This window comes from Hyaena hyaena, unplaced genomic scaffold (genome assembly GCF_003009895.1).
Source record: "Hyaena hyaena isolate Hyena2069 unplaced genomic scaffold, ASM300989v1 scaffold_383, whole genome shotgun sequence".
Classification (NCBI taxonomy): Eukaryota; Metazoa; Chordata; class Mammalia; order Carnivora; family Hyaenidae; genus Hyaena; species Hyaena hyaena.
In genome coordinates, this window is record NW_024081014.1 from 1,489,940 (window position 1) to 1,634,118 (window position 144,179).

The 144,179-nt window shown below is 42.6% G+C and overlaps 3 protein-coding genes across 11 annotated transcripts in view; 2 read left to right on the forward strand and 1 right to left on the reverse strand.

The window, feature by feature from the left end:
• The window catches only part of APLN (apelin), a 7,805-nt gene extending 416 nt beyond the window's left edge, over positions 1–7,389 (forward strand). Inside the window, exons 2-3 of the mRNA XM_039250813.1 lie at positions 5,774–5,945; positions 6,627–7,389. Of these exons, the coding sequence (XP_039106744.1) occupies positions 5,774–5,940 (167 nt within the window). The 3' untranslated portion in view covers positions 5,941–5,945; positions 6,627–7,389. The remainder of the gene's footprint in view (positions 1–5,773; positions 5,946–6,626) is intronic.
• Positions 7,390–57,186: 49,797 nt separating this feature from the next.
• Positions 57,187–111,300, reverse strand: OCRL (OCRL inositol polyphosphate-5-phosphatase). Of its 5 annotated transcripts, none has more exons than XM_039250780.1 (23): positions 111,285–111,300; positions 105,270–105,349; positions 102,445–102,483; positions 93,437–93,547; positions 92,942–93,025; positions 92,114–92,234; positions 91,865–92,026; positions 90,498–90,599; positions 89,854–89,968; positions 88,623–88,739; positions 88,331–88,518; positions 85,781–85,892; positions 84,099–84,208; positions 82,343–82,478; positions 76,166–76,276; positions 75,340–75,505; positions 74,841–75,076; positions 66,497–66,520; positions 63,139–63,255; positions 62,153–62,237; positions 61,151–61,278; positions 59,843–59,954; positions 57,187–59,622 (listed from the first exon to the last, which is right to left on the reverse strand). In XM_039250780.1, exons 6-23 carry the CDS (start codon positions 92,200–92,202, stop codon positions 59,501–59,503), a joined length of 2,232 nt encoding a protein of 743 aa, XP_039106711.1. In that variant the 5' UTR covers positions 92,203–92,234; positions 92,942–93,025; positions 93,437–93,547; positions 102,445–102,483; positions 105,270–105,349; positions 111,285–111,300; the 3' UTR covers positions 57,187–59,500. The 5 variants fall into 5 exon arrangements, with proteins under 5 accessions (XP_039106711.1, XP_039106706.1, XP_039106707.1 ...); XM_039250775.1 differs by lacking the exon at positions 111,285–111,300 and adding an exon at positions 110,421–110,494 and having other exon boundaries at positions 102,445–102,480; XM_039250776.1 differs by lacking the exon at positions 111,285–111,300 and adding an exon at positions 110,421–110,494 and having other exon boundaries at positions 92,114–92,159.
• Positions 111,301–128,785: 17,485 nt separating this feature from the next.
• Positions 128,786–144,179, forward strand: part of SMARCA1 (SWI/SNF related, matrix associated, actin dependent regulator of chromatin, subfamily a, member 1) — a 76,192-nt gene continuing 60,798 nt past the window's right edge. For all 5 annotated transcript variants that reach the window (XM_039250799.1, XM_039250801.1, XM_039250797.1 and 2 more), the window contains exons 1-6: positions 128,786–129,063; positions 133,940–134,026; positions 136,685–136,851; positions 137,441–137,541; positions 137,646–137,746; positions 141,092–141,271. In XM_039250799.1, coding sequence (XP_039106730.1) covers positions 128,893–129,063; positions 133,940–134,026; positions 136,685–136,851; positions 137,441–137,541; positions 137,646–137,746; positions 141,092–141,271 — 807 coding nt within the window. In that variant the 5' untranslated portion in view covers positions 128,786–128,892. The remainder of the gene's footprint in view (positions 129,064–133,939; positions 134,027–136,684; positions 136,852–137,440; positions 137,542–137,645; positions 137,747–141,091; positions 141,272–144,179) is intronic.

Genomic DNA, 144,179 nt, shown 5'->3' on the forward strand with positions numbered 1-144,179 from the left:
GCGAGCCCTTTGCCGCGCTACGGGACCGCAGCCGACGCGCTCCCTCCCCTCCGCCCCCTCGCTCGTGAGCTCTCCTCCTCCCGCGACCCGGCGCGAGCCCAGCTGGAGCAGCCACGCGCCGCCCCGCGGGGCCGCAGACTGACTGACAGAGCGCCTTGGGCAGAGGACCTGTTGGCCGGCAGGGGCGACCCCTTCCTCCGGGGGCGAGGTCGGGGGGCTCGGTTGGTTCTCGGGCATCACCCGCCCGGCGCCTTGCCCCTCCCGGCGGCCCGGCGGCCCCTCGAAGTCCGAAGAGCTCAGGGCCGCCGGCATGCGCCCCGGGTCCCGCGCCCTGCACCCCACGTGGTGAAGGGCAAATGTGGGGCGGGCGGCACGTTCCGCTCCCCAGGGATCAGTGGAGGTAGCTGACCTGACTGAGCCTGGTGGGCTGGCCTCCCAAATGGAAGGTTTCCCGGTTCCTGGAGGTTAGGGGCCAACCGCCGGTCCCGGGGCGCGGGCCACTGGGGATGATGTGCCAAGATGCAGACGTGACACTTGTTGCATAGGCAGGCGCGCGCGGCGGGGGCGTGGAGCCCAGCTGCTGCTCCGCTCAGCCTGCATGGGAGCGGAGGCAGGCTTCCCCGGATCTGGTCGGGCAGGGCCAGCCCAGGCCGCTCTTCCCTTTCCCCAAGGTCTTATCTCGTGTGCTCCTCTGCTGCCCTCATGGGAGGCTCTCCCCACAGACTCCTCGCCACCCCGGGGACTCTTTCATCGATATCCTGGCTCTGGCCTTTACTCAGCCCCAGGCACACTTCACCTCAGTCCTCTTGTCTCTAGGCACCAAACCAGGAAACGTGGACCTGACTTGACACTTCCATGCAACTCTGGGAGGGGGAGTCCTTTCTCCCCCACCTGCAACACACACACACACACACACACACACGCACGCGCACACACACACACACACACACACAAACACACACACACCTGGTATACTTGGCACTGGTGCTCCCTTGCCCTCCCCAAACCTTGTCTCCGCAAATGCCCTGGCAGCTCCGGCCCAGGCTGCCTGTCCCCTGTGCGTCAGTGTCTCTTGGGGCTGTCAGCTCCTACCTCCAGCTGCCACAGTCCTGTGATCTGGCTATCACTGCTGCCTGCCTGGCACCACAGAAGGGGAAGGCCAAAACCAGGTGGATTAATGCCAGTGCCAGGGCTGGAGGCACAGAAAGGTGGGAGCAGAGGGAAGGAGAAGGCAGGGGAGCCCTACTTAGTTCCAGACCCTCCAGAGAGGTAAGATGGCCTGCAGCCCAGGAGCCTCTCCGAGGGGCCTGGCGGGGCTCCACCTCTCTCCCTTTGTAGGCTGCCTCCTTTCTCTGCTTTTGCCTTTTGGCACTGCCCTGGCCCTGGGAGCACTGCCTGCTTCTCAGGAAGATGCAGTTGGTTGGCTCTGTCACCCCCTGCCTTCAGCTAGCTGTCCCGTGTCTTCTCCTTCAGAGCCCAAGTGCTGGGTCAGCCTCTTCCTTGATATGGAGGGACTGAGCTTTTCTTCAGAAATCCCTTCAGGCAGGCATACAGAGAGCAAAGGTATGAATGAAGGACACCTCATGGGCCTGCTCTCCAGGAGCCTACCATCCAATGCAGTTGGCAAGACAAGACACCCACATGACACCACCACTGGCAACTAGTCTAACGTGGTGCCTGCAGGGAAGAAAGTGTGGGTGCAGAGAGGGTGTCCCAGAAGAAGCTGGGGCTTCCTGATCTGCATACTTGGTGCTCCCCCAAGAGGCTATGGGGAGACCCTTGGGCAACTGACCTCCACTAGAACCCTTCTGGGATCCAGCTGGTAAAGGGGACAGCTAGTTTCAAGGGGGATGGAACACTGTGTTTTGGCCCAGACCCTGTCACCTCTTGCTTTAATTCACCCTTCTTCATTAGGCCAGCTGTCTCCATGCCCTTGTTTGGGTAAATTTGTTGCCCTCACATTTTGCTTAAGCCTAGCACTGGACATTTCTAAGGCCCTCAGTGCCTTTTCCATTCCATGACATCTCCTGGAGCCAGGGAGGGGCACTTCTGTGCAGGTGGCCACCAGCCAAGGGTCCGAGTACCTATGGCCTGGCTCCTCCTGCTTCCTATCCTGGGCCAGAAACTCGGACCCCAGAACCACCTTGCCCTTGGCCCAGACTTGCATGCCCTCCCCAGCCAATCTCCAGTCAAAGTCCCAGGCCTGAAAACATTGCTTCCTCCACAACACACTCTGTCCTGACTTGGAATGTCCCCCCACCCTCCCCTTGCCAGACACACACAGACTCCTGCAGTGCCTCCTGACCTGGGATACACTTTGTCTTTTGAGTCTGAGAACTGCTGGGCCAGAGCCAAGTGTCCCTTGGTCTCTGAGCACCTCTCTTTCTTTTCCTCCCCTCCCCCTCCTCCTCCTGAGCCCTAACTCAAAGACTGCAGTCACAGCTCTAGTGTGAGGACAGCCTACTGTACCTCACCCTCTCAGAGAAAGGGCATCGGCTCCCCATCCCCAATCCTAAGTGCCAAGCACTCTTGTAACCTAAGTCAGGCCTCTTGGGCGAAGGACTAATGCAAGTAAAGTGGAGGGCCAAGCTGCCAGAGTGTGATGTGTCCAAGGGCAGCAAAGCTGGCACGGGAAGATAGCTCAGGGCACTGGGGTGGAGGGCTGGGCAGACAAAGGAAGGGTGCCTCATCAGGGAGGTACCTGCGGGACCACAGAGCAGTGGAGGGGACACAGCCAGCGGGTTGCTACCAGAGCACTCATGTGGACTTTTAAAGCAATCACAAGATAGGCTGGACAGCAAGAGGAAAAACAGGTGCATCATTCCTGGTAAGGCTGGCATGTTCCTGAAAAGTCCCACGCACCTCTTTGTGCACTGTCAGGGTTAGAGTTCAGGTTACATGAAAATCAAACCTTGTTCGCCCCTGACCGTAGTTCCCAGTGCAGAGATGCTGGAGCCCCGTTCTGATGTGCTTCAGAGAGCAGTGGCTCCAGTCCCTCTAGGCTTCAGGTTCTTTGGAGGGTTGCCCCAGCCTCCCTTTAAGTAGCAAATGACTTGGAAGAAAATATTTAAGTACACTGAGGATGGCTGACATTTCTAAAGGGGAATTCCTTTGTACAGGCAGGACCTCTACAGTGATGAAAATCAGCAGCCTCCAAATGTCCCTTTGGACAGGATAAAGCTCGGGTTTCAGGTGTCAGCTTATCTCAGGGTGAGCCAGACTCAGAATCAAAAGTAGGAAACAGGTGGGTGATGGGATCGGGGTGTGGGAGGAGCTGCAGACTTCCAGCTACAAAGAAGACAGTGAGCCCCCCACCTGACGGGATGCAATGTGCCGGGGGCTTCTGGGTGGCTGCTCTCTGGGGTTTGGCTGAGCACTTGATTAGCTCAAAGTAGTTCTTCTCTGCAGGCTTGGAGTCTAGATGTCTTCCTGGCCAGAGTCTGAGCCAGCGTCCCTGTTCCATCCTGGTTCTTGGCCTCCCCACACCGAGGGCCTTTCACCCCTAGCCCCCCTCCCTTACTGCAACCAACACTCATAGTCCTGGGTGCTGAATACTTGGAGATGACACCCTCCCCATCTAGGCACCTTGCCTCTCTTCTCCATGCCCACTATACCCCTGGGGCTGTAACCTGTGCCATTGGCCAGTCCCCACCCCAGCCCCAGTAGTCCAGGGCATGGACTCAAGAACCAAGGTCTCACATTATCAAGACCCCTCGGGTCCTCCCTTGTGCCTGGCCACACCCTCACCACAGTTCTTCCTGTCGCAAGTGTTCCTTATCAGCATCATTCCTACCCACCTCAGTGGTCAGGAAGAGCCTTGAGGGGACCCCAAAATACAGGGCAGAAGCTGAAGCAGCTGACATTGGGGGGTGCTTTGTGAAGGTCCTTCACTCCTCTCTCCTTCCCTGGCCCAGGCCTTTTACAAATGGCTTTATGACAGACAGAAGTGGCCTCCTGCCCCACTGCCCCAAAGTGAGAATATAATTTATTTCAATTCTCATGAGGTGATGGGTTTTAATTCTCATTAGGGGAGAAGCTGACACATTACCCCAACCAGAAGCATGGGAGTGTGGCTGGTAACCAGTGGGGTCTTAATGGGCCTGTGGCTTTTCTTGGGGAAGGAGGTAGGGGACTAGGCAGTGTGCATGTGTGCAGTGGGGTTGTGTGTCTGAGAAAGCACAGGCCCTGGAGCCTGGGCGGAGAGGGCCCAAAGGACAAATTTCATCTGCTTTTGGCCCAAGAGGAGGATAAACGCCTGGAAATTGTGTGCAAAGGGAGGAGGAATCACGAGAGCCAAGAAGCCAATAGAGGAACCAGAGTATGGGGATGCTGGAGGCAGGAGGGGGGAAAGGAAGAGCAGCCAGGGGTATGACTGGGGGGCTAGCAGCCAATGGGTGGTTATATGGAAACTGTGAGCTAGTTGTAGGGATTCCTGGAAGGATGAAAGTAGGGACTGAGGGGCAGGGACATGGCTGAGGGTGAATCTGGTGGTGTGGGAGGAGACTGGGATTCATGATCACTGACCTCAGAGGCTGTTTTCCTGCAGGACAGCCCTGGACTGGCCATTGCAAAAGTTCCCCGCAAGTTGGCCTTCTGCCCAGCACCTTCTCATCTCCCTATCCTGCATGCTTCCAGTGGCCACACTTGTTTCTGGAGTGCAAGCCCACCTTCCTGGGTGCGCTGCAGCCTTCATGAGAGCCGGTCCACATGCCTTCTCCCTCACTGTGCCCAACACCCAGCACCACTTGGATTCTATCGTCAGGGCTTAGCCTGACATAAGGAGGCTTCTTCTCTAAGCCAGATGTGGACAGATATAGAGCAGAGCCCTAGAGAGCAGACGAGAAGCCAACTGGGATTTAAATGGAAGGGTTTACATTAAACACAGGGTGGGGGTGTGATCTGGAGATGAAAGAAGATGAGGTATCCGGTGGGGAGGTGCCAGGTGCAACAGCCCACACGTCTCTTGATGCACAGACTTGCCGCTTCAAGTGACCATTCACTCAGTGGTTCACTCATTCATTCATATAAGATGTATTGGTCTCTAAATCTGGTCATAAACTGAATGGAACCCAGCTTAAGGCACACAGAGCCAGAGACACCCCCCCCCCCACGCCACCAGCCATACCCACAAGGAGATCACAAGGAGCAAGTGAGATGCCTAAACACTGATGAGATGCCCAGGAGTGAGGTGTGAGATCTTGAGTACTCAAAAGTAGGTCACGTGAGTATTGAAGGATGTAGGAGCACAGTGACACGATGTTCTGGATTTGCTCTAGAATACTTCACAAAGAAAGGGGATAACTAAAACATATGTGACTCCATCTGGATAACTGTGGAATCTGGATGATGGATACATGGTGCTCGGGGGATTCATCTCCTTGAAATGTTGCATGTTTAAAATGTTTTAAGTGTATCCATTGCAAGGGTACAGTGGAGGGGTGGTTATTGCTTGCTGTGCCCTAACCAGGTATGGACATATGCCTCAAACTGTATCCCACAATGATGTTCTAAATGAAGAATATGTTTGCACCTGCCAGAAACATGATAGAGCTGCCAAAGGACATAAAGTTAGCTCCATAAATTGCAAGGTGTGAGCAGTAGGTTTGTCCCAGGGCAGTGTAAAAATTGCAAATTGTTCACCAAGATAGAAGATAAAAACAAAGAAAAACTTTGATGAGTACTCTCATGGAGAGATGGCCCTCTACCATGAGCCCATAGCCCCCTGTCCATTTGCATCAGCCTTCCTGGCTAACAGGCTTTCTTCTTCCTGCAGGGCCCCTGCTGCAGCCTTCTGATGGGAATGGGCTGGAAGAAGGCAGTGTCCGCCACCTGGTGCAGCCCAGAGGGTCGAGGAACGGACCAGGACCCTGGCAAGGAGGTCGGAGGAAATTCCGCCGCCAGCGGCCACGCCTCTCCCACAAGGGCCCCATGCCTTTCTGAAGCAGGTACTTGAGCCTCTGGTCAGTGGGCAGTGGAAGGAGCAGGGAGGGACAGCCTGGAAGCCTGGTGGCCCTGTTGCTTATCACTGGACAGACACCTGTCCCAAGCAGTTCCAGCCCCATACACAATACGGGGCCTTATAGAACACCTGTCTTACTCCTTCATTTTACAGACATGGAGACCAAGGCCCAGAGAGAGGCATACACCTCAGGCCAATTTCCTAACTCTCTAGGAACAGGGTTCCAGCTCCCCTCCACCCTGCTGCCTGGGTTTGGGCAAGCTGGCCCAGACAGAGAGTTGTAGAAGCCCTGGGGGCCCTTGATGAGCTGGAGAGGGGTGTACCAGGGTAGGCTCACAGGTGTGCAGGGAGAATGTTCACCAGAGCTAGGGAAGCAGCGAGCCTTGGGGGCATCATGCAGAGAACAGGAAGAGAGTTGCCCACAGCCACAGGAAAGAGAAAAACCCAAGGCAGCTGCAGAGAAAGCAAGGCTTAAGCCTGCTCCTGAGACCTGGCCTGCGATGTCCCCCTGTAGTCTGGACAAGGTGGTGCGAATTCAGAGACCCGGGGCTTTAGGTTCAGGGTTGTGGGGAGAGGGAAGTGAAGGCTGTCTCCTTTCTTTTCTGGGATGGTTCCTTTGACCTAGGATATGACAGTGACTCCTTTCTGGTCATTTTTGTCTCTTTAGGACTGAAGGGGCCCCTGAGTGCCCGCCCCCTGCAACTCTTGCCAGTCCATAGATTGGTCTGCTTCTCTGGAGCCCTCACATCCATTCACCTCTCATCTTGCACCTGTCCTCGCCACTGATGGTTCCAGCTCTTCTTACCCACTGGCTTCCCCGAATGTGTGATCCTGCCCCTGGTTGGGATGATTCCCTTTCTCTCCAGTGGATTCATTCAGCCCCTCTTCCTGGCTCTTCTCTGGACTGACTTTGGAGACCCAGCACTGGAAGGCCTGCCTTCTCCCGCCCCATCCCCTTCCTCTAATCCCCACCTCCTCCCATTTAACAGCCCAAGCTTCACCCAGCCCTTCCTTCCTCCAGCTCGCTCTGTGAGCTGGGGGGAAACACTCCCCTCTTCAGTGGGCTCCAGCATATCCCAGGCCTTCCAGCTTCCAGTCAGGTGGACCCTTCACCGGGGAAAGAGCCTCTGGTTAGAGGGACTGGGCATCGGGATGTAGACAGGGTGCCTTGGGGGGCATTGGAATGGGGGCTGGTCTTCTAGTGAAGGGGAGAGGGGAGGCATTGGAGAAGAGGAGGGATAGCTGCTGTGGCCTTTTCTTATTCCATGTTTGGCTTAAGGAAGAGGCAAAGGAGAGGGGCCATGAAGTACTTTGTTACCTCTCTCATCTTTTTGTGTCTCCTAACACTGCCCCCTCACCCCCAACTCCTTCTCTCCCTTGCCCTCTCACTCAGGAGATGGCTCTGTAGTCTCCCAGGAGCAAAAGCCAAGCAGGAGTAGTGTTATGTTGTTGTTGTTGTTTGTTCTGTTTTGTTCTTGCCAAGAATCACAATACCAGCACCAAAAGAAACCTTGGTGATCACTTAGCTCTGCCTCCTTGTGCAAACTCCTGCAAAATGGTCCTGGAGAGGGATAGTGACCTCTTCAGGGTCACTGCAGAGCCAGAATGAGGACCCAGGTCTCCTGGCTCCCATTTGATGATATCCTCTTCCCTCTTAATGATATATTTTCAGAACACATTAAGTGCCTTTCCCAAGATTGGGACTGGGGGTTGCAGGGAAGGGAGAGGCAAGCCAGCTATGAACTGCCCCACGGTGGTATGGGGATGGAGCTGCTCCTGCCTCCCTGGCCTGCCCCTGCCGGTCCATTCCCCAGCTGGGGCTGGAGGTTCCCTAACTTGCCAGCTGCCCCCATTCCTGCAGCACTTCCAGACCCCAGGTATTCTTATAGGGACAGCTCAGGTACTGAGGCTACTGTTCCAACCCCAACACCGGTTTTCAGAGGCCAGAAGGTAGCCTTCAGTAATTGGACTCAATAGCCTTCTCTTCACGTTGACTGGACCTTCTTTCCCAGGGGCCTTTCCTTAGGGGAGGAGCAAGGGGGAGAAGAAGGAAGGGAGGGAAGGAAGGAAGGAAGGAAGGAAGGAAGGAAGGAAGNAGGTAGCCTTCAGTAATTGGACTCAATAGCCTTCTCTTCACGTTGACTGGACCTTCTTTCCCAGGGGCCTTTCCTTAGGGGAGGAGCAAGGGGGAAAAAAGAAAGAGAGAGAGAGAGAGAGAGGAAGGAAGGAAGGAAGGAAGGGAGGGAGGGAGGGAGGGAGGGAGGGAGGGAGGGAAGGAGGGAGGAAGTATAGGTCTGAGCAGACTTCCTTCTCAGAGGCCTCCCAGAGGAGACAAGAGCCTGATGGCCACCTATGTATGTGTGGAGACAGGGGGAGTCAGGGCCCCCCAAGTCCCACAGTAACCCCAATATTGTCTAACCGCCTCTCCCCCTTACCTCCACTGCTGCTGATGCTACTGCTGCTACTGCTTCAAGGCCCACCTGAGGGGCCAGGCTGGGCACCTGCTTCCCCCCACACACCCCCAGGTTGGGAGTGGGGGCTGGTCAGTGTTCAGAAAGCCTCTTCTGCCACTCATGCCCCCACCAGGGATTGGGCCTTCTTTCCCTTCCCCCTCTCTGCATCTCCTGCCTCATCAGCTGCCTAGCTCCGTGGAGAAAACTGGGGAAGTCTAGAGACACGGAGCAGAAGAGGGCAGGGGGAGGCTGGGGGACTGTCTTATTTAAAATGGTTGTGTATGATTCTTATACTAATTTATACAAAGATATTAAGGCCCTTTTCATTAAGAAATTGTCCTCTTCCCATAATTATGTTCACTGTGTTTGTAAAAATTGTTCTGTGTAAATATGTCTTTATAATAAAGAGTTAAAAAACTGACAATTCACCCTTACTGTTGGAGGTCATGTTCAGGAGGGTCATTCCTGTCCCTTGAGGTTCATGGTTGTCCCTATGCCCACATATTGCACTTGCACAGAGGTAAATGCCTGCATCCCTAATCAACTCCATGTCTAATGGCCTTGAACCAATTTGCCACAAACTCACAAAAGGACTCTCTATTCTTAATGACTGATTCACATAACAGTCAGTCCGCTTTTAAATGTTTTGGCATCTGTTTGGGTGTCCTTTTCTTTTTTTCTTCATTGTCATTTAAAGATTTTTTAAAAAGCAATTTATTTAAGGACATTCTGGTTAAAGGTGGGATTTCTACTAAAATGTGTCTTATATCCTTGGTGGGTGTCTTCTAATTTTATCTACTTTTCAACACTTTCAGGACTTTTTAGCCAGTTTGCCTTTCTTGAAAATTGTTATATTTCTTGCAATAAGTACATTTGGTAATGGCTTTGTATGTATCACTTTATGTTTCACAAAATAGAGCTGCTTGATGAATGAGAACGCCTGAAAAATAAACTGCAAGGAGTTCAATACAATTCTGCCCCATCTGTCTCACTTCTTCACACTTGTCAAAATGCCAATGCCTTGCAAAACAGAAAGGGGCATGGGTACATGCTAATTTGGTTAATCAACTCATTAGGTGCACACAGGCATACACAATGCAGAGTAAAACCCAGTGAAAAGGAGACAGAAGTGATCAAGAAGGTGCATTTCAAACATCTTATGGGCTATTCTACAGATTTGACAAGTGCTAGAAATACACAATTTTAAAAAAAGGTCTGCCGACAAACTTGCTAAAAGCCATAAAACTGCTCAATAGGAGATAAAATAGAAAAAACCACGCACAAGCATGTAAAGTAATCTCGTCATTGACAAAATGCTGCAGATTGCGACATAGTGCTTTTAAAATAACGACATTATGTTGGAAGTACCTCTTAGGAAAATTGGTACAAAATGCCTTCTTTCAAAATTACTACTTTGACTTTTAGGCAAACTGGTCGTCAGAGTAACTGGTTTTAGGCAAAGAGGTTTTAGGTGGGCTGGCTTTATGCTGATTGGTCCGTTGCCTCCCTAATCACGCCCAAAGCTCTCATTTTACATGAAACCAAAGAGAAGGGAGTGGTGGCAAGGCAGGATAACTTAATAGTGACCCATAAGTGTATAGCCTTTTAACAGCTTTCAGAGGTCTTTTTAAAAATAACTCATTTTACTCTCCTAACAACTGGGTGACACAGTCCACAATCCCCATTTTACAAATGAGAAATGAGAAAATGGCCTCAGAGGGTGAAGCCATTAAGTGAATCTAGAATCTGGACTTTGGATTCTAGAATGCAAATTCTTTCTGTGGTACTATAGAAGTGGGTGCCCCTAATTAGAGGGAAGACTTAAGTACAAAGTGTGTTTGGTATTCTCGGTAAGTGCAATAGACATAGATGGCATGGTGTGGGCTGGTGGGAGCAGAGAAAGGCTAATGGACGCTGTCCTCATAACACTAGCTCCAGAGGCCCAATCACATTGGGTTAAGTTGGCAGGGGGATGGTGGGTAGTGGAGGTGGGGACCGGAAGGGGAGCAAGCACCGGGGTCCTCTGGGCATAGGGAGTTAACTGGATGCTAGTGGGTGGCTGCAAGTCTGACCTCGGGGCAAAGAATGAGGGGAAGGTGAGCTAATAGCCTTCTGGGAGGATGATTAGACATCAAAGCAAAAGAAGGCAAGACATACGGGTTGCCACTCTTTGGCAATATCTTGGCCAAATAATCACAATAGAATCAGGGTAGGGGGTTGTTTCAGAAAACACAGAGGAGGCATGGAGAGGGGCACTTGTGGGGATGAGCACTGGGTGTTATATGGAAACCAACTTGACAATAAACTATTTGTAAAAAAACAAAATAAAATAAAATTTATAAAGAAAAAAAAGAAAACACAGAGGAAAAAAGAAAAAGGGGTTCACTTAACTGGACCAGAAGTCATCAACTGAGAGGTTGAAGGGTGGATGTGGGGGACAGAGAACTTGAAAAACAACAAATCCACCTGGAAATTAGGCAGCTTCTGCAACAACAGAGATTAGGGAGGCAAACAGACCCAGACCACCCATGGCTTTCGAGGACCCCAGGTGTCTGCTAAAATGAGCCACAATCTTCTGAAGCCTAACATTTCAGACTCTCCCAAAAGCCCCCAGCTGACTTGGTTCCACCAACTGGGGCTGGGCTCCACTGAGGAGGGAACTACTCAGCCTGGTGCAAGCAGCCATTCTGAAGTGCTTATAAAATTTTATTTTTCAGGCCGAAAGCTTATTCAACTGAAATTTCTCAATCCAAAATTTCTTTCAGACCAGAGTGAGCTTAGGCCAGCTAACCTCCAAAGGGAATGACAGAGAAGACTTACTATCTTTTTTAACTCTTTATTATAAAGACATATTTACACAGAACAATTTTTACTATCTTCTGCTCCCAGCCCTAGAAGGCTGTAGACTCAGCCAGCATGTCTCTGGAACCCTCAGATGGAAGTCCTCTCCAGGGCTCCTTTTAAAACTTAAAAGTTTATTTATTTTATTTTGAAGAGAGATTGGGTCAGCGAGAGTGGGGGGAGGGGCAGAGAGAGAGGAAGACAGAATCCCAAGCAGGCTCCATACTATCAGTGTAAATCTCAACGTGGGGCTCGAACCCATGACACTGTGAGATCATGACTTGAGCCGAAATCAAGAGTCTGACGTTCAACCAGCTGAGCTACCCAGCAACCCCATCTCCAGAGCTCCTTTGAAAAGTCCACGCTCCCCATGTAATTGGCCAGTGCTCACAAAGGTAGCCCAGCAAGGGGCTTCTCTCATTGCCAAAGGCCAGAGCCTCATCCAGAACATTTCCTCGAATGTTTCAAATCAAGGGTTAACAAACTTTTTCTGTAAAGGGCTGGATAGCATTTTTGACTTTGCAGGGCCACTCCATCTTGGTCTCAACTACCCCAGTCAGCTGTTGCAAAAATAGCCATAGGCAAAATGTAAATGAATGGTTGTGGCTGTGTTTCAACAAAACTTTATTTATAAAAACGGGTGGCAGGTCACAATTTGCTGAACCATGTGTCATTTCAGCCCTTGGACCCTTGCCTGGGGCCCGTGGAGAAGACTTACATTCTACAGCAAGGTCTAGAATTAAAGGCTTTCAGTAGAAGGGGAAGCCTGGGTCAGATTAGGGTTCAAACCCGAGCACTGCTGTTCACTAAGTTCACTAAGTGAGAATTTAGAGGCACTGTCTTGATCTCAGTGAGCCCTGTTTCCAAATTGGGCAGGATGCTTTGTCTACATTTCAGTGCCATGGTCAAGTCCGAATGAGATGATGCAGTGAAAGTGTTGGGCACAGTGCCCAGTCCATGGTACAAGCTTACTAGAGGGAGCTAATGTTTTCTCTGTTAAGCCTCACTCTAACTCCGACAAGCAGACAGGGCAGCCATCATAATCCCAATTTATAGATGAGAAAACTGGCTCAGGGAGGTCAAGTTCCTTGCTCAAATTCACAGAGCTACTAATTGGCCAGTCAAGGCTCAAGCCTGGCTCTGTCTTCAGTGGGGGTCAGCTGCCATACTCTAGGTAGGGGTCCCAGCAAACAGTGCGGATGCTTTAGGCACCCTCCAGAGAGAATCCAGGGAGGAGCTTTGGAAGAAGAAATGGGCATATGGCAAGAAATGGGAATCTTGGCAAGTCATGAAGGCCAGTACTGGATTATGTGGGTCTGCACAAGCTTCTCTTGGTCCCAGAGGCTGCCATAACCTCTATCTCTTACTTCTGTCATTGTGCAAACAAAATGCTTTCTGACCTTCCCTGGGTGCTCAAGAACTGGCAGGGTGCCCAATGGCCTGAAACTAGAGGTTTGGCACTCCGTATCCTAACCTCAGCTTGGCCAGTAACTGGCTGTGTGACTCCTGGCAGGTTAGTTCATCTTTTGGGCTGCCCCCTTCCCCGCTCACCTATTATCATAGCACAATAATCTCTCTGCTCTCCCTACCTCAGACATATAGAATTCTAGAAGAACAAAGCTGGCAGGCGACTGGGAGGTCATTCAGGCCCCCAAACTCCTTTAATTTCAGATGAAGAAAGTGGGACTCAGAAAGGAAAGTGCCCCACTTTAAGGTACATAGCTAGATGGTGCTCACAAACGTGCAGAGAACACTTCCTATGGGCCACGCACTGTTGGCACATCACCCGCCCTGGCTCAGTCTCCATCACAGACCCATTTTGTAGCTGAGGAACCTGAGGCATAGAGAGGACAAGTTCATCTGAGGATCTTCTATGATAGGTAAAAATGAAAGAGAAGGCCCTTTAAGATAAGGCAAAGGCAATGTTAAAGCACTAAGCATCCAGTCAAGGGGGGCACTCACCTCTCTCTGTGGGGAGGACTTTAGCTCCCCTGGTCCCAACACAGCGCAAGTGCTGCTTCTGCACCATGGGGGGCTGCCTCTCTGGAAGAGCCCACCTTTCTGTAAAGTCCGTCTCTTTGGCAGGTGTGGGGCCAGGGGCCAGTGACCCGGGCATAGGTATGAGGCTTCATCCCCCTGTCTGTAGGCCCCCAATCTTTCTCAGAGCCCGGAGTTCTCTTGCCTCCTTCAGAGAACTGTGGTCAGTGGGGAAAGGTAAAGGAAGATACACAAAGCAGGGGGAAGGGTCACACAGGCGTAGAGAAGAGCTGGACGAGGGGTCTCATGAGGGAAGGCTCACCACCCAGCTCTCCACCTCCATCACTCAGAGATCGCAGACGCTAGTTTTGCCAGGAGTTCCTGTCTGATCTCCTTCCTTCCCCGCCTGACTCTGGACTACCTCCCAGCTCAGCTCCAAAGTCCTCTCCACCCCATCTCTTCTCCCAAATTGCCCATCAAGTTTCAAGTCCCGTGTCTTGTGCAAGTTTCCTCTCAACCTGTGCTGGCACTTTCAGAAGCCAAGTGTAAGAAAAGCCCATTTTGCCTGCCCTGAACCCTCATGAGCAGGAGCGACAGTGGAGACCTGCTCCTCGCTTTGCCTCTGGGAGGCTCAAGGGAAAGGCAGCCCTTGCTGCCTGTGGCTCCCACAGTACCTTCTATACCCCTGGCTGCCTCCTCAGCGTCAGCAGGAGCTGTGCAGGACTGAGCTTCATACACAGCTTTCAGGAAGCAGAAGCTGGGAAAGCCTCAACCTAAGTCACCCAACCCCCATTTCCTGGTACTCTTCTAGTCTAGTGTACCCAGACTTCCTTTCCCTGGTGCTCTGCCTCCCCAAATTCTCACAGTCCTTCAAGTGCCAGCCAACTGGGCTTCCCCCAGGAAACCTTACAGGATGTTCCTCTACCCTAAAAGTCATGGCAGGTGATGCCCAGATGGGAACCCAGACTTGTCTTCCTGCTAAGCCTATGCACTTGCCAACCATACATTGTCTCATCAGACTGAGCATGGCTATAACCACAATGGAGGTGACAATGCCCACGGTGATGGCCAGGGAATATAATGATTATGGTTTTCAGCATGGGATCTGGAAAAAAAAATCCTGGCCACTCTAAGTACTAAGCCTGGGTCACTCCACCCTCCTAGGTCTCAGTTTTATTGTATCTAAAATAGAAATCATAATCCGTAGCTTCCTCACTGGCTTGTAGTAAGGCTCAAATGAAGTGGAAATGTTTTTGAAGTTAAAGTGTTTAGTACATGAAAGAATGCCATGCTTGTGTGAACTGGGAGAAAAATGCCTAATTTCCAGTTTGCCCAGTTTTCCCTGGAAAGTGCTTTGTCATCTGCTAAGTATGATAGAAATTCGCTTCCCAACATTCAACAAATGGTTGAGTGCCCATTATGTGCCACTTTCCTTGCAACCTGGTGAGGGAGATCTGATGTTATTCAAAAATCACAAGAAATGTCAGACTTTGACTGTGGTAAAGTCTCTGGGGCAAAGCACAGAACTCCAGGGCATTGATCACAGACAGAGTCTATGGCAGTCTAGTCAAGGAGGGGTCCAGAGAGGCTTCCTTGAGAAGCAGCAGGAGCTGAGACCTCAGGGTTAGTAGAGGTTAAGCAGGAGAAAAGGAATTCCTGGCAGAGGGAGCATGCTGCTTGAGTCCAAGTGCCAAGAAGGGAGTGAGCAAATGTGATTTATTCTTAAACCCATTTCACAGACAGGGAATGGGTCCTGAGAGGGGCCGTGACGTGCAAGATGAGAGATTCCATTCAACTCCTGTGTGCTGGCTGGTTCTCTTCCAGGCTCTTGGCTGGGCCCAGCTAGAGCACTGGCCTGCCTTGTACTTCTTCTGAGAACTTGCCCCATGCTCTATCACTTTCACCAGCTGTGTGGAAGGGATTGAGGCTCCCACCCACAGGAGTGGGTGGCTGGGTGCACCTAGGTCAGTTGCAGGCTGGAGAGGTACTTTGAAAACTTATTAGATGTTCCACTTTCCTTTGGCTTTGCCGCCTTTTCTTCTCCAGGCCGCTTAGTCTTTGGGTGAAATTCTGTGTGGTGTGAGAGGGTGCCCCCTGCTGGCTGATCCTGGGGAGTGCAGGAACTTCTTCCTGTCTGAGCAAGGCCTTGGCTGAGACCATGAAAGGGAAGCTTCCCAGGTCAGCTCATCTGTCCTGTTTAGAAGTGTGAGGAAGAACAAAGACCAAGGTGTGTGTGGAGGGGAGGCTGATTAAAGGTATTCAAAGCTGACTCTTGTAGCTGCTTCTGCTGCACAGTTCTGAGTCTATGAATGATTTTGTCGGCGTGAATATATGTCCCATGACTTACGAGGGTGTGAGGGTAGAAGGGTGTATCTACAGGTCATGAGTGTAGGTGGGCTGTGTGTGTGAACACTGACTGGGGCAGGTATGTATATTTGCTGCAATGTGTCTACTGTACTAGACAGTGTGCATGCTAACCGTGTTTGTGCATGCTCTGTGGGTCAGGAAGGAAGAGGAGCTGCCACCCGGGGGCACCAGGGGTGAAGTTATCCAGCTTGTGGTTGCAAAAGGCAGCCACTGGCCCTCTAAGTCCAAGCCAGGCCCTGTCTGCATCCATACGGGGTGGTTTGAGGCTATCTGGCTCTTGGGCTGTCCCAAATAACTTTTTTTTAAGTTTATTTATTTTGAGAGAGAGAGAGCGAGCACATGCAATCGGGAGAAGGGCAGAGAGAGAGTGGGACAGAGGATCCAGAGCAGGCTCCACACTGACAGCAGACCTGAGCCAAAGTCAGATGCTTAACTGACTATGCCACCCAGGTGCCCCTCAAGGGACATTCCTCTGTCCCTGCCAGAGCTCCCTGCTAGCAGGTACACACCTACACCCTCACAGTTACTGGGCAGAATCTCATAGCCTCTGGAGGCAATAAGCAAATCTGATTTCTGCATGTGCTCATGGGAGAGGCCTAAAGGAACACCCCACCCCTGCCAAGGCCCAACCTTGGGCTGCTCTTTTCCTCCATGGGCTAGTCCAGCCTTCCTAGGCATTTCTGGCCTACAAGCATTCTGATCAGTTGCTGCTGATCATTAAAGATTTTTGATGTCACCCCATCCACTTCCCACAATTCCAGGTGATATATATATATATATATATATATATTTTTTTTTTTAACCTGGAGCTTCAGGAGACCATGAGTTAGGGTATTACTCTTGTTCTTAAGCCTGACAGGAAGGGTTAAAAAAAAAAAAAGCCCTTCTTCACCACCCCTCCAAATGGCATGAAAACACTAGTCCACCTTTCTAGTCTCAGCAGGCCAAATTCCCTGATGAGTCCTTCGACCATGGGTCAAATACTGGAGCCATTAAGTTGGGTTCAGAAGTATCAGATCAGAGTCTAATGACTCCTTTGGACTTTGCCCAAAGGCCCTGCTTTCTGAGTAAGCTCAGAGTTAGGGGAGCTCTGGAGGATTCAAGTTCAGATTCAAGTGAATGCTGAGGAGCAGGCCTAGCTTTGTCCTTTGCCCATAGGTGAGGCACTCCAGCCACACCCACAGCATTTCTAGGAAACACCTTCTTCTGCTCCCTGAGCTGTAGCCTCAGCTCTTCCTTAGAGAAACACAAACAGTGGGAGCTGTTTTCCACAGGCCACAGCTGGGCAAGACTCCTCTGGCTGCCCCATGGGCTGCCTTTCCCAACTTCTGTCCTCCCCACATGTCCTGGGGATTGCAAGATGGTGTGATAGAAGGGAAGCTGCTCCACTTGGTAGCCGCTTCGCTCTACCCCTCTGAGCTTCACCTCCTGTATCTATAACATGAGGATGATAATTGTACCTCTTGAGTTGTTTTGAGGCTTAATTAATCACTTATTCTTTTTTTTTTTAATATTTTTATTTATTTCTAGGAGAGAGAGAGAGAGAGAGACAGTGTGAGCACGGGAGGGTCAGAGAGAGAGGGAGATACAGACTCTGAAATAGGCTCCAGGCTCTCAGCTGGCAGTCAGCACAGAGCCCGACGCGGGGCTCGAACCCACGAAACGTGAGATCGTGACCTAAGCGAAAGTCGGACGCTTAACCAACTAAGCCACCCAGGCGCCCCTCACTTATTCTTTTTTAAAAAAATTTTAAAAGGCAGCGTGAGCAGGGAAGGGTCAGAGAGAGAGGGAGATATAGAATCCGAAGCAGGCTCCAAGCTCTGAGCTGGCTGTTAGCACAGAGCCCGACGTGGGGCTCGAACCCACGAACTGTAAGATCATGACCTGAGCCGAAGTTGGACGCTTAACCGGCTGAGCCACTCAGGCACCCCAAGACACTTATTCTTAAAGCACTTTGAAAAGGAAACCATTGCTGGAAGCAGGCAAGGGGTGAATGCAAAGCTCTAAGATGCTCCCCTCAGCCAGTTTCCCAGTGGGGCAGTCTCACTTTGCCAGAATCCCTTAAAAAAAAAAAATTATATGTATATATATATATATATATATATATCTCCAGGGTGTTCAGGTAGATTTGTAAACAACAGTCCTATAGAATCCCACTGTTGGCAGGATCCATCATTGGGCCATCATTAGGTCATACAAGCTAATATTCATTGAGCACTTATTATGCTCAATACCACAATATGCATGGTATTGTTCTAAGTGCTTTATATAAATTATACTCATTTAATGCCCACAACAACCCCATGAGGTAGAAACTCTTATCATCCCCATTTTGCAGATGAGGAAACTGAGGCTCAATAAGCTTAAGTAAATTGCCGAAAGGCACAGAGCTAGTCAATTGGGACAAGATTTGAATCTTGGAAGTCTGGCTCCAGAATCAGTGCTCTTAATCATTCTGCTCTATGATTTCTACAGTCTTCACTGGGCAGTTGTTTTGCCTCCCTTGCATACTTCCAGGGATGGAGAGCTCATCACTTCTCAAGGTAGTCTGTTCTGACATCACACAGCTGTGGCTGCTCGAATCTCCCTGCAAGCCTTTGGTGATGCAGACCACACGAACATCCCAGTTCCCTGAAGACTCAAGCAAGGGGTAGGCTAAAAACAGAAGACTATAGAAAGCAAATATTCTCCCTGTACCCCACCTCCCACACACACCCAGACCCTTTGATCTTATTCTCTTTGGCATGTCAACACTTTCTCCTCAAATGGAGACTGAAGCAGGAAGTAAGATGAGTGATCAGCTATTCTGATAGTTAGAGCCCAGAACATACAGTGCCCATTGTATTCATAGGCAGTCAATAAATGCTGAATGAATAAATGGAAAAGTGAGTGAAAGACAGACTCGCAGTCCCCTTTCCTGCCAGCCTCAATCTCCTGGAAGAGTTACTTTTGCATTGTGCTTTGAGATCCTTAAAAGCAGCATTTCAATGGTAATGAGGCATAGCCTGCCACTTTTCTGGGCCAAATTCTTTCCAATCTCACCGACTCTGAGCTCACTCCAGAAAACATCCTAAACTACCTTCCGTGTCCATGGAGTGGGTCATTGTCGATTGGGAGTCCTACGGAGTGTGCACCATTATGGGTGGATCCCCCAGCACACATCTCCTCCGGGAAGTTCTAGGCTGATCGACCTTGCAGAGGTTTCCATGGTAACAACACTAGGCTAATGGGTTGCCAGGGTGATGGTGCGCTACTGCTAAGATTTCACGGGACCGGACCACACAGGGCCAGTGAGTTGAAAAGATGCTAATAACACCTTTCTGAGTCTCCATGACAACAACAGTCAAGCACTGGGTAGGCTTTGTCCCAAATGCAGATTAGACCCTCACCCTCCACACTGAGTAAGAACACCCTGGGAGGCAGGCCACTGGCCTGGTGTCCTGCTCTTTCCTCCCAAGAGGAAGACCTAGCCGATGCTTATTCCCCTTCCAGGGTTCCCTCTTGACCTCAGCCCCCCTCACCATAGTGCTCTTCAGGGTGTTTGGCTGAAGCAACCTGGCTTTAAGCAGTTTGGACTGTCATGGAGAAGGGCTGGGGCAGGAAGAAAGCTCAGGCTGGTTGGCATGGAAGAAAATGGAACTTTGGGGCACCTTTGGGGTCAGGAATATCTCTTGGTATGGTTTTTCCCAGGCCACAGGGCTCATGCATTCTGGATCTGAGGAAGCAGCCAGGGGCCATCTCCCCCTAGCAAAGCCAGGAGCATGGGCCCAGAGTTTTCAAGCTACCTTTAAAGCTGTGGCACATATGAATTCCATCAGAGCAGGATCTGGAGGCCCACAGCCTCACCCATTCAGTCTTATCCTTCGCCACACCACAGTGTGCCCCGAGGTACTTAGCCTTCTGTGGAACACAATCTAAAAAGCCTCTGGCCTAGACCAGTCCCTCATCGTCTAGATGGAGAGGCTAACTGGGGACCAGAGAGGACAGGTGACTTGACCAATGTCCCCCAGCCAGTCATTAGTAGAGTGAGCACTAAAATCCAGGACTCTCGTGATGGTAGGGCCACTCCCAATAGACCAGGAAATTATGAGTTTCTGAGTGACTTCTAGTTTGGGCTCGTCAATTCCCAAAGATCATTGGGGCTTCTGTCTTCCTACCTATTCATGGAGGTTATAATAAGGATCTGGAGAGGAGAGAAGGTTCCATTGTAGGGTCAGGCAAAATGTTTACAATGGACCCTCCAGATGGACATTTTTGAGCACCTACTATGTGCTAGACATTTGGTTAGAACATGCATTCTGTGTTAGATGTCATCTTATTTCTTCTTTATAGCAAACTATCTAGAGAGGCATAATTACCTTCATTTAGCAGATGGGAAAATGGAAGCTTTGGGGGTGAACTGAGGCTTGAGTCTATTAAAAGTGGAGCATCTCCTCAGCGGGGATGCCTCGTTATTAGCTCCAGCAGGGGATTCTAGGATGAATGCTGACCCATAACCTATCTCTGGTGACACTGAGCTGAAACAAGTGGATGCACTAGAGACCCCTTACCACCTGCGCCACCCCCCACTAGTATCCACATCTAACTCTGCCCCATCAGGGATGACTGAAGGGCAAATCCAGTCTTGAAGGCCAGACATGTATTATTTCTTCACAAGTCACACAGCTGCTGGCGACATCAGGCAGAACATCTTGAGTTGGGATGGAGGGAGTGGTGCGGGAATGATTCCTAGTTGCCATGTAAACTTAGGAGAAGGTGTCAGGAAGGCCACATCTGTCTTGTGGAAGGTCTGGGGCTGCAGCGTGCAGGGCTACCTCCTCAGTTGATGGGTCTGGCTGGTATGGCCCTCCTTGGGTTGCCCCCAGGAACTGCCCAAGTGTGTGGGCTGTAGTCAGAGGATTTCCAGGACCTCACTGGGACTCACGGGGCACTGAGCTCTGTCAAGTCACACCCTTCCCATAGATGTCCTTCCCATCTATGGAGTCCTTGGACTCCATCTCCTCTAGGATTGCTTTCCTCACACCTCTCCTCCATTGCACAACCTCCCACCTTCATGGGAGCTTATTTGGCTTTGCATGCTCTGCTGCACCAGACACAGAGTCCGAGTGCTGACTCTGGGTCCCAGCTGCGTGACTCACTGACTGTCCCAGCTCTGTGACTCACTCACTGCACTGGGCCTCAGCTGTCTTTTCTGTAGACTGCACTGTGGTGAGAATCAAACAGGACCTCCACTGAAAGAGTCAAGTTCTCAGGGAAACTTTCCCTGACACCCTAGGCCAGTTTGGAGGACATGTGGGCTTGGCCCCTCTCCAGGCCTCTACGGCTCTCTCACTGCCCCTTTCTTTGCTGGCCCCAGTCACACTGCAGAGGAACTGTGGGTTGCCGCCCTTCCTCATCCTGTGAGCTGTGTGACTGCAGGCCAGGCCCCACTGGCCCGCTGCAGTAGCGCCAGTCCCGTGCACAGCCACAGAGCAGGTGTCTAACAAGTGTTGAAGGAATAGAGATAGCGACAGGCTGCCAAGTCCACCCCTTCTCCTTTCCTTTCCAAACTTTCCAGTCCTGTTGCAGTCTCCGTAGGACCTTGCCATCCCTGCAGAGGTCTGAGAGACTCATGCCAAGCCTTCATTGGGGCTAATGGCTTAATAGGCCTTTCATTCTAGCACCTCAGACCCCATGACAGGTAGAGGCTGTATGGAAGCATGTGGGACTCTGGCAACCCCAAACCGCGCGCTGCTATGCCACTACCAAGCAGGGCTGCTTTTGAATGAGTGAGCCTTTGACTAGCAGGGGCAACAGCTCCACTACAAGCTGTCCTTCTCAGCCAAAAGGTAGCACAGTCTAATGGTTAGGAGCACAGACATCGAAACTAGATGGCTGCTTATTAGTGGCGAGACTATGGGCAAGGTACCGAGCTTCTCAGAGCCAGTTTCTTGATCTGTCAAATGGAGGAGTTGATGATGTCTGCCTCATAGGGATCTTGTAGGCCAGTGCTCTGTGTGTGTGTGCATGTGTGTGTGTGTGTTCCTAATACTGCATGGTACCAGGTAAGCACTGAGTAAAAGTTGAAGGGGAAAGTAAGGGGGAAGACTTCATCCCAAGTAAGAGTGGGGCTTCCCTCTGTCTAACACCCTCTCATTGCCACCACCTCAGCATCTTGTCAGAGTTGGGCCCCATGGGAAGAAAGCCCACAGGACCCTGAGTAGGGCAGAGTTTTCTACCCCTGTGGTTTGGTCCTTTCCCCCACCTCTGCAGGAACAACACTTTCATTTATTTACGATGCACCTACTGCTTGCCACTCCCATGCCTTTTCAAGCGTTGCTTGGGTCAGTTCTTTGGAAGAACCATTGCCTTGGGGCACCAGGGTGGGTCAGTTAGTTAAGTGTCCAACTCTTGGTTTCAGCTCAGGTCCTGGTCTCACAGCTCAGTTCGTGAGTTTGAGTCTCATGTCAGAATCTATGCTGACGGTGTAGAGCCTGCTTGGGATTCTCTCTCTCCCTCTCTCTCTGCTCCTCTCCTGTTTGTGATCTCTCTGTCTCTCTGTCTCTGCCTCTGTCTCTGTCTCTCTCTCTCTCTCAAAAATAAATAAATAAAATAAAAGAACTCCTGCCTTAGCTGCCTAGCAGTCTTTTCTTCCTTAGCTTTGAGTCTCTTTCAAACTGTGGCCCTCCCCCTCGGCCACTCAGCAGCTCTGTGACCTTGGGACCAAATCCCTCCTTATTTTGTGCCTTAATTTCCTTTTCTAAAAAAAATGAAGCTCTAGAAGGTCTCTGAGAACCCTTATAGCTCAGGTGGTTCCAGATGAATGGTTTTAACCGGTCCCTTTTCCCAGGCTCAGGATGACTTGTTTGTGCCCTGGGGCTCACAAATCGCAGGGCTTGGGTTCCCTGCCTGTTGGGAGAGACACAGCCCCCAGTCTCAAGATGCTCCAGTTCTCCTGGGAAAAGGCTAAGGCCATGGTGATGGAGAGGGTGTGGCCCGAGACAGGGGTTCCCAGAAGGAAACTGCCATCTCCCCAGTGAGTTTCCAAATGTTGCCCAAAGCTGGCGGGGCTCCAGCTAAAAGGGGAAGACAGCCTTGGCAAGGCTGGATAAAAACAGCTGCTCACTGAGCTCGTCAGCTGATTGGGGAGTCAGTGGCCCTGAGTGGCTAGGAGAGGAAATCATGGGGACAGCTCCTCCACGGCGACAGTCAGCTTCCCAAGCCACAAGCTTACCCTGAGGGGCCTTGCTTGGCCTACAGAGACTCAGCAGCTCTCCTGCACATGCTCCCTCGTTGGGCCTAATCAGAGTCTCATGGACCGTACTGGTTATATTTCACCTGCTACTGCGCAAGGGCTTCCCCACTGCCCCCTCACCCAAAGCCACCTGATTTGATTGAATTATAGCCCCTCAACAATCAAAGAATTCTCACTCTTTTCCAGCTGTAGTCTGCCCTGCTTTAACTGAAACTCTAGTCCCTCATTTAGTCCCCTTGGGGGGAGGAGAGGTTTCTCAGCTTTATAGGCACAAGGGAGCCAAGGTTGGTTCTTGAGCAGTGGAAGAGCAAGCTGAAAGTACTGGGGCCTAGCGAGGAGCTGGCACTGGACCTGAAATACCCAGAGATGGAATACCTGACTTCCAGTCCTGACTCAGACACGTACTGGCCATTTGACCATGGGAAAGCCACTTCCCCTCTCTGCACTCATTTCTTCATCTGTAAAATGGGGATGATTCTATACTATAATCTGCTCTGCCAACCTCACTGGGTTGGTGTGAGGATCAAATCAGAATGTATATGTAAAAGTGCTTTAAAACCTACAGTGTGCTATATAAACTCTCAGCAGCAGATGACAAGATGCCCTGCCTCTTCTCCTAAGAGTTTGAATCGACACTTTCCCTTTCCCCTTCACCATCTGTAATGTTCACCACTCTGCTGACTCCTTGCCTTCCCCTTGGCCTTCAAATGTGCTCAGAGCTCTGTCCCTCTTTTGACATACACCCGCAAAGTTCTGAGATAAATGGTGCCTGCCAGCTGCCTTTATTTTCTCTGTCAGTAGCCCATCTTCCTATTCTTGTTCTCTGGTTTTCTCCCCCACCCTACCTTGCCCTTCACCCTCCTTGATATCTCTGCAGACATTTGATCCCACTGATCCTGCATCCACCTAAGTCCTCTGGTTTCTGTGGTGAGCAGCCTCTGTGATGGTCCCCATGATCCCCTCCTCCTGGTATCCCCGCTCTCATCTAATCCCTCCCTGAGTGTATGGCCAGACCTGGTGACTTGCTTCTCACAAGCAGAATATGGCAAAATATCACAAAAATATATGGCACATTTCCAGAATATGGAAATATGCTGTCATTTCCAAGGTTAGACTGTAAGACTTTCACTCCTGTCTTTCTCACACTGTCTTAGCATCTCTCACTTGCTTGCACTGGGAAAGTGGTTGCCATGTTGTGAGCTGCTCTGTGGAGAGTTCCATGTGGCAAAGAACTGAGGGTGGATGACATCAGGGCCTTTGCACTTGCTACTCCTTATCCCAGAATATTCTTCTCTTGAATATCAGCAGCATCTATTCCCTTACATCTTTCAATGTCTGCTTAAATGTCATCATCTCAATAAACCTTCCCTACCCACCATATTTAAAGTTACAAACCCTCCCCTTACTCACTGTTCCTTTCTCTTGTGCCTTTGCTTTCTATCCATAACACTTATCACCATGTGTCATATTATACATTTTACTTGTTTATTTATTATTCTCCTTTGCCCAAACTAGAATGTAAACTCCAGGAAGGCATGGGTTTTTCTAGTGTGTTCTCTACTATATTCCTTGTGCCTATAAGCTTGGTGCATGGGGGAAGGGGAAGTTTGGGCACAGCTTCCATCCAGGAAGTTTTGTCTATCATCAAAGAAAGCTTTCTGGAAGAGTCTCGGTCCACATCCATAGCAAATGTAGTTTCTGATTCTGTCACATCTGATATCATCCCTGGAAAAACGGGCTGGGTGGGGCATATGTATGAGAACATGTGTAGAACTCTGTGGAAATGGGTAGGATTGGGAATAGGGAGTATGGTGGCGGTGGTGGTGGTGTGTGTTAACTGTGGAGTAATTGCGTGTATGTGCTCAGGAGGGAGAAGGGAAAGATGCCTTCCTGGGGCCTTTAGGATGAGCCCAAACCACAGAGTCCTAGTTAGCCCTTCAGATTCCATCTATGACTTCCAGCGTGTACTTGTGACACAGCAGAATCCCTTGAGGAGCCAAGAATGGTGGTGACTATTTGGCCAAGCATCTCTGAGGAGGTGGGAGGAAGCTTCAGGCATTTCCCCTCATGAGCCAAAGGAATGCTGGAGAAGTCCAGAGAACAATGGGGAGCTGACCGCCCCTCAGCAGACCTGGGACATGCGAACACTGAGACGGGTGCACAGCTGCCTGCCAGAACCTGGGGCATGGGAGAAGGGCTGGCGGGGATACAGAGGAGCTGCGGAATCCTTAAAGGAGGAAGCCGGAAGCAGCTGGGGATGACACTGATAGGCATTTCCCTCCTCAGGATGCCCTCCTGCTTTCTTCACTGCCGCTGCAGCTGCAAAAGCAAAAGCTGCAGCTTCCCTCTGGCCTTAAGTGTGTGTCCTACCGGTTGGGAGCTGGGGGGCTCCAGGCAGCCCCTACTCCCAGTGTCCCTTGCTGTCCCTGAGGAAGGCAGGCAGCTCCACCGTGCCGCAACAGAGTGTCCCTTGGGCCTGAAGGGAAGCTTTGTTAAAGATGATTGTGTACGGCTCTTTCCCTGCCTGACCCCAGGCTCATGCTTCCTTTGGGCCTGTAAGATTGCTTGCCCTCCCACCCTTTCACTGTGGCCTGCCTAGCTCCATCTTGGTGGGCATTGCTTGGCCTCCATGTCTTCCCTAAGTGCCTCAGTGAACGCACCAGGCCCCAGACAAGTTGAGGCCTCTTAGTCTGGAAAACCTATCCCACCTCGGTACACTATTCCAGAACTTCTCAACTTTCTTTGCACCACAACACACTCTAAACATGCTCCCATTGACATATTCAGATTGTGATGACAACACTCTCCCCAACCCAGATTTGTAGTAATCACAGTCACAGCTAACAGTGATCCTTCATGGTTGCTCAAGGGCTCTGCATCAGGAAGGCAGACTGGGGGTCATGTGCAAGTCTCAGCATGAAAGTGTGACACCACCCTGTCTGTCCCATTTCAGAAATTCTGCTGGAGTAAAAGTGACCTTATTCCAGGGGTAACTCTAACCCCACTGTTATTTATAATAATAATCATGAATCCAACCTCGTTAATAAGAAAAAGTCACTCATTTGCAAAGTTCCATACTTTATTATTAGTAATGCACCTCATAACCAATCTGCCTTAACTCTGTAGTTGACAGAAATGGCTCTATCCCAAGTCTGCTCGGTAATCAGTTATCTAAGAGGGGCTCCAACCAGTGGCCCTTCTCTGGATGTCTCAGTCAGGATGAGGGGGCTTATGGATTCAGATGGCAGGCTTCCTGAAGGGCCCGCATCAGGGCTGTGCACACAGCGGCAACACATGTTTCAAGCCACCTTGAACACTGGGAAGCAGCCTACTCACCACCCCCTAGGTACACAGCACAGACCTGGAGACCATTTAGATGGGACCAGCTGAAATGATTGAGGGACAGAAGCACCATAGGGCTTGATGACCAAGATGAGGACACACTTCAGGAAATGCAGATACAGACACAGGGAGCCCTTCAGTGAGAGGGATCGCTGCTCAGAGATCGTGTAGATCGCCACAGTCCAAAATGGTCACGGGCAGCCACATGTCACAATGGAGCACTTGAAATGTAGCTAGTGCAAAATACGATATGTTGTCTGTGTAAAATACATAAGAAGTTGAAAGCCTAATATAAAAAATCCTAAATATCTCATTAACAATTTTCATGTTGAACTCATATATAAAATATTTTTGATATATTGGGTTAAATTAAATGTATGATTAAATATATAATTACAAAAGGCACAAAGACACTATCTTGACTGTGGGGATAGTTTCACAAATGTATATATATTTCAAAACTTTAACTGTATACCTTAAATAGTTGCAGTCATGTCAATTACACCTCAATAATGCTGTTAAAAAATTCTATAGTAGCTTCCCCATTGCTATCCTAGAAGATAAAAAAAACCCTAATTTCACCTGTTTATTTTTTTAATGTGGCTGTTAGAAAAATTATAATTATGTATGTGGCTTGCACTGTGTTTTTTATTGGACAGGACGGATCTAGTGGTTTTAGTCCATTTTATAGACCATGTAACCAAGGTCCAGAGAGGGGAAGAAGTTTGCTCCTGTAATGGGGTTGAGAAAATTTCATTACTTAGTATGAATTACAGGGTAAGAACTACGTATGTCAGCAAAAAGACTTAGATAGCTTCTTGAGGAAAATGATACCTACCTCTGATCTTCACACACTTAATAGGTAATAAGGCTTCAGAAGTGAGGGATGAATTTGTAGTAACCTCCGAAACCTGGAAGGGAAAGGGTAAGGAGCAGAGGAGAAGAGGGATAGAGGAACCAAAGAGATGAAGAAAGTCTGTGATCAGTGTGTGATGTGACCCCTTGCCCAGGATTCCACCCACCAAAGAACTTCAGTAAATTCTTCTCTTTTACTTGGTGGGAACTGAGGGAGCGTCAAGGTTTCATGCCTTGGTCAATGCAGTGAAAGCAGAGACCATGCCCCAAGCTGCAGAAACCTGGGTGGCAGAGGAAGCCACAAGAATATAAATCTTCTGGGGTTCCTGGCTGGCTCAGTCGATAGATGACTCTTGATCTCAGGGTCGTGAGTTCAAGTCCCATGTTCAGTGTGGAGCCTACTTACAAAAAAAAAAAAAAAAGAATATAAATCTTTCCTATTCCTCCATCCTAATCAATTCATGAATACCTTGGACAGGGCTCTTGGCTTGCACAAATCATGGCACAGGGGTGGAGGACAGCTCATAATAATGCTTAGACTTCAAGGGTTATGAAGGGGTCTGGTAATTCATGGATCCACTAACATGATCAGAGTTTCAAAAGTTAAGAATATGATCAGAGTGATTTTAGTTTTATTTCCCTCTTCCCAGCCTTTAAGTCAGGAATTAAACCAAAAAGAATTAAGGAAGCTTCTACTACATGCAAGGTCAACCTCCACCCCCACCATGCTAGGTGCTGTGAAATATACAAAGAAGCTATGGTTACTTGAAGCCCACAGAGAAGTCATTTCAGCAAGAGGTGGACAAGCAAAGAATAAATGTCAGAGTTGAGTGGTTTAAAGTATATAAGGTTGCTTGGGGTTACCAAGGAAAGAACTCGGCACTCTTGTCTGACCCAAGTCTAGCTTCAATCAATATGGGCCTTACTCAAGGAGGTGCTGGATATGTCCATAAAATGGGCAGCCTCTGAAGGCCCAAGGTCAGCAGGAACTGGGTCAATTATATGGGAAGAGGAGCAGTGACCTGCATTTTGAGGGAAGGAAATGTATGGCATTTGGCTCTAAGTTCTGGATTGATTTGGCTGTACTATGGACAAAGAATCCCAGAGTCACAGTGGGCATAAAGCAGTCCAGATCCAGTCCAATGTGCCTCATGGCTACTGTCAGGGGACAACGTGGTGGAGGCAGCTTGGTGTATCCCTTCACTCTGTCCTGTTGACTATCCCCCAGCCTTGCCAATGTTCACAAGGAAGTCCTGATCAGGGAGTAGAGATGAATCTGCATAAGTCAGCTCCACTTTTATACACATGGCTGGCTGATGATGGGTCCCTCACCTTCCCCTGGGGAAGCCAGCCCTGGCTGAAGAGGAGCTGCCTTGTCCCTCTGGATCCTTCTCAGCTCCATTCAATCATTCACTAAGCTTCCTTGGAGCACCTACTAGGTGTAAGACCCTGTGAAAGTTACAGAATGGGTCCCAGCCCTCAGGTAGCTGATACCTGTGCTTACATTGTTACAACGACAAGTAGTTAGGTTCTCAGGAGAGATCCAGCTAAAGAGCTATGGGAAGTTAGAGGAGGGAGAGAGCATTTTCATCTGGAAGGTCAGGAAGACTTCATGGAGGAGATGGCATTTGAACTGAATTTTGAAAGGGAGTAGGATTTGGATATCAATTTCTGACAGTTTATACAGTGTTAACTGTGTACCAGATTCTCTTTCAAGTACACTAAAAATAGCAACTTATTTAGAGCTAACCACAATCCTATGAAGTAAGTGCTATCACCACCCCCATTTAACATTGCAGAAATGGAGGCACAGAGAAATTAAATGACTTGCCCAAGGCCACAAAGTAAGTGATGGAACCCAGAATCAAACTTAGAGTCATGCTCATAACCACTACTGATAACCACATGCTCATAACCACTGCCTCTTGGATGGGCAGAAACAGGATGGGGGCCCAGTGGCCCAAGGAATAGAGTGAGCAGAGAGTCAGGGGTGTAAGAAAACACAACCTCCTCATGAAAATCAGAGGTGAGTCTGTTATGGCTAGAGTGTTTGGTTGATGAAGGGGAGTAGTCCAAGATAAGGTAGAAAACGAAGGTGGTTTCAAGCTAAGTCTTCAAGCATTTGAGGCTAATGGGTCTTGGGGAGCTTTGAGGGGTGCAAAGCAGCACTCACCCCAGGCCTGACTCAAGAAAGGAGGCATGCCCCTTCTGAGCTCAGGTACAGCTGAGACAGGGTTGCCCATTTTCAGGGGGCCTTGCTGAGCCCCACTGCCAGCCTCTAAGCTCTGAGGTGAGTGTTCATTCAGGGAAAGAATGGAAAATCCATTATGTTCAGGAAAGGAAATACCACAGTGAAGGCCCCTTGAGCTGCATCACTACATTGAGAGCCATGACCCGTGAGAGGCAGGTCCCATTCCTGTTTTGTTTGTTTGGGGACTGAATGTTGTTATTCCCTGCTCTGCCTGTGTTTATGTCAGGGAACCTTTGTTATCAAAAAACAAAGTCCAGGCAGCGGCCCTAGAACTCAACAACCACAGAGCCCTTCACTCTGGCATTTCCGGTCTGGCTCCCACCTGATGGATTTCTCAGTTGAACGACATCAAAGATCTCCTCTTTTGGCTTCCCTCTCATCTTAAAGGGACTGGTGCTGAGGGGAAGTCATTTGACTCTGGCAGAAAAGCAACTTCTAGATTTGTCATCCTTGCCTGTCTCCAGCCCGGGTGAAAAGTGAAATACGCTTATTCCCCAACTCACAGCAGGCAGGAGCAAAGAACCCAAGACCTGGACCCTCATGCTTCCTCCCTGTGGGTACATAGCCACAGGGGTCTGCAGGGTGAAGACCTGGGAGAACAGCCCTAAGGAAGCAGATCTTACTAGTCAGATTTCAGAAGAACAGAAAGCAGCAGAGGGACACCTGGGTGGCTCAGGCAATTGAGCAACTGGCTCTTCCTCTTGACTCAGGTCATGATCACACCATTCATGGGATCAGGACCTGCATCAAGCTCTGCACTGACACTGAGGAAACTGGTTGGGGTTCTCTCTCTTCCTCTCTCTCTCTCTCTGCCCCTCTCATGCTCATGCACACACACTCTCTTAAAAGAAATAAAATTTTAGAAAAGGAAAGCACAAGCCTCCAATATGAGTACCATTATTTTGTGGATGAAATAACTAAGACTCAGAAGAAGGGAAGATAATGATGACAATGAAGGGAGAGAAAGTAGGTGCAGTGATGAGAAAATGAAGGTTAAAAGAGAGCAGAATGGAGGTTGCTGAGAAAGGGCTACCCCCAAGCCCCTGCAACCATCTGGCCAAAGATACCTCAGTGCCTCTCTTCTGTCCCTACCTCTGACCCCCACCTGGGTGCTCTGCTACTCTCCTGGGCCTGACCAGCATCTCCTACACTGATGACCACCTGCTAGTCCCGGTTACCAGCCTTCAGACAACTGATTACCTCCTACCGCACTGGCCACAAGTGAGTCTGCACACCCCATCTCAGCCCTTCATCTCCTTCAAACCCTAGCCTTGCCTCTGCTGTGACCCTCACTGCTCTTCCCTTCTTCTTTGAAGGTATACAGTACAGGCTGCATAGTTTCATACTGGGCTGTGTATGGAACGCCCCTTGGGCTTCCTTACTCCCTCCTGCATGAAAGGACACTCTGTCAGCCAGGGCAAAGAGCAAGGATTCGTCATCTTTCCCCTCCTGCCTCCTCCTCCTCCCAAAAGCAAATAACAAGCCATGTCCGGTGGACCAGTGAGACATATTGACATGATCCAATGAGCCTCCCCATTGACATGGGTGATCCAGTGGCCACTCAGGTTAGTAGTAACTGAGGACAGGAACTGGGGAGTGGGCAAGAGGTGAAAAGAAAAGGACACAAAATGGACAACTGGTTGGCTCAGTCAGTTGAGCATCCGACTCTTGGTTTCAGCTCAAGTCATGATTTCATGGCTTGGTTTGCGAGTTTGAGCCCCCCGTCCGGCTTTGGGCTGGCAGTGTACAGCCTGCTTGGGATTCTCTCTGTCTCCCTCTCTCTCTCTGTCCCTCTCCTGCTCCTCCTCTCTCTCTTTCAAAAATAAATAAGTAAGCTATGAAAAGTAAAGGACACAAAAGATAATAGGCAGAGTCTCTGACAAGGAAGGGAAGCCATTTCCCAAGAAAAGGGAGAAAGTGATGACACATTGCCAATGGCCAAAAAGCTAAGGAGAGGAAATAGAACATTGGTGATCCAATTACAATCTCCACTGGCACCCCACCCACTGTCTTATGCACAGCTGGGAAATGCATGCCCTGCACTACTAGTGGACTTGAACTAGCACTCAGTTATGTCTCTAGCACTGGTGTGGGTGTGGGAGATGTGGGCGTGGGTGGTGTATAAGCCAGTGACACTTTCTGGGCTGGACCCTGTGGGACCCTCAGCAGGTGCTTGCACATGCACCAGCAACGTCTCTTGCAAGGGGAAGCTGGACTGGGGGCTGGGAGAGGAACAGAGTCAAGTTGTTGGACTCATTTCTGAATTCCTCCTGCACACTCCTACACCTAGCACGGTGCCTGGCACACAGTGCATGCTCAGCAAGACCTTGCTAATTACTAATAATAACAGCTGTCACGTCCAGAACACATGCTGTGTGCCCTGTACCAGGCACCTTACAAAGCTTATCTCATTTTGACTTGACAATCCTATGAGGAAGGTGTTGCTTTTTTAGCCCCATTTTACAAATGACGAAATGCCTGCTCAGAGAGGTTGAAAATGACTTGTCTGAGGTTACAGAACAAGTATATGGCTGTCTAGTATTCCAGTTCAAGTCTATCTGATGCTAGACTCAGTCTGGCTCATAACTCCACGTTATACTGTCAAATGAATGAAAGAAACCAGAATTCACGAGTGACCTCATTAGTCTTATGCTGGAAGCAAAATACATGAATCAATGAAATGTGAAGGTCCTGAGACACATACCCCCTTCCAATGCACACATGCACGTGCGCACGCGTGCGCACACACACACACACGTCTCAGGCTTGGGAACATCTCTTTAGTGCAGATGTTAGAACTCCCAGAAGGGAAGTGACTCTTCAGAGCACAGGCTGCTGAAGGTATGGAGGACAGGGAGGGAGAGTCTATCACTGGGCTGCCTTCACACTAAAAAGACAAAGCCAAAAGGATAGACAGCAGCTGAGGTTCTCAACAGGGAACTGATAAAACACTAGGGAAGGGGGTTGCTCCTTTGAGACTTTGGGGAGCCTCTTGTGATTGTCCACCTGCCACTTAAGTTGCATGGGGAGCACGGGGGCAGGGTTATGTCAGCATAAAACCTTGTCAACCTCTGTGGGGAAGGAGACTTTGGTCTGAGCTACTTATGCCAAGCCCCAACCAACAACTGCTGAACACATGAGCAGACTTAAAAAGAGGGATCCATCTCTGAGGCATTGGCAAGCCAGGCCAATGCCAATGGGTTTGCATATACAAGGGCCTTGGGCTAGTCTACAAGAAACAGGAATGGTCCCTACATCTTTCAGGTCTTTGCTCACAAGTCATTTTCTCAGTAAGGCTTACCCCAGCCACCCCCTTTAGAATTGCACCAATCCCCAGCTCTCCCTCTCCCCCTTCTATGCTTTCTTTTTCTTCAGTAGCGTTTATCATCAAATGACAGTTTTTTAACTGTATTTTAGTGTATCCATTTATTTTGAGACAGAGAGAACACAAACAGATGAGAGTCAGAGAGATGGAGAGAGGATTCTAAGCAGGCTCTGCACTGTCAGCACGGAGCCTGACATGGGTCTACAGCCATGAGATCATGACCTAAGCCAAAATCAAGTCGGATGCTTAACTGACTGAACCACCCAGTCACCCTTCAAATGACAGTTTTATTCATTTTCTTTGCTGTCTACCACATTATGTGGACCATGAAGGCGGGGGCAGGGGAAGGGTGGTGGTGGTGGCTGTTTTGCTCACTGCTGTGGCCCCAGTACTAAGAATAGAACTTGAGAAAGCTTTGTTGAATGAATGAATGATCTGATTTCAATTATTTTTGAACACTAATTTACATTGTCACGCATTCTCAACCATCCCTGAGGGGAAGGCATGCAATTTGGGAACATAGCCATTAAACTAGCCACTGTGAGATCCTAACTTAGAACAAGGAAAAACTCTTATAAACATGACTTCCCTGCCAAGATCAGTTACTGCAACAGTCACTCTTGAGGAAGGGCCTCAGTGACTGAGGTTCAAAGCTATTCAAGAGCATACAAAATCAATGAGAAAATTCAGAAGTGCTCTGGGCACACACAGGTCTCCTACAGAATTGTTTGTTTACCACAACTATCAGCAGACAGGATCTAAACTGCAGGAGAAGTTGATGTAGCACTTCCTAAGCAACCTGGGTCAACAACAGCCACAACAGAAACAGGGGAATTCCCTGGCTAGTGACTAATAATAGCTCATTTCACATTCACTGGCTGTGTGACCTCAAGCAACTTACTTGACCTTTCTGAGCCTCAGTATTCTTGTCTGTAAAAATGGGAACAATTATGGTGCTTGTCTCATAGGGCAGCTGTGAAGTTTAAAGAGTTAATAGATGTAAGGTACAATGCATGGTACATAATAAACACTATATAACTGTCATTTATTATTTATATTATTTCTAGATGGTGAGTATCTCTAGAAGAGGATCTATATCTCCTCTCCCCCCAAGTCCAGAACAAAATATGTAAGCACAATATAGGTGTTAGTTGTTACTACCGCTATCAGGATGATGATAATAATGACAATGATGATGACAATAATGATTAGGAGTAGGGCTGGTATAATGACTTGATTTGTGTGTCTTCCATAAGAACCACAAGCTCCATGAAGTCAGGCAGTGATCATGACTTCCTAGAGCCCTAGAACATGGTGAGTACTAAACTTATACACAGTAAGTGCTCAATTGACTCTTATGTGACTGTCACCCAGGGCTTTGGTAACTCTCCGGCTACTTTAGGATTCAAATAAAGGAGTCATCAGTACCCCTCCTTCCTGTAGGGGAGACAAAGGATATAGAGACCTCAGTCCCTATTTTCCCTAAGGAAATTCACAGTCTAGTCTAGGCCTAGCCCTCGGAAATCACTTCCAAGTCATTCATAAGCAAGTACATGAAACAAATAGGTGCAGACTATGACCACTGTTACCAAATAAATAAATTGAGTGATGATAAAGAGTATATATATATCTATGGCTAGGGAAGAAGAGGAGAGACTTTATTACTTTAAATGGCTAGTAAGACCTCTATGTGGTGATGGCATTTGAGTAGAGACCTTAAATATGGGAAGGAAGCAGACTGCAAAGATCTGGGAGGACATTCCAGGCAAAGGAAGCAGCAAGTGCAAAAACCCCAGGCAGCAAAGGGCTTGGTGTCTCTTGGAACCCAATGGGTACCAGTGTGCCTAGGGCATTAGGTAGATGGGTGAAGCCAGAGAGGCAGGCACAGCTCCCGTAAGCTATGAGAAGCCATTGAAGAATAATCCCAGATGACCAAGACCTTTCCCTAGAACAATCTGTCAAAACATTATGCATTGGGGCACCTGGGTGGCTCAGTTGGTTAAGACTCTTGATTTCTGCTCAGGTCGTGATCTCGCAGTGGTGAGATTGAGCCCCACAGCAGGCTCCATGCTGAGTGTGGAGTCTGCTTGGGATTCTCTCTCTCTCTCTCTCTCTCTCTCTCTCTCTCTCTCAAAATAAATAAATAAAAACTTATGGATATATATATTGCACATATATATGTATGTATATATATGCATATATATATATATACACATTGCAGAATTATCCACATTCTATTAGAGAAAAGATGTGGCATTTAGTCACACATTTCCCAATCACGGCTATACATATTTCAGAACAGCAAAGCCTGTTTCTTTTGGGCTTCACCAATTCAAACTTTGAACTAGTCCACACTATGAAGTGGCTATGAGGTGGTGAATTTGCTATACTGCCTTCCAAATGCCACCAAATGAAGCAGAGTTCATCTGTTAAAAAGAATAGACTCTCCAGCAAATTAGAAATCAAATATGGCTGTGCAGCGCACAGAGAAGGCTTATCTAATCATTAAAGTAGGTTTCTGAAGACTGACTTGGTAGCACTTTTTCTTATTTATATACAGTGGAAAATGATTTAAACAAAAAAATTTTTAATGTCTATTTATTTTTGAGAAACAGGGAGAATGTGAGGGAGGAGCAGAGGATCCAAAGTGAGCTCTGTGCTGAGAGCAGAGAGCCTGATGTGGGGCTCGATCCCACAAACCTTGAGATCATGACCTGAGCCAAAGCCAGATGACAAACTGACTGAGCTACCTGGGTGCCCTGGGAAATGATTCTTTAAAAAAAAAGAAAAAAAAAAGAAGCAGAGCTTTGGTGGAGGAACATTCAATATATCAATTTTTAACAATTGAATCAAAAGCCTGGTCTCTGCCCAATTCATCAGAATTTCCTCAGCATCTATTAATATATTTGTGATGAAACATTTTGTTCACATCCTGGGAAGGATATAGTAAAGGCCAAAATATATCAAACACAGGGACAAGCTTCCTACACTCCCACCCCCACCTCCAAGGATCCTATTTAGAATCAGGTTCCAAGTCTTGGCTCTTTGAACCTACCTGGTAGATAGTCCCAGCTGTGTGTTTTTCCTCTTTATATCTCAGATCTGTTGTTTTACCTTCAAGACTTTCCTTTTCTAGCAAAGCTCAGCTCAGACGAGAGTGTGTGACAAAGATCATGCTCAACAGATATGCATTTGCATCCCTTCATTTCCCAGCGTCCCTTACAGTTAAGTTTGACCCACATGACTAATTCTGACCAAGGGAGAGTCATCAGAAGTAATTTGCACCATTTCTAAACTGAGGTAGTTCAGAGTTGGTATGTGCTATGACTGAATTGCATCCCCCTCCCCCCAATTCATATGTTTAGGCCTTAACCTCTAGTCTTCCAGTGTGGCTGTATTTGTGTTAAGGAAGTAATTAAGATCAAATGATGTCATAAAAGTTCTCTCCCCCCCCCCCCCCCCCCCCGTGAAGACACAGTGAGAAGGTAGCTTCAACAGAACCTAACCACACTATCATCCTGTTCTCAGGCTTCTAGTCTCCAGAACTATGAGAAAATATATTTCTCTTGTTTAAGCCATNCCCCCCCCCCCCCGCCGCCATGTGAAGACACAGTGAGAAGGTGGCAGTCTGCAAGGCAGGAAGAGAGTCTCACCAATAACTGAATTGACTGACACCTTGATCTTGGTCTTCTTGGCCTCCAGAACTATGAGAAAATATATTTCTGTTGGTTAAGCCATTGCATCTATGCTATTTTGTCATGGCAGCCCAATCTAGGACACATGTTTCTTCATCTCTCTTTTTCCTACTATGGAGATTTCAGAGATCACATGTTCCAGATAGCTCAGTTATTTGTCATCTGACCTGCATTAGATGTTGTGTGATCAAGAAATAAGCCTTTCCTGGAGCCCAAATGGATAAAGAAGATGTGGTATACATACAATGTAATACTACTTGGCAATGAGAAAGAATGAAATCCTGCCATTTGCAACAATGTGGCTGGAACTGGAGGGTGTTATGCTATGTGAAATAAGTTAGTCAGAGAAAAGACAGAAATTATATGTTTTCACTCATATATGGAATTTGAGAAACTTAACAGAGGACCATGGGGGAAGGGAAGGGGAAAAAATAGTTTCAAACAAAGAGGGAGGGAGGCAAACCATAAGAGACAAATACAGAGAACAAACTGAGAGTTGATGGGGGGCTGGGAGGTGGGAATGGGTGATGGTCATTGAGGATGGCATTTGTTGGGATGAGCACTGGGTGTTGTATGTAAGCAATGAATTGTGGGAATCTACTCCAGAAGCTAAGAGCACAATGTATACACTGTATGTTAGCTAACTAGACAATAAATTATATTAAATAAATAAATAAATATTTAAAAACAAGAAAAGAAAAAAGTCTTTCCTGTGTTAAACGATTGAGATTTCAGGGGTTCTCTGTTACTGCAACATAACCTAACCCATCCTGACCAATCTACAGTGGCGGACAAAAGGACATGACATATATACCATGTTCATCTAAACAAGGGCAAAAGCAGATGAGTGCCACCAGCACCAGTGAGTCCTGGGTATTCAGACAAAGACAAACTGTGTTTCCTGGGTCCTGGGACTCAGCCAGAAGTGAAGATGTAAACCGCTCAAGGAATCCATTGTGGTTTCACATAAGAAAACAAGAGCTCCAGCTGCTAAACATTGGGAAACCTGAGCAATAAGCCATTGTCTCCTGAAAGCTCCAGTGAAATGCAAACCAGTTCCCTGGGAGGACTCACTCATTTAACCTATGACAACCAGACAGCACTTTCTTTTTTCTTTTCATTTCTTTTCTTTTCTTTCTTTCTTTTCTTCTTTTTCTTTCTTTCTTTCTTTCTTTCTTTCTTTCTTTCTTTCTTTCTTTCTTTCTTTCTTTCTTTCTTTCTTTCTTTCTTTCTTTCTTTTCCTTCCTTCCTTCCTTCCTTCCTTCCTTCCTTCCTTCCTTCCTTCCCTCCTCTCTTTCTTTCTTTCTTTCTTTTCCTTCCTTCCTTCCTTCCTTCCTTCCTTCCTTCCTTCCTTCCTTCCTCTTTCTTTCTTTCTTTCTTTCTTTCTTTCTTTCTTTCTTTCTTTCTTTCTTTCTTTTTGTGAACAAATTTGTATTTAGATTTGGGCAACTGGACTCAGTTTAGATGATCCCAATTTTGTTGCCAACATTCAAAGCATCATAGAAAAGAGCCAGTCAAACACACGTCTTCTTTTCTCCATTGGGCCTGATTAGGGTGTTGACCTTGGCCATGTCAATGTCATAGAGCTTCACAGCCTATTTGATCTGGTGCTGGTTGGCCTTGACATGCACAATAAACACAAGTGCATTGCCTTCTGTTTTCTTCATGAGAGACTCAGGACTCAAGGGAACTTGATGATGGCATAGTGGTCAAGCTGGTCTCTCCTGCGATCATTCTTTTGAGGATATTTGGGCTGCCTTTGGAGATGCAGTGCCCTGGGCTGTCGAAATGTAGGTGATAGGTGGATATTTTTTGTGTGTGATTGTGGTTGCCTTTAAGCACTGCTTTCTTGACCTTCAAAGCCTTTGCTTTGGTTTTGGCTTTGGGAGGGACTGATGCTTTCTTCTTCACCTTTGGCACCATCTTCGTGGAAAAAAGGAGGAAGCATTTTCTTAAGGACTGATTTCTCAGGGGAGGGCTGGAGGGCCACCCTGGGTCACAAATTAGAGGCAGACTGACTACACAGTTTGGCCCAGGGTTATCCCTCCTTCTTCTGCCTGTGAGGGGATTTGAATTTCATCAGGAGCAGAAGGGTCATTTCACTACTCCAGTTTCCCTGTGGCTTCTCACTGCCATGCCCCTCTCGGTCTGGGCTACCTGTCTCTGTAAACCACTCATGAGAGAGGATAGAAGTGAACTTTGGGACTTTGGCTTTTTTTTTTTTTTTTTACTGCTTGGCAAGACTTACCTACAAGCATCTTCTACCATCTGACCTCCCCAAATTTCCTTTTTCAAAGCCAAGCTCAAGCCTGATCTCTCCTATGAAACTTTTCCCCCCTCTTCCTATTCCCACTGTAATGCCTACCAATCTTTTTTTTTTCTTTTTCTTTTCTTTTTTTTTTTTTTAGAGAGTGAACAAGTAGGGGAGGGGCAGAGAGAGAGGAAGAGAATCCCAAGCAGGCTCTGCACTGTGCGCATAGAGCCTGACACAGGGCTTAATCCCTAGAACCTGAGATCATGACCTGAGCTGAGATCAAGAGCTAAACCCTTAACTGATTGAGCCACTCAGGTGTACTGACTACTGATCTTTTAATACTAACTATAACCAACAGTTATTGTATACTAAGCCCTCCAGTAGCTCATATTTCTCATATGGTACCTCATCTGATCCTCCTACATCCTGAGAGGTGTGTTATCATCCCTGCTTTACACCCAGAGAAACCAAGGTTCAGAGAGGGGAAGTGACCTACCCAAAGTCCCACAGCTCATATGTGGCAAAGTTGGAACCCAGACCTATCAGATTCTATGAACTCCTGCTATAACCGCTACTCTCTTCTGCTTCTAACAGGTCAGCCTCCCTTATCATATGCTTTAAGTTGTCCTCAAACCCTATAAGCTCTTTGGAGATACAGTTTCTTTTCATTGGTTAATAGTTAATCTTTCTCTTTTGGCCAGTACTTTCCAGTTTCCATAAGGTTTCTACATAGTTCGTGTCATCTGATCTTAACTGCCTTCCTGAGGCATCTGTGTTATCCTTGGTTTACAGATGAGGAAACAGAAGCTTGGAGAGGTCCATGAGTTGCACAAGGCACGCACCCAATGAATGACAATGGGTTGCTGTTTTTGCTATCCCAAGGTGCCTCTTACTTGTAAACTGGACACCAAATAATCCCTTCCTTCTCTTCTGGCTCCTCATTTCTTCCCAATTGAAAATAGCTGAGGTCAGTGAAGGGCACTTATTTTATTTCTGATCATTGGGAGTTGGAACAGAGGCATACAGAGTTATGCAGTTGACATTCAACAGGATGTGAGTGGAATTTCTGTGGTCCCAGAACTGGTACCTAGTGCCTAAGTTGAGATCAAATGTGAGATGAGAACTGCCAAGGGACTTCCAACAGTGGGGGGGCCAGTGCTTTCTGTGGAGCTTATCGAGCCCACTAGGGGCAACTGGGTGGCTCAGTCAATCAAACGTCTGACTGTTGATTTCAGCTCACGTCATGATCTCACGGTTTGTGAATTCAAGCTCTGCATTGGTCTCCATGCTGGGAGCATGGAGCCTGCTTGGGATTTGGAATTGTCTTTCTCCTTCTCTCTCTCTGCCTCTCCCTCTCTCTCCGTCTCAAAATAAATGTAAAAAAGAGCCTCCTGAACAGGCTCCAGTGCTCCAAATCCCCTCCCACGCCATCTATACAAGCAGAAAGTGGGTGTGTGTGTGTCATCATTGGGATCAGGAAGCTTTGGACTAGTGTTGTAGCTTCTCCCCCCTCTCAGGCCCCCAGCCAGGTTGGGGGTTCCAAGAGAATGCTATCAAGACTAGAGGACATCTGCTTGCATGGCAGACACGTGGCACTTTTCTCAGGTCAAGCAGATGCTTCAGAAGGTAGTGAGGTTTGAGCTGTTTTATCTTATACTGCCCAACAGGACTGGACACTGGGTGAGGGGACCCTGGGAACAAAGGCCTTTGAGGATACTGCTGGCAGCAGCTGTGTGTAAGTGTGAGCATGAAGGCAGGGTGCTGGTTGAAAGAAGTAGTGGCTGAATAGCTTCTTCCACATCAGGAAACTCTGAAGTGAGGAGGCCTCCAGACTCCTCCCAAGTTGAAGATAGTGAGTGAAGAAAAAGAAAATCATTTTATGTCTGTACCCCATTGAGTTAACACTACAAGGAACCAGTTACACAGTGTGAAACACTATCCCTGAATACCTGCCATCCATCTGACCTTCCTTCAAAGAGCTCTGGCGGCCCCTGCCTCCTTCTGGCCTCTCTGAGGTTAGGCTGGCCTGGCAGTTGGATGGAGAACAAGGTATCAGCTTTCAATGCTGTGCCCAGAGCCAGGGCTCGGGTGAGGTGCCTAGGGCACAAATTGTCAGGAGGTGCTCACTGTCAGGTGCTGACCCTGAACTTGCCAGGCCCTGCAATGAATAAGTGCCCCTCTAAATTTTGCCCCCCACCTCACCTGCCTCATCTTCATCCCAATCCTATTTGTAACAGCCCCAGGGCCTAGGCCAGGGCCCATTGGTTCCCTGTGAGTCATGATATCTTTCAGGTCCACAAGGACATTCTAGGCTTGGTTGCTGAGAATCCAGGGATGTGGGGCTAGCACAGCAGCCAACTTTGAGCAGGGTGCGCCTAGGACAGACAGGCTTTCCCGCAGGGGAGAGGGGGGGCCAAGGGTCAGTGAGGCAGCTTTCTGTACCGTTCCCCAACAAACCAAACAAAACTGAGGTAATTCTGCCCCCTGGTGTCCACTTCTGTCGCTGCAGTCACTGCCAGTGGTCCAAGTTTCAGGAGATTTAGAATCATTTACCAACTATCCATTTGTGCCTCACATGAGTATTGAGTGTCTCACCCTGTGCCAAGTGCTGTGCCGTACACTGTGGGTACAAAGATGAATAATACAGAGACCTCCCCTCCTTGAAGGGTGCTGTAGTCTAGTGGGGCAGATAGACACACAAAAGAGATCATTTTGAAGCATTCAAATAAGTGCTCCATTTACATGTACCCCAATGTTCATAGCAGCACTCTCCACAATAGCTAAAACATGGAAAGAGCCTAAGTGTCCATCAACAGACAAATGGATCAAGAAGATGTGATTTATCTATAAAAAGGAATACTACAAGGAAATGAGAAAAAATGAAATCTGGCCATGTGTAGCAACATGGATGGACCTTGAGGGTGTTATGCTGAGCGAAATAAGTCAGGCAGAGAAGGACAAATACCATATGTTTGCACGTATAGGAGGATTAGGAGGAACTTGACGGAGGACCAAGGGGGAGAAGAAGGGCGGAAATGGTGGGGGAAAGGGAGAGAGGCAAACCATGAGAGACTCTTGAATGCTGACAAAAACTGAGGACTGATGGATGTGGGGGGGAGGGGGGGATGGGCATGAAGGAGGGCACTTTGGGGATGAGCACTGAGTGTTATGTAGAAACTAATTTGACAATAAACTATTTGTAAAAAAAAAAAAAAACAAACAAATAAGTGCTCCATTTAAAGGTCATTATGTGGCACAAAGAGGGCCTGCTTGGCTTAGCAGAGGCAGGGGACATGTTAGGAAGATCTTGGTTGAATTTGATGACTGACTTTGAGGGTTTTTTCATGTTTATTTATTGATTTTGAGAGAGAGAAGGTAAGTGGGGGAAGGACAGAGAGGAAGAGAGAAAATCCCAAGCAGGTTCCGCTCTGTCAGTGCAGAGCCTGACACAGCGCTTGAACTCATAAACTATGAGATCATGACCTGAGCCGAAGTCAAGAGTCGGATACTTAACTGGCTGAGCCACCTTGGCACCTTGACTTTGAGTTCTTTAGGTGGCTGAGGGAAAAGTCTTCTGACAGAGATGGGTATGTGTGAAGGCATGGGAGCACATGTAATGGATGACAGAATGTTTCATATGCTGGGGACATAGCGTGCTTTGAGAGGGACAGTGAGCAATAAAGTTAAGAGCTTTGGAGGGCCTTGTATGCCACATGGAGGGCTTAGACCGGATCCCTAGGTGATTGGTAATCCCTGAAAGGCTTTGAGCAGGGTAGTGACATTGTTAGATTTGAATTTTTGAGTTTTTTCTGGCTGCTTTATACAGAATGGGTTGTAGAAGTGTAAGGCTGAGGAGGCTCTTGAGAGGATTGCCAGATGTAGAAACAAAATAAAACAGAAGAAAAGAAAACATAATGCCTACTGAAATTGGCATTTCAGATAGACAAGTTTTAGTATAAGTCTATCCCAAATATTGTATGGGATATACTAAAATTTATTCTTCATGTTTGAAACTCAAGTTTAACTGGGCATTCCATACCTCATCTGGCAACCTTATCCTAGAGCCATCAAGGATATGATGGAGGCTTGGACTAGGGTGGACATAGTGAAGGTGCATAGAAGTGGAAAAATTCAAGGGGTATTCAGGAGATAGAAATGAAAGAACTTAGGGATGACATGGATGAGAAAAAGTGAGAAGGAAGTATCAGACCTAAGACCAAATCTCCCGTTTGGGCTGCTGGGTCTGTGTTGGGCCCTCTAACCACACCTCGCTGCAGTTACCACATACCCTGAGGTCAAAAGTCCTTCCTAAAACATCCCAGGGAACCTATGAACCCAGAAGCCAAGATAGCTTCCAGACCCCTGTCCTCCACTGCTCTGGCCAGTCTCCTGCCTCGCTGCTTTTGATTCCACACCTGCTTGCTTCTGTACTTTGGTCCAGCTAACTGGCCAGGTTCTGGTACCTGGAATCAAGCTAGGGACCCTTTAGACCTCATTCTTTGCCTGTCTGCACCACTCTCCCCAATGGCTAGCATGAGGTGCCCAGGCCAGGCCTCCATGACTGACTAGAACAGATCCTTCCTGCCAGGGAGGAAAACCGCTAACATTCCCAGAACACCACAGGTTTCCCTATGGGCTTTCTCACCACCACCACCACCCCACCCCCGCAAGTCTGGGGCTAGGAGAGCGGCCTGGCTTCTCAGAGCTTCTTGTGACCCAACAGTGCCGCTTAGTGGTCACACTGCACACCGCAGGCTGAGGTGAGATGGGAGGCTGGTTTGCAGACCAGGAGAGAGCTTTACATTCTTCTCTCCCCTGGCAGGGCACAGGGCGCCTGCCTCTGCTGGTGGACATCCATCAGGAGCACTGTTGATGCTCCTCAGCTCTTATGAATCTAAACATATCTATTTGGTGGACCTGCTGGTAGAGAGGTGGCCCAAGATGGCATCCAAAGAACCGAGCAACTAGGCCTTGAGGTCTCTGTTCTTGACAGGATTCAGGAAGTTGGGCTCCAGGTTAAACTGGTCATAGTCTTTAAACTTCCCAGCCTTCCGTATTTGATTGATATCAGCCTGGTATCTATCTAAAAGTAGATGTGTTTGAGGTCCCTCCCACACCTGCTTGTGGACATCCCAGCCCAGAAAACTGAAGGTGAAGACTGGGTCTCACAATCAGATTCTCCATAGTGAGTGTGTTGCCAGCCAAACAGCAGGCTTGGCCACTCTCCAGCATGCCATTATCTTTTCTGAGGTTCCATCAAGTCATAAAGAACCTATCAAGTTCCCCACCCTCTCTCCCCACCACACCAGAGCTTGTGAGTGTGTGGCCAGAGCCAATGTTCTATGCCCCAAGCTGGGGAACTGAGAGACATCAGGCCTCAGATGACACTGTGGCTTGTAGCACAAGGCTGATCTGGAGTTATTGAAAAGGTTTTCTAAGGAGACTGGCTCAGGAAATGCAGCTACCTCCCTTGTCCTCTGACTCCAGGAACTTGCCATGAGGGTCTGTGGACACCCAGCCTGTGTCACTGGGGCTGAGGTGATCACTGATCCACTGTTGTTGTCTCCCAAACCATCTGGCTGGAGATGGTAAGCCATCCCCAAGGAATGCCATTTCCTCCTAGCAGGTTTTAGCCATCAGCCTTTTTCATGGCCTCTGGGGGTCCTGGACTGTATTTTCTGGGGTCCAAGACTTTGGAGAAATCTATAATTTATCATATGTCTCATCTGCAAAATGGGAATAATAATACTCACCTCAGAGGGTGGTCACCCAGGCTACATGAATTAATATACATAAAGTGTATTTATTTGTTATAATTAATACTTGTCAGAGTGTTGAGCCCCTGCAAGGATATAGACACCAGTTGGGTCCAAGTGCCTCACACTTCCTCCCTTTCCCTTCCCATCAGGGTCTCTGATTGTCAATTTAAAACAGGAACTGCTTCATCTTTTGCAGGGGCAGTGAGTCTTCCAGAATGAGGACGTCGGGAGGTTCTGTAGATCAGGGCGGGTTGGGTGGTGGGGGAGAAAAATTGTCATGGACATCAAGTTGTACAGTGCCCCAGCAATCCTTCAGTAACTAATGAACAACAGTTTGCCTGATCTCCTGGGCTGTGGTTTGCTTAGGAAAACAAGATATGCTCCTCAGGCTTCACCTAATGTGAACTACTGGCCTGCTCCATCCTAGACCATCAGCTTTAGCCCCACGTCCTGGCTGGCTCTGAGAGAAACGCATTTGGGAAACCTGGGGTGGGTGCCTTCTGTCCAGCCAAGAGTTCTGCCTGCTGCAGACCAGCTCCATGAAACCCAAATCTCTTGCAGTCCCTGAGTCCCACAAGGCACAAATCACCTTTCATGTCTCCAACCTGACCATACTGCCAGTGGGCTTCTTGGGCATTTGCGTTGTTTAGATATGAACTTTGGATCCAACTGCAATTTCTTCTGAATGACTACCCCATTGTCCCAACATGGCTTGTTGAAGAGTACACACTAGAGTCACACCCAGAACGGTGAGGTGCTCACACAGGGAAAAGCGTGTAGGGATGGCGACTGAGGGAACAGCAGATTCCAGTCCCCATGTATCTCATGCCCTTTTTAGGTATGTGCTCTTTGAGTGGTAGCAGACTGAAATCCCTGCATAAATCATTTGATCTGTTTTTGTTCTGAGCATATATCTATGTAAATAACTAAAAGTCAAATGCTACATGCCATGTACTTCCTAACAAGGCCAACCTCCAGGTTTGTGTGTGCTCTGTTAAGAAGCCCCGGCCACCAGTGATGGGAGGCTAATACCACCACAGTCTAGAGCAGGGGTCAGAAAACTTTCTCTGTAAAGGTCCAGATAGTAAATATATTAGACTTTACAGGCCATATGGTCTCTGTTGTGACCAGTCACTGCTGTTTTTGCCAGACAAAAGCAGCCATAGACAACATGTAAAGAAATATTAATGACTCTCTTCCAATAAACTTTATTTACAAAAAGAGATGGCGGGCCGTAGTTTGCCAAACCCCTGAGAGCAACTGAGACCTAATTTTACAAGACCTGTCCAGAGGCAAATTACACATCAGTCACACAAGAGAGTGCCAAATCAAATATAGGGTCATCAGGAATCTTCATGGGCATCTTAAATGGAGCCTTTCAGGCTGGGTAGGTGGGCAGGGCATCTGGCTTATGTCCCTCAACAGTATGTCCTGTGCCCACCCTCACAGAGCAGGCCATTCTGGCATCTGGGTCTCCTAGACTATCACTGGATTAAGTCTAAATCTCAACTAGGGCCACTACACATAGGTATCGGTCCCTTGCCTGCAGAAAGCCATTTATATTAGCTCACTGGCTGATGTCAAGCACACCACCAGCCAATCCTGGGCCACCCCTTGCCTTGCCTGTGTAAGAAGAAAAGAGACATGAATATTGCCAGGGTGGGATGTTGCTGCCATTCATAGAAAACACAGGAAGAGAAGGAAGTTTGTGAGGGTACAGTGAGTTTGCTCTGGAATACGTTACGTTTAAGATGGCTGTGGGACATCCAAATGGAGAGATTCGGCAGGTGGTTTTGCACAAGCATTTGATTTATCTGAATTCAATTCTACTCATGCTGCCAAAGAGAAAAGATGATGATGGAAAGTAGTCTAGTGATTCCACCTGCCCTTTGGCCAAGTAAGCATGGACTCTGCAATGAAAGTGAGACAAAGAAGTGGGTCTGTTGCTCCTTCAGTGAGTCTCAGTTCTTCCATGCTTGTCATGGTAGGACCATCTCTCTGGGCTGATACAGGTCATGTATTTTAAACTATTGCGAGGCACCTTTCTGGCTTAGTTGGTAGAGCATGTGACTCTGCTCTCATAAATTCGAGCACCATGTTGGGTGGATAGATTACTTAAAAATAAAACCTTTTTAAAAAAATAAGCCTGCTCTATCAACAATAGCCAAATTATACAAAGAGCCCAAATGTCCATCGACAGATGAATGGATAAAGAAGATGCACTACACACACACACACACACACACACACACACACACACACACACACACTGGAATATTACTTGGTGATGAAAATGAATGAAATTTTGCCATCTGCTACAACATGGATGGAACTAGAGTGTATTACACTAAGCAAAATATGTCAGTCAGAGAAAGACAAATATCATATGATTTCACTCATATGTGGAATTTAAGAAACAAAACAGATAACATAGGGGAAGGAAAGGAAAAATAAGATAAAAACAGAGAGGGAGGCAAACCATAAGACTCAACTACAGAGAACAAACTGAGGGTTGCTGGAGGGGAGGTGGGTGAGGAGATGGGCTAAATAAGTGATGGGCATTAAGGAGGGTACTTATTGGGATGAGCACTGGGTATCATATGTATATGAGGAATCACTGGGTTCTACTCTTGAAACCATCATTACACTATATGTTAACTAATTTGAATTTAAATAAAATTTTCAAAATGCAAAAAACTATAAAGCTGATGTTGTATGCTGCGTGCATGACATGCTTCCTGGGAGCATTATTTCTCTTTTGGGGTATTTAAGGGTTTTTTTCTGGGTATACAATTTTTGCCTGAAGTACTTACCTGTAGAGTGTATGCTGAATGGGATGTGATGACACTGTAAATGTGTCTGAAGTAGAAGGCGGTGGGGAAGGACACCGCTTCAGAGTTTTGAGATCCATTTGCCCATAGGTGGCAACAGCCGACAGATGAGTGAGCAGGGTTTACAGAGCAAGAACACAGAGTAAGAAAACAAGTGGCCCAAGCCCGAGGCTTAGGACCTAGAATGTGCTGTCATTTAGCAATATGGTCAGGGAGGAAGATGAGCCTACAATGGAGTCTGAGACCACATGGTGAAAGAAGTAGAAGAAAAACCGGGAGGAGTTTGAGTCCTGGCAGCCTGCTGGAGGCTGCCACATGACCTTCTCCCTGTGTGTGCATCCTTGTCCAAATGTCTCCTTTTTCTAAGGACACCAGTCATACGGGATTAGGGACTGCCTACTCCAAAGTAATGTCATTTTACTTAACTAATTACATCTGCAATAATATTATTTCCAAATAAGGTCATAATGACAGGTACTGGAGGTTAGGGCTCTAAAAGATGAATTTTTGTTGGGGTTGTGGGGAGGTGGAGCACAATTCAACCTATCTTCCCACTTCTTCTCCAGTTGTCTGGCCAGGAATGATTCTGTCCGTTCCCATTCACATCTGTGCCTCCCCTTCTCCAGCTGTGTCCTGGCCTCCATCCCTCCTGACCCCTCTCCAGAGAAGATCTAACACATCAGCTTTCTGCAGGAAAATGACCTCTGCACCCTTGTTGAAACTTTCTAAAAAATTTGCAGCATTGAGGGGTGGTGAAGGAAGCAAGACAGGAAAACGAAATTTCATTTGGCCTGTTTTCAGGGAGATGGGGCCGAAACCTCCATGGCCTTTACATAATCTCAATCTAGTCCCAAAACATTGTTTTTGTTGTTGTCGAATCATAGGCCATAAGAGATTGTAAGAATGGTCAATGAAATTCCTCAAAATAGAAATTCTCACAACACCACAGAAATGACTGCAGCTTTAAATACCAGCTTTATAACGGGGAACACTCTCCTCTGCCACCTACTGGCCACAGCTACAATCAGTAAGTGATCCTTGCTCCTCGGAGCGGGGTCCACCATTAGAGAGAGGTAGAGTGGCCCATGGTCACTAGATGGCCCTTACAAGTGTGCTTTGTGCCAGGCCGTGGCTTAGAACATCATGCCCCAGGGAGGTGCGAGGCTGCTGGAAAGCCCCAAGGTTGCCTGATGGTGTGCTGTCTGCTGGGCCAGAAGTTAGTGAAGAGAAGCTTATGAACATTAGGGACAGGCCAGGCCAGGGATGTGAGGGAGCGGTGTGGGGCCGGGCTCCATGCCCAAGAGGCCCTCTCCAGTCGCCTACAAGCCTGAGCCAGACACTGCGGCCGTTCATTCCAACACACAGACGTTTCTTTCTTTTATGAAATAATGTTTTCTTTAATCTTTTTCTGATATAAAAAGTAATGGATGCTCATTGTAAAACATTTAGAGAAGCAGACAAATATAAAAGTAACAAAATAATTTAGTTGGCACAGAGGGTAGCTTGGGAGGCTTTACCATAATCTCATCAGCACCCCCAAAGTTGTTCCAAATATACATGCAGTGTAAGGAAAAACTCCACTTGCTATGCAGATATGGTTTGCAGTTTGCAGACAAAGTCACTAGCGTCCCTTTGAATGGCTTCTAAACCTTCCTTTACAGACATTCTGGAGCCACTGCTGCCCACAATGCCACCACCCAGTGGTGACTGCTATCGACTGAATGGAGCATTGACTTCCACTATTATTGTGCCTATGTTTTCTCTTTTGTAAATTTTACTTTTTGTTGAGATATAATTGATATATAACATATATTAGTTTCAGGTGTATGAGATGATAATTTGATATTTGTGTATACTCTGAAATGACCACAATAAGTCTAGTTACCATCCACCACCACAGAGTTACACAATTTTTTCTTGTGAGGAGAACTTTTGAGATCTAGTCTCTTAACAGCTTTCAAATAAACAATATGGTATTGTTGACTGTATTCACCATGCTGTACATCACATGTTTTATCTTTATGTATTATCTTTTTATCTGATTTTTTAAATTTGGGAACATTTGGTACATACCCACTTAGAGCCTGCTTTTCTGCTCAATGTACACCTTAGCATTTTTCCATGTCACCGTTCCTCAGCAACATTACTTGTTTTTTTTTTAATTTTTCTTTTTAAATGTTTTATTTATTTCTAGGAGAGACACAGCATGAGTAGGGGAGGGTCAGAGAGAGAGGGAGTCACAGACTCTGAAACAGGCTCCAGGCTCTGAGCTGGCCGTCAGCACAGAGCCCGACGTGGGGCTCGAACCCATGAACCGTGAGATCATGACCTAAGCGAAAGTCGGACGCTTAACCAACTAAGCCACCCAGGCGCCCCTCTCAGCAACGTTACTTGTAAAGGTTCCATAATGTTTTATCCATAAAATATATAACATGTTTACCCATCTTCTGGTTCTGAAGGCTATGTAGACTGTTGCCAGGTTTTTGCTCTATCGCTAGGATAAACCTCTGTGGACTTACCCCTTTGTGCTCCTCCTGGCACATTTCCTAGAAGTGGAACTGCTAACTATGACTGTCTCTAGGCTCTTGATACCTATGACCATGTTGCTTCTAGAGAGGTGATGCTCATTTGCCCTTTGACAAGCAGCAGGACGTGCATGTTGTCCCTCACCTGTGCCAGCACTAGAGTTATAGATGACACAGATTATTGGGTGCCAGACATTGGGCTAGGTCCTGGGGCTACCACAGTAAGAAAAATAAAGAATGTGGTCTCAGCCTCTGCAGTTCCTGATCTAGTGGGAGAACGGCCTGACCCAATAATGACCCTGTAAGTACAGACTGCACAGCATGGGAGGAGCCAGCTCTTGGTGAGAGAGCAGTCAAGGAAGAAGTCTGTGTAGCTGAAGCAGAGACCATGGGGGTGTCAGGACGTGGGAGGAGGCTGGAGTCAGTGGCACTCAGACCTGCTGCCTTGCAGGTCCCAGTTCTGGGAAGCCACTAAACGGCTTTAAACAGAAGGGTAATGCAATTACATCTGTCTTTTGAGAATCACTTCATTACTTTAAAAGATATTTTTTAATTGTGCTAAAAATAACAAAATTTACCACTGTAGCCATTTTTAAGTGTATGACTCAGTAGTGTGAAACATATTCATATTGTTGTGCAACAGATCCCCAACATGTTTCCATCTTGCAAAACTGAAACTCTAAACCCATTAAACAACAACTTCCCATTTCTCCCTCCCCCCAGCCCCTGACAATCACCATCTACTTTCTGTCTATAAATTTGACAATGCTAGGTAAGTGGGATCATACAGTGTTCGTCTTTTTGTGACAGGCGTATTTCACTTACCATAATGTCCTCAAGCTTCTTCCATGCTGGAACATGTGTCAGAATTTCCTTCATTTTTAAGGGTGAATAATATTCCACTGTGTGCGGATACCACACTTTGTTTCTCAGCTCATCTGTAAATGGACACTTAGGCTGCTTCCACATTTTAGTTATTGTGAATAATGCTGCTATGAACGTGTGTGTGCAAATATCTGTTCAAGTACCTGTTTTCAATTCTTTTGGATCTATACCCAGAAGTGCAATTGATGGATTATATGGTAGTTCTATTTTTAATTTTTTGAGGAACCTTGAGAACCACTTTTAAAAAGCAAATTTGGCAGGGGTGCCTGGGTGGTTTGGTCGGGTAAGTGTCCAACTTTGGCTCAGGTCATGATCTCACAGCTTGTGAATTCAAGCCCTTCATCGGGCTTTGTGCTGACAGCTTGGAGCCTGGAGCCTGCTTCAGATTCTGTGTCTCCCTTTCTCTCTCTGCTCCCCTCCCCACTCACTCTGTCTCTCTCTCTCAAAAATAAATAAAAACATTTAGAAAATTAAAAAAAAAAAAAAGCAAATTCAGGAAGGCTGATCTTGTTGCCCACAAAAACAATAGAAAATAGTACTGGATGGCTGCTAAAAGCTATTAACTTCTTAGACTACATTATTAATATAATTTACTAAGTACACAGACACCCACAAGTGAGCTCCTCTAAAGTTAATAGAGCTCAGTATGAATAATTAAATGCATTCACCTTTCACAAACACCTATTGTATACAGACTTGTGTCTTTAAGTGCTCTGAAGGACAATCTTTATTTATTAACCAAATACCATTGAGCACTTCCTCTCAGGAAGGCATTGTGTCTAGCTTGGTTCCCACTCTCATGATACTTCAAGTCCCAGGTGGGCAACAACACTTTGAGTGCGGTGTGTTAATATAGTGGAACAAGGGGAGGGTTCTAAGAGTTCAGAGGAAACAGGAGTTCTGAGGAAAGGTTTTCTGGAGCAGGTGACATTTAGGTTTGATAGGGTTTGGACAGGTGGAGTGGTAGTGGCGAGAGAGTTCCAAGTGACTGACACAGACTGAGCCAAAGCAGAGTGTACATGAGTTTAGGGAAGGCAAGGGCATGACAAGGTTGAGTGGGAAGTTTGGCCAAAGAGGTGGGCGGGAGAGACTAAAGAGAGCTTTAATACTGGGCTAAAGAACTGGGACTTCTGCAGTAAGTGGAGGCTTGGGACTATGAGGGGTTTTGATTAGGGAAGTGTCATCAAAGCAATGCATTTGGAAGATTAGTCTGGCAGTGATGTGTGTAGAATAGACTGAAAGGGGGGCGCCTGGGTGGCTCAGTCGGTTAAGTGTCCGACTTTGGCTCAGGTCATGATCACACGGTTTGTGGGTTCGAGCCCCATGTAGGGCTCTGTGCTGACAGCCAGCTCAGAGCCTGGAGCCTGCTTCAGATTCTGTGTCTCCCTCTCTCTCTGACCCTTCCCCGCTCACACTGTCTGTCTCTCAGATATAAAACATTAAAAAAAAAAGAATAGACTGAAACGGGGCTGAAAAATTAGTTAGAAACGGATTGAACAGGATATACCAGGCCTGAGATAATGAGGGTTTGAATTTACTGGTGGGGCATGGGAAGTGGGCAGAGGAAAGGAGGGACCAGATGGACGAGACCATGAAGGATCTGACCTTGGACTCCCTTCCCAGAATATCCCATCACACCTTTTCTCCCCTCCTCTCCCTCTTCTTCCTTCCTTCCCTCTTTCTTCTTTCTCTCTCTCTCCTTTTCCTTTCTTCTTTTCTTCCTCCTTCTTCATGAAAAATATTGTATTTGTCTTACAATGACCAGTTGCTGCTTTTGGTTTCCTTCAGAACCTTGCATAGTGGCCTACACTTAGCAAATGCTCCATAAATATTTGTTGAATTGCAGTTGGTGACTGATTAGAAGTGGAGCAGGGGCCAAAAATAACCAAAGCTTTAAGCCTGGTGGATGGGAAACAGTAGGATGCCAGAAGAAGCTGCTCAAAGTCAGGTTAATTTGAGCTTCTGGAAGGTCATCCAGCTGACTTGAAATCTTGGGATGTAGCTTGAAGAGAGATTTCAAGGAACATCCCCACTTTCATCTGCACGCCAGCACCCCAATTATGGTCTGGGGTCATATTCTGGTTTGCCACTAGCCCAGTACCAAGTAGTCTCTCTGAGCCTGTTTTAGCCACCTCTAAAAGGGAGATAAAGTAGTACTTAATAAAGTGGTTGTCAAGGCCGAATGTGAGGTTAAATGTATCAGTACAGCACCTGGGGTAAATGACAGCTGTAGTTGTTAGTGACCATCACCATTATTAAAGTCAGAGAGAGCATAAATCATGTTGTTGCCAAGTAAAGCCATCCATGGCTTCCTGTTGCACATAAAATAAAAGGCAGCCTCCTTCCCCAGGCTTCACAGGCCCTGCCCACTTCTTGTCCAACACCCCCGCTGCCACCCCACTGTGTTCCCCCTGCCTGTCCCCTGAACACAGCAAGCTGCTTTGCTGCCATAAGGCCTTTGCGTTTGTTCTTTCCTTTCCTTGGAATGCTCTTTGCCAGATCTTGTATGGCTGGCTTTGTTTTTTTTTGGTGGGGGGGCATATATAATGATGATATATAATCATCATTCAAATCAAGATTTGGGATCTTTTAGGGGTGCCTCGGTGGTGTAGTCGGTTAAGCCTCCGACTTTCGCTTAGGTCATGATCTCACGGTTTGTGGGTTCGAGCCCCGTGTCGGGCTCTGTGCTGACTGCCAGCTCAGAGCCTGGAGCCTGTTTCTGAGCCTGTGACTCCCTCTCTCTCTGCCCCTCCCCTGCTCACGCTGTCTCTCTCTCTCTCGTAGAAATAAATAAAACATTAAAAAAAAAAAGATTTGGGATCTTTTGGCTTCCTGATTTAAGTCAAAAAGATTTAAGTCTTAGCAGACATCACCTCCTCAAAGCAATCTTCCCTGACCAAGTCTGCTTGATGTGCCCTCTGGTACATCACCCTTTATTCTCTGCAGAGCATTTGTCATACTAATTACCTTATGCGCTATTTCTATGTCTGTTTTCCCCATCCCGCCACACCCTCCTAGTGAAAGCACCGTGGCTTCTAAAGCCTCAGCACCTTGAGAGGCACCTGGCACACAGGAGGCCTCAAATACTTATTGAATGAATGGTTAATCAATATTGAAGATGCAAGGGAGGTGGTGATGAGTGATGGGAACAAGTCCAATGAGGGTGGAAAGAGAAGGGTTCAAAGCACAGTGGAAGAGTTAGCCTAGGTGAGGAGGAAGACCACTTATTTCTTACAGGTGGGAAGGGGGAGGGGTGAGGTAAAGCTGTAGACATTTTGATTTGCAGAGCAGGGCTCTGAGAGGGCTGTTTCCACTAACTGCTCTGACATTTTCACAAATTATGTGGTCACCTGCCGAGAGCTGAAGGGCTGAGGAAGAGAAGTCTGGGCCTTGAAGCCAGTGGAAGGTTTTAGGATAATTAGACTAGCTGCCAATTACTTAGTACGTATGCATCAGGCACTGTTCCTGGCCCTTGAAACGTACTATCTGATGCCATCTCATGATGATCCTGAGGAAAGATACTATTATTACTTCTATTTTAAGATATGGTAACTGAAGCCCAGAGACGTCAGAGAACTTTTGCCCAAGGTCAGACATCTAGAAGTGGCAGAACTAGGATTTGAACCAGGCAATCTAGCCATTGGAGCCTATGCAAAGAACCACAGCAATTTCCTGCCTCTTGGTCCCTGAGGTGTCAAGTCTATGAAAGGTCAGTAAGAGATGGAGAGGAGGACTGTGGCATGAATGATATATGGCAGGCCTAGGGGCAGTCAGCCAGCCACCATGCTATGCCAGGAAGCCCTGGAATGGGAGCAAAAGAAAAAGAATGGGATGGAGGTGTATGGGGTGGTGGTAACTTTGAGTTAGGCATGGCAAAGGTGGAAACTGAGCTATTTTAAAGTATACAAGAGAGGTGGTTTCTGGGTAGGGGGAAACAGCATGTGCAAAGGCCCTGAGGTAGAAAAGAGCTTAGCTAATTGGGGGTAGTCAGTGTCATAGTACAGTGGTGGGGGCAGGGGAGGGTTACTGGTGAGCATTTAAACATTCTAAGGGGGGGGTTTAGGCACTGGTATTTTTAAAAAACCCTAGGTTATACAGCCAGGGTTGAGAACCACTGATTTAGACCAGCTTCCAGGTGACACTCATTTGGGGACCGCACTTTGAGAAACATGCCCTAGATGAGTCTAATGAGCAGCCAGGGTTGAGAACCACACATCTAAGGTGAAGATGGGGACTTGAATGGCACAAAACCGTGGCTTCAAAGTGTGATGGAGGAAGAGGCAAGCCCCTCTTCTCTACCCAGGGAGCTAGGGGATGGGAATAGCTTCCACAGGACAGAAACAAGGGAGAAGGTAGGTACTACTGACTGGGTAAGAATCAATGTAGGTAGGAGCAGTAAAGGTGCAAACTAGAGGGGGGGGGCAGATTTATCCACAAAGCAGAAAGGAAGAGAAAGAAGGGCTAGGAACCAAGCACCCAGGGCAGGGCACGGCAGAATAGGAAAGAGCAAAAGAAGGATGATGGGGGGGGTGGGGGGTGGGAGGGCAGAACAGCAGATGTGGCTCCTGAGGCTCAACATCTGCTGGTGTACATGCTGGTGATGGCAACTCCGCAGCTCGTTATTCATCCTTTAATTTACACCTCATCTCTACTCCCAAAAATTCAGCAAAAGGCTGAAATACAGATGTGTAGAAGGTGACACTGTGGTGTGTCTGTGGTGGGGAGAAGGAGGGCAATGGAGTAGGCTGAGCATAGGGTCTGATTATACCTAGTTAACAAGGTTAACATCAAATCAAAGCCATAGAGCCTTTGGCAGTGCAGTAGAGTCAGTGAAATATAGTGGAAAGCTAGGGGAGCAGGGCATAGGTTAACAACTACACAACACCCACTGCTGGCCAGGTACTGTGCTTGCCACTTTGTTTCTTTCTCATTTAATAATGCAGGGACTGGTAGGCCATGGAAGGTTTGGATTTTCTTCTAATTAGACTGATAAGTTGCTGAAGAGTTTTTAAGAGGGAAGTGAGGAGATGTAGTTACGTTGTCAAAGATCAATACTATGCCTGCTCCATATTATAGGCCAGGAAACTACAGGTTAGCCAGTCTAGGGTCACACACAACCAGGAAGTGGCTGAATCTAGATTAAAGATCAGGCCTGAGATAAAGCAACATGACAAAATGTTAATAGGTGATGAGTTAAGGGTATAGACTATTCGTTATATCCTTTCGACTTTTCTGTATGTTTGAAAGATTTTGTAATAAAAAGTGGGGGGAAAAATACTAGGTCTGGGGCACCTGGTTATTAGCTCAGTCAGTTAAGCGTCTGACTCTTGATTTCAGCTCAGGTCGTGATCTGAGTTTGAGCCCCACGTTGGGCTCCTCACTGACAGCACACAGCCTGCTTGGGAGTTTGTATCCCCCCTTTCTCTGCGCTTCCCCTGCTTTTGCTCTTTCTCAAAATAAATAAACTTAAAAAAAAAAAAAAGAACTAGGTCTAATACCAAAGCTTAAACTCTTTTTTACCCATTATGCATTGCTGTATCACTAACCTACATAACCCTGAGTCTCTCATTGTCCCCTCTGAGCCTGATTTTGCCCATTGTAACAATGAGACTCGGTTAGATCACCACTAAGGTTCTCTCCCTAACACTCAGTGATCCCACTGTGGCAGTGTGTAGCTTTAAGTCAGTAGGCTACAACAAGACCCAGATCATCAGCTTGTCCTGTGGTCTGAAAGAGCCTAATGGTTCCCCTGTAACAGCAGCCAGGGATGCAGTCTGTAACCTCTGGAAAGAGGTGTGTGTTCTTTCCAGGCCACATGGCCTGCTGCTGTGTAAACACTGCCGGTGTCAGCCTCCATCTACTGAGGGGGAATCACTCTCAAAAGGAGACACCTTCTGCCAAGGCTTTGGGTGGGGCTAAGAAAATTGTTCGTCACAACATGAATCAGCACATTCATCAGCGTCAAGCTCAAAGTCAAAGGGAACTGGAAGAGGGCCCTGTTTAAGAAAGCTGCAGCTGAAGCCTCTTCAGTCTCAAAGGGAATGGAACCAGAATGGGCAAAGTCATAATGGAGATCGGCAGGGGAATAAAAGGCACCTTGCTCAAATTAGGGATTTCCTCTTAAAGTCTTAGAGTTCAGATTAGAGCCCCCTCAGAAGTAATTTATGGACTTCACCCCCTCCCAAGAGGTAGTAAAGCTTCAAAATGGGTTTTCAAAAGTTGTAAAATGACTTTTGTGAAAACAGGCTCTTTGTAGAGGCATGTCTAACCTGCTGAGGCTATGTCAGCAAGGACAACTGGGGTTTGTCAGATTTCTGGGGCTGGAGTGATCATGGATCTGACCCAGTGTGATATTTACATGTATAAACAATCAACATCCCTTTTTGTTAATCATGTTAATTTGTTGCCTGAATCCCAGAGTTAAAATAAGAATCCTGGGCTAGCCTCTGGAAGCACTGTGACTTTATTAGCCTCTGAAAATAACATGGCTTCTTCTCCCCTCCAGGGGCAAACATACTGAGAATTCTTCTGTTTCTGTGTAAGACAGGAAATGACCGTACAATCGTAGCTGTGAGGACTGCAGCCAAGTGGGACCCAGCGATGATAAGCCCCCCTTTACCAAGATCACACTGATTTTTCACACAACATATATTTATTCAGAAAAACATTTGCAATAAATTATAATAAAAAAGATGACACAAAATACAGAATCCCACTAGCAGCTTTGCTTAGTGACCAAGACATTTTTGAGAAATGTAACAATTACAGAATAAGAATCAGAAAACAGTGAAAGGGAAACTAATGCAATGTCACCATATAGGTTTGAGCCATTTCTTCCCTAAAACCATAAATGTGGAGTCCTTCTCTACCAGTTGGATCTGAACTCCTTACTTCAGGAGCTATGAAATAAATAGCACATCAGAGTTACGTAGGAATTAGAGGTGGGCGTGCTGGAGTAGGTACAGTAGGGAGACAGATTTCTTACATCTACTCTATTTCTGTCTCCCCTACCTAGAGATTGTCTCAAACCCTTAATGCTGTGTACATCCCAGGGCCAAAGCTGGAAAAACAGAGGCAGTAAACAAATTTAGTGCATCTGCTTGCCTTATGAGGAAAAGAGTTAGGATGTTGCCTGCACCCGCCACCAACCACATCCTTGATCACCCAAAGGTCCCAGGTTGGCAATATACTAGACAATGTGGCCAGGACAGGCATCTCCCTGTCTTTATGTAATGACCTTGCCCCAGATTCTATAATCTGCCTCTATGATCACCTTCTGGCCAAGTGGAGATGGCAAAAGCATTCTGCCTATAATCTTCTATTAACTGAGTTCAACACCTAGCCTCTGACCTATCAGATCTGCAGCTATTTGGCACAGAGAACTTAACTCCTAGTTCCATAACTCCCAATCAGGAAATGGTTTAACCAGTATATCACAGAACTCAACTTACAAGAGATGGGAGGGGACTGAAGAACCATTCAGTGGTGGTTTCCCCTGGCTCTCTCTTTCAGTGTGCTAGAAGAGTCAGGAGTCATTGCCTGGGACCAGACATAGAGCCTGTACATTAGGCTCCTTGGATTTGATGTTAACAGTCCAGAATGAGTTAACTCAGGCCGCTTTTAATGAAAGAAAACCAGAAAGAAGCCAACTGCATCAGGTAGTTTTGCAGTCAGTGGCTGGTGGCTGGTTTGCTAACCAACACAGAATAATTTTTTTTAAAATGCTGCCCCACAGAGCTTGAGTGAATGAAAAGCTCAGAGGGTTGTCTTGGGTGGGAGAGAAACAGGCTTCATTGGTCCCACTACACAGTCTCTTTTACATAACACTGGATAAGGTGACTAGGAGCCATGGGGAGCCGGGCACAGAGCCCAGAGCCAGCCTTGAGAAAAGAGGGAGCAACATCTACCACTTGGTATTTCAGGAGACCAGAGAGGGAGTTCTAATGGTTATCCACAACAGCCTTGCTGAAAGAAGGGACAGTATCGCTGGTGAGGCCCACCTGAGATGCAGACTGCCTTTTTGACTGTGATGCAAGCATTGCTCTGGAGGTGGATGCATAAGTGGGGAATGGGTCCCACAGACAACCAGGATGAGTTCTCATATATAATTTGAATAAAAACAGAAAAGGGATGGTAGAAAGCAGGACCTGTCACACATGAATATTCTCACTCTTGAAATGCTCAAAGTGCTTCCATTCTGATCGTGATTCTCTCACATCAATGGGATGGCATCTCTGACAGTCCCTAAAGTTCTGTTAGTCAATGTGGTCGGACACAAGAGAATATGGTTCCACCTAGTGCCGATCCATGACAAGGACAATGTTACAGAGACATACAGATACCACTGTAGTAGAAATGCACAAATGCATGTCACAACCACACGCAGATGGTGAACTCACTGTTGGGGACACCCAAGGGTCATTAGGTTCACCCAGATGTCCTTTGACATAATAGTACTAGTGGAGTGGAGTGCAAAGAGGTGATATGGGAGGGGCCGGGCAAAAGTGCTTTAGATGAAGGACTACAGACAAGTCTGAGCTATGGCACGTAGTGCTTGTAGACCTAGAATGGGAACATCTGAGAATCTAGGCCTAGGGTGCTAAGGACAATCATGATAGCTGGGCAGGAGGGGAACAACCACATCCCAGATAAAGGAGTGTAGATACAGATCTCTTGCCTGATAAAGAGAGAACACAAAAACACCAAAATATGGTACCTTTGGCTTGGCAATATAAGTCTAAAAGTATTTTGCTGTGCAGGATATGGTAAGGGAGGGATTAGGAAACTCTCTTCCTTTTGCACTAGAAACAACTTTTTCATGCCAACAGCCTCAAAATTCTGCAACTGCCCCTTCCTGTGGCATGACTTTTCAAATAATTCTGAAATACTTAGTGCCCGAGACGTTCCGCCTCTAGAACCTCGGAGAGTAGTAAGAGGTAAAGGCTTATTAGTCTTCATCGCTCTCAAGAAACCCCAGAAGGAACTGGATAGCACGCTGACGGTCACTTGGAGTCTGTCTTGCCATCAGATTGGGTGGAGGCCTTAGGAGAAGACTAGTGAAGAGAGTAGCTAGAGGGTGAGAGAAAGGAAAGGGAAAACCCTTTGTCAAACACAACCTAAGCAAAGCCTCAGGGACAGGAAGTGGGGATCCAGGGGACAAGGGCAATGGGAAGGAAGTAACTGCTGTGTGCCTGGACGTGAAGGAAGGAACACACTGTGTACACCATACACAAACTGTCCCGACCAGCCTATCCCAACTCATGTTACCATTCTTATGAAGCACTCTTACCGATCATGTTTTCGCTGACATTGTTGTATTTAGAGAATTTTAAGAGTTCTCGAAGGAATGCCATCAAGTAGTGGAAAACATTTCTATGGCATCTTGGAAGCTGGGAAATCACCTGTTTTTTTTTGAAAACAAAAAAAGGGGGGGGTGGGCAGTGAGTACAGGTGAAAGAAGGGAGTAAGAAGAGCTTACAGTTGCCACAGAAGTAGTTTATAATCCAACCTATACAGGACACCATTCATCTGTCACAACTCTCCTTTATTCACTCATGACTAACAGAGTACCTGCAAACAATAATTTCCAAGTCAGAAAGGTCATACTGTTTGGCCTGTGTGTATACTCAATGACCAGGCCATGTGGTCATCACACAGTCACACGCACACCCCACCTCACAAGCAGGTTGGTATTAATCTAGTCTTTTCCCATCTCCTCAGACACACAGCCATGGCATCTGCCAAGCCGGATGGTTTTCTCTGCAATGTCATTTAGCATGGATGGGATCCCCTCCCAATACTCATTAGCCTGATTGAGAGGTATTCTCAGCGACTGCCCATCAAAATTATTTCAAGATTAAAAACAAACACCAAGAAGGGGTGTCTGGCTAGTTCAGTTGGTGGAGTGTGTGACTCTTGATCAAGGATTGTGGACTGGAGCCACATGTTGTGTGTGGCCCCCACTGTCTGTAGAGATTACTCAAAAATAAAATCTTAAAAATGAAACACCAAGAAGACAAAAAGAAGAAAGGCTTACAAGTATCACCAACTGTTCCTGGTAATGTCAGTCAGAATTCAGTGTATGATCAGCTTCATGAACAGTCTTATGCCAGAGTAGAGGTATTTGCGTTACTCAATAGGCCAACTAGAGAAGTTTGGCAACTATAATAGGAAATAACACAACCTAAAATTTAAGAGTCCTAACTCTCGGAGCACCTAGGTGGCTCAGCTGGTTAAGCGTCCGACCTCAACTCAGGTCATGATCTCCCAGTTTGTGAGTTCGAGGCCCATTTCAGGCTCTGTGCTGACAGCTCAGAGCCTGAAGCCTGCTTTGGATTCTGTATCTTCCTCTCTGTCTCTAACCCTCCCCCACTTACTGCTGTCTCTCTCCTCTCTCTCAAAAATAATTAAATGAATGAATGAATGAATAAATAAATAAATAAATAAAATAGTCCCAACTCTCAATGCTAGTGTCCTACCATGAAAAACAGATTCAGACCCACCCTACCACATAGCTAGCTACACACCTGGCTTTGTTAGATTAATTTTTCTATGGGGGAACCTGCCCCAGACACATCCTCAGAGCAGTAAAACTCACCTGTCGGCAGCTCTGGGGATCCTGAGCAGAGTCAAGGCATCGCTGATACAGCTCATAACAGATGACGGGCTCTGGCAGGGCCTCCAGGAAAATGAGCAGTGCTTCAGCCACAGAGTGATTACTGCCAGCTGGATGAACTTAAGTCAAGGGAGAGAGGCTCCAGGAAAAAGGTCACACAGAGACCCAATTTGCTTCCTTCCTCCAGCCCCCTCAGGGACAGTTTCCTTCCTATTATTCAGGCACACTGATCCTAACTGGGGTTTGATATTTTATTGATCCAGATACGTTGCAGCTGAGTTGTTACAGAATTGATCAAAGACTCTTGGGAGGTTTGGCTGAACTTGAGAGTCAGGGGATCATGGCATGCAGAATGATGTTCACACTGGATCAGTCCTTAAAACTAGTCCCCAGTGTTTCCCATCCTCTTCCTTGTCCTAGTGACAACACATGTGGTGGCAGAAGTGATCAAAAGCCTGAAGCAGAATAGTACCAGTGCTGTGGGTCTTATGTTCCATGTTTTTTAAAAGTTGTTATTACCTACCCCTTGATTCCTTTCAGTAAGAGTCTGATACAGAGAGCAGTCAAAGGTTGCTGAAAGAAATTGAAAAACAACTGCAGAGTCAATGATTACCTTATAATAAAAGACAGTTACAGAGAAAGTACAGATAGAAACACAAAAAGTAAATGTAGGTGGGAAGAAGAGTTTGGTCAAGAATTTATCCAGCTTCCGGGGCGCCTGGGTGGCTTAGTCGGTTAAGCGTCCCACTTTCGCTTAGGTCATGATCTCGCGGTTCGTGGGTTCGCGCCCCGCGTCGGGCTCTGTGCTGACTGCCAGCTCAGAGCCTGGAGCCTGTTTCAGTCTGTGACTCCCTCGCTCTCTGACCCTCCCCTGCTCATGCTGTCTCTCTCTCTCTCTCCTAGAAATAAATAAAACATTAAAAAGAAATTAAAAAAAAAAAAAAGAATTCATCCAGCTTCCTAACCCTTTGTCAAAAAGGATACGGATTGTCTCAGGAATGCTAGTATCCAGACAATCAATGATCTGCTGTAACTCCTCCTGCATTCCAGGGGTTTGGAACAGGTCCTCCTACCAAAGAAGTGACAACGAATGGAACAAGGCAAGATAATCAGCCCTAAGGTTCTGAAGACTACCCAGGGATCATGAAAGTGGAAGGATGCAAATGGAAGCATAATGTGCATACTTGTGATTAGGAATGGAGGTATGACAATGGCATGTTTTCCCTTTATCACCTGTATAATCCATGTGAAATGTTACTTCAAACTAGAAAATGATCTTCAAAGGTTTTAGCCTATATCTGATATGGCAGAGGACTAGATGGCTACAGTGGGAGACCAGGTGTTCCCACTTCTAGCTTCCTGACAAGTAGAAGGCAGAGTCCGAACAACTGAACCACAGTCAAATCCTGTTCCTAGGGAATGCTAGGGCAGCAGCAAATGGCATGCCCATACCAAACCTTGCTTTTGAGTTGTTATGCTTCAGTAGGTAAGAAAACATTTTCCTTTGATTTAGTCCCAAGAGATTTCTTCTTTTGGGGGGTTGGGTTGGGGGTGGCTAATATTTTACATAGGATTAAAAAATGAAAATCAAATTCAAGAAATGGGCTTGAAGTTTGCTTTGGACTTTAAAATCTGCAATACCTATGTGAGATGGGAAACACACATTATAGACCGAGGTACACAGTGGTCTAGGGGAAAGTGTGTGTAGCCAGAAGACAGGCATGCTTAGCTTGGGCTTGGCTCCACCATTACACTTATGGCTGTGGTCTTAACTAAATCACTTAGTTGGCATGCTTCCAAATTCTCGTATCTGTAAATAGGGATACTTCCATCTGCCCAGATGATCTGATAGTGCTGCTCTGTGAAGATAGTTTGGAAAAATTACAAGCACAATACTGACTGAAGTATTATCATTTACCACCGGATTCACACACCTTCCAAAGTTGCAGGGCATGCCCACAGTTACTTACCTGGTGACAGGCATATTTGAACAAGTGATCTACCAGAAGCCAGATCTCCTTGGGGACCTGAAGGGGTCTCTCACTGGCACCTTCATCCAAGGGAACCATCTGCAAAAGGGATTTCTCCTAAAAGATGAAAAAGGAGGAGAATCAAAGCAGTCTTAATAAAAATGTGTGTGTAACTTAGTGTCCTCCAGATTCTGCTTATGTAGGTACAATTCAATCTTCATCTCTTAAGATTCTTCATTTTTTCTCACTGGGGTCAGTCCTGGTCAGAAGGCACTTGATACTGATTCCCACAGTTAAAGGATCTTGTCTTCTAGATGCTTAACAATTAAGCATTCCATGTGGGCTCATTATGTTTATCACTGGATGCACTGTGTGTTGTAAATGTTCTCAAGGGTGACAGTCATGGCAGAGCATATATACTGCCTGAGACTTGTGAACCATTAAATTATAATGGTCAACACAGTACTTTGAGACAGTAGTACCTAGTTAGGTTTTTGGTGACTTTTAACTTATGATTCTTTCAGGTCTTACTACAAAATTATAGTTTTCATTGTTGATTTAAATGAGGCTCTCTGGTTCACAGAAATTAAAAACGATTCTCCACATTACACCTACATTCATGAATATTTCAGGCTCAATAGAAAGTCTTTTTTTTTTCGACTTCTAAAAACTTTGCTTTATTTTTAACATCAGTTTCCTTTCTTTCCCAGTTGTATTGAGAAATAATTAACAGATGTCACTGTATGAGTTTCAGGTATACAGCACAATGGGTTGACTTATGTATTTGGTGAAATGACTACCACAATAGGTTTAATTAACACCTGTCATCTCATTCAGATACGAAGAAAAGAAGAAATTTTTCCTCCCCATGAAAACTCTTAGGATCTACTTTCTTAACTGTCTTCTACATCGTACAACAGTGTTAGCTATAGTCAGTGTGTTATATATTACATCTGCAGTACTTACTTGAAAAGTAAAAGTTTGGACCCTTTGACCATTTTCCCCCATCTCCCCCCCCCCCCCCCCCCGCCACCTCTGGTAACCACAAATCTGATCTCTTTTTCTAGGAGTTTGGTGGTATTTGGGGGTTTGTTGCGTCATGTTTGTTGTTTTAGAATTCTGCATATAACATCCTACAGAATTTGTCTTTCACTCTGACTTATTTCACTTAGCATAATCTCTAGAAGGTCTAATCTTAAGGCACTAAAACTCATAGCCTCTAGATCCAAAAATAGTAAACTGAATACAGCATACCAAGAGCCAAAAATACTGTGAAAAGTTCCAGGTCTGAGTCCAGAAGTTATTCTTTATATTAATAACTCAGCAGAGATTTCTCAGGGCTATGACCCCTTTTAGTTATCTTTATACTTTCTGTTAGATTCTCCTGAAAGAATCTAAGAGAAAAACCCAAACGTGACAACTAAACCTGAACTTGAAAATGGCTGGAGGCATAAACGCAGTTATCTTATGCTTATATAATCAAATATAAATTGTATCAAAAAGGGGTCTGAAATAGATTAAGTCCTATGAGGGCAGCCTTCAGAAAAATCCTAGTGGAGAAAATGGTGACCAATTCTTTGCATCTGCCCCCTTCTCCAGCTTAAGGTTATAAATTGTGTACTTGCAACGTTAGGAAATTCTGTAAATTCCAGCCCAACCCCAGCCATGTTGCTTTATGGGAAATAAAAGTATTTTACTACTTCCAGAGACTGTGTACACTAGAGCAGAGATGAGGGCTTTGCTTAACATTATGTTCTTCAATCAGCACTGCTGACCTCGTAAAGCTGCTGTACCTTTCTAAGAGAATGAAGAAAAGAACATGACAGTTGGTTACCATTTAAAATCTATGTTCTTCACATCTATTTTGCTTCCTTTCTTTCTTTCCCTGGGAGTCTATCACTTGATATTCATGTTCTCTGTGGCTGCCAGAACTTTATCAGGGGCTCATCCACTAACTTCTTTCTGGTTGCAAGTATTAAATCCAGGCATCCACATGGTATCTGAACCAAAACACTGTCCATAATGCACTCTGCTCATTTTCTGAACCAAATGCAACACATGTACAGATTTAGCAGATGCCTCCAAACTTACCATATATAAATTATTCAGCACTGATTCATGTACTTTTTAAAAAATCTGACATCCAACTGGCGCTTTTCCTGTACTAAGGCATTAAGGCAACACAAGGCACTCTCCGAGATGAAAAGACATCATGGCCTGCTATTAACAAGGAAAGGCCAGAAAGCAGAACTGCCTCAATTCTTAGTGGTTTAAAAAGGTTAATAAAATGTCAAAAAAAAAAAATGTCAATAGGTTATATACATCATCCACTATCCATTTTCAAATTCATGCACGATAATATGAAATGTCAGACTTGTGTTTCTGAAGTCTAATAAAAGATCATGCACAAAAAATAGTACTTTCTCAAAAGTCCACAATTATCCTGGTAACTCTAATTTTCAAGGGGAAATAAAGTAAACTTTGAAACCTTAGTGCTAATAACTAATGCAGAAAAACAGTACACCATCCCCACCATCAAAATGCATTAAACTCCACCAAATGGGGAGATGATGTTATATGCTGTGTGACACTGCTTTAAGAATGGCTTTCAAGCCCACATTTCTCTATGTGATAGCCCTGTGTGGAGCCAGACACCCTCCAGCTTGAAGATACAAGTGGCAAAGTACTACAGGCACCCTTTACTAGGTTCCTTGACTAGTTATTCAGGAGACATGGGTTTTACTGCTCTCTGCCCCACACCCCTGATGTCAGGAGCAGTAGTATGACTTTAGTGAGTTTTTCAACCTTAGGCCTTGGTTGTCTTGTCTATTAGAATGGGGAAAAATACCTTACCCTGTCTGAAGGCAGAGAGCTACACCAGATGATCCCTCATGCTCTTGTTCAGCTCTATAATTCTATGCTCTTTCTTAACTGTATAACTGTGTATTCTTTCAGTAATTAATCACTACTGTCAACAACCTCATATCACTCTTAATGCAACAGAAATCCACTTCTGCTTTTACTATCATTAAAAATGGAGGACAGCTAAGTGGTACCCTGCTCCACCTCATGAGATTTCAGATATATCAGTACAGCTCTTTAGTTACTTCTCATTTTAAAAATACAAATTTGGAAACTTGAGTCCTATTGCTTTTATGTACTGGGTCTCAATGACCACCAGTGTAATAAATATCTTTTTTATACTTCAGACACACTTAAAGACAGCTGGCAGGACTTTGGTGGATTCTCGTGGAGTCAGAGGTCTCTGAAATGGGAAAGATTAGGGACAAATTCCAGGGACCACACTTAAGTGTTAATTAAGCACAGGAAACACATGACCACCAATGGATTGCATTACCTTTTCTAGGAAGCTGTCTTCTTCCTGAGAGCAGAGCAGGAAAAGAAAGTCATTGACAGACAGAAATTAGAATTAATTTACAGAATTAGAAACAGACCAGTATTATTAGAACTCACTAGCTTGCTAGATACATACACTTTAAACAGCTGTAAATTTTTCAAATAAATCATTATTGTTGAAAATGGAACGTTTTCTCTATATGCAAAGTTCTCTATTGTACATATTAAATGCTCATGTAGTTTATGGAGATTATCACTCAAGAGACATAAATGTGCAGTCCTAGTCTTTTGTGTCCTTTGGCAGCTGCCAGCTGATCTGGCCAAATGTCCAGTGATAGCTCCTTTCCATGTGCTTCCTGGAGGCAGGCCCTGCTGCTACACTATGTGGCTTCCTAAGTCATCCTAATGCCACTCAATGGGCGAATTTGGTTGTGAGTCTGACAGTGGCTATTCAGAAGGAGAACAATTGGCTTCTCCCCTCTCCCTGCCATTCCTCTCACCCTAAGCAGTATCACACACTCTTTTCGCTCACCACATACCTACTCCCCTCCTCAAAGGCCCCAAGACTTCCCAAATATGGAAGTCCCTCTGAAATGTAAATTTATTTCATTTCAGACCTTTGTGGACCAGAAGACTCATTATTATCCCCTATTGTGTTTTCTTGTATGGTATAAGAGAAAAAACCTGAAGCAAGGGAGAGGGAAGAAGGCATCTTTTTAATCAGCTCTGTCTTCTGTGCTCTTATTATAATCCAATAACAAGAGCAACAATAACTACTGCCACCACTTAGAGAGCATCTGCCATGTACTGAAAACTATAAAGTACTCGTATACAATGTCATTTAGTCTGCACAAGTGTGCACAATAGATATTATTCCCATTTTACAGATGAGGAAACTGAGGCTCTGCCAGGTTAAATTATTTGCCCAAGATCATACTATTAGGTATTAAGTGGCAGGTACAGGATTAGAACTCAGGTCTGACTCTATATAGCTTTACCACTATGGTCCCCTAGACAACTCAAAAAATACAATCTGGCTGCTTCCTGGCAAAGAGGCAGGGCAAGGCTGTGAAAAAGACCATGAGAAACAAAGCACCATGGTTAGTGGAGAGAGTACAGGCACTAGTGGTAGACAGTCCTGGGTACAAATCTTTGTTCTGCTTCCTATTAATTTTGTACAGACCTTAGGCAAGTTACTAAATTTTATAAAGCCTCAGTTTCTTCATCTCCAAAACAGGGATAATGATATTTACTTTGTAGGGACAAGGAAACAGCCTCAACGCCAGGCATGGCAGGGCACTGGTAGTGCAGTATGCCAGCACGTCCCCAGCTACTCCCAGCTGGAATCCTTCCAGTGCTGCCATGGGCCACCAAGAACCCGAGTATAAATCACACATCTCATGTCTGACAGTAAAAGGAGGACCCCTGATCTTACTATGAGAGACATGCAGGAGGCTGGAGGTAGGGGATTGTGTGCTCTCTGATGTTCCAAATGGTAATGCTAAATGCATTTCCACCAAACAACTGTTTTATATATATATATATATATATATATATATATATATATAGTGGGTAAGTTTTTTACTATTATTAGACACATTATGGATTAAACAGCCTCTTGTAGGTTTACCTAGACTTTTAAATACCACATATAAAATGAGATAAAAATAATCAGAGTAATACTGTTTTATGAAGTATACAATATTTATAGTATTGTAATTATAGTATTTTTTTTAATTTAAAAGTTAAATTCTGAGTGCCAAACATCTAATTTAACACAATTTTGGAGCACAACCTTTTTTCAAATTCAGGACTACTTATTAGGAAACAGTAGAACCTGCCTAACAGACTTCTCTCTTTTTTCCTCCCATGAATACATGCCACATGATACAATGAGTAAAACTAGGCAGAGTTTTTATACACTAACCTCTCAAACCAGGCCCTCAAAGCAGTTTTCTTCAAGCAAGGCATGCCTTTGAGGGACGCTGGGGGATGGATGAAAAAGGAGGCTATAGAAGGGAATGATATGGTCCCTGATTTGGGTTTGCAATTGAGTTGGGGTAAGAAGTCCCAGAATTTATAGCCTGATATTGTTATAATTCACATAGAGGCATTCTCAATAAATGGTTACTATGAAAAACAAGCAAAGGGGTTCAAAAGAAGGAGACAGCTTTAGGCTAGGGCTGTCAGGGGACTTTTCACAATGAAGATGGGACCTAACTAGCCCTTAAAAGATTCATAGGATTTTAAAGAGTAGAGATGGAGTGAGGGCACTACAAGTGGAAGGGACAAAAATTCAGAGAAGGTAAATCGTAAGGTAAGAGTAGGGAAAAGGTGGTCATCTGTTCTGCAGAGAGCATGGGGGGATGTTGAGAAAAGTAGTGGGAAATATAAAAAAGAATGCTAAAGTCAGACTTTTTGGTGAACTTGAATGACAGGTAAAGCAAATTGCATTGTAGTTAGTAGGCATGGGGGAGCCACTGACTACCTTTAAGCAAGGAAGTGACAGGACTCAAAGCTATATATAGAAAGATCAGTCTGACAGCCCTGAAGAGGAAAAATGAACGAGCAGCAACAGAGGCAAAGGGGAATGTTAAGATGTTATCAAAGTAGGTCAAAAAGGAGAGAGTAAACATTTTAATTACGGGAAAATAATATATTTTTTACATAAATAGATAGAAGAGAAAACTCTGAAAGAAGAATCAAAAGGACTTTGATTAGACACTGGTGGGGCAGCACATTTATACTGAGAGTTTACCTCTCTGGCTACAGACATATAGTAGATGTAAGTAACATTTATTTCAACACTAGGCTCAATTCTGAAAACAGAAACACTACATAGCCTTCACTAATAAACAGCATACTCCTAAGGTAGTTGTTGCTTATCATCACTTAGTTCAACTGACTTGCCCTCTCTCTACAAAAGGCAATGCATTGATTACATTAAAAATTTTTAAATGTTTATTCATTTTTGAGAGAGAAAGAGTGTGTGTGTGTGTGTGTGTGTGAGAGAGAGAGAGAGAGAGAGCAGGGGAGGGTCAAAGAGAGGAGACACAAAATCTGAAGCAGGCTCCAGACTCTGAGCTGTCAGCACAGAGTCCCACACGGGGCTTGAACCCACGAATTGTGAGATTATGACCTGAGCTGAAGTTGGACCCTTAACCAACTGGGCCACCCAGGGGCCCCTGCACTGGTTACATTTAAAAAAGGAACCTAATTCAGATTCCCCAGTGGGACAACACTGGCATGCTACAAACGCACTGCAAATCATTCTTCACTCCAACACTCATCCTTAGAGGAACTGTGCCAGTAGTAAATGTAGCTAAGATCATGTTAAACAGTCATTTAGAGGCAGATTCAAATTTAAAAATAAAAAGCAAAGGGGCGCCTGGGTGGCTCAGTTGGTTAAGTGCCCGACTCTTGATTTCAGCTCAGGTCATGATCTCATGGTTCATGAGTTCAAGCCCTATGTCAGGCTCTGCACTGAAAGCACAAACCCTACTTGGGATTCTTGCTCTCCCTCTCTCTGCCCCTCCCTTGCTTATGCACTCTCTCTCTCTCTCTCAAAAATAAACTTTAAAAATAAAAAATAAAAAAATAAAAAGCAGAAAACTGAATGGATATCAAATTTCTACAAAGGATTAATTCCAATGAAATATAAAAAGAAGAAACACAAACCATACATGTATCAGGATAAGAAATGAGTGCTTGATCAGTAAGATGAAGTAAACACTTAGTGAAAAGATCACTGGGGAAAAAACCATTATTCTTTTTATTTCAACTTTGATATCATTCTAATAAACATGTCCCCAAGCAAATACAGTCTGTCCATTCATCCCTCAACCTTTTGTGTCTCTGTAACTACAAGTAAAACCTTTAACCATATCTGGTAAGTTCAAACCTGGTCTATCCATTAGCCCAATCTATAAGCAACACCAAACGGTTCCTCCAAATATGTCAATTTACAACCTTACACTACCCATGAAAGTCTTCTGATAGTTGTAAATGCCCTCTGCTCCAGCATAAATTCATCTGTTGACTTCAAGACTTTCTATCCTCTGCTCCTAACCTATCCAATCAGCCTCACACTTTTTCCTTTACTCTTCACTCTTTCCAGGGAAATCTCTTTTTTAAGCTTATTTATTTATTTGGAGGGAGGGAGGGAGAGGGAGGGAGGGGGAGAGAGAGAGAGAGAGAGAGAGAACACACATACACACAAGTGCGGGAAGGGGAGACAAAGAAAGAAAGAGAGAATCCCAAGCAAATCCATACTGTCAGCACAGAGCCTGACTTGAGGCTTGATCTCACCAACTGTGACATCATGACCTGAGCTAAAATCAAGAGTTGGATGTTTAACTGATTGAGCCACCCAGGTGCCCCTTCCCAGGGAAATCCTATAATTTTTCATACCTGGTCTTTTTGCTTCCACCATTTTTTTTTACAGTAGGCACCACGCCCAGTATGGAGCCCAACATGGGGCTTGAACTCATGACCCTGAGTTCAAGGCCTAAACTGAGATCATGACTTGGATGCTTAACTGACTGAGCCACCTAGGTTCCTCTGCTTTTAACTTCTAACATTTATCCGTGATGTTCCTTATACCTGGAAGACAAGTTCACCCAATTATGTTAATACATATTTCTTGAATGCTTGGACTTAACTCAAAATACTTCTATGATGAAACCCAAATCACTCTTCTAGTCACACTTTATTCTTATGTGCTGAACTTGTTTCTAGTAATATTAATGTTACATGAATCAAATATGCATTAAAGCCAAAATAGGCTGGTTCTGAGATTGATCTTTATAGAAATTAGCTGGTTAATCAATAAGCTTTTATAACATATAAGGCTTGAGTAAACAACACAGGAAAGGAATCTATTGTTAATACAAATTATAAGCTCCACAACTCTCATTACAAATGCCTCTCCAAAATATTGACTTACTAAATACACTGGACTTTAGCCAGTAAAAGTAACTACTGTTTGGGGCGCCTGGGTGGCTCAGTTGGTTAAGCGTCTGACTTCGGCTCAGGTCACTATCTCATGGTTCGTGGGTTTGAGCCCCACATCCGGCTCTATGCTGACAGCTCAGAGCCTGGAGCCTGTTTCGGATTCTGTGTCTCCCTCTCTCTCTCTGCTCCTCCCTCACTCATGCTCTGTCTCTCTCTGTCTCAAAAATAAATAAAATATAAAATTTTTTTTAAAAAGTAACTTATGTTTACAGTATCTCTAACCAAATTTCCTATTAACCATTATTTAGAATTTAGCCATATTGTATATATAAGTAAACTTCCATCACCACTTAATTGCAGGAACCCACATAAACTCCATTAATACTTTGTATTCAATGTGTAATGAATAAATATTGATGATTATGTGCTAGTTAAGAAACTAGAAATGTCTATCTTTATTCTGGAAAAGAATAAACATGATTACAAACAAATTTTCCTCTGTCACTTGTGCTAATTCCAACTATTCTAGTAGGGCAAGAAGAATGAAAAGGATTTATGCCAGTATTTCATTCCGCATTTGGTGGAAAGAGGGTATGGCACAAGAATTTTTCTGAAGCGGTACATGAAAGTCAACATAGGCACTGAAATCATTTCTGGTTTCACCAATATTTTGGAGTAAATAATACAATAAAACATAATAGGTATCATTATTAATAGCATCATCTGATAGGATGTGAAATATCATGTTGGGTCTTGGAACAAATATGAACAAACATTAAGAAAGCATTGCAGAAGGTCAAAATCAAGTCAAAACACAGTGGGAAGGGGTGCCTGGGTGGCTCAGTCGGTTAAGCGTCCGACTTCAGCTCAGGTCATGATCTCATGGTTTGTGGGTTTGAGCACCGTGTCGGGCTCTGTGCTGACAGCTAGCTTAGAGCCTGGAGCCGGTTTCAGATTCTGTATCTCCCTCTCTCTCTGACCCTCCCCTGCTCATACTGTCTCTCTCTCTCTCAGAAATAAATAAAAAAAACATTAAAAAAAAACACAGTGGGGAAGATACTACAAATAGGGTACAGATAATTTTACACTTCAGCTCAGGTCATGATCTCACGGTTCATGTGTTCAAGCCCTGTGTTGGGCTCTGTGCTGACAGCTTGGAACCTGGAGCCTGCTTTGTTTTCTGTGTCTCCCTCTCTCTCTGCCCCTCCCCCACTCAAACTCTCTCTCTCTCTCTCTCTCTCTCTAAAATGAACATTTTAAAAAAATTTTAAGGGGCACCTGTCGGTGCTTTTAAGCTCCCGTTGGAGCCCTTTTATTTTTTTTTTATTTTTATTTTTAAATATTTTTATTTATTTCTAGGAGAGAGAGAGAGACACAGCGTGAGCAGGGGAGGGTCAGAGAGAGAGAGGGAGATACAGACTCTGAAACAGGCTCCAGGCTCCGAGCTGGCAGTCAGCACAGAGCCCGACGCGGGGCTCGAACCCATGAACCGCGAGATCATGACCTAAGTGAAAGTCGGACGCTTAACCAACTAAGCCACCCAGGTGCCCCTGTAGGAGCCCTTTTAAGGGCTCAGTTGGTTAAGGTCCGACTTCGGCTCGGGCTCAGTTGGTTAACGTCCGACTTCGGCTCAGGCCATGATCTTATGGTTCGTGGGTTTGAGCCCCACGTCAGGCTCTGTGCTGACAGCTCAGAGCCTGGAGCCTGCTTTGGATTCTGTGTCTCCCTCTCTCTCTGCCCATCCCCTGCTCATGCTCTGTCTCTGTCTCTCTCAAACATAAACATTGAAAATTTTTTTTAAAGTTTTTTAAAAAGAGAGGCAGACTAAGGTGTTCACCAATGAAGTGACATAACACTACTTAATTTCAGATGGTACAGCAAAAAAAAAAAAAAAAGCATGTCTATTTTATGTAAGGCATGTGGGGGCTCATTGTACTGTCCTTTCCATTTTTCTGCATATTTGCCACTTTCATAATTAAAAGTTGGGAAAAAGAAAGCTGGGAAATGATATTTAGGATGGAAGGAATGGGGCAGGGAAAAAAGGGGAAACTTCATTTAGAATATATCCTAAACAGTAAATACTCAATTGGAAAGACAGAATGTGATGGTGAAAGTAAAAAATAAGTATCATTAAAAAATAAGAGAAGGTAAGGATGTGAATTTCCAAAGAAAATGGTTCTCTTTCAAACAGAGGTAATACACCCAGTCATGAGGGCTCTAGGGAAACAAGTATAATTCCAAGAAAGAATGCTAGGACTGGACTCAAGTGTTTTAATCTGTCATCTGAGTCATAGCTAAAACAATTCCATGGCAACAGAACAAATCACACAAGCCAGCAGTCTGCCCGCTAGTCTAGTCCTCCTCGCTAGATGATAACATCACTGCTCGGGTGAGGCTGAGAGCATCAACATGAATAGTAATAGTAGTGATAAAGTATGGCTGCCACATCACCTCATTTTTCTTGGTAAAAGACCAAAAGCATACTTTTATAGCCCAAAGAGGTCTGCACACAAATCCAGCAGTATTTTTATTTAGAAGAAAGGTTCTTAACAGGATGAACTTGTTATTATATCAATTTATGTTATAGAAGTTAGTAAGCATTTCCTATATAAGGGCACTGCTATTATAGCTTGGAGTCAGGGAAGGGTAATCCTACTGCTTCCCTATCTTAAGTGAGCCCCATTAAACATGCAGCAAACTTCAGTGCACATTATAATCATGTGGGATGCTGATAAAATGCAGGTTCCTAAGCTCTGCACTCTGAGACTGTCCTTCCATGGCCAGACGTGAACAGAGGGAAGAATCTGTACTTGTTTAAAGACCCCTGGGGATTATGAGGTTCATTTACAGGTCTGGGCTGCAATCTGCAGCCACGTTTGGGATTAGATATGGTGATACAAGTTACTAGAAGGAGTTACTAGACTGGGAGTCAGAAAGTCTGGGGGATAGATTCATTGCTAATTTATTCTACTTTTGGCAAGTTATTACCTCGTGCCTCAGTTTTCTCATGTGTTTAATGAGGATAATACTGCACCCCCCACTTACTGTACCTTATACACAGACTAATTTATACAAAAGTGACTTAAATTATGAAGAGCATAACAAAAAAGCATTAGATTTTTTAAGAAGGGAGTCTTTAATCTAATTCAGTGAACATAGTACTATCTATTATATTCCTGACAAGAGCCAATTACAGATTACTTTCTCTTCTTTCCTTCAAGGCTGAATCTAATGAAAGTAGAGCTAGAGTAAAGTGACATTTTTGCTCTTATTTATCACTTGACCATTCCCCCGAACCCAGTGAAAGAAAAAGCCCAGAAACAATGAGTACATCACTTAAGTATTGTGAAAATTATATCTAGAGAAGTTCTGTGTCTTAGGATGTTTCTTACCAAGTCTATGAGTTTGGTAACGGGAACTTCTCGGATTGGTCTTTTCATTCGGCACAAAGCCTCTAAGGATGTACCAAAGCAACTTGGGAGGTAATTTCCACTAATGGTCAAGAAGTAATCTTTGCCTCGATCCAGGTGAAGAACTAGAATATCTTCAATCTTATCTTCCCCTGAGTTCAGGATGGTCACAGAGTCTTTGCTGACATATACATCAAGGGAAATGTCCACGGTCTCATCTGAAATATAAGAAATGACACATGATAACAGAAACTTATGGAGGAAAAGCAAAAGGAGATGAGAACCAACAGAAGAAGTGTCCTCTAAAAAGTCATCAGGTGATGAAGGAAAGACTGGACACACAAAAGAGGTCTCCCCAATATAATGACAGTGAAAGTAAGAGACATGTGGTTAGAAAACATGAAGTTAAACAGAGGAAGGGGTGGGAGCCAGGGGGAGAGGATGCATTGCAAGCAGAGACAATGGTAAAGGGACAACTCACTTGGCTCCAAGTAGCCCTCAAAAGGTTCAGCCCGAAGCCATGGCTTGCAGTACTGGCTGTCATTAAGTTTAGGGATGAAAGAAAAATGGCAGGGAACCTGTCCATTGTTGCTGATCTGGAACTTCTCCTTTTGTAGTTGCCGAAACTTCACATTCTCAAACACAAACTGGGGAATAACAGACAGACACAAACATGCATCACTAGTAGGGGAAGTCAGTCAGTTGGATTATTCCATAGGGAATATGAATAAAGAATAAGGTAATTATTATTGACCAGGTGTGCAAGTGCTGTCTGTATGCCTTTACCAACTGAGCTGGCTGTATGCCACGCCCTCTCATTTGTTATTCTACTCACAGCAGCAGAAGAGGAATTAGGCAGCTCTTGCTACTTCTCTGGACCACTCGGATTGTTCCTGAGATCCTCAGAGGATAACCCAACCTTGGATCAGGACATTCATGTCATGACCAAGTCCTAGTTCCTGAGATATGAATTAACCAGCAACTCTGAAATACTCAGTAAGAGTGGCTAACATCTGAGGGCTTACTTTGTGCCAAGCATGGTTTAAAGAGCTTCACATGTATTAACTCATGTGATCCTCACAACCACCCCTTTAACCAGAAAAGGAAAGTGTGGCTCTGAGAGAGTCAGACACGTGCCACTGGTCATACATCTACTACATGACAGTGCTTGAATCAGAATGGAGGCAGTTTGACTTCAGCACACATGGTTTTCACCACTTTGCTGTGTTGCTTTATCTAACAATCATGGTTTCCCCTGTACTGACCACGATGGGCAGTACATGGGGAAGCCATGTATTTTTGCTCACCTCCCTCCTGCTGAGCTCCAAGGAAGGAAGGAAGTCATTTTCCATTCTGTCCATGATGCGTACAATATCTTCAAACACTTTCCGATACCTCCGTTCATCCACAACCTTTACCTGAAAGAAAGCAAACCCTTTTCAGTCTTCCATGCCCCTAGCTCATCTTCCTTTGAGATTATACCTAACAATTCAAAATGGGTTCTTACAGCAATCATTTAAAATAAATTGTGGTGCACTGAGATACCACCTCACGCCGGTCAGAGTGGCTAAAATGAGCAAATCAAAGGACTCTAGATGCTGGCGAGGATGTGGAGAAACGGGCACCCTCCTACACTGTTGGTGGAAACGTAAACTGGTACAGCCCCTCTGGAAAACAGTGTGGAGGTCCCTCAAAAAATTAACAATAGAACTCCCCTAGGACCCAGCAATAGCACTGCTAGGAATTTACCTAAGGGATATAGAAATGCTGATGCATAGGAGCACATGTACCCCAATGTTCATAGCAGCACTCTCAACAATAGCCAAAACATGGAAAGAGCCTAAGTGTCCATCAAAGGACGAATGGATCAAGAAGATGTGGTTTATCTAAACAAAGGAATACTACAAGGCAATGAGAAAGAATGAAATCTGGCCATGTGTAGCAACATGGATGGAACTTGAGGGTGTTATGCTGAGCAAAATAAGTCAAGCAGAGGACAGATACCATATGTTTGCACATATAGGAGGATTAGGAGGAACTTAATGGAGGACCGTTGGGGGGAAGAAGAGGGGAAAATAGTAGTGGAGAGGAGGGGGGGAAAGGAGGTGATAGGCATGGAGGAGGGCACTTGTGGGGATGAGCACTGGGTGTTACATGGAAACCAACTTGACAATAAACTATTAAATAAATAAATAAAAACTGTGGTGCAAACAACATCCTCAAACACTTTCTGAAATATCACTCCATCCACAATTTGTACCTCAAAGAAAACAGATCCTTATTTTAGTCTCCTATGCTCTCAGCTTGAATCTCTAAGAACCTAATAATTTTTTAAACGTTACTAAAACAAATATAAAGTAAACTAAGCATTTCAGCATTACACACTTTATGGTAAAGTAAGGTTAATTGGTTAGCTTCCTGGAAAAGTTAAACCTCTGTGCTAAGAAGCTTGGCAGTAATATTTGGGAAGAATATTTTCTTGCTCCATTGTTAAGTTATTTGGTGGTGAGGAAATGTGACAATTATGGTAAAAATTATTTCCTGCATTGCACAAAATAAGTGTCAAAACATACCTACTACTGTTTCTAACAATGATCAAAGCACTGAAACAGCAAAAAAAATTATTAAAGTGGGGCGCCTGGGTGGCTCAGTCAGTTAAGCATCCGACTTCAACTCAGGTCATGATCTCACAGTTCGTGGGTTCGAGCCCCGCGTCCAGCTCTGTGCTGACAGCCAGCTCAGAGCCTGGAGCCTGATTCAGATTCTGTATCTCCCTCTCTCTCTGACCCTCCCCTACTCACGCTGTCTCTCTCTCTCTCAGAAATAGATAAAACATTTTAAAAAAATGATTAAAGCATTTAATTTTATTAGCTGCTATGCACAATGCCAAGAATCATAATGTCAGTGCACAGATTATATAATGATAAATGCATGTTAGTAAGTAGATCCTATGGTTATTTTAGAGAAGAACCAATACAAAATGCCCTAGATTAGGGTACAAGCATGACAACAAACAAATCACCTTGACTAACAGATCAAAAAATTTTCCCATGTGACACAGTGCTTTCAGCTTCCTGAAATAGCTGTGGTTTTTTTTCACTATTAAACTTCATACAAATCAATGCCAAAAATGAATATAATTAACATAGCATTTTAACTTATTGAGGTTGTGGTTTCTTTTTAGAAAAAGAACTTCACAAATTCCATGTCAAGGAAAAAAAAAGACTGATGCATGTAGCAGAGGCTGTAAATCAAATGTGGAAAATAAAAGCATCAAAGCTGAGCCAAAGATCTCAACAACTGGGAAGTTTGTACATATGTAAACCATAAATCTTAGAGAACTGAGGACCAAGCAATCGCTAGTGTCACCAGGGTCCATATTATAGTATTAAGAGGAATTTTATATTTTAAATATTTTTATAAAATTTTACAACTTTACATTTCATGAAGTATTTTATACATGTCATCTTTTCACAACAACCAGCCAGGCTAAAGTAAAGTAAAGATTAGTAAAGTAAAGATTATTCTTCGGATCATTGAGAATATCGAAAAAGATCAGCTAAGTTGCTCACTGCCACAGTTGTATGCACAACTGTATCCAATTCTTGTATCTGGACCTCTAGCGTAAGACCCTTTCCAAAATACCAGGTACGCAGCAGGATTAATTCAGGTAGGTCAAAATAATGCAGATGCTTTGGCCTACTGCATTTTTAAAAAGCTCTCTAGGCAATTTCTCTGTGTACCTAAGTCTGAGAACCAATGCAGCCAGCCCACAGCAAGTCTTCTAAAGTTAACTGGCCACTGAGCACTTGGTCCCTTTGTTAAGTCATTGATGACCATGGTGGTAAAAATATGATGTGATTTCTTAAAGCCTCTAATCATAGCATGCCCAAGAGACCAAAATATGGGGTGGCTAACTCAATAAACTCGAAGCTTTTCTCAGTGAGTTATCATGATGATACCCCTTAATGGGACATCAAGGATAATGAAGGGGAAAATCTGTAAGAATTCACCACCTGATACACCCACTTTAGAAAAGGAAATTACCAACAAAATCAGGAATTAAGAATGAATTAGTTTGGGTCCCTGGATGGCTTAGTCAGTTGGGCGGCTGACTTTGGCTCAGGTCATGATCTCACCGTTTGTGATTTCAAGCCCCGCGTCGGGCCCTGGGCTGACAGTTCAGAGCCTGGAGCCTGCTTTGGATTCTGTGTCTCCCTCTCTGTCTGCCCCTCCCCTCCTCATGCTCTGTATCTCTCTCTCACTCTCACTCAAAAATAAACACTAAAAAAAATTAAGAAGAAATTAAAAAAAAAGAATGAATTAGATGATTAATGAGCTAGATCTTTATGTATTAACGTGGGTAGCTCTCTAAGACACACCACTGAATAAAAAAACATTTTTTAACCTTTATTCATTTTTAGAGACAGAGACACAATGTGAGTTGGGGAGGGGCAGAGAAAGGGAGGCACTGTCAGCTGTCAGCACAGAGCCTGACATGGGCCTCGAACCCACAAAGCTTGAGATCATGACCTGAGCTGAAGTCGGGCGCTCAACCACTGAGCCACTGAGATGCCACTGAATTTTTTTTAAAAAAGCAAACTGCAGACCAACACATACGGTATGACCATTTATGATATATGCACCAATATATAAAACAATACTCTAGGGGTACCTGGGTGGCTCAGTCAGTCAAGTGGCCGACTTTGGTTCAGGTCATGATCTCACAGTTGGTAGGTTCAAGCCCCACTTCAGGCTCTGTGCTGATAGCTTTAAGATTTACATTACTTCAAATTAAATAAAATTGAAAATTCATCTCTCTCAGTCTCACTAGCCACACTTCAAGTGATCAATAGCCACCTGAAGCTAGTAGCTTTTGTACTAGACAAGATAGATCTTTAACATTTCCATCATCACAGAAAGACCTATTGGAATGTACTGGTCTAGAAAGACATATTCATAATGGTAGTTGGCCTGGCTGAGAAGTGGGGGTTTGGGACAAAGGTGGGAGTGAAACAGGGATTAAAGAATTTCAGCCTTACCTGTAAATTTTGCCTAAAACATTTTTTTTTAAAGGGAAAGCACTTTTATTTCTTGCATAATTTAAGTAGTATTAAAAACCAGAAAGGTAGACATTTATTAAAGATACACAAAAATACACAGGAAGCATGGAAATTTTTAAATATCCTGCTGGGAGCTCTGGATTAATATGTGTGGAATATTACAAATATTCCAAGGTTCTGAAAAGAAATACAAACAAAAAAGCCAAGCATAGCTGATTAAACCAAAAAGGTTAGTGTCTGGGGAAAGACATCCTTTTAAAAATGAATTAAGAGGGGCGCCTGGGTGGCTTAGTCGGTTAAGCGTCCGACTTTCGCTTAGGTCATGATCTCACGGTTCGTGGGTTCGAGCCCCGCGTCGGGCTCTGTGCTGACTGCCAGCTCAGAGCCTGGGGCCTGTTTCAGTCTGTGACTCCCTCTCTCTCTGACCCTCCCCTGTTCACGCTGTCTCTCTCTCTCTCTCTTAGAAATAAATAAAACATTTAGAAAAAAAAAAAAATGAATTAAGAAAATTCAAATGAAGAAAACAGGGCAGCTCACAAGTACAGAGTAGAAATTAGGTGGGCTAGAAACATTATCTAAAGGTTTATCTAGTATAGAAGTACTTTGTGACTATAGAGGCATTGTGGGGTTAGTGGGAAGAACATCTGTAGGCTTGGGAGTTAAAGAGACAAGATTTAAATCTTAGTTCTCCTTCTAGTTGAATGCTCTTTTAAAAAAAAAAAACATTTATTTATTATTGACAGAGAAAGAGAGAGAGACAGAGCATGAGCAGGGTAGGCACAGAATCTGAAGCAGGCTCCAGGCTCTGAGCTGTCAGCACAGAGCCCAACGTGGGACTGAAACTCACGAACTGCGAGATCATGCCCTAAGCCGAAGTCAGACGCTTAATTGACTGAGCCACCCAGGTGCCCCTCTAGATGAATGCTCTTAAAGAAGTTATTTAAACTCATTAGTTCTCTATTTGCTCATTTGTTAAATGAGAAATATTTAACTCATAGCACTGTTGTGAGGAGTAAATGAGATATGTGTAAACTGCCGATCCCAGTTCTTGGTACATACTAGCTATTATTTGAGAAAGACTTAATATTATTTAAAAATTTCAAAATGGACAAAAATTAGGTCACAGTTGCTTCAGATTATTCTAAGGCCAAGAAGTAACTTTGTATATAAAGGAAATACCCCAAAGTCATTTCCCTTTAAGACAGAAGGACAGGGACGCCTGGGTGGCTCAGTTGGTTAAGCATCTGGCTTCAGCTCAGGTCATGATCTCATGGTTGGTGGGTTCGAGCCCCACATCGGGCTCTGTGCTGACAGCTAGCTCAGAGCCTGGAGCCTGTCTTCAGATTCTGTGTCTTTCTCTCTCTCTGACTCTCCCCTGTTCATGCTGTCTCTCTCTCTCAAAAATAAATAAAACATTAAAAAAATTTTTTTAAAGACAGAAGGATAAGACATGTTCAGGGATAATCTATCTGAGAAGCAAAAAGAATCAACATATACACAAAGGAAAGAAATTTACCCTATTATGTTCTTTGCATGTCTTAACTCATTAATCCCCATAAGTAGTACCACTGTTGTCCCCATTTTATAGAGGAGGAAAATGAGCCACAGGGCTGTTATATAAATTTTCCATGGTTACATGGTTAGGTAGTAGTTGAACAAGGATGCAAATCTAAGCAGTCTATCTGTAAAGTCCACACTATAAGCACTGAACTAATATAGATTCTGACAGATTACATGACTGTAGGTCTGGGAAATCTACAAGAAATCATCTAAATGTAGTAGCTGTAATAAATTAAATCAACAAGATCCCAAGATATAACCTGCATACTATTAACACACAGCTAGAAAATACCATGTGAAAACAAAAACTACTCACAACACAGACCAAAAAATTAAATAACTGGCCATTAATCCAGCCTAGGATGCAACAGAGTTAAAGAAAATTTAAAACGTGTGCTCCTGAACAGGAAAACTTCACTAATAGTACAGCTGACAATATGCCTTTTAAGCTAATATATATAGATTTGGTTGTATGCAGATCAGTCTATGCCTTTGTTCCTGCTGTCCCCACCCTTCCATCTGGAACTTCTCTCCCAGGCCTTCCCCTCCTTACTATCTATCTACTTATTCTTTAAAACCTAGCTTGTAACTCTTCCTTATGTATAACAGCTTTAGGAGGTAAGGTTACTACCTAACCATTCTGCAGCATAAGAAACATCTGTGTCACTAAAAGGCCTAGCACATTAAGAACCAAATGGACAGCATTTAGGATGGCTGGGGGCACTAATTTCTCAAAGTTGCAAATAATTATTTGGTTATGGTAACATTTTTGGCTCACTGAACTACTGATCTGTTCTGAATCTAAATGATGCTCTACGATACTTTACCTACAAACAAATAAATGAACAAACAAGTGTTTACCCCAATATGGAAGAGGGCGCTAACAGGCTTGTGGTCACTGGTTTTCAGTTCCATGTGACTCCGATAATGAAGCTGATTAACATTTGTTCCTCTCCAAAGAATCCGGTCACACCAGGCTGGAACCCGACATTTCCCACTGCAAATAAAGAAAGGAATTATGAAGGGAACATACCACACAACAATGTAATACTTACCACACTGGTTTAGACCAGGGTTACGCCGTCTTGATAAATGCTTCTCCTTCCCTAATGATCCCAATTACAATATTCCCTACTATATTGCAAACTCTCTAAAGGGTCTGTGTCTGCTTGTTTGCCACTGAATCCCCAACTCCTAGCACAGTATCTTGTGCAAAGCAGGTGCTCAATGATTAGTTATGTAATGAATGAATAAACAGTGCTCCCCAAATTAGCATTACCTCTTTAACAATGTTGCCCAAGGGGAAAATATAATAGCACCTTCTTAAAATATCCTCAGAAGACCAGGATTATACTCAGAACACTTTGCTCTATGAATTGCAATGACATTTCACAACAGATAGACAACTAGTAAGAATCTAAAAATCCAATGGTATATTCCTAGACTGGGCTTAATTTCTGGAAATAACTAGAGATTTCTCCTTTTAAACCTGGACTTTCATGACTAGCTTCTTCAAATAGAGATGAACTAACATCTAAGCATGCAAGTCTGAACATATAACAGCCCACAGAATACCAAGGGTAGGGAAAAAACCTATTCATCATTCAATTAAAATAAGTAACACCTTGTATACCTGAGCCACTAGGTGACACACTTAAGTTCTTATCAGTAGCTCTTCAATTGACTCTCAAGTCAGGTGAGTGGAAGAAATAAGGTGAGGTGTACAAGATCCATGGGTGTCACTTTTCACTTACTGACCAGTTTGCTCAGAGCACAGAAATGTAGACCCCTCTCCACCCCATCCTAGTGCTCTCTCTGAGTCTAAGGAAGCTGAATCTGCCCAGAGCTTTTCCTTCTCTTTCAAGCTTCTGGGCTCAGCCAGCTAGGATGCCATAGGAAACAAAGAGACAGTAAGTAGAAGGCAAACAGTTCGCAGGAACATACTGACAGGGGGACTTAACTGGGGGTAATCAGGAAATCAAAGGGCCTCCCTAGGCAATGGATCTTAGCTGTCTCTGGCAGTTGTAGAGGTTGGGCCCAGGTATAAGTATTTTTTAAATGTTTTATTTCCCTTTGAGAAAGAGGGAGCATGCAAGCAGGGGAGGGGCAGAGGGGGTATGGGAAAGAGGATCCAAAGCCGACTGCGCTAACAGCAATGCACTCCCAGGCATCAGTATTTTTAAAAGTCCCCCAGTAGATTCTAATGTGTGATCAGGAATGAGAATCACTGTGCTGGAAGAACCTTTTGTGACTCAATTTCTGGTGTTCAGAGTTGAAGAGTTGAGAAACAATTTGGATAAAACAGTGAGAATAGGACAGTAGATAAGGAAATGGGGAGGGGGGTTGGGAAGGTAAAATCTCAGGAAATCTGTTGAGACGACAGAAATAAGGCACTGCAGACAGCCTGTAAAATTTCAATAGGAATAATACTTTCTTAAGATAAACTCACCTGTGAGTACACACGCATTAAAAACTCTTCTGTAACAGCACTGAGCCATTAGGTCTTTACATATGCCTCTGGTATGACCTAAAAAATTCCTAGCCATTCACCAATATGGAGGGACAGAAATAATACCAGGCCTGAACCTATTCTGTGATGAGGTTCTTGTTACTTTACCTGGAATCCCATCGGTCTGTTTTAGAGTCATACTTATAAGTGGGGATAAACTTGATTTCTCCTTCAGTGAAGTCAGCAAAAGCTTTTTTCTGTGTGCGCTGAATATTAAGCTAGAGATAGAAGCATCACATAAGCAGGGTAACACCATCTTAATACAAGTGATAATCAGGCTGATCAACAATTTCTAAATATTGAGTTCCATAGCCTTTGCAACTGTCAGAATACATAAATAAAATTTCTGTACCTTATGAATTAAATCTTGCCATTCCCATGACATCTAAACTCACCCACAGATAGGATGCTCATTATGAGCACATCACTAATTTTTTATTGCTAATAGTGGTTGGGTGGGGTGCCTCGGTGGCTCAGTCAGTTAAGTATCCGACTTAGGCTCAAGTCATGATCTCGCCGTTGGGGAGTTCCAGCCCTGCATCAGGCTTTGTGCTGACAACTCAGAGCCTGGAGCCTGCTTCAGATTCTGTGTCTCCCTCTCTCTCTGCTCCTCCCTTGCACTTTCACTTTCACTCTCTCTCTCTCAAAAATAAATAAACATTAAAATAATTTTTAAAAACAGTGGTTGGGTAAAATGGGAAAATGAAATAAGAATAATCTTTCTCTGAAGTTGGACAGGAATCATCTAGCACAATTTTAATTTTTTAAAAAAGCACACAAATGTTGAATGGATAATTCCAAAAGCCAAATTCAGTGAATAGTTAAGGATCGTTTTGAAAGTTATCCTCTTTCAAATACTTTACCAGAATTACATAAGACTCAAAATTTATTACAACTGTACCCCCTTTGGAAATATGACAGAGGAAGAAATGCAAAGACATTAGCCAGATGACCTCAATATGAAGAAAAATAGAGCCAAAAAAGACTCACTATAAAAAAAACACCCCACCATTCTACTGCAAAACTCCTACATTTTTACTATGTCTGAAGGTCAAAAAAGGTTTCATAAGGACTTAAAGACATTAAAATCAAGTTGAAACGTTTTCTTCCCTCCATAAAAGTGTTCACTTTTAGCAACCAATATTCATAAGCTTAAGTAAAAATTCAAGTCATGTGCCAGGTTCCAAGGCAAATTTACAGAAAAACTGAATAGCAAGTTTTATATAAATGTTACCGAATCAATGCTTTTCCCACAGGTTTAAACATCTATAAGCTAGCCAGCCCCAACTTCTCAATCAGTTCCCATTAGACCACAGTCTCTGCTATTTATCCCAAACTTCTGTTCTTCCCAATCCCCTCACAGGGCCTCCCTCTTTTACCTCCATGCTGTTACTAAGCCTGCCAAGTAATCATAGAGCAACTTTCCCTGTCCCATCTGCCAAACCACATCAACATAGCTGAAGGCCCACTTCCTCCAGGAAGTGGTCTCCAATTAACCCCACCCATTCTCCAACTTATTTTATATAAATCTCTGAAATCTCTTCTTGATAAAGACAATGAACAAATGTTATATTTGCTTTTTATCTCTCCTCCTCCTATGCAGGTGTTCAATAAAAGCACTACAAACCTTGTGTGCATTCACTGCATTGCTAGTCACACTGTTTTCCCAAGACAATGAGACTTTTCCATCAATTCCTAGAGTAAGACACACCTCCCATACCTATATCTCATAAACCTAACAATTTTATCTGCCATCTAGGAACATACCCATAAAATGAAAATTTACTCACCTGGTCAAACTTCAAGAGTCTCTGAAGGTCATTCTTGTTTATAAGACCCTTTACTTCATTGGCATCAGGCATGCAAAGCCTATAGTTCAAATCTCCCAACCAGATGACAACACTGAAAATCAAGAAATACATGAACAGAAGTAGCAAGAATTACCATAACAAGTCAGAGAAGAATGGAAAGAAGAAAACTAGGTAGATTGTTGATAAGGATTCATTTATCACTACCTGAGACAAGGAGTTTAAGCTGTCACTTATCCTCTGGCGGCAAGTACTAACAAAACCTGAGAAGGACTAGGGATTACTAAATAGGTGGGAAGATAGACACTCCATACATGAAGAACAAAGAGAGGGAAATACAGTATATGTGTGGGATTCAGAAACCAAGGAGTTAACTGCCTAAAAGAAGCATGTCGTTTATTTGCTGGACTAGCTCCAAAATTTTGTCTGGCTTCCTGCCAGGTCTCCAGAGGAGGAGAATCTGAACATTTTCTGCCTCTCTGAGCCCTGACATTCTACAGGCTCTTCACTGAGGTCTGCGTGGTCTGACCAGCTATCCACCATAACCAATTTGCCTACCCCTGCTCCAGATGAACAGTCCAAGTCTCAGTCAGGAAGGAGACTGGCTTGCCACAAGATCCTAGGCTCCCAATCACAGCAATAGGCCCCTAGATGAGCTGAGAGTCTCCACAGAGGAGACCCAGAAATTACCACACTATAAGGAATGCTGCTGTGAGCTATCTTAAGTCCTGAATGGGTTTCTTTGCCAATCTTAAATGCAACATGAAATTTCTGGAATCCTGAGGAAATAAATTTAAGGCATTTCAGGGCAACTTTATGATCATTAATGTCAAGGTCTTGACTTTACTTCCATGAAGCAGAATTCTATAGCATCCTAATTGTTGAGACATTACAGAAACAAGCCAATATCACTACTCTGCCCTACTCTTTTCTCAAATACCCTACTCTCTACTGATCCTTAATATGCTGAATTATCTTTTGTTTTCCTACTAATTCCCATCTCAAACCACTTGTTCCAAATCACACCATCCTCTCAGAATTTCAATTACCAACATTAATTTATTGACAACTAATCATTTTCTACCACCCAATCCATCCCTCAACTGATTTCTACTTCTTTCCTTAAGTCTCATTCTTCACAAACCTTTCTCTCATATTATCCTTTCTCTTATACTATCTCTCATATTATCCACTGCCCCAATTCTTAATGATTCACAGCCATTAAAAATAATAATACAGATATAATACAGTATATATACATATATATAAAACGCATATATTAATATAATGTAGTACATACACCCACTGGCTTGGAAAGAGACCCACAATAGGACAATATAGGCCTCTACAATGAGTGTGCATGTGTTTGTATATATAGAAAGGTCTAGAACAGCACTATTCAAAGGAAATAAGATGCATGTCACAGATGTAATTTAAAATTTTTAGTAGCTGCATTTATTTATTTATTTTTAAAATTTTTTAAATGTTTTATTTATTTCTAGGAGAGAGAGACAGCGTGAGCAGGGGAGGGTCAGAGAGAGAGGGAGTGACAGACTCTGAAACAGGCTCCAGGCTCTGAGCTGGCAGTCAGCACAGAGCCTGACGCGGGGCTCGAACCCACGAACCGCGAGATCATGACCTAAGCGAAAGTCGGACGCTTAACCTACTAAGCCACCCAGGCGCCCCCTAGTAGCTGCATTTAAAAACTAAAAGACACAAGGGAATATGACTTTAACAATATATTTAACTCAATATATCCAAATTATCATTTTGACATATAATCAATATTGAAAAATGGAAGTATTTTACATTTTTCCTACTAAGTCTCTGAAAATTCACTGTATAGTTTATGCTTACAACACATTTCCATTTGGACTAGCTACTTTCAAGTGTCTAATAGCCACCTATGGCTACTGGCTGTCACATTGGACAGCACAGTTCCAGGATATACACCAAACTATTAATAACACTTTCCTTTGAAGATAGAGACTGGCTAGGGGACAGTAAAGTGATTTCTACTTTTATCTTTTATTATATTCACAATAAACATTTTTATTTTATAATAAAAAACAATAAAAGGGGGCCTGGTGGCTCAGTCAGTTAAGCACCTGACTCATGATTTCCACTCAGGTCATGGTTCAAGCACCACATCAGGCTCCATGCTGGCAGTGCAAAGCCTGCTTGAGATTGTGTCGCTTTCTCTCTCTCTCTCTCTCTCTCTCTGCCCTTCCCCCACCTGTGCTCGCTCTCTTTCAAAATAAATGAACTTAAAATTTTTTTTAAATAATAAAAACTGGCTCCAATTGACAGATCCCTCCAGCATTACTCTTACATGCCCACTTAACAGACTCTCTGATAGCAAATCTGATTTCTCTGCTTCAGTGAATCTGCTATTCCTCAAAAACCTGCTCTTCTTTGCAACTCCAATCCCTAAATGGTAATCCTTCACTCTTCATAGTTCTATAGTTTCCTACCAGTTTAATCTCTCTTCAGCCCCACTATTCAAAGGCCAAAGGAGATTTAGCCACTCACTCATGTTTCATGATGTTCAACTGTGGGAGTGTCTGATTTGGAACCATAAAACTCATTCGTGCACAGATGTCCTTATAATCTTGGTTCCTTCTCTCAAAGTCCTCCACATGGGCAGCCAGGTGGGAATTGACAATGCAAAAGGTAGTGTTGTGAAATACAAATCTCACAGCTACTCCACCTTTGTTTCCCTGTTAGCAAGAGTAATTAGTCACAATCAGTACAAAGACACAACTGGCAGATGAACTTCACATGGACATAAATAATAATCAAACTCATTTCCAAAGTAACTCACCATTTTCCCCATGATTCCAGTTCCAACTGTTTCCGTAGCAACATCACGGATATATTGCCACTGGTCCTTTCTGGCAAATATGAGGAGCATCATCCCAACAAGACGGACTAGCTGAACCTACAGTTTCAGGGAGTTAGAAAAAGTTCATGTTAATACCACTCTTTGCCACACATCTAATCCCATAACTAATTTTCTACCAAGAAGATATTAATGATGCTCAAATCTGAATCCAAAGCCTCTAATTTCCCAGTGGACCCCATACAAAAGAAACAAAATTTCTCTGGAGAAGCTTTAATCCAGCTCTGACCAGTTGTGGAGTTAAAAATCTTTGGGGACATCAAGAACACTCAGCTCTAGGATACATTATTTTAATCACATCTATCTATTTATTTTAATCACTTTTAAACTTACTAGAAGTAGTTAGCATTAAAAAACCAAATCTAAAACCACTATCCTGGCTTGCTCCTTTCACCTCTCCTTCTTAGTTTATGATTTCCAATTTCTTAAGAAATTGAAATATCTAAAATAGCAATCTTTTTTTTTTTACTTTATGTCTGTAAACTAGAGCTAGAAATATGTCTGAAATATGTGTTATTCAGGGACTTATGTGAAAGGAGTAACACCTTCAGTATTACCTATAACAACTGTTAGAAGGAGCAAATGAAAATTATTCAGAGGATTCCTTTTAAAGGGGCTACTATGGTAACCATGTAATTAAAATAACTCTTCTGGTAGCCTCTACCACATGCCTTCCAAAGATCAAGAAATTGGCCCACCTTGCTAAAGTCAACTCTAGTTTTGATTTACAACAAAGTTTAGAACTCATTTAAATTCCACAACACTTCTTCCTGATTCCCTATGCACCCACATGCTTCAAACTACTTTTCTGTAAAGTATCCGGTTCTGACCAGGTCAGTGAACAATTTTGATCTTAAACTCTTACTGTTACTTCATAAAGTAATTATCTTAAGCTAATTATTATTCTGAGAATAAAATTCTTCTTTTTCTCCTAAAAGCTACCCAAGCAATGAAAATATAGGGTCAGAAAGCTTAGGAAAAAATTGTTTTCCTTAGAAAATAGGTGTAAAGAATTATTCTGCCCTATTGCAGTATTACACACAGAGAAGAATTCAATTAAGCGATTCTTTTGGACCAAGTTATAGATAACAGAATAACTTCTAGTGAGTTCTATTTAGTTGTATACTAATAAAGATAATTAAATGCAGCTTACTTTCTTATACTTGGCTTTGGAATGCAAACCCCTCTCTACAGCCATGGACCACTCTTGTTCCTTCACAGACTCAAAGTAGAAAAAGGCTTCTGTGCTCAAGTCCAGTTCTTGAAATCTGAAATAACATGAAGACGTGAGATCTATGCATATCCCATAATTATCTCTGACTACCTCCCGTCCCATTTTCTGAGACATTAGGGAGAAAGGGAATGGGGAAAGAGAAATTTTATAGAACTGCTCCACTGACCCAGGTGACCCAGTAAGGACAAGCAGCTTTGTTTTCAAAGGATTCTTTATAAGTATATGCACAGGCTATGCAAAACATAAACAAACAAACAAACAACCTCTACAAAGGATAACAGTGGAGATTTATCCTAGGAATAGTCACTGTTGGAATTGACCTCAAGTCTCAGTTTCTATTAAGAATATAGTTTTATTTGCATTTTGAGATGATTAGATGTTTCCTTTCACCATTTCAGGTATCACTTCTTTCTTATCTCACAAATTTGACCCACAAGTTAATTTTCACATATAGTCTATAGTAGGTTTTTACCAAATAGTTAAAAAAGAAAAAGGAGGGCAAAATGTCACGTAAACTAATACCAAACATATAGCCAAAAGAAAATTCCAGATGTATTCTTTACCCAATGCAGTAGATATCAGGAGGATTTGAATCACAGTTCAGCCAAGGTTCCAACTCACTATCTGGAGACTGGCCATTCACGTTCCACGTTCCAACAAAAAATCTAATACATAATACCAAAAAATCACTTGAAAACATGAAAGGTCAAGTATGAACTAGTGGAAGCTCTCTCATCACTTTTACACAAGGGTATATTCACAAGAAGCCAACATAATTTCTCAAAATGCTTTGTTATACACACATAAGAAAAACGTGTTGCGTGTAGAACACAAAGGCAGTGGACTTATTCTCTAAATTTTACATTAGGTGAATCCACAAAAAGAAACCAAGTCTCTTTTTTAAAAATATAAAGTTAATTGCTCTACCACATTTCCTTTCAATAAAACTCCATCCAAACTTATACTTGAAGGGAAAGCTTGTAAAAGGGGGTGGGGAGGGTATCTTCATGCTGTAAATACATCTGATGTAGATAACTGTTCCATAAGGAGCTATAGTTGAATCTAAAACCTCACTTTACAAAGGATTACAAGGACTTCTGTGTAGGAAATTCTGTTGAGGCAGATATAATATTAAAGGGGAAAGCAGAAGGGAAAACTCATAATTGTCTTAACTGTTTACATACAAAAATAAGTGTCATGGGGAATATGAGGAACTACAGGTTTTAGTGTAGGCATACAGTTGTAATTGAATTAGAACAAATGAGGCATAATCGTATAACAGATGGGACTGGAATCTTGGACTATTAAGGGTACATGCCGTTCACAAATAACAAAGAAGTGTTGCTGCTTTCCACATTGGAATATACACCACACCACATTTCTCACCACTCACACTAGGTCCAGAAAAGAAGAGACTGACAAGCAAAGGTGAAATGAAGAATATGATAGAGAAAAGAGGAAAGAATCCAAGACAGACGTCTCAATCAAGAGGACTGGGTGAAATTTTCTTCAATTAACTTACCCAAAGTAAGTAAGTTAAGCTAGTGGTAATGGGAGACTTTAATCTTCCAATAATGATGAGAAAAAACTGAGCAGGCCAGAAAGATAAACACACTTGCTAAGGGAATGTGCTAAGGGATAATTCTCTAGTACATGTGAACTTGATTTGGTTCTGAGTAGACAGAACCATTAGTAGACATGGTATCATTAGTAGTTAGAAAATCCAAGGGAAACTGTAGCATTTGCTACAGTTTTGTATATGTATATTTTTGAATATGTATGTTACTGACCAATATAGAGATAGGGGCTTGAAATGGCTCACCATTCCTTTTAATTATGCTTTGGTTCTTAATTAAGCTAATTAAACTAATACCTTAAATAACAAAAGGACACTTGATGCCATACCTCAGTAAGTAGAAGCGAGACTAACCTGAAATTCTGAATATTGACATATTCTTTCTCCCGCTTTGCCAGGATATGTTTGATGAGACCTTCTCGCTGTCCAGACTGGGTATTTGGTACAAAGAGCTTCCGCATAGTATTGGTCACTTTGGGCTGTTCCTTGTTAGAAATGTCTTTGTCACGTGGAAGCCTAGCAAATAAATGAGAAACTCAAAGTGAAACTCCCTAAAATAGAAAAATCTCCTAAATGGGAAATATGTTTTGACATAGGACTTACATTCTATTCACAGAAGGGGGTGGAGGTGGAGGTTCCCGATGAATCCCTGTAGGATGATTTTGTGAATTAATTTTCTTGTCCAAATTCATAGATGAAAAATTATCCTCAAATCCAAGAAGCCCTGAAGTACACAGAACCCAGAATCAAAGGGGAAAAATAAAGGTAACATCCAAATTATCCAGGATAGACAGAGTTTTGCCTTGATCACGGTAGTTCTGATTTGACCACTATTTGCTCAATGGCATTACCAAACAGAAAGGTATCATAGGGATAGTGATAAGTTAGATTGGGGGAAGAAACACATCTGTCCCCTGAAGGACCTGACATATTAACTAGAACAACAGCAAGTTACAATAATTTGGGACCTGAATAATAACAGCTAACATCTAATGAAGACTTAGCATAATGCCTGGTTGATAGTAAGGGATTATATCATCTCCTTTAATCCTCACAAAGACCCCATAAGGCCAGGAGTAGTAAAAGTATTCCCATGTTAAAGAAAAAGAAATGGAAGCTCAGCATTATTGAGTGCCTTGATCAAGGTCATACGTAACTAGCAAGTTGTATAATTGGAATTTAAACCCAAGCAGTTTGGCCCTGGAGCCTGCCAATTTTAACCACACTGCTAGGCTGGCTCCTGAGGAGCTAACATGCCACAGAAAAGATCATGAATGTACATCAGGGTCAGTGGGCATGAACTCAATAAAACCAATCCATAAGAGAAGGTGTCTGAGATTGATATTAATCCCTATTATCTTATCTGTCCAGATAAAATCTATTGACTCTGCAATGATCATAGCAACAGGAAAAAGAGAATCTTTTCAGTACCTGAAAAAACAGGTTTGTCCTTAGTGTCTAATTTCTGGTACCAGCTAGATGAGTCCTTTGGCTCTGGAACAAGCTGTGACTGAGCTAGAGAGATAAGAGTCATGGTCAGAAACAGGGGAGCCCTTCACCGAATTATACCATAACCAAAAGCCATTAATTCAGCACTCCTCAAATGCAGGGGCCAGCAGCATTCTTGAATGTAAAGGAAGAGACTAAGAATATGAGGGCAGCTCTGGGAACAGAGGGAAGATTACTGTCTTCAGTAAGCTGTCCATGCTGTGACACTGAAGATTCTGGAAAATGGCTCAGTGTCCTTATAGCTGAATAGACCTGTTCTCTAGCCTAACCCTAGGTTCATTCCTGAAGGAAGAAAAATCAGCTATGAAGACTCAAGGGGTGAGGTACTTTGCTAATGGCTGCTTGCCTCTGCATCAGCATTCCAGAATGTCACTACCATTCAAATAGTAGAAAGAAAACTGCTGAGTCTTGCGTTACCTTCCTGAGCAGCAAGGACCTCTGAGAGGAACTTCAAACAACGTTCCTCATCAGGGATTTCAAAGCGCCGCTCCCTGGTCCAGTCCCCCTGAATCCGAATTTTGCAGCCACCTAAAAAGAAGTGAAATCCATACACACACAGCTATGGAGTATGTGCTTTTGGGGTCATATTCTCAACGTACTAGTTTAACAAAAGAAGGTTCAGAGCACATGTATTCTAAGACCTCTAATGTAGGAAGCATATCTACAGGATCAGGAGATTTGGTGTGGTGGGGGGTGCAATACAGAGAGGGAAATCTAAGGGGCTAATGAACTGTGTCAGTGAAATTGAAATCATAGTCTCCATTGTCAATGTAGGGACCAAATTCTAACAAAAGATCAATTCCCCAACCACCCTCCTCCCATCTTCCAACTGGAGATTCCTACCATTTCAAATCCAGATCATATAGTTAGGGTATCTGAAGCATAAAGGGAACAAAGAAAATAAGATGGTTTCCTCCTAGGTACACATTGTACCTAGGCAATTGAATTTACAAACTAAAAAAGAAAAGAATAGAATTGGCTTGAATTATTCCAAAAAGAAGCATCTAGATCTCATTATCTCAAGTAAACAATGCATGTCTTGAATAAATGTATGAAAGCAATACAATGACCTATGACCAGGAGTGGCCTGGTTCAGGAACAGCCAATTGGAAAACAGTATCATTAGTAGTAAAGTTATCTAGGACTTTAGTTTCTTATGTGTCTAACATAACTGTCTCCCTTTTTCTGATGCACTAGTTCTCATCTGTATCAATGGTCTGGATATGGTGATCCAGGAAACCTATGTACTTGTTTATATTCTCATTTAACTGATTTACTACATACATTGCTTTCTCATGCCGCTGGAAACCATAAGCTCCTTGAGAGAAAGAGGTTGGGCTACAGTTACAGGTTATCCAACACAACACTTTCGAGGATCTCCCGGACTGTCTGGAACAGAGGGGCTTCTCAGGACTCAGGACTTTCAAAGCGAATACCGGGAAAGTCTCAGGCAAACCAGGATGGTTGGTTACTTTACTAGTGACAATGATGTCAGACTTCACAGACAGAAGGCATTTAATAAACGACCACTGAAGTGACTCTTTCATACTTGTAAATGACAAAAAGGTGAGAAAATGAAATGAAAATCCTAGTTTCTTATGTTGGAAATCCACTTGTGAACCCGACTCATTTTCCTTTGTATTCCTGTAAGTTTCTATCTTCACAGATTTAGTAATTAGAAGAAAAGAGATAAAAATAGAGAAAAACATGAGAAAGAAGGCACCCAAGTGGACCACAGATAAGAAAATTAGTGAGGGTGTTACTGTAAGGAGAAGAAAAAAATGAAGGACATGAATAAAGGCTGTCAGTTATCACAGTCTTGAAGATACAGGGAAAATCTCCTTCAGGGTACAAGTAGTCCTCCCTTTCTCAGATAATTTATATTAAAAGTAAAAAAGAAATTAAAAGATCAGTTTCTATCTGATAAAACTTGAACAAGAACACATTTTCTCTCTCTCCCACAATCCTTGAAAGATATATTTTAGTAAATATAAAAAATACACTGACTCATTTAACAGAAAATTCTAGAAATTGCTTACAAAATAACACCGGATGCTCTCTCACCATACTGTATGGGAAAGAGGACAAATTACCCCATGACACAACTTTCTATACTCTTCCTTCCAAATCCCCCTGGCCTCTTTGTAATCAGCAAACACTCCTATATCCTCAAACTTCTCTGAACATTCCCTGCATCTCTCAGTAATTCTCAACAGAATGCGTTAGAATTATCAGAGGCATTTTTAGAAAATAGACATCCATGTCCTATCCCAGGCCAATAAAGCAGAATCACAGGGGGTGAAGCCCAGGCACTGGTAGTTTTTAAAATACTCCTCAAGTGATTCTAATGTGTATGCAGATTGAAAACCAAAGAGTCACCTGCAAAGTGGCTTGTCCCTGGATGCTGTTTATGGTCTCTCACATCCTATGGAATTTAAGACTGGTGTCCTGTTTTGTCCTAATGCCAACTCCAGACCATTCCCTCTTCTCCTCCTTCAGGACAAATCACTTCTCCTTTGAGGTTTACCCACTGGGCTACCCCAGCTTCTTCCCTTCCCTTCCTGATTAGATCATGTGCCATCCTTCCCAAAACTTCTGACCAGGATTCAATACCTGACTCATAAGACTTCCTCTCCATTCAAACTCTTGCCTTAAATTTGAGTCCCTTCCAAATTAACACAGAAAACATAGTAAACATCTTCAACTTCCTCATGCAGTGACCTTGCCCCACCATCTCAGCCATCTACTTCCTCAGTCCCTATGGGGACTCCCTCAATTAAACCCTAAAACTTTTCAACATAGAAACACTATCACCCCATAAATGTCTAATTCAAATACCCCACTCTGACCTATTACTTACAGCTTACTGCTCAAATGGGAACCTCCAGCCCTCTACTTAGTGTCCATTCACAAACTCTTGCATTCACTTCCCATTTTATCAAACAGATGTCATCATTAAACTGTTGCAAAAGTCCAGAACTGCCTTACCACTCTGTTCCTCCACAGCACCTACCTGGTTAACTTTCAACCCTCAGAAATCCAACTAACTACCTTATTCCAGAGGGAGTAAACACACACACACACACACACACACACACACACACACACACAATTATTATAAATTGATTGCTAACCTCAATTGGGCCCTCTATGATAGGAAGTAATGTAAGTTTCCATAGTCAACTAGTCTCCTACCACTATTTGGAACAACTATTTTGCACCTCCTCCTTTATCTGTAGATCCCCCTTCTCAAACCCTCTCATTCCAAGCAGACTGCTTCACCTCATGTTTCAGAGAAAATGGAAGGCATCACATGGAAAGCTACCTGTATCTGTACCCATCTTCTCCTTTCCCTTCTGATATAAGAGGAGTCCTCCTATCAAATACCACCTTCTCTTTGAATTATAGTCCTTCTAATTCTTTCAGGAATCTTACACTCACAATCATTCCCTAAATACCTCCCCCCAGTATCTTTAATTTCCCCCTTTCGCAGGCTCCTTCCCTTTAGCATTAAATTGTGTTCCAGGGGTGGTTGGTGGCTCGGTCCACTAAGTACCTGACTCTGTTTCAGCTCAGGTCATGATCTCATGGTTTCGTGAGTTTGAGCCCCGCATCGGGTTCTGTGCCAACACTGTGGAGTCTGCTTGGGAGTCTCTCTCTCTCCTTCTCTCTGCCCCTCCCCAACTCATGCTATCTCTCTCAAAATAAATAAATAAACTTTAAAAAATTAAAGAAACTAAGTTGTATTCTAAATCCTCCCCATTTGAAAAATAAAAAGCCTTTCTGGGTTCCTTATTTCACTCCAACTCAAGTCCATCTCTAAATTCCCCTCCACAGTAAAGCTTTTTTAAAAACACACAGGGGCGCCTGGGTGGCTCAGTCAGTTAAGCGTCTGACTTTGGCTCAGGTCATGATCTCACAGTTTCCCACATCAGGCTCTGTGCGGACAAGTCAGAGCCTAGAGCTTGCTTCAGATTCTGTGTCTCCCTCTCTGCCCCTCCCATGCTCATGCTCTGTCTCTCTCGGTCTCTCAATAATAAATAAATGTTAAAAAATAAAAATTAAAAAAAAATAAAAACACACTGTCACTACTTACCTCCCATTTCTCTCTTTAATCCATTCCAATATGACTTTGGCTCCCACCACCCCCTCTGAAATAGCTTTGTTGAGGTCAACAATAACCTCCATATTACTAAATCCAATGGATCCTCTTCAGTCATCTTATTAGACCTATCAGTAGAAATCAATAGTTGACCACTCCTTGAATAATCTTTTCCAAAAGATTCTATGATACCATACTCATCTAGTTTGCCTCTCTCTTTGGTCACTAATTTTTTAGTGCCCTATGAGGTATCTCCTCCTCTATCCTTCAAAAACAGATTTCCTTAGAGTTCAGTCCTAAACCTTTTTCTCACTCTGTATCAGCATTGTGTAATATGGTAACCACATGTGGCTACCGAGTTTGAAATGTGACTACTTTGAGGAACTGAACTTCTAATTTTATTTCTAATTAATTTTTTAAAATATTTTATGTTTTATTTTTGAGAGAGAGAGAGAGAGAGAGAGAGAGAGCATGAACAGGGAAGGATCAGAAAGACAGGGAGACGCAGATTCCAAAACAGGCTTTAGGCTCCGAGCTAGCTGTCAGCACAGAGCCCAATGCGGGGCTCGAACCCATGAATCGTGAGATCATGACCTGAGCCAAAGTCAGAGGCTTAACTGACTGAGCCACCCAGTGCCCAGGCGCCCCTTCTAATTAATTTAAATAGGCACATGTAACTAGAAACTAATGTATCTGATAGCACAGCTCTATTTGCAATCACATCATCTTTCAGGGTTTCAAATACCATCTATGTGCTAGTGGCCCAGACCTTTCTTTTGAGCTTCAGATGCATACATTCAACTGTCAATTTATAATCTACACTCAAATGTCTCAAAGAAATTTCAAACTAAATATAGCTAAAACTGAATTTGCAACCCCCTCAAAGGAAAACCCATTCCTCCCACAATGTTCTTATTTTTGCAAATGGTACCATCATCCAAATTCATGCCAGTAACCTAAGATTCATCTCTGACATTTCTCTTTAATGTCATGCCCAAACCAACCTCTGCTGATTTAACCTCTGAAAATATTTATCAAATCTGTCTACTTCTCTCCATTTATACTGCCACCATACTCATCTCATATACTCTAGCTTAAACTCTGGAGACAGCTTCCCGACTCCTATGCAAAATGACTGACACCCTGGCATAAAACCCTTCATATTCTTCCCATTTTTTAAAATATAAAAATCTAGATTCCTTATCATGACTTACAAGATCCTACTGGATCTGGCCTTACCCCTTCCTAACTTGATGCCTAAGCCTTGTTCCAACCATCCCGGCCTTCTTTCATTTCAAAGGTGACAAGCTACTTATCCAATTTGAGACCTTTACTCATGTGGTTCCTTCTACCTGGCATACTTTTCTCTCCCCAATTTTTACCTGTCTTACTTAGCCCCTCTGGTCTCAATTTAAATGTCATTTATTAAAGAGGCCTTCCCTGACCATGCCACCTAATTTAGTCAGCCCTTTTATAAACTCTTTGTATTTCTCCTTGATAGCATTGATCAAAACCACAATTATGTAAATATCTATACCTTATCAGTTTAAAGTTTGTTTCCTGCACTGTTTCATGAAGTGCCATGACTATATTGCTTTCTGATATAACCTTAAAAGTAGCACAATGCCTGACACTATGAAACGTATTCATATTTTTATAGGATGAATTAATGGAGTATAGGTATCTGCGTGGCCCCAGTACCAAACAACACAGAAGCAAGAAAAGCAGGAGCAGCAGTCTTATCTATGTTGTTCTCTACTGATTCTGCAGCACTCAGAACAGTGCTTGGCAAATAGAAGGCATTCAACAAATATTTGTTGAATAATGAATAAATAAAGGAAGATTTAATATTAGGAAATTAGTACAATACAGTCCATTGATGGGTCAAATAAGGAATAACAATATTACCATCTCTATAAATAGTGTAAAGAAATCTGATAAAATTCAATATAAATTCACAATTTTAAAAACCACACAAACTTGAAATAAATGGAGTTTCTTAATATGATTTAAAAAAAAAAACAAACCTATCAAATCAATAGGCAATAATGTCCTCAACAATAAAGCACCACCTGAGACATTCTTACTGAAAATAGGAACAAGGATTATCATCATTATTTAATATTGGTCTTAAAATTCTCATTGATGTAATGAGACATGAAGCAAAACTAATAGTTTTAGCTACTAGAAAGGAGACAAAATTATTATTTGTAGATGACCAGGGCTATTTATCAAAACCAAAAAACAAAATAAACTCCCAAATTTTTAAATATATTTCTATAAAGTGGCTAGATAAAAAATAAATATCTAAAACTCAGTAACTTCTCTATATACTAGTAATAAGCAATTAGAAGAGGAAAAGCTTCCACTGACAAATAGCACTCAAGCAAATAAAATCTACCATAAAATACTTAACCTATAAATGTATGATATATATGACGAAAACACAAAATGTTACTGAGAGATATAAAGAGGACCCAAATAAGTAGAGTGATAGACCATGTTCCTTGACAATGTCTTAATTTTCTTTTTTTCTTTTTTTTTAGATAAAGTAAGTGTTCAATTATTCTTTTTTTTTTTTAAATAGTTTATTGTCAAGTTGGTTTCCATATAACACCCGACAATGTCTTAATTTTATAAAGGAGTTTATTCAATAAAATTTGGCACATACCTATGTGAAATATTAGTCAGTAAAAATCATGTTTTTAAATAATTTTAAATGACATGGAAAAAAGTTACAGTTTAATGTTAAATGAAAATGCAGGATAAAAACTACATATAAAGATTCTAATCATATTAGGGCACCTGGATGGCTCAGTTGGTTGGGCGTCCAACTTTGGCTCAGGTCATGATCTCATAGTCTGTGGGTTCGAGCCTTGCGTCGGGCTCTGTGCTGACAGCTCAGGGCCTGGAGCCTGCTTTGGATTCTGTGTCTCCCTCCCTCTCTGCACCTCTCCTGCTCTCTCCCATGCTCGCTTGCTCGCTCTCTCTCAAAAATAAATAAACATTTAAAAAAAAGCACTGGGTGTTACATGGAAACCAACTTAACAATAAACTATTTGTATATAAAAAAATTAAAAAATAAAAATAAATAAATAAATAAATAAAAGATTCCAATCATGTAAAAATAGAAATAGAAAACTGGAAGGAGATACATAATGTTAGCTACAGTGGTGATCTCTAGATTGCAGAAGCATAATTTTAATTTGTTACTTTAATATATATATATATTTTTAATTTTATTTATTTCTAGGAGAGAGAGAGAGACAGTGTAAGCAGGGGAGGGTCAGAGAGAGAGGGAGTCACAGACTGAAACAGGCTCCAGGCTCTGAGCTGGCAGTCAGCACAGAGCCCGACGCGGGGCTCGAACCCACGAACCGAGAGATCATGACCTAAGCGAAAGTCGGACGCTTAACCGACTAAGCCACCCAGGCGCCCCTTAATTTGTTACTTTAAACTTTTCTGAATTCTCCAAATTGTATAGAATGAAGATATATCTATTACCTCTACAATCAGAAAAAATTATTTTAAAATGTTTAATACCCACATGCAGACAATGGGAAAACACATATTTACGCTAAAATCAGGCTTGCCTAATAAACCCAGGGCCTCCCTCAAGCAACATACTATGTGCTTTAAAGGTTTATGTATGAAGCCCAAGGATCATGATAAAATCTGATTTCACTGCAAATATTACTAAATGGGCAGACATAGCAAAAGATTTTGTTCAAGTGGTTACTGAACTATTACTCTGCTGTGATCCAGTAACTGGAACTCTGGACAGAACAACACACAGCTAATTTCTATGTAGGTGAGACCAAAAGAACTAATGCCATAAATAAGTGTTTATGAGAGGAAAAGCACAGATCAGCTTAGCTTTTCAGCTTTGGATCAAATACCTATTTCTACAGCAAGAACAGGACATTTCGACATCTTATTTTGGCAGCAATGTCAGTCACTGCTGAAATGCCTTTGCTCAAATTTTGCTTTTTTAGTGTTGCTTCTGCCTTCTCCTTTCTAAGCACAATAAGACATAGATAGTAAATTGCTCTCTTAGATACCTGCAGAAGTCAGCAGCTGGGTATATTTACCCTTTGAGAATTAACTCTTAAGAGTTCTAAAATCCATGACCAAAGAAAAGAATAATAAAACCCAAACCAGAAAAAGCCTATCTAAACTGTTCAATACAAATTAATGGTGGCAAGTACAGGGATTGTTTCTAAACAAAATTATGTATAACCCATAGCTCCAAGGGAAGGGCTAAGCCCCACTCATCCAAGGACTCAACCAAGAGATAAGGCAACCAGTTTGATTTACATTCATGTGGTCACAAACTCTTTTCCATAGCAACCACAGACTAGTCAAGGTAGCATTCAAGTGCCCATTTTCTCCTCTCCCTAACACAGTACAATTAGATGATAAACAGAGAACAGCTTGCACAGAAAGTCAATATGATTTGCTTCAAACAGATAAAAATGAGAGAACTGAAACAGTGAGAAGGAAGACCATGTTCTTTCTGATAAAGGGATGCCTTGAGGGGATGGAGCTTAAATAAAAGACCAAAAATATTTTAAGGAAAAAAAGGTAGCTTGGGACAAGCAAAGTATTCCTGGTACGAGAATACCTTGTATTCTACAGCTTCCCAAAATGATAAAATGAATAAAGGAAAACATTATGATTTAATATGCAAAACTAAAAAGAAAGTGAGAAAAAATTTTTAAATGTAATAGCAGTTAAAATAAAAACATAAAATGTGCTTTAAACGTTTTCTGGCCCTTCCTGGAATTTTCAATTCCAATGATTTAACTGATGGCAAAAATACTGATGGTTCAAAGAAGTTCAGCATTAGACAAGCAGATGATATTTTAAACTTTTTAAAGATTCTTGCCAGCCATCTGCTTTTTCTTATGCTTAGCCTAAACGTTTTTGAGAGGACAATACTAATTTGCATGGCTGCCTTAAGAAAATGAAGAATAGGGGCACCTGGGTGGCTCAGTCTATTAAACATCCAATGCGTGATTTCAGCTCAGGTCAAGATCTCAAACTTTGCGAGATCAAGCCCCTCGTTGTGCTCTGCGCTGAAAGAGCAGAGACTCCTTGGGATATTCTCTCTCTCTCTCTCTCTCTCTCTCTCAGGCTTCCCCGCTCAGGCTTGCACACACCCTGCCCCAAAATAAATAAATAAACACTAAAAAAAAGAAAATGAGGAATACAGAATAAGATGGTAAAATAGAAATGTGCCAAAAGAGGTGTCTTAAATATAGTGGGTATTCAATTAAATATTTGCTAAATAAAAATCAGCTCCACTCAGAAAGATACTCACTGTTTGAAGCTATATCAATCAAAAGAGTTTCTTCTGCTTCTGAGGAAAAAGAAGAACGAACACTATTAGGGAAGGGAAAACCATTTATTACAACTAAAATAAGTATATACCTAAATAAATAACTTCTCTCAATCACCACTCCTAGGTCTTAGAAAACATTTTACAAATCCTTTGCTTTTTTTGTTTAGCATTTTTAAAAATGGGTCTTGGTAGCACTAGGTTCTAAAGATTATGAGCAGCTCAACTAAAAGAAGACTAAACAAATAACTGAATGGAACACTTCAAAGCAAATCAAGGAATGACAATAGGAGGCAATATAAGAACATGTTAATTTAAGTGAAGGTGAGTTTAATTACCCTCAACTATAACAAACTGACTTTAATATAATCTGTGTCATTTAGTTATTCTTTTCTTTAAAGATTTTATTTTTAAGAAATTTCTACACCCAACATGGGGCTTCAACTTAAAACACAAGGATCAAGAGTCACATGCTCTACCAACTATGCCAGCCAGATGTCTCTTATAAAAAGCCAAGGAAGTGACCCCCAAAGGCCCAGAGGTGAATTATTTTCTTAACTTAGACCTAGTCTCTAAAAACTTCTCAGCGATTGCCTTTCTTCTGCCTCTAACTCGTTTAGGATCAGAGAATACCTTCAGTTCTTGACCTTAAGGCTACAATTAATACCCGCAGGTCAGGTCTACCACACCCAACAAGGAAGTATAAAACAGGGCAAAGCACAGTCTCTTGAGTTTAGAGTTCTCTTCTTTCCCCCCCCCCCCCCCCCCCCCCCCGCTCTCCTGGACTTGCTTCCTTAGCTCCAGTGTCTAGATCCAACCCACCTCTTTCTCTTGGATTTCCCTGGATTTGGCCAACCACACCTATAAGATCCTCCTGGCTATTGGAACTCTGGGTGCTGACTCCTTAGGATTAGCCTGGATCTACCTTGGCCAGATGGAGTAGTCTCAGCCTTTTCCAGCTCCTTCAGAAGCCCAGATTATATATTTGGCTGCATTATTCAGTTATTACAGAAGCTACAGTAAGGAACTAAGTAGTCTAATATTTAAAAATTGCCTCAATATCCTCACTAGCATGATAAATCAAGGGACAATGGTGCATCAGGACATAGTGCTTTAAGTTCACCACTGTTCTTGAGTAACTTTAATTCTTTAAAACCCAAGTATTTATAGACTTATCAAAATGGATGCACAGGTTGGGAAACAAAGGATGTGAAAACTCAAGGAGGTAGCCATTCTAGCTTTGTTATGGGGAACAACAATGTGTGTGCACACGTATTTTCTTAGATTCCAACCTAACAATATATCTTATATTCTTATTAAAAACAATACTAAGAGAAATAGGATAAAAGAGACTATAGAAATAATACAATAAGGTAGAGAATTAACAGCATGCGAAAACCTAAAGTCACGTTCTTTGGTTTTTCTCCTCCTTAAAGGGCTAGATATGTAATAAAGAGTGCTACACCATGAAAAGTAAAGTGACAATAGTAACTTACTATGGCAGGCAGGTGCCTTGTTCAACATGTACCTCTCACACAGGGCAGGCTAAATAGCTATGATTTCATTCTTCTATACAATGTGGAGACTGTTATTTTTAATTCTCAATACAACATTGTCTTAAAAAAAAATCATTCCCACTTAGTATTTCTATTCAGGAATAAATCCTAATACAAGATGTGCAAGAAGATTTATGTACAGAGATATTCATCACATTATCATTTAAACTAGGAAAAATTAACCCAAACGTCAAACACGGGAATACTTACATTGTAGGGTATTCATAAATGGAATAGTATGCTACCTATTAATAGCATGGAAAAGCACTCATAATATGATGGCATGCAGAACAGACAAAAAAACTACATATAGTATGAGTTCTGCCAACCCTGAAAGTTACATGTGTGGAAAAAAAGATAAATGTTAGGTGTTTGTTTCTGAAGGGTGGAATGTATTTATTTTCTGTATACTTTTTTGTTCTTTCCAAACTTTCTACAGTATACGTATTACTTCTGTGATCAAAAAAGTTCATGTAGTTTAAGAAAGAATCCATGTGAGGTAAGATTCAAGTTTTTCAAGAAGCTACAGCTGATACAGAATGTTTCTTTCTGACAAAGCCAATGAACCCACTGGAAACATAATGCATTTGTTCTCTAGTAATCAATTTCCCTTCTAAAGCAATGTGAGATGACAGAAGCAACACTTCCCACACAAAACTACCAAATTTTGAGTCTCATTGTAGCAGATGAAACAACAGATTTTCTGTTCTCTGTCCCCAAATTTGAGGGCAGGAAGCCAAATATGTCCTTCTTGGAGTTGATTTTCTTATGATTCACCAACATCAAGGTCTGAGAATCAGTACAATTGAGTACAAGGTATTAAAATCTGGTAAGGGGTGTTGACAAATGTTTTAACTTCAGTGTGGGAAGAAAGTGCTGAATGTGTGTGAACCCAGTGACCTTGATACTTTACAATAAGCAGTGTTTGTTAAACAAAGAATGTCATTTATATCCACATAGAAGTCCATAAGCATAAAAGACTACCTACATAGGTAAGAGTACATACATCTCTAACGCCCAGCTAGGGAAGCAGGTGAGACTATATACATATTTCAGTATAGCCCTTCAGCACTCATAGACAAAGCATTTACCATCCTCTCAATGGTAGCTTAGTAATGTTATCACTTTCTGCAAAGACCAATACATTTCATTTTATGTGCAGTGACATATTTAAATATGTATGGTATTACACAATGCAATAACGACCAAGGAAAAACATTGTAAAACTAGCTAGGCAATTAAAGTTAGTACCTTGAACACATCTAAAGTGGCTATTTATAGGAATGATATCTTGAACATGCTGTTCCTTCTCGCGCAACTGGATTATTAACCTAGGAAACAGAAGAATGCATCAACAAATGGCTACTAAAAAATGCAAACATTCAAAAACAAAATATACTGCTGTGTTGTTACACAAATCTAGTCCATATTTATTAGACTTACTATATCTCATTCCCTGGATCTGAGCATCATGACAGCTAGATATCACTCTAGATCTAAGAGAATGTTAGTGACAATCAATATCTGAATACCCACACTGTCTTATGCTATAAAGAATATACAATAGTCTATGTCCTAAAAACTGCTTACAATCCCAAAAGCAAGAATTATAGTGCATACACCTTCAGAGCATGTATACTAGAGCGAAGAATAGCTAGGTGTGGATGGCATGAAGGCAGACTTATGGTTGTATTTTCACAACAGTATTTCTAGCAACTATCACAGTGCCTGGCACATAGCAGTCACTCAAGTTTGCTGAATAAATGAATTGGAAATTTCATAAATTAGCTTTCAGATTATATTCCTATGGCTTTTCCCAAAGAATGGTTCTATCTCTTCAAACAGGTATACAGGTTCATGGAGAAGTAAGAAGAGGTACCCAACCAGCCGAATCAGTTAAAATAACCCATGACCAAGGCAGGAGATATCACAACCAGTGCCTTATATTCCTTGTGTTTTTACTCTGGTTTCCAACTTCATGCTGGTATTTCTAGGTAAACATAACTGGATATGGCCTCCCACTATGAAATGAAAGACTTCTAAATTCCTAGGTACTCCTGAAATATTAATTTTCATTTACTGCTTATCCTTAGTGGCCCAGGATCAAGGTATGACCTACTAGTAAACAACCATTCTGAACATCTAGCTTCCCCAAATCAAGCAGTCTTCAGGTGGTTCTTTCTGCCAGGAACACGCTTCCATTCTTCCTGAGACCCAGCTCAAATATCACCTCCTCTTTGCAGCTTTTCCTAATTCCCCCAAGCAGAACCAGTACCCTGGTACCCTTCATCTGCCCCTATAATAGAGTACTTATACCCTCCATTGCAGTTATATTTATTTCCCTCACTGATCTGAGCTCCTTGAACAAAGACCCTATCATATTCAGTTTTGCCTCCTGCCTAAGAGATGCTCAATAAATATTGGTTGAATAAATAAACCAGTTTCACTAAGCTATGCACAGAGATAAATTTCTAAATATAATTTGTTCAACCTCTTACATTAAAAAAAGTCATTGTTTTGAAGGGTTTTATTTCTAGTTTGTTGTCTTTTCAGGCGTTATTGTTTTAGCTTTTTCAATTTTTTTCAAATGTGTTAAATTTAAAGGAGATCAAATGGGGACAGGAACTGCTTAGACAGAACTAAGGGAAATAAAAGTACTGATGCTATCTTTCTGCTCTGATTCTGCCTGCCTAATCTGTAGATGTTCATATTTTAAGGTGACTAGAGGAATATGGGGCAGGCTCCTTTCAACGTGCAAAGTTCATGAGGCAAGCAGAGTCTTATAAATCCAGATGGAGATCAGAAACAAGATAAAAGACTGACAAAGCAAGAGTGAAGGAGGAAGAGCTTACTTTGGGAAAAATGAACACAAACCAATACAATCTCAAAGAAATGAAGACTAGAAATACAGTGTTTGACATTAGCAGTAAAGCTTGAACTAGATTATACTGTTAAAAGCCATCACATAAGGGACAACACGGATGGACCTTGAGGGCATTATTCTAAGTGAAATAAAGCAGAAAAAGACAAATACCATATGATCTCACTTATATGTAAAATCTAAAAACAAACCAAAAAACCAAAATCATAGATACAGAGGATAGGTGATTGTCAGAGGTGGGGGGTAGGTGAAATGGATGAAGGGGGTCAAAAGGTTCAAACTTCCAGTTATAAAATAAGTAAGTCATAGGGATGTAATGTACAGCATGGTGACTACAATCAGTAATACTGTACTGTATAATTAAAAGGTGCTAAGAGAGTAGATCTCAAAAGTTCTGATCACAAGAAAAAAATCTGTAACTATGTATGGTGATGGATGTTAACTAGACTTGTTTTGGTCATTTCACAATATATATGGATATCAAATCATTGTGTTGTGCACTTGAAACTAAGATATTATATGTCAATTATATCTCAATTTAAAAATGCAACCTCCCCCCAAAAAAACCCATTACAAAACAAAGATCAACTTGGAATTTAAGTCAATTCCACAATATCTACCATGTGTTAGTCACTAAATAAATTGTAGCAAGAACAGGGTTAAGAAGGGGCACCTGGGTGGATCAGTTGGTTGAGTGTCCAGCTTTGGCTCAGGTCATGATCTCACCGTTCATGGGTTTGAGCCCCGCGTTGGGCTCTGTGCTGGCAGCTCAGAGCCTGGAGCCTGCTTTAGATTCTGTGTCTCCCTCTCTCTCTGGCCCTCCCCTACTCACACTGTCTCTCTCTCTCTCTCTCCCTCAAAAATAAATAAAACATTAAAAAAAATTTTTTTTTAAAGAATAGAGTTAAGAATAAATAGGGGCACCTGTGTGGCTCAGTCGGTTAAGAGTCCGACTTTGGATCAGGTCATGATCTCAGTTTTTGAGCTAGAGCCCCGTGTCGGGCTCTGTGCTGACAGCTCAGAGCCTGGAGCCTGCTTTAGATGCTATGTCTCCCTCTCTCTCCCCTTCTCCATCTGCACTCTGTCTCTCTGTCTCCCAAAAATGAATAAATGTTAAAAAAAAATTTTGAAGAGTAAGTATAAAAATTCTTCTGGGGCTCCTGGCTGGCTCAGTCAATAGAGCATGCGACTCTTGGTCTCAGGGTCAGGAGTTCAAGCTCCATATTGGGCGTGGAGCCTACTTAAAAAAAATATTTTTTTAATTCTTCCTAAATGTAATCATTAGTTTCAGACCAGAAAGATGAAAAATAATAGGTATATTGCAAAACAATGGATATCAGAATTTGGTAGTTGTCAAACAGAAAAGAGTAACAAATTGTGAAAGCAGACTCAGCATTTTTCTAGGAAATACTCTGATTTGTTCAAGGAAGGTTAAAGATGAAACAACATGTTGCATCATAATCCATTTTCCTTGAAAAAAACATTATTTTTAATTGTAATTTTACTCTCTCAACTACATTTCTCCAATGGTTGACAGCAGGAACTACAGTACTAAATATTAAAATAGACTTCAAGTTATAGAATAAAAAGACCAAAAGGAAAAAAGTTGTGAGAAGAGCCCAAGTCAGAGAAGGTAACAAGAATGTGAGGATTATAGATGATATGACAATATTTGGTATCTCCAATAAATGATTTCAAAAGAAACTTCTCAAACAGTGTCATTCTGAAATGTTACACGGGTATCTCAACAAGTGACCTGTCAACAAGTGACTTAATCTCTCTGTGCCTCAATTTCTATATCTAGAAAATGGGGTGATGGTGATAATATTACAATTTCACAGTAACCCTCACATGAGGGTTAATGAACTAATTCATAGAAAGTCCTCAGAAAAGTACCTGGCACACACCAAGACAATTAAGTGTCAGTTGCTGCTGTACCCCCTTAACTCAAACAGATATGGAACATAAAACTTTCATTTCTTTGTGAAGAGGACAATAATAGAGCTATCATTCCGAGTTTAAAAGTTCTCCTACCACATGAAGCCAGATAGAATCAAGGTGAGCTGCTCACTCCCCTATTAGCTAACTAGAGCTCCAAAGCTATCAAACCAAGGAACCATATCTGAGGCTGTGGTCATCTCAACAATGTAGTTATTTTATTTAATCCTCATAACTTTGTTTCTACAGAAGAGGAAGTCGAGATGCAAAAAATTTACTGGTTTATCCAAAGGTCACATCTCTCCACTCCATTCTAGCCTTTGGAAGTGGCAGTGGTATTCCGCTTTTCAATTCACTTTTCTGTTGAATTTATTATTCAACTGGTCTTTCAGGGTTGGATGAAATCTGGGGAAAATAACATCAATTTACCACATCAACAGAACTGACCAAGCAGGACCTAGGGAAGAACTACTTCACAGGTCAGCTGTTGTCCAGTTAGAGTGGCAGCAAGTTTCAGAAAAGGGAAGACTAAGTCAGTGGGAAGTTCTTCTGTGTAAATTCGACAGCATAGACACAGACTGAGTCTGTAAGATCTAAAAGCAGGGACTTGAGAAAAATTGTTTTTAGGCCAAATCCAATGTTGGGAGAAAGCAGGATTTAAATGATCACCGATTTTTAAACTCGGATGTCAAGAAACCAATGAAGAATCAAGGGAGGTGAATTGGGCACACAGCAACAGGGCCTAATGGTCACCATGGATACTTTTAAGATGGGGCATTAGTGGAAAGGGAGTGAGATCAGCAGCTATAGCGATAGCTTATCAAAATAATCTTCTATTCAATCAGTCAACAGTATTTATTGAGCCTATACACAAGTATAAGCCTATACGCAGTATTTATTGCCTATATGCAAGGCAGAACGGAAGGTAATACACACTGATAAACTGCCAAATGCTGTTTATATTTCTACACGTTTCATTACTTTTTCTAACAGTCAAGTCAATAATTGAGGCAGTTACTGGCTTACACTAAACCATTACTGAATTAATGAATATGCCTTCAAGCAAGTGGAATAAGGGAGTAGGGAAACTGGAGGAACCAGTTGAATGGGGTTAAGAAAAGGCACTTCTGTAAGGTTAACAATGAAGCTCTTCTACAACACTTTTACTTTTTGCAAACCGCTTGTGCATTTATTATTCCACCAGTTACAACTTCAAAGTCTATAAGGTAAGGCAGTTAATGTTTTTATTTGACTGATGAGGACACCAAGGTCCACAAATCATTATTGACTTGCCCAAGGTTACACAATACATGTCAGTTGCAGAGGCAGGAACTAAAAACCCAGGCTTCCTGCTTCAACGCCCGCCTGTTGAGTCCTTCCACTGAGCCACACTGCCAGGAGCAACCTAGCGGCTTGAGAATTGGGGACAAAGCCCCATGGCTACAGCGCTTGCACTTCACACTTGAGCCTGAACCTGTTGCCCACGCGGCCTCAGTGGAAGGAGAGTGGGTGGCTTGTCGCGGTTTGAGGTTGGGAGGTAATGGCAGGTTCCCCTCCTCAGTGGGAATCAGGTGGTTACTTACTCATATTGCCCGTTCCTTTGGGCTAGCGTCAGGAAGCAGGGCTCCCGGAGAGCACCCTTTATCTCCATACCCTCGACAGTATGTGGGCGAGAGTCAAGGGTCTCCTGTAGAAGCGCGGCCAGGGAGGGTTGGCGCGGTGCAGGGTAGAGAGAGGCTCTCACTCCTCTGCCCGCCCTCCAAGGGTGCCCAAGGCATCGCCTCCCGCGCCGGCCCCCATCCCCCGCTCGGCTCTGCCTCAGGGTCCGACCACCCTCCCCACCCCTCCGCCGCGTTCCGCAGTCCCTCCGACCCCCACCCCTCCGGCCCTGCGCGGCCTCCCCTCCCCCTTCCCTCTGGCGGATACGGCAAGGGGTTGGGCTCCGACCGGGAGCGGCGGATCCATCCCGGCGGCCTCCGGGCTCAGTGGGGCTGCGGACTGCGGGCGGATCCGACGACGCTGCCTCCCGCGTCCTCACCCACCGCCCTTGGCTGCGCGTTGTTTGAGGAACGGCTCCACGCAGGGCACCGGGAGCCGGGAGCCGGCAGCCGAGCCGAGCCGAGAGCCTGACCCGAGAGAGAGCGGCGCCTCGCGCCCGGGTGAGTTTTCCAGGCCGCCACAGATTTCGCCCCCTGCGGCCAACCTGCGGAACTGCAGCTAGAGACCCGACGGACCGGGGGCTTCTCTACCAGATCAAGGGAGGAGCGCGTTTTAAATGCTGCCTGTGACACCAGAATTGTTCTGTGGACCTCGAAAATTGCCACAGAAACAAAACACAGCCATACCTATAGGAAAACTCAAATGTGTTGGGCCAATAGGACCCACATCATTTAGTTAAAAAAAAAATCCTTATTAAAGTTAGAACGTGCCATGTTGGTTAATTTTACCTTTCAGATGTTCTCCCCTTCCTCTTCTTCCTTCCACCACCGAAATCTTAGGACAAATCCCCAAAGCTCAGACCTTTGCTCTTCCTTTGCACCCCTCCAGGTCATCTCTAAGCAGACAACGACCAAATACACTTCCCTAGCTCAGACCCCTTGCCTAATATACCCCATTGTTAACACAATACTGGATGACAAAACCAACTCGTCATTTCACACAGCCACTCAGGGTTGAAACTTTGTTTGCTTTTTTTTTTTTTTTTTATTTCTAGGAGGGAGAGAGAGAGACAGCGTGAGCAGGGGAGGGTCAGAGAAAGAGGGAGTGACAGACTCTGAAACAGGCTCCAGGCTCTGAGCTGGCAGTCAGCACAGAGCCCGACGCGGGGCTCGAACCCACGAACCGCGAGATCATGACCTAAGCGAAAGTCGGACGCTTAACCGACTAAGCCACCCAGGCGCCCCATCAGGGTTGAAACTTTGAAGCCATATGCACTCTTCCTCTCTCCTAATTTCTCTGTATCTAGGCAGTCAACAAACGTTATTAATGTTTTCTTTGGAATTGCTTTCAGATTCCATGTTTTCTCCCTATCTGTACCACCATTCGCTTTATTGTTAGCTCTTGTGATATCTCCTTTGATCGTGTTACTCTCTTGATAATAATAAGAACACTTTTCTCAGAGTAATGTTTCAATTGTATTTTTTACTTGCTCAAGAATCTACAGTGGACTGGATAGCAAGATTGATCTTAAATCTGTAGTAATTAAAACAGTGTGGTGTAGAGCTGGTCAGACCAATAGAACAGAATGCAGAACCCCAAACAGACCCACACATATATGGAAAGTTGATATGCAACATATGTGGCATTTGAAATTAGTGGGAAAATAATGGATTATTCACTAAATGGTGCTGGAACTCTTGATCATCCATATAGAAAATAATAAAAGTAGATCCCTACTTCATACCATAGAGGAAAAATTCAATACCAGGTTGAATCAAGATCCAAATATGAAAAAGCAAAATTTTACAGCTTTCAGAAGAAAATAGAATATCTTTATGAGCTTGGAATAGGGAATGAGGATGACTCTTTAAGACACCAGACAGTGCAAACAATAAAGGAATCAATAGATACATTTAAGTACATTAAATTTCAAAATGCATGTACTTCAAGACAACATAAACATGTTAAAAGACAAGCCACAGACTGGGAGAAGATATTTTCAATGCACCTAACTGACTAAGGATAACTTATGAAGTTCTACACTTCTACTTGTCAATATCTTACCTACTTGGCTCCCACCACTCTCTACAACTCTCTCTGCTTAGTCACACCGCTCCTTGTTATTCCTAGAACTTTCTAGGCATACTCTTCAGGGCCTTTGCACTTGCTGTTTACTCTGCCTGGTGTCTCACCTCCATCGGGTCTTTGTTCAAATGACTCATTCCCAGTGAGGCCTTCCTAGACATCTTCATTTAACATTGCAATTCAACAACCTCTTTAGCTACTTCCACAGAAACGTGGAGCTTCATTCATCTTCCATGTTCGTTTTTTCTCCATAGGATTCATCACTATCCATTATCCTATATTTTACTTATTGATCTTGTTTATTGTTTACCTTACCCTAGAATATAAGTTCCAGGAGGGCAAAGATTTAGTCTATTTTGTTCATAGCTGCATTCCCAGCACCTATAACCATTCTTGGAACAAAGTATACACTAGAAAAATATGACTAATGTAATGAATGAATTAGTGTCCAGAATGTGTAAGAACCCTATAAATCAGCAAGAAAAAGAAAGAAACCTAGTAGAAAAATTGATGAAATATATGAATAAGCAATTCATAGTCAGAGAAACCCAAATGGCCAATAAAGACAAGAAAGGAAGTTTCACTTCATTACTATTCAGAGAAATTGAAAACTGAAATGATGAGATAGCATTTTACAACCATTGGTTTGGCAAAATTTAAAAATTCACATCACACCAGGGTGCCAGGGTGGCTCAGTCAGTTGAGCATCCAGCTCTTGATTTCAGCTCATGTCATGATTCCAGGGTCATGGGATTGAATCCCACGCCAAGGTCCACGCTGAGCATGGAGCCTGCTTAGGATTCTCTCTCTCTCTCTGCCCCTCTCCCCTACTCATGCTTGCTCACTCTCTCTCAAATTAAAAAAAAAAAAAAAAGACAACACCAAGCATTGTTGAGGATGTAGAACAGATGAAATTCTGATTCACTGCTAGAAGGAACATAAGCTGGTAGAACTACTGTGAAGAAGAATCTGAGAGGCACCTGGGTGGCTCAGTCAGTTAAGCGTTCCACTCTTGATCTCAGTTCAGGTCATGATCTCACTGTTTGTGGATTTGAGCCCTGCATCAGGCTTTGCGCTGACAGCAAAGAGCCTGCTTTTCTGTGACCCTCCCCCACTTACTCTCTCTGTCTCTGTCTCTCTCAAAATAAATTTAAAAAAAAGAATTTTACATTGCCTAATAAAGTTGAATATGTAATACGCCTCAACCCAGAAATTCCATTTATAGATATCAACCCAGGCAAAACTTGAACCTTTATGCCCAAGAAGACATGTAAAAGAATGTTCATTACAGTATTATTTGTAGTCTCAAAAAAAGGAAGGAAATTAAATGTCCATCAGCAGGTGAATGGATAAATAAATCATGGTATTCATGAAATTAAATACTATTTTGAAACTAAGATGAATAATTCGAGCTATGTATTAACAGTTAAATCTCAAAATATAATGTTGAACAAAAAGAGCAGAACATGGGCAGTAGACTATATAGTATGAAAATATTATCTGTTGCTTATGGCTAATGGTATATAAGACATGAAAGTGCATAATCATCACCAAACTCAAGGGAGGGAGCAGATTGCAACTGGGGAGGGGCATACAAGGAATATCAACTATATCTATAATATTTATTTCTTTAAACACAATCTGAAAGTTGATGTTGCAAGATTTGATAGAACTGCATGGTGGATGTAAATATTGGTTATGTTATTTTATATTCTTTCCTGCATTTGAAATTGTTTGCAATCAATGAAAATGTAAAACAAAGAAGTAATATGTAGGGGAGGGTTTAGCAGTGTCAGATACTACAAACAGGACAAGGAAAATGAGAATTGAGAAACTTTTTGGATATGTCAAGGAATTCACTAGAGACCACTAAATAAGTGGTTTCATTAAGGAGTGAGAATAGAAATAAGATGACAGGGAACTGAGAAGGGACTGTATTGTGAGGAAATGGAAGCTAGAAACTATGTATTAAAAAGGTTTGGAAATAGAAAGGAGTGAAATATAATTTTAATTAAATTAATTATAAGAGTCAAACAATTTCTCGGGCACCTGGGTGGCTCAGTTTGTTAAGAGTCAAACAAATTCTTGATAAAACCTTTACAGCAAAGGGGAGGGACCAGCAAAGAAGGGGACATTTAAAAAGCTAGACGAGGGAAACAGAAATGTTGTAAGAAAAATCCCTTGGTGATTGGGAAGGATGAAGATCCCAGGTGCACATGGAGGAAATCAACCTTAAGTAAGAGGAGAGAGATTTCTTCCTCCAAATCTACAGTATCCTCAGCACCCCAAACAGGGCCCGGCATATAGTGGAGTACTCAAATATTTGTTGTAAAGAATAAGAGGTTGGGGGGCACCTGGGTGGCTCAGTCAGTTGAGTGTCTGACTCTTGGTTGCAGCTCAGGTCATGATCCCAGGGTCCTAGGAGAGAGCAGAGTCCCTTGTTGTGTTCTGTGTTGAGGATGGAGCCTGCTTGAGATTCTCTCTCTCTCTCTCTCTCTCTCTCTCTCTTCCTCTCTGCCCCTCTGCCCCACTTGCACTGGCGCTCTCTCTCCCTTTCTAAAATTAAAAAAATAAATAAAAGGTTTGGAACAGGGGCGCCTGGGTGGCTTAGTCGGTTAAGCGTCGACTTTCGCTTAGGTCATGATCTCGCGGTTTGTGGGTTCGAGCCCCGCGTCGGGCTCTGTGCTGACTGCCAGCTCGGAGCCTGGAGCCTGTTTCAGTCTGTGACTCCCTCTCTCTCTGACCCTCCCCTGCTCACGCTGTCTCTCTCTCTCTCTCTCTCTCTCTCTCTCCTAGAAATAAAGCATTAAAAAAAAAAATTAAAAAAAAAAAAAAGGTTGGGAACAGATGGAAGTATATTGAGGTGAGGACACTAAACACTGCAGTCTCTCACAGGGGAGATCATGACTTTCTCCCCCGCCCCCCAAAAAGTAGTAAGTGGATGTTGTAATAGTAATACCAAAAATAATCCTGGTGACTAATGTCTTGTACTCATGTGACAGACACTCTCCACATGGATTTACACACATACTTTCATTTAATCCTCACTAAATCCCTGGAAAGTAGTAATATTGTTTCCATTTTAAAGGTGAGAAAAATGAGACTCAAAAAAGTTTAGCAGCTTGCGCATTAAGTAGTAAATGTCAGAATCACGATTCAAACTTGATCTTAGTGTGACTCCAAAGTTGGAGAGCCCAATAGGGGCTTGAACTCATGACCCTGAAATCAAGACCTGAGCTGAGACCAAGAGTCAGCTGCTCAACTGACTGAGCCACGCAGGCACCCCAGAGTTGGAACTCTTTAACAAAATACATTATGCTGTTTGTTTAATATTAACAGTATTAACAGTAAATGTTTACTTAGAACCCTCTATGTGCCAGGAATTATGGCAACTGCTCTACCTGAATTATCACATTTAATTTGATGAAACTGAAGTTGAGAGAGAGAGTTTGAGAGCTTGAATAAGGTGGAGAAAGAGGGAACAGCCACTATTGGAAAAGTGACAGTGAATCCAGAAAAATTAATAAAGGGTTAGAGGCAACAGAGAAAGCCCAATTGGAGGAAGATGACATGAATTTCTATGGAGGTCCAGATTGGCACGGGTCTGTAACTTTCTCCAGCAATGCTTGGCAGATGAAAAGCAAGAGTAGTAAAAATATACCAAGAAGGTGCATTAAGCTTAGGAATTAGTATAGCAGAGGAAGCAGAAGGGTGAAGGAGTCTAAAGTGGTAGTTGGGATGCATTGAAATAGCTGATCCTGGAGTCAAAGTTAGGTAAAGGTACATATCCCCTCAGCCTAGGGCCAGCAGAGAGAATGAAGGCAAGCTTGACCAATGTAATCATTCCCCTGGGTCTGATCCTATAACAAATTATTGTATCTTTTTTAGGATCACTTCAGAGACTATGCTTAGTTACATGCTTCTGTATATGTTAAGGAATTTTTATAAGTTGGCTAAAATAATGATTTTAGCCACAACCACCTTCTGACTTAGCTGTAGTTGTTAATGATGTCATTGTTTAACTAGTTGCCCAAGTTTGAAACTTCAGGTTTATTAGTGAACCATGCTTTCCCTTCATCTAGCATATCCAATAACTCAAGTTTTGTCTGTTCTATAGTAAATTCCTTAGTGTATATCTCTGATCATTCTCACCTATCATCATCAAACAGCATTTTGCCTAACTAAATAAAAGTCTCATGGCTTATATTTGTATTTACAAGAGACATCCAATGCAAAGAGTTAAATGGCTGTGGAACAAAATTCAAATAAATGAAACTCTAGCTTCAAGAAAACATGAGTCTTACTGCCTTAAACACCATCACAAATACACACACACAACACACATGCATATGACACACATGCATATGACACACATACAACACACACAGTTAAATCAGTCCTCAGTGCCTATCTTTTATCCATTAGATGACTGTAACTAAGAGCTTAGAACTTACAGTCTTTTTAGAGACAAAATTTAAAAAGTGAGATGTTAAGAAGAGAATATAAAATACGAAAAGATGGGAAAACTTAAAAATAATTAAATGGCTACAAAATATATCAAGTTCATTAATTATTACATTTTCTTTTTTCTTTTTTTAAAGTTTACTTATTTATCTTGAGAGAGAGAGAGCGAGAGAATGAGCACGCATTCATGAGGGTGAGTGGTGGAGTGGCAGAGAGAGAGGGAGAAAGAGAATCCGAAGCAGGGATTCAGGGACTCTAGCTCCTGAGCCATGAAATCATGACCTGAGCCAAAACTGAGAGTCAGACGCTTAACCGACTGGGGCACCCAGGCACCCCATTTTTCTATTAAAAAATCCACTGTCTTTAAAAACAATTCCTGGGGCGCCTGGGTGGCTTAGTCGGTTAAGCGTCCGACTTTTGCTTAGGTCATGATCTCGCAGTTCGTAGGTTCGAGCCCCGCGTCGGGCTCTGTGCTGACTGCCAGCTCAGAGCCTGGAGCCTGTTTCAGTCTGTGACTCCCTCTCTCTCTGACCCTGCCCTGCTCACGCTGTCTCTCTCTCTCCTAGAAATAAATAAAACATTAAAAAAATAAATAAATAAAAACAATTCCTAGATTGGATCTTCTCACTTCTCAAGAATTTTCAAATATGCATAATGATTATGAAGAAATCACAGCCATTATAAATTAAATTAGTTATGCACCAACAAATAATTTCAAAGCAAAATTACAAATGCCCTTTCAAAATTTTATAGCAAAAATATAAATATTTAATGCAAGGCGTAGATGCATTTTAATATGTTTAATATGATGCTGGCTGAAACCTTCACAAGTGAGAGAGCTTAGGGCCTGCAAAGGCAGAAACAGGCCTGCCTAACATAGATGAGGCTGGGGAAGATTTCACATAGGTGAGTCAGCAGCCAGAGGCTGAAAGGCAGGGTGAGCAGAGGTATAAATGATTCACTGATTTTCAAATCATCACAGTTGAAAAGCTTTACTTCTCATATACACAAATCCAACATAGATCTGGCTTTCCATACAAAGCAGAATAAAGAAGAGCTCATTTTTATTTACATACTTCCATTTATACTTTTAACTCCTTATAGAATTTGGTACTTGCTGCTTTATTCCTACCCTAGCTAGTTTCTTCATTTCCTTCTGCCTCTGCCCCTATTTCTCTCTCCTAGGCCAGGCTCTCCTTTCTCTTTCAAGAATCCCATAGCCAGGTCCGTCATTGCCCAGGCCTACTTTCCTTCTGGAGATGCTGAACCGAAAGAATATAGAGTTAGCCTGGCATTTAAGGCCTCAAGGATTCTATGCTGAACATAGCTTTCCAGTTACTTCCCAAGACCACTTTTACAAACCTTATGCTCTACCCAGCATTTCTCTTAAGAACTGAACATGTGCAGTGGTTAGTGGCAATCAAACCATTGTGCTCATGATTCAGGTATTCCATTGATCATTCAGCTGAATACTGCTAACTTGTCATCTTGGTTTTGACCTTTACAGAGTGTTAAACATTTTTTAATGGTCACAAGCTGGTGAATATATATCCACAAAGAATTAGAGAGATGCCGATGTTGAAACACAGACCATAAAAATGATAAAAATTCTACAAATTCTCAAGGTGATACTCATCAGACCCATAAGCTGCATTTATCTGATCAAAATGTTTATATGGCACGTAAAGATTTCTCCAGTACACACTTCAAAAACCTGAAAAGAGAAAATAGGGATATGGCTAAATTCAACTTTTTTTGGGTCTATTTGTGACATTTAATCCATTATGGGGGCACCTGGCTGGCTCAGTTGGTAGAGCATGCAACTCTTAATCTCAGGGTCGTGAGTTCAAGCCCCAAGTGGGCATGGAGCCTACTTTGAAAAAAATCTACACTGTGATAGATCTAGTGGGATGATCTATGAAGATTACCTAAGCTCTCTTCTATCCTCAACCTTGTGACCCTTATCAAGGAAGGCAGTGACACATAAGACTGGTCTCGTCTCCAACACAGGTGTCATGAAATAATGGCAGAACATTCTCTTGGTTTTTAGGTTATTGTTTTATGTCTCAGTCCAGGGTATAAGACAGATTTAGGAAGAATACTTGCTAGGCAAGATGTGTTACGTTACTTTCCCCATTACTCTACCCTAGTAGATAAGAGCCTCAGAACTGAGAAGAGGAAGGCAAGTGGGAAAAGGGAACTTCGAAGATGGGATCTTGTGGTCATGATGAGAAGAAGCAGCATTTGATAGTAGTAGGGACTGTGTCATTAGAGGCCTGATGGGGAGTTAGCTGCCTTAATGAATGGCAGTAGGGATGGATAAGAGGATGACTGTATATCCCAGGGAAGGCTGGTGCAGAATATATCAAGAGCCCTAGAAGTAGACACCTCCCCTCTACCACTGCTATTTCAGTCTTGTATAAACTCTAGAGTTTCAAATCAACATGAGAGTAAAGAAGTTATTTAGGGTAACTCATAAATCTGATTGAGTTTAACATGAAATGATACACACACACACACACACACACACGCATGCATGCATGCAGCATCGAACTGACTGAGTTTACTGGGACGAGGCTAGATTGTTTTCTGCTCTCGGGAAGAATGGTGCCTCTAGAAAGAAATTAAGTCTAGATATAGGCAGTGTAAGTTCCAGAACCTTTTCTGTCTTGCTGTGGCTGTGCACCTAGCACCTAGCACCTAGCACAGTAGCTCTTTGATAGGTATCTGTATAACATATAATTATCCCTTGCAGAAAATAATGCATGATTTAGAATTTTCCTAAGGGTGTTAACCATCAACACAAGTTGTGAAATGCTGCTTTAATCAATTTGACTATTTATTTCTTGATCACATGCTACTATTTCCATCTCATTAATGTTGTATTTTCCCCAACCTCCTCTGCAACCATACCTGATGGAATCCTCTCTGTTCTTCAATGCTCACCTCCTCTTGAAGCTCTTCACTTGTCACCCCTCAGCTCACTCTTCTGAACAAGAGAATGCTCACTCCTCTGAACAACAGTGTCTCTGTGTACCTCTTATAGAACTTCTTGGAACTTCTCAAGGTCTATCTTGTATCATATTGTTACAGAACAAATAAGCACATGATGAGCTCTGGTCATTCTTATCTTCACTCCCCCCCCCACCTCCTCAGCATTTTATAGTTATACTTTTTCAAGTAAATCATTTATAAAACATTTATTTATATTTTTCCATAATGTGCCTATTTTTTCCTTCTTTAATGAACATAAGATATATATGCACAGTTTAACAAATGATTATAAAGTGAACGCTCATGTAACCTCTAGCCAGGTCAAGAAATCGAACATCATTGGAGTGCCTCTTGATCTCGGGGCCATGGGTTCGAGTCCCAGTTTGGGTGTAGAAATTACTTAAAAATAAAACCTTTAATAGAAAAATAAAAGAAAGCAAGCACTGTTAGCATTTTAGAAGACACCCCTAAACCTGATGCCTCTCTCTCTGACCACCCCTTCTTCTTCCACCCAGAATTAAACTAGGGCTGGTATTGAGCCAGCATAGACTGATGAGGCATAAAAGCTTCTGTCTGTTTGGATTCTGTGTTTTATCAGTTGTTTAAATTTTTGAGGATCATCCCTGTACATAATCACTGTCTTGACTTCTGTGATAATCATTTAGTAGCTTTTCTTTACAGTTTTTACCCCTTACAGATGCGGCCATAAATATCTTTGCCTGTTTTCAAACTTTATATAAATGACATAACGGTATGCACTATTTCATGTCTTGCTCATTTCACTCAATATTATGTCATGCATGTATCTGTATATAGATGTCATTTTCACTGATGTATAATATTCCATTGTATGAATATAATTCCTTTGCTCTCCTGTTGATGGGCATTTGAATGGTTGCAAGAATTTGGCTATTATAAATAAAACCTACCATGAATATACTTCTGTATGGCTTTTGGTATACATATGAATGATTATTTTCTTTTTTTAATTTATTTTATTTTTTAATGTTTTTATTTATTTCTGAGAGAGAGAGAGAGAGACAGCATGAGCAGGGAAGAGTCAGAGAGAGAGGCTCGAACCCACAAAGTGTGAGATCATGAGCTGAGCTGAAGTCAGAGGCTTAACTGACTGAGCCACCCAGGTGCCCCTGAATGATTATTTTCTAGCGTATATTATCCTGGTGGAATTACAAGGTCAAAGGTGTTGTGAGTGGGGCTTTCCAAAAGTAAAAGCTGAGATGGAGTACTAAGTACAAGATGTTTATTAGGGACTAACATTTGTGAAAGAAAGGTGAAGAAAGTAGGATTAAGCAGAGGAAGAAGATGAACTATGATACAAGTCTGACAAATCTTGAGTTGATTTGGTGTGTAGCTTTGGAACAAGTAGTGCCCATTTGTGTGTTCTGTGTTGCTTTTGCCTTGCTCATTCACCTTAGGAAAAGCATGACCTTGGGCAAAGCAACTCTCTGCAGCTAAGGTAGACCCTCAAGGACCTGGCAGCTGGAGGCTATTTGTTGATGCATTCCCCCATACCTGTGTAGAATGTCCTTCTTTGAAGAGGAATCTGGGTGACATTATACCTGTTTCTCTACCACAACCCGCAATAGGGTACATCAGTGTTCAGGTCTGGTTAATAATACCAAACTGGTTTCCAAAGTGGTTCTACAGTTTATACTCTCACCTGCACGATATGAGTGTTCCTATTGCTTCTCATCCTCATCAATTCTTGGTACTGTTAATCTTTAAAACATTTTAGTCTTTCTAGTGGATGTGTAACAGGATCTCATTGTGGCTTTAAAGTTTGTTATTTTTTTTTTTGAGAGGGAGGGAGAAAGAGTAGGGGAAGGGCAGAGTGAGAGAGGGAGGGAGAGAATCCCAAGCAGATTCTGTGCTGTTAGTGCAGAGCCCAACACAGGGCTTGAACCAACAAACCATGCAATTGTGACCTGAGCTGAAACCAAGAGTTGGGTGCTTAACCAACCGAGCCCTCATTGTGGCTTTAATTTGCATTTCTCTGATGACTGTTGAGTTAAACACCTTCTCATACATTTACTGCTTTGATATGTCTCATTTTTTCACTTTTATTTGTTTTGCCATCATTAGATAATAAACCTTTTTTCAGGCAAGGATCAGGAAACACAGCTTGATGCCAATATTTGTATGTCCCTCAACCTAATAATGGTTTTTATATTTTTAATTGCTCAAAAAATCAAAAGAGGAATAATAGTTCATATGAAATTCAAATTTCAGTGTCCATAAATAAAATAAATAAAATGTTATTGGAACCCAGCTATGCTCATGAGTTTACCTATTACCTATGGCTTCTTTTATGCTACCACAACAGTGTCATTGTGGTAAAGACCTTAAGGGCCACGAAGTCTGAAGTATTTATTATCTGGCCTTTTACGGAAAAAGTTTGTTGATCTCTGTTCTTGGTCATTGGTTCTAAGGTGTGGTCCCTGGGCCAGAAGCATCATTATCACCTGGGAACTTGTTATAAAGGCAAATTCCTAGCCACACTGCAAACCTATTGATTCAGAAACTCTGGGAATGGGGCAAGCCATCAGTGTTTTAACAAGCCCTCCAGGTGATGCTGATGTGTTAAAGTTTGAAACCACTGGTCTAGGTGCAGGACGAGGACCTAATCCATTCTCTTTGAGGGCCATCATAGTCCTTCCTATTTAGTTCTACCCATAGTGGATAAACGGTAAGAGAGCCTTCAAAAGTGTCCTACAGATATATCTTTATGCATATGAAATCTGGCCAAATAGATACCTAGGAGGAAAAGTGGGAGAAACCACAGAGGAAAACAAAATCTGAAGGATATATGTGGAGGGTGGAAGACACAATGGAGCTGGGGAGCCAGTCCCTGGGCCCACTTCCTTCCACCTCATTTCATGCAGTGTTTTAACAAAGATGAATCAGATATGGTCCCTGTCCTCAAGGAAGTCACAGTTTATGTAGGAAAGTGTCCTGACCCTTCTTCTCATTTACTGCTTTTCTTCAGAACTTACCTTTGAGGAAATGTAATTGTACCAAATTGCTGACCCTAATAAATGATAATAGAGAGAGAAAATTAACTTGGCAAACAACAGTTTTGCTTTATTCCCACTTTAGTTCAGGACTCACTTCCAGACTGACTTTTCTTGGGTCCTGGATGTTTCCTTGGCTCAGTCTGAAGCTCAATGCATTGCCTTGCTTTTTTCATGTTATCTAACATCCATTTAATGCACATTATGCGTCAAGACAATGTGCTAAATGTTTTACAGATACTTGTGCATTAAATTCTCTGTAAAGCCACTCTGAGTTAGGTTTTTTAAAGTTGTTGTTTTAATTGCAGTTAGTTTTGAGTTAGGTATTATATCCATTTTACAGATGCAAATCTGAGGCATAGAAAGGTTAAATAATTTGGTAGCATTTGAACTCCAAGTCTTTCTGACTCCAGAGCCCAAGCTGGTAATAATTGAGCTATTCTCCCTCCAAAAATATTCACCATGTGCTTTTAGAAAACCCAATTCAGATTACTTAGCATATGTTACAGGTTTTAGGGCATGCTTTGGTATATACAATTTCAGAGTGGGAAACATTTAAAAAACTGACAATATTTTTTTTCATATCTTTTTTTTTCGTGATGTTTTTTAACAGTAGAAAAATCCTTTTACATACAACTTAAAATGATATGTCAAAAACAGTTCTTTAACCAGGCAACATTATTGCAAACAGCTCAGTAATTTATATTTCTTCTCTTACTATACACATTAAATAATTGTGTTGTCTTTTTAGTATGAAACTGTTCTTTTCCATTTTTTGAATCATTCTGTCTACTAGCTCCTATCCCATCTGTTAGGGATTATTTCAACCTGTCTGCTTTTGAGCAATATTTTGCAATTAATTCTTTAAAATGTTATTTATTTATTATATAAGTATAAGCACCTTCACCAAGGAAAATTAGAAATAATAGAGAAACAAAAAAGAAAAAAGCCACCCATAATCCCACTACCTTCCAGCCACTACTTTAACATTTGGAGTAGAAACTTCAAAACCTTTTCCTTTGTGGAAATCTATTTGTGTAGATTCATTCATTCATTCATTCTTTCTTTCTTCTTCTTTTTTTAAATGGAATCATTATATTTTGTTGCTTGCCTTTTTTTCACTCAACAGTGTATTAGGCGTGTCTGTGATCATGACGTCATGTAAAGGATCTGGGAGCAAAAAGGACACAAATTGTCTCTTACAAAATTGGCTTAGAAGTGAGATATCTATTCTCTTTTTATCCTATTAGATAGAATTTGTCATAGTGACTTGCCCTGATGAAAATAACCTAGGAGGGGCGTCTGGGTGGCTTAGTCAGTTGGGCATCTGATTTCGGCTCAGGTCATAATCTCACAGTCTGTGAGTTCGAGCCCCATGTTCAGCTCTGTGCTGACAGCTCAGAGCCTGAAGTCTGCTTTGGATTCTGTGTCTCCCTCTTTCCCTGCTCCTCCCCCAATTGTGCTCTGTCTCTATCTGTCTCTCTCTCTCCCCAAAATTTAAAAAAAAAAAACCATTAAAAAAATGACCTAGGAAATGAGGGGAGACACATGATTCTATAATGTGGAGCTATAAAAAGTCTGAGAAATACAACTAATCTAATATGGAGTGATCTATGTGGAGAATATGACATAGCCAGCTTTTTGGTGTAAAAATGGGAAAGAAAACTGAAAAAGAATACAAGCAGTTACTTGTTTGGAACAGAATAAAGATAAGGCAGTGTTGTAGTAGAGATTCTATGAATACATATTTTAATAAATTTTGACTGTTGAGACTCAAATATTTTATATACACACAATAAAATTAATAAAATGAAAAACTTGAAAAAAGGAACAAAAAAACCTCTTAGGGGCATACTTCCGTGCCAACAGATACATACTTCCATAACTATTCATAATGATTGCATAGTATTCCCTTAATGAATGTTTTGTACAACATTTTGCCAAACACTTCCTCTTGCACATTTAAGTTGTTTCAGTTAACTTTTCCCCTACTCTGCACTCTGTCCTGAGTGCCATTACCGTTCTAAGAATTTACTTTGGGTACATGCTGTTCAAGAATCCCAAATTATTCTCTAACCTCCACCTTACAGCAACTTTTATGTACAGCTAAAGAAATTATCTGGCTGTGCATACTACCACAGCCTTAAGAGTTATAATGTCTCCTCAGAAATCCAGAGGGAACACTATGGAGACAGAGGCAAAAATATTTTCAATAATTTTCTCAATATGATTTCAATTGTCAAAGAGGAAGCCCTGTGCAGAACAGAGAACTTAATAAAGGTAAAGTGGAAAGATGAAGTTTGGAGCCAGATGGTCTGGGATTTGAATCTGGCTTTTGTCACTCACTAGCTGTGAAACCTTAGATGAGTTATTTATCCTAAGTCCCCATTTTCTGATCTGTAAAATAGGGATAATAACATTTATTTCATAGCATTATCAGGAGGATTAGCAACATCATATATCAGGAACCTAGTACAATAGTGAGTGCTCAAGAAATGGTTGATGTATGCTGGCTGTTATGATGACCTTTGCCTTTAATATACAGAGTGCTGAGGAAATACCACATTTTCAAAAATGCCACTATCATAAATGTTTTCAAGGAGAATGGTGAGAAAGCTTACAGCTAAGAACAGAATGGTTACTACAGTTGTAAGCAAGATACTGTGACTGGAATCCTTTGTACCATCTTCTAAAGAACATTGATTAGTGGGATCACAGTGTAGTTTTTTTTTTTTTTTTTTATTTCTAGGAGAGAGAGAGAGACAGCGTGAGCAGGGGAGGGTCAGAGAGAGAGGGAGTCACAGACTCAGAAACAGGCTCCAGGCTCTGAGCTGGCAGTCAGCACAGAGCCCGATGCGGGGCTCCAACCCACGAACCGCGAGATCATGACCTAAGCGAAAGTCGGACGCTTAACCGACTAAGCCACCCAGGCGCCCCGATCACAGTGTAGTTTTAAGTCACACTGTGGTTTCAGTGATAAATTTCAGATACAGGATAAGAGGATGAACACTAAGTCTTTGACCTGGCCTTCATGAACTTTATCAAAGTATTTAATAACACCACTGGACATGCGTTCTGGCAGATACCAAACATGTTTGGCTATACAAAAAATGGCTATTGGATAACTTCTACAATATTCACAGTCTGCCAAAATGGATGTATTGTCCAGTAGGCTAGGATTGGTTTTGAGGTGCCCAAATATGACTCCAAGGTCCTCTACAAAAGTTTGCTTTGTCTCCTACCTCCCTGGAGTACAGCAATTAAAGACCATTTCGAATGGAAAGAAAAACAGAAGGTAGTAGTAGTAGCAGATAGAGCAAGGTGTTGGGTCGGCTCAGAAATGAGATGACTCTTGTTGAGCAAAGTCTACAGATCATGAATTTTAGGCAGATTTGCAAATAAGGATAGCACATGCTCTGTAAATAACAGCTATTGCCACAAGCCAAAGGGCAATATTTACATGAATCCTGAAGCAAGGTCTATGGACCAAGCATTGACCTTTCCAGCCAAACTCATTACTTGGTAGCACTTTCAGCCATGCCATCCTGAAAAGGAAGGATCACATTATACAATATATGGAAAATTGCCAACATGAAAATATGTTCTGGCCCCCAAATTAATTTCTGAATTATATTTTTTGGAACATGAACACATATTTCCATAGAAAAGATATTACAAAGGAATGTGAGTTTCCCAGATTTCCTCTAAGAGTGCATTTAGCCCAAGGTGTAACTGAAATACTGTACATAGGCAATGAGAAATACAATGGAATAAAGTATCTTTGCAAGCAGGAACACACCAATACATAACAAATATTTACTGACCCTTTTTTTCTTTGAAGTCTCAGGCAAGGAAAGGGGAATTACATCCTCCCGTAGCTGCAGTTTTGTGAAAAAGAAATCTTCCATCGCACTTTCTAGAAGTATCCTCCTCAAGTCAAGTGGATATGTGCATCCTTGTCTTTCAGTGCTTCCTGGACTTCCTGACCAAACAACTCTTAAGGACTGAGGAGACTGAGAAGGTGGTGGTGAAGGGGTAGGATGTCTAACTGGAAGTCTCAAGCTTTTATGTGGAGACAGTTCAAAGTCTGCAGTTCATTCCTTAATACATCTGTACATTTTCTAGGAAAAAATAGTGTTTCAAATGATCAGTTAAGTGGTTTAATTCCATCTCACTTCTTAACTAAGGTCGATGCTCCAGAAATATGAACCACATACCCACGGATAGTACACATGTGTACTTCAGGATGAGAAACAAGGGCAAATGATAAGAATAATGAAAGTAAAATCAGAGCAAAGCTATTACTACCAGTCTCAGTGGCACACTCCTTCAATCACCAGTGTCTTGCTCTTTGCCTCTAGAAACCTGTGTGACTGTGCAAAACCAGTCCCTGGACAGAATCTCACACTCCTTCACACTAAGGTGTAAATGACCAATAGTAGCTAAAATGTCACAAGGATTTTGCATATGAAGCAGTCACAACTTTAAAACAAAAAGGAATTTAGGCTACTATCCCCAGGAAAAAGGGATATATTTGGGGGGGCAATTGTGTACCTTCCTGCTATTTATAGAAATCACATTTGATTTTAGTTGGTAATTTAGGAAGATATGTTGAGGGAAATTAATCGTGATTTCTTTACACTTTGGAAAGTATCTGGTTCATTTTGGAAATCATAGATTTTGTGATTGTTGTTTGTTATACTATTTTCTGCATGTTTTGCTATCTTTCATCTGTAATGATCAAAATTTAAAAAGATGTAAATCTTCCCATTATTGATCAAAATAAATGGCGAGGAGGAATAGAAACAATATTTAGTAATCGATATTTGCATACTGTCCTATCCTTTACAAAATGCTTTTATATCCATGTTCATGCATATTATTGGTGTTTAATTACTACTTAATAACGGGGATAAAAAAAAGAACATGCACCAAAAAACTCAGTAATTTAATCCAAGTACTAATATTGGGTATCTACCACGATTTGCCCCAGGTTCTGTGAGGCCCTTGACCCTAGTCTTCCCACTCAAGAAGTTTTAAAATTCAGCGGTCAAGGCAAAAGAAGGGCTCCTGTACTTTGGCCATCTGAGAAGTATCAGAGTTGCAAATAGAGCAAATATACATAAAACCCAAGTGTCAAGCTTTGCCTTGTAAGAGAATGTTTGCAGCTGCAATCAAGAGATTCAAGGAATGCTTTTCCTGCAGAATTTCCAAAGGTGGGAATAGCACCACCAATCCCCCTTTGAGGACCTGGGAAAGGGCAGTCCCTAGAGGGGCTCTGGGCTTTAGAAATAGTGAGACCTTTTACAGTGCAGTTACAAGCAGAGGAAAAGTTCTTTGTGCAAGAAGGGGAGAGCGCCCCGAGGTACAAAGAGCAGATTTAAGGGAAAGAGGATTCCTTCTGCACACATATGCGAGGGGAGCTCAGGCTGACTGTTGGGGGCGTGTGGGAAAGAAGATTTTTAGGGAGCCGCGGGCTTGCGGGTTCCCGCCTCCACCCCAGTCTGCGCCCCACACTCAGGCAACAGTTGGTTGTGCGGGGCCGGCCCGGGCTCTTGGTGGGGAGGGGGAGTCTCGCGATCGTTGAGGGGGGGTGGAGGAAGGGGGGAGGGTGACGGGGGGGAGGCCATGACGTAGGGTGGGTGGACGGAAGTGGGGCAGGGTTGAGGGTTATTTAAAGAAGGGGGGGCTGAGCGAAGGGGTTGGAAGCGGAGTGATTCCCCACCCCTGCTCCATCTAGCTCTTTCCAGTGCAGCCACTGCCGCCGCCCAGGAGCCCTCGTCCCCTTCCTCGTCCCTCTCCTCGTTCCCGCTCCAACGCAATGGAGCCGGACACGGCTGCAGTGGCAGCCACCGTGGCAGCTGCTGATGCGACCGCCACAATCGTGGTCATAGAGGACGAGCAGCCGGGGCCATCCACCTCTAAGGAGGAGGGAGCGGCCGCCGCGGCCACCGAAGCCACCGTGGCCACGGAGAAGGGCGAGAAGAAGGAGGTAAATAGGAAGGGGTGTGTGTGTGTGGTGAACAAATCCTGAACTGGGGCCCCTCCGAGGGGCCCAAGCCCTGACCTTTCAGCGCCGACAGGTACTGGCGGAGCTCAGCGGGGATGGGGGCCCCGGGCGCGCTGGGGGTGGGGGGCGACGGAACAGTCTGGCATTCGCTCCCCTCCCCCTTTCCTCCGTGCCGCTTGGAGGGCGGGGCTGGGCACGGGCGCGGCGCGGGGTGGAGGGTGCCCGTTATCCTGGGGCTTGTGGGGCTTGGGAGCCTCTCGACAGCCCCCAGCCCCATTCACATTCCCGGAACTGGGGTAACGGGGTGGGGGATGGGGCTGTGCAGGAAAAAGCCTCCGCCTCTCCCTCTCCTCTCGCTCGCTCCCTCTCCCCCCCTTCCCGTCGGCCTCTGCCTGGGAAATCTGGGCCCTTCAATCCCACACCCGCGCAAAAGGGGTTCTGCTGGGGCTTATATTTTTTAATTTGAATTTCAAGGTGCTGGCGTTTGGGAGGCGGAGGCCGATAGGAGAGACTTTTATTTTTTTTGAATGGCTATGTCGGCTTCTTAGGTGGCAGCGAAAAAATCATCCCTTGTTCCTTTGGTCCCCGCCTGCTGAAGCGGGGGTGTCACCCCGAGAAAATGAGCTTTCCGCGTGCTACCCGCCCCCCGCAATCCAAACCCCAAACTGAGGAACCGTGGACGCTGGCTTAGGAAAATTTCCAACGAGTGCACCCTCACCCTCTCCTGCCCCGCCCCCGACGGTATAGTGTTTCACTCCAGGGCCACCCAAATGGTCCCCCAATCCGGCCCCAAGCTTCCGCCTCCCTCTCCTAGTGGGCGCTGCTGGCTCTTGGACACATGCAGGGTTTTTATTTTTATTTTTATTTAACCCAGCGTCGCTAGGATGAGCTCCTGCTAACATACATAAGGGGACGACCCATACACCTATTAAAGCCAAATCCAGAAAATACGTATTATCTCCATAAGGCATATTTCATATGGATCAAGACATGCAAATGAAACTATGAAACACGTTTAACATTTGAAACAAAAAATAGGATGGGGCATAAGGATTGTTGATGTAGAATAAAATTGTAGAATGGATCGTTTATGGGTGAATTTTTTTCCCGTGTATGAGTAGATATCTCGCAATTAAAAAACGGTAGGTAATTAAAATTAAGCTTTAGAGATCTCAAGTGGCTTTGTCTGAATCATTATATGGTACTATAGGACCAAATGAAAAGCTTTTGAAAGGAAATTAACACCTTTTGCCGTGAATTAGAGTAATTTTAAATGCAGCAGTTGTTTAAAGTGATATATTTTACTGTTACAAGGTTGACTAAACAGACAATTGTAGTGCTAAGTGATAACCTTACAAAACATGCACATTTTAAGATCTATTTGAATCAGTAAGATGGTATTGTAAAGATGGGTCAGGTACCAAGTATCAATATAAAATCAAATGCTGGGAATTCATCAATGAGTCTAGGTGCCTTTTATTCCCTAGACTGGGCATATGTGAGGGTGAAACTGCCTTTTGTATGACAGTAAAGATTGTTGAATTTCCAGATTGTGTAAAATTTTTGAATTGTGAAGATTGGGAATAAAAAAAAAAACCTATGTAATGAACACTGAATTGATATGTATATTAACGAGTTCTGTAGCCTCATCAGAAGTTGCCCTAATACTATCTCATTTGTCTGCTCATCATTGGGAAGTGAAGTGTTGCCTGGCAGGAACTTTCTGAATACCTGAAGTTGATTATTTTAGTTACCACATCTTTCAGTTTTAATTTTTCCTGAAAAATCTAAAGAGTACCAAACATCTCCTTAAGTTTTTTGACTTGTATCATTCCTTCAAATAAAGTAATTTGGCACCCTCCCACCCATCTAAATAGATTGCTCACTACCTTGACTGCTTAACTGATGGACTGAAAGTGTAGATTAACCTTTCCCTCATGTTCATCAGTTTATTGTGCTCTGAAAGTGATATATAGGCATTTGAGATGCAGGAGGCTGCTTCTCCTCAATTAAATAACCACTTCCCAGACATTTCCAGTATTTTGATTTTTTAAAACATTTTAACTAGGCTCCAACGCCCAACATGGGGCTTGAACTTACAACCCCAAGATTAAGAGTCACATACTCTACCTACTGAGCTAGCCAGTGCCTTCAGTATTGTGTTGATTTTTTAAAAACAATTTTAATGTTTATTTACTTTCTGAGAAAGAGAGAGAAACCGAGCCTGAGCTGGGTACAGAGAGAGAGAGGGAGACACAGAATCTGAAGCAGGCTCAAGGCTCTGAGCTGTCAGCACAGAGCCCGATGCAGGGCTCATACCACAGACCACAGGATCATGACCTGAGCCAAAGTCAGATGCTTAACCCACTGAGCCACCCAGGTGCCCCTGTGTTGATTTTTTAAATGACTTTTCGCTCTCCTCCCTCAATTGTCTGGTGTTAGCTATCATTTTTTTTTAAACTTCATCTACTTTCATCAGAGAACTTATGATAAAATGACATAGATATAAGAAAACCATACAGTCATTTAAAACAACTGTAAAAATACAAAACACAAGAATACAAGAGATGCAGCAGGGAGAGGGAAATAATTATGCCTGAATAGTAAGGAAAAGAAATGTTACTGCAGTGGAACTCCTCTTTTAGTCCTGGACTTCTGCCATCCCTTCTTGCTGTTGACATTGTGCCTTCTTCTAGTGACCTTTCTCGTGTCATTTGCTGCTGCTTTTATTCTCTGTAGTATGGCAAGTCAGATGATCAAACTTGCTAGAATTGTATACCAAATAAAAAAGGCTCTGAGTAAGAGCATTTTTGTGATGCATAAAGTAGATGAGATTTAGTGGATTGACTTGTGACATTTAGCTACAGAAATGTATTTTTGTTTACCTTCTGGTTCTTGAACTTACTTGGTTTAAGTGACAGTTGGATAACCAACCTAACACTGGAAGCTGGAGTTGGTATTTTTGGTAATGAAAACATCAAGAAAAAGGTCATGGTCTCTAAGGGCATCTTGATGACCTCATGCACATTCTCATGGCATCTAAACTACCAGATGATAAAATCCATAAGAAATTCATTAAAATATCTTAGTCACCTTTTATGTTTTCTTGTACGAGAAGTGTATTTTTGAAAACATACACAAAGGAGAAGGTTTAAAAGGTAGGTATTTTAAAATTTGTTGTGGAAGATAGTGCCAATTAAGTAATTACCCACAGCTTTTAATAGCACTGCTCAAGATTAGGAATTTTAATTAGCATGTAATTAACTTTTATGGTATTCTACCACAAGGTAGGCAAGAGTATTGAATTAGATTTTTTTTTTCTAATTAAACCCTTAATTTTTCTTTAAGCGAAGTCTGTGTTCCATATGATTAGATATATATTTGTGTACTTGAGGGAAGTAATTTTAACTATTTTGAAACCTGCAAACTAGACTTCATAGAGCTTTTCAAGGAATGATAAAGGTGTGAATTTTGTTACCCAGTATTCCTTTACTTGTTGCTTTGAAAATAATGTCAGATTTATAGTATATGTGACCGTTTGAAAGAGTGAGATTGAGAGGATTTTAGCAGTTTTCTATTCTTGTCCATCCAGGATTACATTCAAAATATCCCCCATAGACAAGATATATGTATGAGATGCTTAAATCAAGATAGCTATTATTTGGGTTAAAAATAACTGAACAATATCTGGTCAGTGCTTCAAAGTAGAACCCTGACCGGGATCAAATTCCGTAATCTTAGTTTGGATTGTCTCAAACTAGGAATTTCAGTAAATGTTGGAAGACATACTCGTTAACTATTGGAGCCATGTTTTTCTTATGTTTGAGATCACATTCTGTTGTGGATTTTGGATCTAAGTTTTCAGGAACTGGTTGACAAAAGCCATGATAAAATGGATGTAATTTCTGTAGTTTTCACAAACTGATTTGTGACTTGTGCAAAGGCTGTGTTAAAACCGAAATACTCTCGCCTCTGATACTAAGGGGTAGATTTGTGTTTTTATTGTTTCTCTATGTCTGATAGGGAAGGAGGTGTATTCTATATACCCAGTTATATTTACAAATACATGCTTATCTTTACAAAGGATGGCATGCATGAAATAACTCCCAGATAATTTCAGTATTTTTAAGAAGCTGATTTACGTTATTTTTCACTAAATCATAACTTTTTAAATATCAAAGGTTAATAGTTGATAGCCCTGAGAAACTGCTACAAAATATTTATGTAATAGGGTTTTAAATAGTTTTCTTTCCAGTTGGGGAAAATTAACATAAATCAAAAGTTTGGGACTGTACTGTTTTATTATTTAAATAGAAACGAACACGTTGTATTACATTAAAAAGTTTAAATATTCTGATTAGAATATGAAAACAATAAAAAAGTGTCTTTTGAGGAACAGAAACCACAGTCGTCTTCTGAAAGTCTGGCTCATTTCCATTACATAAAGATGTGTTTCTGAGAATTAATATTTACTTTCCTTGAATTCCTTGGTTTGTGGTTGATAATATTAGCATATTCTAGATTTTAAATCTGTTCAATGGTTCTGTACTTTCTTATGCTTGAAATTAAAAAATAGATGAAATGGCTCACTGTTTCACCTTTTGGTCTTTATTTTAATTAATGATCTTTCTCTAGCTTTTATAATACAGATTTTTTTTTTTATTGGACCCCAGGTGCACAGAACTGGATTACTCATAAGCCCTGTTTCATGACATGCTCTCATCATTGGTCTGTGTGTGGCCCATATTGATTTATTTATTTAGAATTTAATTACTTTTTACTTTCTTAAAATAAGAATGTTGACCACTTTTAAGATCTTGCTTTGCAATTTGATGGCTTATGTTTTTTTAAATTCTAGAAAAATGTTTCTTCATTTCAACTCAAACTTGCTGCTAAAGCTTCTAAATCTGAAAAGGAAATGGACCCAGAATATGAAGAGAAAATGGTAAATATATTCCTGGGTTTGATGGTGAATACTGTAGTTGATTTTTTGTCATTGAACTGTAGTTGACACCCAATGTTAACATTAGTTTCACTGTAGTTGATTTTTATTGAGGAGGTGTGAAAGATTAAAACAATACAAGTTTATATACAATAAATACAAGATCATAGATTTTAGAATTGGAAAGTAATTTAATAATAAATCCATCATAATAGATTTTTGTTGAATAAATAAATCTCATTTTCAGATGGAAAAATAAGGAGCAGAGAAACTATATGGGATAGTTGGGAACAGAAACCACATCTCTTCACTTTTATTCAGTATTTTTTATCTCTTAATAAGATGTTTTACGCTAGAAATATTGTATCCACTAAGTGAAAATATCAGTGGGAATATCATTATGGCTGAAAGAAATCAGGTCACAGAGCTGAACTGATATTTTTTTTTTTCTCCCTCTCTTCTTGCTTTGGATATATGAGTGAATGTTACATATCATGAAACATGTAATACAGTAACGCTTTATCTGGAAGAGAGGACATTTTCCCTGTTCATGAAAATGTTACATATTTAAACAGTATAATCTTTGTTACGCCACCTACTGCTTTGCTATGTATTTAAAATTATTTACTTTTTCTTTACTAAAATCCATATTTTAGCTTTCATTTTAACTAAACTTTTATGCCCGGGGATCCTTCAAAAGCAGTGAATTTGGTTACCTCAAAAGAGAAACTAACAGGTGGTTGGAACTGAATTTTTTTGTTGAGGGGTTGCTTTTGCAGTAATATAAAGATAAGTAGAAATGAAGTATATTTTTTGGTTGTTCATAGTGATTTTGCCACACTCCATGCCCTAATGTTTAAGGTCACATCTAACATAGACAGTTAATGTTTTAACAACTCTAAAAACAACATTCCAGTGAGGATAACATAAAATGGAAAAGTTTTGGCCTCCTTCCAGCTTCTGGTCTGAATATGTTTGTCTAATTCTTGTGTTTATGTTAATGAACTCATGTAAGTTTCTGGTGTTACTAATTATGCATCCTTCATTAGCAATCAAATATTCCCTACCCTGTGGTCAGAAAATGGGAATTAAAAAATCATTTTCTTTTTTTACTTTACCTAGATTAATGTATACATCTTTTGATCTTCTAAGATTTTTTTAGTGAAGTTTTATTTCATTAACATGGTACAAGTTACATGACCACTTACAATTTATTGAGAAATTATAATATGTATCAATTAAAAAATGTTTTTTTAATTTATTTCTGAGAGAGAGAGAAAGAGAGAGACAGCGTGAGCAGGGGAGGGTCAGAGAGAGAGGGGGATAGAGAATCTGAAGCAGGCTCTAGGCTCTGACTTAGCTGTCAGCACAGAGCCCAATGCAAGGCTTGAACCCACGAACTGTGAGGTCATGATCTGTGATCATGACCTGAGCCGAAGCCAGACGCTCAACCGACTGAGCCACCCAGGTACCCCTCAATTAAAAAAAAATTTAATGTTTATTTTTGAGAGAGAGAGACACAAACACAAGAGTGTGAGCAGGAGAGGGGCAGAGAGAGAGAGACACACACACACACACAGAATCCAAAGCAGGCTCCAGGCTCTGAGTTGTCAGCACAGAGCCCGACAGGGAGATCATGACCCGAGCCAAAGTTGGACACTTAACGACTGAGCCACCCAGGCGTCCCATGCATGTATCAATTTTTAATAGCTAAGATGTATTAACTATTTTACTTGTGTGTGTGTGTGTGTGTGTGTGTATTTTTCCCTCAAATCTTGCTCACTTTGGAAAGTTTTTATATTATTAAAGTACAATTTTCCAGATCATTGTAATTGAAGAGAGAAATATTTATTATATTATTGTACCATGGCATTGAATGTATTTTTAGACAAGATGATACTGTATTCTAAAATTTTAATTATTCCTAGATGCAACTTGAAAATTCTTCAGGGTTCTGTTTATGGTGTATGTATATCAAAGCTAATAATTTATATTTCTGTATTTAGGATATAGCATATATTATGATGCTTTATTTTGTTAACTAGGAAAAGAAAATCATTATGCTTTGGAAAGAGGATTTGCTTTTTGACCCTGACTCTTTAAACAAAGTACTCCTTTTTTTTCTTTTAATGTTTGCTCATTTTTGAGAGAGAGAGAGTGGGTGCACACTTACGCATTGGGGAGAGGCAGAGAGAGACAGAGACACAGAATCCGAAGCAGGCTTCAGGCTCTGAGCTATCAACACAGAGCCAGGTGTGGAGCTTGAACTCCCTGAATCATGAGATCATGACCTGAGAAGTCGGAAGCATAACTGCTTAACAGAATGACCCACCCAGGTGCCCCAGCAGGGTACTTCTTATTGGGGCATTTACTTCTGTTAGATCACTTGGCTTCTATTCAGAGCATCTGAAATTGCCATTTTCAAATTCTGGTGCTTACTAGCAATGGGAGCTTGGGCAAGTTAGTTACCCTCTCTGTACTTTAGTTTTATCATCTGTAAAATGGACATAATATTAGTATCTACCTCATAAGTTTATTAGAGAATTAAAAGTATGTTTAAAGTGCTTAGAACCTAGTACAAAGTAAGGGCAATATAAGTGTTTGTTAAATAACTTTGAGCAAATAAAAAAGAAAATCATTACTTTTTCTTTTGTGTATTAGAAAGCAGACCGAGCAAAGAGATTTGAATTTTTATTAAAGCAGACAGAACTTTTTGCACATTTCATTCAACCGTCAGCACAGAAATCTCCAACATCTCCTCTGAACATGAAATTGGGACGTCCTCGAATAAAGAAAGATGACAAGCAGAGCTTAATTTCTGCTGGAGAGTATGTTGGCATCTCTCTCTACTTTCTTCCTTCTCTGTTTCCCTCCCTCCTGTCCCCCCTTCTCCCTCTCCTCATACTCTCATTCCCCCTTCACTTATTCAGTATAATTCTATATTCAAAAAATAAGGTTATTTTCATTATCAATAAGTTTTGGAGGCAACAAGTTTTTCTCACTAGAAATCAGTAAAAATGTAGGCTGGTTCTACCAACTTCTTTTTTTTAATTTTTAATGTTTTTTTTTAATTTTTAATGTTTTTTTAAAATTTATTTCTCAGAGAGAGAGAGATAGCGTGAGCAGGGGAGGGTCAGAGAGAGGGAGACACAGAATCTGAAACAGGCTCCAGGCTCTGAGCTAACTGTCAGCACAGAGCCCGACGTGGGGCTTGAACCCATGAACCATGAGATCATGACCTGAGCCAAAGTCAGACACTTAACCGACTAAACCACCCAGGGAACCTTGGTTCTACCAACTTCTAAGCAAGACCTTAGATAACTCATTTTCTTTTCATGAAAGATATTAGCAATGTATGCTGACTTCATCGACTCCTTACGTTTGTGTTGAACATAAAGGTATTTCTTTTCATTTCAGCTACCGCCACAGGCGCACAGAACAAGAAGAAGACGAAGAGCTACTCTCGGAGAGTCGGAAAACATCTAATGTGTGTGTTAGATTTGAGGTGTCACCTTCATGTAAGTACCTCATCATGTTTGTGTTGTTTTTCCAATTTGGTTTTAGAAAAATTTTACTTGATTATATTAGTAAAAAATATGAGGCATCTTGATTTCTTTTTTAGATGTGAAAGGAGGACCACTGAGAGATTATCAGATTCGAGGGCTGAACTGGTTGATCTCTTTGTATGAAAATGGGGTCAATGGTATCTTGGCAGATGAAATGGTAAGGAGTTGATAGCTAAAAACAGAATCTCAGTTATCAATTTTTATGTAAATTTAAAATACCTGAGCTGTATTGCCCCCCCCCCAAGGCCTAGAGGCTAATTGCTTAATTTTGTTATTATGTAAGAGACATTTGTAAAGTCTAGAATTGTTTCTTTAAGTAACCTCTAGAACATATACTTTCACAGGCTACAAAATTCTTAGTGTGATTTCCTCAAATGGTTTAAAAAACCTCCTTGTACTTTTGTTTTTATTTACTTTGGCTTTGAGGAAGCTCAGAGCCAAAATGAATGCCAAAATGGAGCACCTGTGTAATGTAATGGTTGGCCCATTGTGTCTTTTGTGCCTTTTCCTATTCAATACCACCTAAGTTTTCCTCGGCCCTTCTTTGTTTCTATTTATCATTAATTTATGGTCCATGTTTTCACTGTAGGCCACCTGAAACATGTTTTCTTTGTAGGCTATCTGAAATCCTTTTGGTAATGAGGTGGGGTATATAAACCAAACACTAAATAAGTGAATGAATAGACTAGACAATAAATGATGAAAACATGAATGAATAAATGTAAGTAGCTCAATGTGTGAGCAGTTAGAAAGTGAAGAGATGGGATAAAGAAAAAAAAAGTAAAGAGCAATGTTGAGTTCTGATCTAGCAGAATACCAGCTAGGGCCTGGGAAGTAAGCTAAGGAATGATGGACATATAAATAAAATGACCAAAGAGAAAAAGTAAGTCCATTGAAGATGGTAATTCAGCAGATCGGGGGAGTATATGAAGACTTGGCTTGGTATTTTAAGACCAAATGAATTAAATGGGATTTAAGAGAGGACTGGGGGGAGTTCTAGATGTATATGGCCCAGTGATACTCCTATTTATGAGACTCTGGAGCCATTATTGAAATCACTCTTCTCCAGAATAGCCACATGACTGTTTATGCTGTATAACATGTAGTGTAGTAATCGATCACATAGATGCTGAGCAACTGTTAGGTGTGTGGCAGGAGGTCTTTTAAATCAAGTGTCTGTAGCTCCTTATATTTAGTATTCTGGGTTGGAGACTACAATTAGCTCAGAAGGGGAGGAGCTTGGTTAATTGGATAACAAAAAGACCAGGATTATTTGCCCCAAGCTGCTCTTGGCTGTAGCCTGTCTAAACTTGAAGGATCTGAAGATCTTTCATATTGAATTTATGCTGAAACCAGATACTTACTGATTATTAAAAAAAGGGAAAGATACTTTAAAAAGTATAGAAAATTTGGAAAAAATTGAAAGTAAATTATAATTATGCTACTTAGAAATAACCACAGTTGACATTTTGGCATATTTCATTTTAGCATTTTAATTCTGGATGTATTTATTTTACATAGTTGAGATCATATTGTACATATAATTTGGTATTCTGATTTCTTCACATTCATACATATTTTCTGCATAATTCAAATATTTGTAAAAATAATTGTTGATTACTATATAATAATTCTGGAGAGTTACCATAATTCTATTAATATCCTCCCTTATTGCTGGTCATTTAGACTGATGTATCTATGTAGTATATATTATTTGATACACATGTGTATATGGTACATAATAATGCTTTTGTGTGAACCCTTGTAATTTACTTTTTCTGTACCTTTCAAATTATCTCCATAGGATTCCTAAAAATGGAATTACTTGATTAAGGAATTTTAAATATTTTAAGGTTTTGATGCATCTCATTAAGTGAAATATTAGGATAAACTCTATAAAAATAGTTTTGAGCCTAGGATTATAAAAGAATATATATACCTTGCGCAGAGATAAAGCCAGAAACTGTTTTAAAAGGCCATACAGGGATGCCTGGGTGGGTCAGTTGGTTAAGTGTCCGACTTCGGCTCAGGTCATGATCTTGCAGTTCGTGGGTTCAAGCCTCGTGTCAGGTTCTGTGCTGACAGCTGAGAGCCTGGAGCCTGCTTCAGATTCTGTGTCTCCCTCTCTCTCCGCCCCTCCCCTGCTCATGTCTGTCTCTCAAAAAAAAAATGTTAAAAAAATGTTTTAAAAAGATAAAAGGCCACACAGCATAGGACATCATTCTTTTCCTCATGGGTTAGGTGGTGGGTTCATGGGGTTCAATATGTTTTTTATTTTTCTTTATTTATTTTTATTTGTTTATTTTTATTTGTTTATTTTTAATGTTTTATTTATTTCTTAGAGAGAGAGAGAGAGAGAGGCAGCGTGAACAGGGGAGGGTCAGAAAGAGAGAGGGAGATACAGAATCCAAAACAGGCTCCTCACTCTGAGCTAGCTGTCAGCACAGAGCCTGACACGGGGCTCGAACCCACGAACCATGAGATCATGACCCGAGCCAAAGTCGGACGCTTAACCAACTGAGCCACCCGGGCTCCCTATTTGTTTATTTTTAAATGTTTATTGAGAGAATGAGAGAGAGCATGCACATGTAGGAGAGGCAGAGAGGGAGAGGGAGAATCCCAAGCAGGCTCCGTGCTCAGTGCAGAGCCTCATGCCGGGCTTGATCCCATTATCGTGAGATCATGACCTAAACTGATATCAAGAGTCAGATTCTCAGCTAACTGAACCACCCAGGCCCCCCTGTTCAATATGCTATTTTTTTTAAATGTTTTATTTATTTCTAGGAGAGAGAGAGAGACAGCGTGAGCAGGGGAGGGTCAGAGAGCGAGGGAGTCACAGACTGAAACAGGCTCCAGGCTCTGAGCTGGCAGTCAGCACAGAGCCCGACGCGGGGCTCGAACCCACGAACCGCGAGATCATGACCTAAGCGAAAGTCGGACGCTTAACCGAGTAAGCCACCCAGGCGCCCCTCAATATGCTATTTTTTTAAAAAGTCCACTGGACTAGGTAAACTCTAAGGCCTTTTCTGGCTGCAGAGTTCTTTTATGTTTTGTTCTTTTATGATTCCATAGGTCTTCAAGGGTGTGAGATGCAAGTACAGAGCTACAAGCCCCTTGAGATGCATAGTCTGAATATTTCATGCGTGGGCTGTAATAATGTTGGGGACAGTGGGAAAGAAAGACCGGTATCGAAGCAGGCTGGTAAAGGAAATGAGTGTGAAACACATACACACAAAATTTCTAATTTTGCCGCTAGAAAAAATTATAAAGTATGCTACTTGCTCCTTTAAAAGTAGCAACAAAGCAATTTTCTACCTGCAAGTTCCTGGTTTCTTTTTGTGCACACAGTAAGTATGAATTGGTATGGTTATTCACTTAAAAAAACAAAGGTCTTTAAAATTTTACCCTGTGTGAGATAGTTGGCAAATGTCTTTGTTATTACTAACAAAATGTTTCATTAAATAAATATTTATGGATTTCTTTCTTTGTAATGATAATGCAGGGTCTTGGTAAGACTTTACAAACGATTGCTTTGCTTGGTTACCTGAAACATTACCGAAACATTCCGGGACCTCACATGGTTTTAGTTCCAAAGTCTACTCTATACAACTGGATGAATGAATTTAAACGATGGGTCCCATCTCTTCGTGTTATTTGTTTCGTCGGAGACAAGGATGCAAGAGTAAGTGAGAAACTGATTTAAAGAGGCACTCAAGAATAACATCATTTTTAGGGAAAACAATTATTTATTAAACTTATTTGAGACAAAAAAAAAAAAAGAATAACATCATTTTTGGGGTTAAGTTGTATACAAATACCATAAAAGACATTTAAGCTGACTGCTACTAGTAAATAACACATTGTGCTTACTCTATGTTAGGCTCTGTTGTAAGCTCCTTTAATATATTAATTAATTCTCACAACACTCCTGTGAAGTAGATGTGTCACCTATTAATAGCAGTCACTTTTATTATGCCTATCTGCATTTACTTTTAACTAGCTCATTAATGTCAGCATTTTTAAATTGCATTTTAAATCACTTTTTATTAAAAAATCGTCATTCACAGTATATCTTATCAGTGACACTATCAGTGGTGTTATTTTGACACCAAAACTATGTACATTTGTATGACTTAATTTTTTATGTTTAAATTTTTTACTTCTGACTTTGATTTGGTATATATGCACACATGTGAATGGAGCCTTTTCTATTCATATAGAGAGCCTTGTGTTTTGTACTTATGCAAAGACCAAGCTTTCAGTTTGGGTCTTTGAATAGAAAAATACATACTTGCATACATCCTTAGATATGGAAACATTGTGCTCTTGCTTAAATTAGTCATTTGTCAATTTGGTAGGCTACAATTATTTTAGGACTATAGAATTAATCTAAAATTATGAATTATGCAAAAATATCAAAATGAATAATCAGCTTAGAAAGCATATTATTAAACTTAGCCTTTATTTTGCCTCCAGAGGATGTAATTTAAAGATTTATTCTATTTTTCATATTTAGATAGGCTATCAAAAGATATCCTCAAAAGAATGGTAACATAATAAATTATGTAATTGTATTCTTATCATTTTGCTTGAAGAAAAATTACTTAAATTTATTTAAATTTAGCTTATAAATAATTTAAATATTGAAATGCTGAGCTCATAAATTTAGAATTACAGGCTTGATTCTTCCCTGTGCCTACTATTTCCCAGTGGCAAAGTAGTCACTTAGAGCCCTATTCTGATCGCTGCTATTATTTATGGTAATATCACTCCTTAAAAAACTTTGCATTTCTGGGGGCGCCTGGGTGGCTTAGTTAAGCGTCCGACTTTCGCTTAGGTCATGATCTCGCGGTTCGTGGGTTCGAGCCCCGCGTCAGGCTCTGTGCTGACTGCCAGCTCGGAGCCTGGAACCTATTTCAGAGTCTGTATCTCCCTCTCTCTCTGACCCTCCCCTGCTCACGCTGTCTCTCTCTCTCTCTCCCTCTCTCCTAGAAATAAATAAAAATATTAAAAAAAAACTTTGCATTTCTGAAGTATTGATTTTTGGCTGAAATTATTTCTCTAAGATCATAAAGCAAAAGAGAAATATGTGCATTTGTGTTTCCATATGTCTCAATAAAACTATGTCAGTGGTTTTCCCCTATATTATATGGAATCCAAGGATTTCATGAAGTATTTCAGGGAGTTTTTTTTTTTTTTACCCACTGGGAGTTTTATATTTCTAGTTTTAAAATATTTTTTAATGTTTATTTTTGAGAGAGAGTGAGTGAGTGGGAGAGGTGCAGAGAGAGGGAGACAGAATCTGAAGCAGGCTCTGAGCTGTCAGCACAGAGCCTGATGCGAGGCTCGAACTTACGGACCATGAGATCATGACTTGAGCTGAAGTAGGCCGCTTAACCAACTGAGTCAACAAGCTTCCCCCCGCCCCCCAACCCCGTCCCTGGGAGTTTTAAAGAAAGAGTGCTTGTATTTAATTTGTGACTGCCTATCTCTATCCCATGGGAGGTTGAGATTTTGCTGGTGGCTTCAAAAAATTTTTAATCTTAAAAACCAGTCTTCAAAGTCAGCACATTTCGTATTGCCACTCACTGCGAATTCATGTTGGTGGGGACAAGTTAAAAAAAAAAAAAGAATAGAATAGAAAATAGAGTGTTTTGCATGTGGTAGGGATATGTATTGCTCATTTTTTAAGGATTGCAACCTGGGGCACTTGGGTGGCTCAGTGGGTTAATCATCTGACTCTTGATTTTGGATCAGGTCATGATCTCATAGTTTGTGAGTTAGAGCCCCGCATCAGGCTCTGCACTGACACTGAGGGACCTACTTAGGATTCTCTCTTTCTCTCCCCTCTCTCTCTACTCCTACCCCACTTGCCCTCTCTCTCTCAAAATAAACAAATAAACTTTAAAAAATTACAAAAGGATTGCATCCTAAAATATTATTTTATTGTGGGCCATGGGCAAAAGAGTTTGCAGACTGGTAATTATTAATTACATAAGTAAGGTACTATATTTAGCACTTACAGACTGATGTCAGAATGTATAGAGAAAATCCAGATGATTATTTAAAAAAATTTTTTTTAATGTTTATTTTTGAGACAGAGCACAAATTGAGGAGGGGCAGAAAGAGAGGGAGACAGAATCCAGAGCAGGCTCTACAGAGCTGTCAACACAGAGCCTGATGTGGCTTAAACCCACAAACCGTTAGATCATGACCTGAGCCGAAGTCAGACGCTTAACAGATTGAGCCACCCAGGCGCCCCCCAGATAATTATTTATAGATAGCTTTGGTACCACATGGGATAGATACAATGTGTCTTTATGGTTTCCTGGGCTTCTGTAAACATTTTATGAGGTCAGTGTTTTATTATTAAAAAATTCAATGTAGGTTACCACAGGTATTTGATTGAGTTGGGAAATTCTTAGTAATACTCCCGATCCAGTTTGATGCTAATGTAGTTCTGCAGTATATAGAGGTGTGAATCCCAAACATGGTTTTTTAGTTTGTTGTTTTTTTTTAAGTAAGTTCCACGCCCAACGTGAGGCTTGAACTCACGACCTTGAGATCAAGAGTTGCATATTCTATCAATA

What these genes read in the sequence shown, in the direction of transcription:
- OCRL (XM_039250775.1), bottom strand. Translation starts at nt 110,488, where the DNA reads ATGGAGATAAAGGGTGCTCTCCGGGAGCCCTGCTTCCTGACGCTAGCC. An exon ending in ACAGACCGATGGGATTCCAG is followed by an intron (nt 82,479 to 84,098) that starts GTAAAGTAACAA and finishes CTTTATTTGCAG; the next exon opens with TGGGAAATGTCGGGTTCCAG. An exon ending in TGAGGGCTACTTGGAGCCAA is followed by an intron (nt 75,077 to 75,339) that starts GTGAGTTGTCCC and finishes CTTATATTTCAG; the next exon opens with ATGAGACCGTGGACATTTCC.